The sequence below is a fragment of the Corylus avellana genome, chromosome 4 (genome assembly GCF_965113065.1).
Source record: "Corylus avellana chromosome 4, dhCorAvel1.hap1.2, whole genome shotgun sequence".
NCBI classification, from domain to species: domain Eukaryota; kingdom Viridiplantae; phylum Streptophyta; class Magnoliopsida; order Fagales; family Betulaceae; genus Corylus; species Corylus avellana.
Window position 1 is genome coordinate 17,231,218 of NC_142493.1, and position 144,179 is coordinate 17,375,396.

The 144,179-nt window shown below is 35.5% G+C and overlaps 6 protein-coding genes, 8 non-coding genes and 1 pseudogene across 16 annotated transcripts; 12 read left to right on the forward strand and 3 right to left on the reverse strand.

The window, feature by feature from the left end:
- The first annotated feature begins 3,800 nt into the window (after window positions 1–3,800).
- Window positions 3,801–6,163, forward strand: LOC148586383 (uncharacterized; annotated as a pseudogene).
- Window positions 6,164–23,944: 17,781 nt separating this feature from the next.
- Window positions 23,945–24,895, reverse strand: LOC132178142 (uncharacterized). The gene has a single exon (XM_059590596.2). It carries the CDS (start codon window positions 24,893–24,895, stop codon window positions 23,945–23,947), a length of 951 nt encoding a protein of 316 aa, XP_059446579.2.
- Window positions 24,896–36,241: 11,346 nt separating this feature from the next.
- On the forward strand, window positions 36,242–47,038 carry LOC132178829 (vacuolar fusion protein CCZ1 homolog B). Of its 2 annotated transcripts, XM_059591388.2 has the most exons (11): window positions 36,242–36,579; window positions 36,746–36,950; window positions 37,066–37,159; window positions 37,915–38,095; window positions 38,194–38,232; window positions 38,339–38,448; window positions 39,617–39,712; window positions 39,907–40,365; window positions 43,108–43,263; window positions 44,977–45,206; window positions 46,749–47,038. In XM_059591388.2, exons 2-11 carry the CDS (start codon window positions 36,769–36,771, stop codon window positions 46,777–46,779), a joined length of 1,578 nt encoding a protein of 525 aa, XP_059447371.1. In that variant the 5' UTR covers window positions 36,242–36,579; window positions 36,746–36,768; the 3' UTR covers window positions 46,780–47,038. The 2 variants fall into 2 exon arrangements, with proteins under 2 accessions (XP_059447371.1, XP_059447372.1); XM_059591389.2 differs by lacking the exon at window positions 38,194–38,232 and having other exon boundaries at window positions 36,244–36,579.
- A 3,152-nt stretch (window positions 47,039–50,190) lies between these two features.
- Window positions 50,191–54,084, forward strand: LOC132180072 (uncharacterized). Of its 2 annotated transcripts, none has more exons than XM_059592916.2 (6): window positions 50,191–50,289; window positions 52,645–52,704; window positions 52,827–52,845; window positions 53,438–53,518; window positions 53,598–53,702; window positions 53,803–54,084. In XM_059592916.2, exons 2-6 carry the CDS (start codon window positions 52,700–52,702, stop codon window positions 53,917–53,919), a joined length of 327 nt encoding a protein of 108 aa, XP_059448899.1. In that variant the 5' UTR covers window positions 50,191–50,289; window positions 52,645–52,699; the 3' UTR covers window positions 53,920–54,084. The 2 variants fall into 2 exon arrangements, with proteins under 2 accessions (XP_059448899.1, XP_059448900.1); XM_059592917.2 differs by having other exon boundaries at window positions 50,238–50,289; window positions 52,648–52,704.
- On the forward strand, window positions 50,402–50,490 carry LOC132180164 (small nucleolar RNA Z159/U59). The gene has a single exon (XR_009440056.1). It is a non-coding gene; the product is annotated as a small nucleolar RNA Z159/U59 (small nucleolar RNA).
- On the forward strand, window positions 51,078–51,160 carry LOC132180166 (small nucleolar RNA Z159/U59). The gene has a single exon (XR_009440058.1). It is a non-coding gene; the product is annotated as a small nucleolar RNA Z159/U59 (small nucleolar RNA).
- LOC132180165 (small nucleolar RNA Z159/U59) lies at window positions 51,253–51,336 on the forward strand. Its single transcript, XR_009440057.1, has one exon. It is a non-coding gene; the product is annotated as a small nucleolar RNA Z159/U59 (small nucleolar RNA).
- On the forward strand, window positions 51,428–51,505 carry LOC132180168 (small nucleolar RNA Z159/U59). The gene has a single exon (XR_009440060.2). It is a non-coding gene; the product is annotated as a small nucleolar RNA Z159/U59 (small nucleolar RNA).
- On the forward strand, window positions 51,597–51,680 carry LOC132180163 (small nucleolar RNA Z159/U59). Its single transcript, XR_009440055.1, has one exon. It is a non-coding gene; the product is annotated as a small nucleolar RNA Z159/U59 (small nucleolar RNA).
- Window positions 52,023–52,106, forward strand: LOC132180169 (small nucleolar RNA Z159/U59). The gene has a single exon (XR_009440061.1). It is a non-coding gene; the product is annotated as a small nucleolar RNA Z159/U59 (small nucleolar RNA).
- On the reverse strand, window positions 52,358–52,441 carry LOC132180167 (small nucleolar RNA Z159/U59). The gene has a single exon (XR_009440059.2). It is a non-coding gene; the product is annotated as a small nucleolar RNA Z159/U59 (small nucleolar RNA).
- Window positions 54,085–78,500: 24,416 nt separating the features above from the next.
- TRNAD-AUC (transfer RNA aspartic acid (anticodon AUC)) lies at window positions 78,501–78,572 on the forward strand. Its single transcript has one exon. It is a non-coding gene; the product is annotated as a tRNA-Asp (tRNA).
- A 16,813-nt stretch (window positions 78,573–95,385) lies between these two features.
- Window positions 95,386–97,252, forward strand: LOC132179082 (vacuolar iron transporter 1). The gene is made up of 4 exons (XM_059591713.2): window positions 95,386–95,679; window positions 95,797–95,882; window positions 96,536–96,650; window positions 96,737–97,252. Exons 1-4 carry the CDS (start codon window positions 95,441–95,443, stop codon window positions 97,032–97,034), a joined length of 738 nt encoding a protein of 245 aa, XP_059447696.2. The 5' UTR covers window positions 95,386–95,440; the 3' UTR covers window positions 97,035–97,252.
- A 9,696-nt stretch (window positions 97,253–106,948) lies between these two features.
- LOC132180085 (vacuolar iron transporter 1-like) lies at window positions 106,949–109,794 on the forward strand. The gene is made up of 4 exons (XM_059592931.2): window positions 106,949–107,418; window positions 107,620–107,705; window positions 107,827–107,941; window positions 109,338–109,794. The coding sequence occupies exons 1-4, from the start codon at window positions 107,174–107,176 to the stop codon at window positions 109,633–109,635; spliced, it is 744 nt and encodes a 247-aa protein (XP_059448914.2). The 5' UTR covers window positions 106,949–107,173; the 3' UTR covers window positions 109,636–109,794.
- A 3,661-nt stretch (window positions 109,795–113,455) lies between these two features.
- On the reverse strand, window positions 113,456–117,929 carry HSFA8 (heat shock transcription factor A8). The gene is made up of 2 exons (XM_059592974.2): window positions 117,457–117,929; window positions 113,456–114,636 (listed from the first exon to the last, which is right to left on the reverse strand). Exons 1-2 carry the CDS (start codon window positions 117,676–117,678, stop codon window positions 113,698–113,700), a joined length of 1,161 nt encoding a protein of 386 aa, XP_059448957.2. The 5' UTR covers window positions 117,679–117,929; the 3' UTR covers window positions 113,456–113,697.
- Window positions 117,930–144,179: the final 26,250 nt, after the last annotated feature.

Consider the following 144,179-nt stretch of genomic DNA (forward strand, 5'->3'; position numbering starts at 1 on the left):
TCGATCATGCCATTAATAGGATGGACGGTAGCGTACAATATCCGGGGCACCAGTGTTGTATTACAGGTCACTTGGGACAGTGTCAACCCTGCTGAGAAGGGGTAATATCTCGGGTAGATTATACTGTTAAACTATGACTGTTGCTCCATATCATATGCATCTATCATATATCTATATCACACCTATGCAAATTTGTCATATTAGAACTGTTGCATACTTTATAAAAATCAGAGTTCATTACAAAAACTTGCATGGGCATTATATGCGTTAACATTCACTAAGTCTTTAGACTTACCCCTTTATTTTATGTTTTACCCCCTCCATTACGAATAATTGTGCGGTTTAACTAGCTTAGACGAAGATGCCTTCGGAGTAGACGTGGGTGATTGCGCAGGATCTGATTCGAGTAATTTTTGAGGACATGGATCTGATTGCGTAGGACCTGAAAAGCATTTTTGGCTCATTGTGAACAGTACAGGAGCGCTTGACCGGGGACCACACGAGTGCTCGTTCCTTTTTGATAGAATGCCCATTTTGCCCTCAGCTTCCTTCCCCTATAAACACCCCACCTCCATTTGACCTCAGCCTTCATTTTGCCTCCTAAGCCTTAGAGAAACCATGTTGCCTTGATTCTTGAGTGTGTGTGAGGTTGTGAGTAACCATGGAGAAGAGAGAAACATCATTCTCTTTAAAGTTTCAAGTTTTTGCTATAACAAGTCTTTGTGCCTTTCTTCATAAAACAAGAATGATTTCGAAAAGGTTTTTCAAATCACCTTTGTTTCCTTTAAAGTTGTATGTTTTGCACTTGGATGTGCCTATTTCTTAAAAAGAGGAAGAAGTGTTTTCAAAAGGCTTTTAAACACCTCTTTGATTCTTTGTGTTGTGTTTTTTTGTGGTACTTGTGTTTATTTTGAGCCTAGGAAGAGATGTACCAACCTATAGCTTTCTTAAAATAGAAACCTAGCACACATTTTAGGATTTTTGGGTTGGGCTTTACTCCTTGGCCGAACGTTCGCCTTGGGGAACAAGTGCTCATCCAGAGAGCAAGCCACTCGCCCCTTAATCCCTGTTACGTGGCGCAAGGTTTTAGCAGCCCTTTTTAGTTAGATGGAACCTCGTAGAGTTCTCTAGTACTGCTTATAATGATAGGTCGTGCAAACACTTACGAACACTTTCCTTAAAAATGTGGGATATGTCAGTTGACTGACCACGCGTATGATATGAGCATGTTTACTTTTTGTAATAACTTGGTAATTGCTTTAATATCTAGTTGATAAAATGCATCGTATGACATGGTACACCGGTATGTGTGGAATAATGTCCATGGGCTTACTATGTAGACTTCATTCTATGGTCAAGTGTGTGTGGGCCTTGGATCTAGTGATTTTTGTGAGCGGTGCACCCATTGCCAAATGGTTGGCCACTATAGCAAGGAAATCATTAGTGGTGTGGGCCACTAGAGGTCGGACTTGGTCGCGCCACTAGTAGTGGATGGTAGCGTACAATAGCCGGGGCACCGGTATTGTATTACAGGTCCTTCGGGATAGCGCAAACCCTGCTGAGAAGGGGTAATATCTCAGGTGGACCATACATGAGAGTTAAGACCTATAAAGCATTAGTTTTTATGCATTAAAATACTTAGGCACTTGCCATCGGGAGTACACTACCTTTTACCATACCAAACAATATTTCCAAGGTGTATTAATGGAAACAAGAACTCTTTTAAATGTTTACCAAAACTGCACGTTTATTTTTGCTTAATAATGAGCTCATGTTATATCCAATTGTGAGGTTTACTTATTAAGTCATTAGACTTACATTGTTATTACCCTTTCAGGAAGCTTGTTACTAGGACTCAGGAGTGGCGTGATAGCCACCACAGCTTTTATATTAAGATCCCTCATGAAGTTATTAGGTTTGCCTTTTATTATTGATTAGTTGCTCCATGTTTTTATTTGAGGAATATACTTGTACTGTAATGATTATAGTTTTTCTCAGATTTATTTCACATTTCTATGCATTAACTCTGATAATACTTAGAGAGGCGATTCCTAATTTAGCCACCAGTTGGTTTAAGTGGGGTAATTGCCAATAACCCTGCTAGGCTGGTCAAGGTCAGTTTTGAGGGCGTTACACTTAATGTGTCTCCATTCATATGTAATACATGTCTTTAAAGTTTTTCTAAAAAAAAGGTTGTAAAATTTTTATATATGTAACATTACTCATTAGTAAATGACTTATATTACAATAAAGAAACTCTTATGTCACTCGTAACCAATGCAATCAACAATGGATTTTTTTCTATGCTTTTAAAATAGTAACGAACAACAAATTGAGATAAAATTTGTGTAGGTTGGCTTTCGACGATAAGTGGAGTACGTCAGAAGTGGTTTAAGCTTTTCAACATAAGTTAAAGGTGGTGACAAAAATGTTTTTATATTTATGAAAATTTCTAACCAAGCCCTCGTCTTTTTAATATTAAAAATAATTGCAAAACAATGACATTTAGGGTTTTTAATATGAAGGTAAAACAGTGCCATTTTGAAGTGTAGTGCTCCGGGTAATTACTAGGCCGTGATTAGCTTAGTCAAAGGATTAACAAGGGTTCTCGGTTCATTAGGAGCTGTTATACATATTTATATGACTAAAGCCAATTGGCTCGGACCATCAACAGATGTTAGAATGGGCCTGGGGCCTCTGCTTATTCAATGTCGGCCCAAAGGATCAACTATTCATATGACCAAGAATTGTTCCACATCTCTATACTATCCTCGGGAAGGCTATATTCGGGGTTACATATATGGTCAGAGCAAAGCTATTCAATGTCTATAAAGGCAAATTGTCTGTTACAAATTAATGAGCATTAATCGACATTATGTGGAGGTAGAGATGTTTGAGTGTTATACTCGGCTACTGTAAACAAAAGATCGTGTCATCAAGTTCTTCATCAGTTACATATGGAACTCATCAATTCTCCATCAATTATGCCCGAGCATCCTTAACTCTTTAAACGGTTATCATTCATGCACCAGCGATTACACTCAATCTCGGATTCTCCGCCTAGTTATCATTCATTCACTAGTGGCTGCGCTCAATCCTGGATCCTCCGCTTGGTAATCATTCTCTCTTTACTAGCTACACTATAAATAAGGAAGGGATCGAACAGTATCAAGGAGCATCAACAACGAGACAATCTTGCATTGGAGAAACAAACTTCTTCCCCTTGAATTCACCAAACCAGAAATTGTTTTAACAATTTGGCGTCGTCTATGGGAAAGCTTCTCGTTCTTGCAAAATTAAAATCCGCGATGGTGAATACAAGGTCCAAAAGTCAAGCTTACCGTGAAGAATTAGCAATTCAGGCCAATCAGCGGCCACCACCAATTCCCCAAAATGGAGGAGACAGGGAACATATTGCAGCCTTGGAGGCTCAAGTAACCCTCTTGATTCAAAAGAATGAGGAGTTGCACCCCCGTTTTCTGACACAATCTCATTCCGAGGTTAACCAAAACAAACATTTAGAAGAGCAAGGGGATCACAACTATCATTATGATGGTCATAGTCATCAGGTGGATAGTCATCATCACAATCGCGAAGGTAGTCGTTGGGAGGATGACAACAAGGAAGATAACCGAAGAGAAAAAAGCAACCTAGAGCATAGCAATCGAGAAAACACTAAGAAAGAAGGCGGTTCTTAGAAAATAGCGGATCCTAAGAAAGACTAACCATTGGCTGACCAGTAGAATCAACCGGTCACTACCCAACAAGACGAAGTAAACAAGGCCTTGGCAAAATTGGCAATGCGGTGTGCGGCAAATGAGCGAAAGGAAAGGCATAAAGCCGATGTGGTTAGCAAATTTTTTGCAGGAACATAGATGCCATTCACCAAACAGGTGACCGACCATCAACTAGGGGTGTCAAGGCAGTTACGGTTAGCGGTTATTGGCAATAACCGCTAACCGTAACCGCCTTAGCGGTTAGTAGATTTCACTAACCGCAACTGCTAACCGCCTAGCGGTTAACAGTTATCCGTTAACCACCGGTTAGTGGTTAGTGAAATAGGTAACCGCCCGCTAACCGCTTTTTCAAAATTGGGCTTTTTTTTTTTTTGCCTTTTTGGGCTTTATTTAGGGCTTTTTGGGCGTTTTTCAGCTTTTTTTTTACCCTCATTTTTTTTTAAGTGTCTTCTTAGGCCCAATTGCTATAAAAGAGCCCATATTGAAAAATAAAAAATATTTGACCCAAAATTTACATTTACTTGTACTTTAAAAAAAATTCCTTAAATATTAAATCATAACCGGTTAACTTTTTTTTTTTTTAAAAAAAAATTCAACACAACATATAAAAAAAAGTTCAAAATTCAGACAACTGTTACAACATATAATGATAATACATTAATACTTAAATTGTGTTTATAAGTAACACATTGGTCATTGTTTAATCTAATGTCAATTACTTAATTTGATATTATACGAATTATATCATCATTGTACATTAATAATATTATTCACTTGAATCTTGAATAAAGTATTTGAATTGTCATTGAATCATATGATTAAGTATTGATATTATACATTCATATTATTCAGATGCATATGTAGACTTATATAGACTTATAAGTTTATAACATACATTGGAAATAAGTCTCTAGACATTTAATTGTTGTATTAGTATGAATTGGTATACTTATGAGTTATGTCATATTATATATGTATAATTTGTTATTATATAATCAAATGATTTAATGATCAATTGATCATGTGATATAATCATATAAATTATAGTTATAATATATTAATACTCAAATTGTGATTTAATTATTTTTCTAAAAAATTGTGATTTAATGATCAAGTGATTATGTTATATGTATAAATATTTTTATAATTATAATTATAGAAATATATTATTTAAAAAGCGGTTAGCGGTTACGGTTAGTAAACCCAATAACCGTTAGGCGGTTATAGCGGTTAGGCGGTTAGCGGTTAATACAGTTAAGCGGTTAAACGGTTAGCGAGTGGCGATTATAACGGTTAATGGTTAAAAACCGCCCGCATTGACACCCCTACCATCAACTTCCCAACAAGTTCAAAGTTCCTCAAATCCCAAGTTACAGCGGTGATGGGGACCCGACTAAACACTTGGAAAATTACATAATGCATTTGGCCTTCCATGCAACGCCCGATGCGGTAGCTTGCAGAGCTTTTCCCATGACCCTACGGGAATGCTAGGGAATGGTTCCGAGGCTTAGCACCTAATTCCATTAGCACCTTTGAAGAACTCGCTCGGATATTTTTGAGCCAATTTTTTGGATCCCAGGAAAGGAAGAAGCCTTCTGGATATCTTTTGACACTTCACCAACGTGAAGGAGAGAGCTTGAAAGAATTCATGATTCAATTTTTATTTGGAGAAGCTTAAAGTAGAAGACCCAACCGACGGAGTCATATTCTCCGCAATTTACCAAGGCATCTCACTCGAGGAACCGATTATGCAAAAACTTGCTCGAAGGCAACCAGATAACCTCCAAACACTGCTAGACAAGGTGAAGGAGCTTATTAATGAAAAGGAAACTATAAAGGAAATGAAGGCGGCCAGGATATCATACCAAAAGCCTGAAGAAAAGAAGAGAAAAGAATTCAGGAGAGTAGAGGATGAGCTTATAGCAAACAAAAAGAGGTTTAATGATTTCGATTTTACTCCTTTCAATGCAAATATTTCCAAGGTCTTAATGGAAATAAAGAAGGATCCAGAATTCAGAAGGCCACCCAGAATCTTGGGGGTTCCACCACCACAAAAATTGAACAGATACTGCAAGTTCCATGAGGCAAATGGACATTACATAGAAGTATGCATAGCACTGGGCCTTATGATAGAAAAATTCATAAAGAATGGCAAGCTAGTGCATTTTCTAGACAAGCATAAAGATGTAAACAAAAACAATAATGGCAGGGAGGGAAACCTACAAGAAGTCCAAAATCGAAGAGTAAGGGAGGATAGACACCCGACACATCCTAGCCCGAGAAGAGAAGATTGGGGTCGAGGTAGAAGCCAAAATCGTCGAAATAGTAGAGAAAGGAGAGATGACCATCAAAGAAGACGTAGTCAAAATTGTTGGGAACCACAACAGCAGACAGAAGCTCCCGAGATTCACACTATCATAGGATGATTTGCCGGCGGTGGAGAATCAAAGTCCGTAAGGAAACCCTACGCTCGACAAGCATGTTCTCATGGAGCATATGCGATCGAAAGACCAATGAAGCAGTCACGAAGGGATTCGTTGGTCATAGGCTTCTCCAACGCGGATTACGAAGGAATGATTTTCTCACACTCTAATGCCTTGGTGGTTACATTAACGGTAGCAAATCACAGCATCCATCGCATCTTGGTGGATAATGGAAGTTCAATTGACATACTGTACTCGTTGATATTTGAAAAAATGAACCTCGGGCGAGAAAAGATCATGCCTTGCCAATACCCACTAATGGGGTTCATAGGGGAGCAAGTTCAACCGGTCGGATCGATCGAATTACCTGTCACCGCTGGGTCATACCCAAGACAGGCAATCGTGATGGTAAAATTCCTGTTGGTCGATTGACCATTCTGGTACAATGCAATTATCGGCCGGACAGCTCTCAATGAATTTAGGGCCATAACTTCAACCCCACATTTGAATATGAAGTTTCCAACGGAGAATGGAGTTGGAGAAGTAAGAGGAGACCAGCGAGTAGCTCGCCAATGCTACAATGTAGCTATGAAGGAATGCCCTGAAGCAAGCAGCTCAAGACCACGAAACTGAGAGGATGAATAGCAATTACAGGGAGGGGAGCCGATTGAAGAATTGGAAAAATTCCCAATCGGCGAACTAGATAGAAAAGTCAGGGTTGGTTAACAGCTTGACTCGATCATAAAGAAGGATCTGGTATCTTTTCTTCAGAAAAATGGTGATGTGTTTGCATGGCGTCATGAAGATATGCCAGGAATATCACCCTCGGTTATGGTTCACAAACTAAATGCAGACCCAAGCTATAAATTGGTAAAACAGAAAAGAATGGGGGTACTCCGCAGAAAAACGTAAAGCAGCTGCCGAAGAAGTGAATAAATTATATGACGCTGGATTCATCAAAGAAGTATAGTATACAACCTGGCTAGTGAATGTCGTTCTAGTAAAGAAATCAAATGGTAAGTGGCAAATGTGTGTTGATTTCACTGATCTGAATAAAGCCAGGTCGAAGGATCATTATCCATTACCTCTGATAGATCTACTAGTCGATTCAACATCCGGGAATGAGTTGCTCATGTAACACCCTACCCCAATGACACAAAATATTGTCCACTTTTGGCTCCTCCACTCTAGACTTCCAAGAGGTCACCCATCCTGGTACTACTCTTGCAGAAGCATGCTTAACTGCGAAGTTCTGATGGGATCATGAGCATCACGGCTTTAAAACACGTTGTTGTCATTAAGGGTGTACATATATATTTAATTACATCCCCATCTCCATACCCAAGCAATGTGGGACGCCACAATCACCCCCTCTAAGGATCTAGCATCCCCGCTGGCGACCCTCATGGGATTAGCCCATTCTTGGTGTCCCCGCGACTGCCCACTAGCTACCTTCATGAGCTTGTGCACACTCCCCCCATCTCAAGCTAGGCAATGCCTCTGATACCATTTGTAATTATTAAGAAAAATCAGAAAGCACATAAAATACATTATCATCAATAAAATGGTTGATAGTCTTTATCTCATACTAGGGCCCATGTATACTGTTACCCCTATATACTAGGGTTGTGCGGCCCTTGCAACTTGGGATGAGATACTATGGCCACAGCCCCATCCCCTTGGCCAGCCGATTAACTCTAGGTACACTTAGCATGGTGATGTACAAATTTAATTGTACTCGCAAGCGCACGAGTCGTGTGCAATATAGTGTGTGTGCAAGTGCGAGGTCGATCCACAGGGAATTGTGTTTGTGAAATTTAACTTCTATCTAAATCAATTATATCTTAACCTAGTTCCAAATGATTTTGATTTTGAAAATAAACTAACATAAACTAAATAAAATAAAAATAACCAAAAGATAAACGACTAAGGTTTTAGAATTCACCTCACCAAATCAAAGCATACATTCTTATGTTTTCATTCATGCATCCGACAAACAATTAAACCCTATATATGTTCTATTGTTTTTTTATAAACCAATTGAATCATTCGATGAATCCATCTCTATTACAAATCACAACGAATATCCAATTGAGATCAAATCATCCATTGTATCCGTAAATCACAATGGATATAAGTCTCAATCAAATCATTCGATGTATCCGTTGGATGAAACACAACGAATATCCAACATTTTCATGATTTATAAACAACAATCAATCACAATTTTGTCACACAATTGAACTGAAACGAACATACATTACATTAAACGACGGATTTGTACGAACGAAACGTAAAAATATAAAACTAATCAATGGTGAGGCTTCATCTTCAACCTTAGTTGAAAAATTAGCCTCTCATGACAAAAGAAATCATAAAGAAACTAAATTACTTCATTAAAATTAAAAACTTACAAAAGAATTCGAGTTCCAAGCTACAAAAATCCAGAAAACAAGGAAAGCGACCAAGAACGGCGCCCCCGGCGCGTCTTCGTCTGATCCCCCAATTGTAAGGCTTAGAGGTCTATTTATAGGGCTTAGGAGAGTCCTAGAAGCCCTAGTAATCCTAGGAATTTCGGAAATTTAAGTCCAAGCCCAATTAGGTTAAAGAAAACCTAAGCCCAAATCGGAATAGGATTCGCCCAGAATTGCGGTCCTATCTTGCGGCGTGATTTTGGCCTTGTGGCGCTCCGAATTGGGAAAATTATATTTCACAATGAATTGTATAAGTTTGAGTTATCTTTCCAATGCCGCTTGAATCACCTCAATCGGATATCTGAGCTGAAAGTTATGGCCAAAATACCGAGACGTATTCAGAATCCAATTTTGCATCCAATCCGATTTGACTTCAAATTGAGAAATTTCGAATTAATCCTTTCCTTTATTTGATTAAACTTTAACCATGATTGGTTAAGCTTAATCATATCTTCTAGATCTTCCCAATTTGCCCTTTAAGCTTGGAATTTTTCCAGAAACGCTTTATTTTCTTCCAAAAGCCTATAAAACAAAGAAAATACAAAAAGGAAGTAAAATGGCTTAATTAACCAAAACTAAAGGATTAAAACATGCAAGTTAAGGGCTGAAAATATGAATATTCTAGCACTTATCACATGGCAAAAATGATGGAACCACCTTCTGGCAGAGCCTCTTTCAGCGGTTACACCTCCATCCTTAGCATCGGTACCGAGCTTCTCTCTTGTTTCTCTTGGGGCCAAAAATACACTCCTCCCTACATGTGCTCTCATTTTATAACACTCTTTTCTCATTTCTTGTACTTTCTTTATACTTTTCTAGGTACATCTTAGGGCAACATGTAAGAGGGTTTACCATCATTTTCTCAAAATTTCTTTATGATCATTTGCAGTTTGAAACAAAATTTTATAAAGAGCATGACATGATAATTTTTGGAAGTGATAGTAAATTCACTTACCTCTTGACTACAATTAAAAATTTCCTTTGACTGCTAACTAATCTCTTGAAGGAAATACAGACACGTTACTACCCTTATACATGTCACAGTAAAGCATTCTATTACTATTATGAGTTGGCTTGCTAATCAATTGAGAATGAACATATTGAGGTATTTAGGTATGCTTCCCAATAAAATTCCAGAATTTATTTTATTTCGTAGTACTCCCATATATATATGAACGCTCTGAATCTTTATGTGTATTTATATATTTTAAAGCACTTCATATGTATATGTTTAGAAATACCTCAAATCAGCATTTTTATATCTTCATACCTTAAGGTATTACATAGGTATATATTTATAAATACTTTACATCATTATATATATATGGGGAAACTTCATTAAGGACCCCCCAAACTTTCACCCGTTTTGAAATACCCCTCATGAACTTCAAAATCTCTCAATTTAGTCCCCTGAACTTTCAATTGCTTTCAATTTGGATCTCTTCATCAAATTTTAAACGTCACATGATGTTTATACCCCTGACTTTTGTATAAAATTTTAACTTCTAAAACGTTTTTTTATTTAAAAAAAAAAAAACAAAAATCAGGGATATTTTGGTCTTTTTTTGAATTTTTAACGGCTAAAATTAACGGAAGGGTCCAAATTGAGAGCAATTGAAAGTTCAGGAGACTAAATTGAGAGATTTTGAAGTTAAGGGGGGGTATTTCAAAACGGGTGAAAGTTTGGGGGCCCTTAGTGAAGTTTCCCCTATATATATATATATATATATATATATATATATATGGCATTGATTATTTACAGGTCTATGGCTTGAGTGTAGGCAGAAACTATAGTAAGATTTTACTATAGTTTAAACATTAACAAAGAGGGTTAGGTTCAACATATAAGCATAGCACGTGGTAATAACTTATTCCCACAAAAGACAAAGTAGGTGTGAGATATGGCAGCATGTGAAGGGGTTAACAAAAATCTTTCTTTTCCACTACAAGACAACACGGCAACCAAGGCAACAATAATAACAAAAGAAACTTGACCCACTTGTGTTCTGAATGTATATATGGAAGAAGAGGAAAAAGAAAGTTGTGAGTCCAAGGAGTCATAACTGACATGCACGTTGAGGAGGGGAGAGCACTTAGACTTTGTGTGAATGAAGTACAGAGAGAGAGAGAGAGACCTAAAGGAGTATGAGAGCAGCTGTCTCCTCTAGGGTTTGTCTTATTCAGTTAAATAGGTTTGACAAAAGAGAGACACGAAAGGGTTTTAAGGATAGGCAACAGCTTAGGGCTTCTTTGATAGGCGGCACTTAGGGTTTTTATTCTTATATCTTTACTTTATTATTATTATTATTATTATTATTATTGTTTAATTTTTGATAAGTGCTAAAATATTCATATTTCCAGCCCTTAACTTGCATGTTTTAATCTTTTGGTTTTAATTAATTAGGCCATTTTAATTCATTTTTGTGTTTTTCATACTTTTACAGGCTTTTGGAAGAAAATGAAGTAAAACTAGGTAATTTGAGCTCAAAAGAGAAGATGGAGAAAATTGGAGCTCCCTGGTACTGCGATCAATCGCAGGGAACCTGCGATCGAGCACAGTACCCGAGAGGACACAGCATAAAGCAGGCTGGGAGCGATCGAGCGCATGCTAAAAGAAGAATCGATCGCATGCTAAAAGAAGGATGGATCGCAGACTTGCGATCGAGCGCACCCGTGCGCAGGAGACATATCAAGTGGCGGCTAGATTATCATTCTTTCCATATTAGGATTTTCCAACTCCCAATTGTAATAGGTCTCAAAACCCTACGAATTCCCTAGGTTTACTACTTTGTCCAGGACTTCTAAAACCTATAAATAGACCCTTAAGCCTCTAGAATTGATATACTTGAGAAGGAGAAGAAGATGAGCTCTTGAAGTTCAAGTCTCGGGTTTATTCTTTTCTTTTCTTTATTTTATTTTATGAAGATGTTTAACATCAACTCTATGTGTAGCTAATTTATTAGTAGGCTAGATTGAAGCCCTAGTTATGATTAATTAATATTTCAATATTGGCGCCTTTATGATGATCTTGTTGTGCTATTTAACTTGATTAATACCTGCTTGCATGAATTCCTCATATGTGTGTGCCTGATCAACATGTGCATGTGGTATGGACTAGTTAGTTAGATCAATTTGAATGATCGAGTCCTGGGTTTAACTTAAGTAACAAAAGAATCCACACCGCGATTCTTGGGTTAATCAACATGGGGAACCGGGAGTATACACCCATGCCCTCGGCCCCGTGTGTTTGTCGATTTCCATAGAACATATGCTTTACTAAAGAACAACTTAATATATATCATGCTAAATCCTTTAGGAAAGAAAATAATTAGAGTATACACTCATGCCTAACTCGTTGCTTAGGGAAATCTATAGCTTATGGAGTATACACCTATGCCCTTAGGTTGGCAAACATTAGATATGCATAACATGATCAAAGCATTGGCATATTGTTATATTAATTGAATATAATTAGTGGTGGATATCAAAGCCCTACCCTTTTTATTATTATCAACTCAATCTTTATTTTACTTAAGGAAATTATTTTTAAACGGAAATCCCGAAATCCTAGTGGGAATGATCTTATACTTGCACCATATACTACTATGTTGACCTTGTGCACTTACAGGTAAAACGTACAATTATTTACCTATTAATTTAGGTAAATTTTTGCACAACAATTTTATTGTTTAATTTTTTAATTTTTAATTTTTATTCGATGGTCTATTCTCATTGTTAACTTAAGCCAACCATTTTTAAAACCTATGAGTCAACAAAAATATCCTAAAGGGACTTAGGATTGTCACAATCCTCCCCCCTTATAAAAATTCCATCCTTGGAATTTGGTGAACAAACTAACCAACCGATCATGGAAAGTACCTGAGGAGCCAGAGTCGCTTTGAGGCCCGTCCACCTTGCTATACTTGTTAGCTTTCATTTAAACAAATACGGGTACTTCTCCCGCATGCTCTCCTCCAATTCCCATGAAGCTTCTTCCATAGAGTGGTTACTCTATGAGACTTTCACTAATGAGATAGTCTTGTTCCTGAGGACTTGCTCCTTTCTATTTAGTATTCTTGTTGGTGTCTCCTCATAAGTCATGTTGGATTGAATCTGCAGGGGCTCACTTTCTAATACGTACATGGGGTCCGGGACATACTTCCTTAGCATGGATATATGAAATACGTTGTGAATCCCTATTAAGTTTGGTGGTAGTGCCAAATGATACGCCATCGTGCCAATCTTCTCGAGGATCTCAAAGGGACCCACAAATCTGGGGCTTAGCTTCCCTCTTCCTCCGAACCTCGTTACTCCCTTTATATGGGTGACCTTGAGAAAGACCTTTGTCCCGACCTCAAACTCCAGTTCTCGTCATCTGACGTCAGCATAGCTCTTTTGTTGACTTTGAGCTGTTGATAATCTCTACTTAATCACTGTTATCTTCTCACATGTGTATTGAACAATCTCTGGTCCTAGTAGTTTTCGATCTCCTACTTCGTCCTAGTATAATGGCGACCTACATCGCCTCCCCATATAAGCCTTCATAGGGTGCCATCTCGATGCTAGTGTAATAGTTGTTGTTGTAAGCGAACTCTATCAACGGAAGGTACTGAATCCAACTTCCTTTGAAGTCCAAAACACATAGTTGCAACATGTCCTCCAAGGTTTGACTCTTCCGTTCAATCTGTCCATATGTTTGAGGGTGAAACACTATGCTAAAGGTTAGCTTGGTTCCTTGTGCTTCTTATAAGCTCCGCCAAAATCTAAAGGCAAATCATGGATCACGATCCGACATAATCGACACAGGAATACCATGTAATTGTACAATCTCCTTAATGTAAAGCTCGGCAAGTCGGTCCATATTGTCGGTCATCTTGATGGGTAGGAAGTGTGCAGTCTTAGTCAACCGATCAACAATGACCCATATTGCATCTTGGTCACTAGGAGCTCGAGGAAAGCCTGACATGAAATCCATCAAAATACGTTCCCATTTCCACTCAGGACTAGGTAGGGGTTGCAAGGGTCCTGCACGTCTTTGGTGCTCCGCCTTGACTTGCTGACACGTGAGGCACTGTTCTACATACCGTGCGATATCCTTCGTCATTCCTTTCCACCAATAATTTTTACGTAAATCCCGATACATCTTGGTGTTACCTGGATGGACTGCATATAGGGACTGATGGGCTTCTGACAAGATGACTCTCTTCAGTTCTGCATCCTTGGGAATGCACACTTAGTTGCGAAACTTTAATATCCCATCTCCAGCTATGTGAAAATCCGATTGTACCCCTTTTTTCCACTTCTTCGTGGCTTCTAATAAATTCGTTGTCCAATAGCTGGGCGGTTCTAATTTGATCCATTAAGGTCGGCTCCAAGGTTAGGCTACTCATGTAAGACTGGATTTCCCCCACCATCATCTCTACTCTGGTCCTCTCAAGGTGAAGGAGTAGCTCCTGTTGCATAATGAACATGGCAGATACGCTTCCCGCTATGGTTTTTCTACTAAGAGCATCAGCAACTACATCCGCCTTCCTTGGGTGGTAGTTGATCATACAGTCGTAGTCTTTAGGAGCTCCAGCCAATGTCTTTGGCGCATATTAAACTCTTTCTAGGTGAAAAAGTATTTCAGGCTTTTATGATCTGTGTAGATTTCACAACGCTCCCCATGTAAGTAGTGTCGCCATATCGTATGAGCAAAGACTACCGTAGCGAGTTCAAGGTCGTAAGTTAGGTAGTTGTGCTCATAAGTTTTCAACTATCTCGAGGCATAAGCGATTACCTTCCCTTGATGCATTAGTACACAACACAACCCTTTGTGTGAGACGTCACTATAAATCACGAATCCATCCGATCCCGATGGGAGAGTGAGGACCTGTGCGGTGACTAAACGTTGCTTCAATTCTTCGAAACTTTCTTCACACTCCTTCGACATCTGGAATTTCTTGTTCTTCCTTGTGAGTCTGGTCAATGATGCCACCAACCGAGAAAATGCTTCAACGAATCTCCTATAGTAGTCAACAAGACCTAAGAAACTTCACACCTCATGGGCATTCGACTGCCTCTCCCAATTATCTATCGCCTCCACTTTACCTGGGTCCACTACAATTCCATCCTTGGTGACAACGTGCCCTAAGAACGTCACATTGTCTAACCAGAATTCGCATTTCTTAAATTTCGCGTAAATTTGGTGTTTCCTCAAGACCCAACACCGTCCACAAATGCTCCTCGTGCTCCTCTCGGATCCTTGAGTAGATTAAGATGTAATCGATAAATACCACCATACATTGATTGACAAGCTCTCGAAAAATTTGGTTCATCATATCCATGAAAGTCGCAGGAGCGTTGGTTAACTCAAAAGGCATTACTAAGAATTCATAATGCCCATACCTTGTTCGGAATGCTGTCTTCTGTACATCCTTCCCTTGAATCTTGAGTTAGTGATAGCCGGAACGAAGGTCAATCTTAGAGAATACCTGTGACCCTTAGAGCTGGTCAAAAAGGTCATCAATCCTCGACAATGGGTATCTATTCTTGACTGTCACCTTATTCAGTTCCCGATAGTCGATATATAGTCTTATCGACCCATCCTTTTTCTTTACGAATAGGACTGCTGCTCCCCAAGGAGAAACACTGGGGCGAATAAAACCCTTGTCCAGAGTTCTCGTAACTTTTCCTTCAGTTCCAGCTGCACCATTTTGTATTGAGCCTTGGATATGGGTGTAGTGTCTGGTAATAAGTTAATGGTGAATCCGGTCTCCCTATCCGGAGGTATCCTTGGCAGCTCTTTTGGGAAAACGTCCATAAATTCCCATACTATAGGTATTTCCTCAATCTTGCATCCCAATTTTTCTTCTATCACGCAAGCCAAGTATCCTGAACACTCACTTCTTAGTAGTTTGGTTGCTTGTACTGCAGATATCAATTTGAGCGTGCCGGTATTTCGATCTCTCCGAATCTTGAACTCTGCTGCTCTCTGTGGTTGGGACATGATCTCCTTGTGGAAATAGGCCATACAAGTATGATACATGAATAGCCAATCCATGCCTAAAATGATATCAAACCCACTCATCGCAAAGATAATGAGATTCACTGGCATGACATGGTCTTCATCTAGAATAGGACAACCCTTAACTACTAAGTTGCATAAAATTGTACTCCCTATCGGTATAGCAACTACTAAATTTACATCTAAGGCTTCAGACTCCAGACAGCAGGCCTTAGCAAAGGAATACGACACAAATGAGTGTGTTGCCCATGAATAGAAAAGAACAAGAGCTCTACCAGATGAAATAGGGAGAATACCTAGTACTTCGTCATTTGACGCCGCTGCGTCACTTGACGTCAAAGCATACACCCGAGTAGGTGTTGTGGTTCTTTGTCCCTCTGGGTGGTTCTATTTGGCTTGGTTGTTGGCAGGAGCCCTACAATCCCTCGCAATATGTCCAGGCTTCCCGCACTTAAAGCAACCTGATTGCCCGTAGAGGCAATTCCTAGTATGCATCGTACCGTACTTCTGGCACAATGGGTGTTGCTCGCTCTCTCCTTGGTTATAGGATTGATTAGACCTGTTAGTTTGCAAATCTTGAATCCCACAATCTGGTTCATGATGCGCGGTTGTAACCCTCTTTCAAACTTTCTTGCTTTGAGCTTTTCTGTGGACACCAAGTAAGGTGTGAATCGAGAGAGTCCAATGAACTTGGCAACATACTGCTCCACCATCATTGATCCTTGAACCAAATTTGTAAATTCCTAGGCCTGTCTGATTGTTTGAGGAAAGAATCACTCTAGGAATGTATCCTTGAAGTCTTTCTAGGGAATTGTTACTCCTACACCTAGTCGTTGTTGAATGTGTTCCTTATGAGCCGTCCACCATTGTTTAGCTCCTATAGTGAGGTAGAAGGTAGCATACTTGACCCTTTGTTCTTCGGTGCAGTTCATCACATCCATCAGCTTCCCCATCTGTAAGACCTGGTTTCAGTAGCTATTGTGTCGGGTTGTCCCTAAAAAACCAGAGGGTGTTACCGATTAAACTTTTTGAATGTACACCCTTGCTGTTGTTCGCTGGTCATTCCTCTCTTATGCCGGGTATTGGTCCCTATTGCTAGTAATTTCACTAGTTACACCGCCAACGTAGTCAAAGCTTCTGGGTGTTGGTTGGCAGTGGTGTTTCCTTCGTTTCTGGCCTCGTTGCCCTCGGTGTGACCATTCTCGGTGTTGTTAGTATGGCTGCGAGTCGGTGGTGCCATTGTTCTACGACCCAGAGAAAAACACTAGCCACATTTGCACTATTACTCCAAAAGAATTAGTCAATTTGGAGCTTCCCTAGAATTCATTATAAAGCCCAGTTTCACCTAGTAACTAGGCAATGTGGGAGTTAGCACCCAAGACTATCTTTATAAACCACCCACTTTATGTGGGTTTCTTCTCATCTGCCCAATATGGGACCGGGGTGTGACAACTCAACTTCATGGATGCATTCTCGGGATACAACCAGATATCCATGCACGAGTTGGACTAGGAAAAGACAGCCTTCATGACAGATAGTGATATATATTCCTATAGGGTGATGCCCTTCGGTTTAAAGAACCCTGGAGAAACTTACTAGAGGCTAGTCAACAAAATGTTCTGAGATCAAATCAGGAGAAATATGGAACTTTATGTGGATGACATGCTGGTGACAAGCATACAGGCCAAAAGCCACATCGTCGACCTTACTGAGGCTTTCCACACTCTGCGAAGGAACAGAATGAAGCTTAACCAGGCCAAGTGTACTTTTGGCATCTCCTCGGGAAAATTCTTAGGATTTATAGTATCGAGTAGAGGAATCGAGGCTAACCCTGAGAAGATCAAGGCGGTATTGGAAATGCAAGCTCCATGAAGTATTAAACAATTATAGCAACTCACTGGGAGAATAGCTACCTGGAATCGTTTTATATCTCGATCGACAGATAAATGCTTGCCATTTTTCAAAATCTGGAGAAATGCCTTCGCCTAGAGCCTAGAATGTGAAGCAACTTTTTCACAACTAAAGGAGTATCTTGGTAGCCTGCCATTGCTAAGCCGACCAATCAACGGGGAAGCCCTTTATTTGTATTTAGCAGTATTGCCTACAGTGGTTAGCTATGCTTTGATACGAGAAGATGAAGGTACACAAAGACCGATTTATTTCACTAGCAAAGCTTTACACGGAGCAAAAGAAAGGTATCCTTGAATCAAAAAGCTTGCCTTTGCGCTAGTCAATTCAGCCAGAAGATTGCGACCATATTTTCAAGCTTATACAATCAAAGTCTTCATTGAGCATCCACTACAGAAACCTGACATCTCAGGTCGGTTGGTCAACTAGGCAATAGAGTTGGGAGAATTTGACATCGAATTCCTTCCATGAAATGCAATTAAGGGGCAAGCCTTGGTTGATTCCCTAGTAGAATTTTGTAATTTCCAGGAAGAAGAAGAACTACCCAAAGAGGTTGCATGGATTGCATATGTAGACGGCTCTTCAACCCGAAAAAGAAGTGGAGCCAGAATAGTATTAACCGAGCCCGAGGAAACGAAGGTCAAAGTAGCAATCTAGTTGAAATTCACTGTTACCAACAACGAGGCTGTTATAACAGGACTAAGCATAGCTCAAGAAGTAGGGGCAAAAAATTTAGAAATCCGAAGCGATTCTCATGTGGGGCACATCAAAGGAGAATACGAAGCTAAAGGTGAAAAAATGAAGAAATACCTAACCAAGGTGAAAAGTATGGTGGAATACTTCGACAAGGTTTTGTTTACGAAGGTATATCGGGAAGATAATACACTGGTGGATGCTCTAGCTCGTATTGGCTTGATAGCCGAATGCCCGATACAAAAACAGTCAGAGCCTTCGATCACTCCCACCATCCAAGTAGCTCAAGTTGATGAAGACTCGGAAGACCTGGAGTGGGCAAAAGACATAATTCATTTTCACAAAAAATGGTGAGCTACCCGACAATAAAAAATATGCTCAAAAGTACGCATCAAAGCAGCACGATACACTTTGGTCGGGAATACAATTTATCGAAGGGGATATACCCTACCACTTCTAAAATGCCTCTCGGACCTCAAGGCAAAATACGTGCTAAAAGAAATACATGAAGGAGTCTGTGGAAGTCATTTAGGAGTAAGGATGCTGGCTCACAAGGCAGTCCGGACCGAATATTGTTGGCCTAGAATGAATAAGGATTCGAGCGATATGGTAAAGCATTGTGGCCAGTGTCAACATTTCGACAAGGTTATGACAGTCCCCCAAAAGAATTGAGTCCGATATCCACACCATGGCCTTTTGCATAGTGGGGGGTAGACATTGTAGGGCCACTTCCAACCGGAAAAGGAGGTTGCAAGTTTGTGGTAGTAGCTATGGATTATTTCACAAAATGGGCAAAAGCCAAGGCATTAGCCACTATAACCGCAAGAAATACTAAAAATTTCCTATGGAAATAAGTGGTATGCAGATATGGAATCCCTCACGCCTTTGTGACTGATAACGGCTGACAATTCGACTGTGAACCATTCAGAGTATGGTGTGCAGAACTCCATATAAGGAACTATTTCTCCTCTCCTGGACACCCCCAAGCAAACGGTCATGTAGAAGCAACCAACAAGACCTTGATGAAGATATTAAAGAAGAAATTGGAGGAGAAGAAATGAGCATGGGTAGATATATTGCCAGAAGTGCTTTGGTCTTATCGGACCACAACTCGAACTCCCACCGGGGAAACACCATTTTCCTTAGCCTTTGGTGATAAAGTGGTAATATCAGTGGAAGTCAGATCAATCAGTTTTCTAATGAAGCATTGCAACCCGAGACTCAATGAAGAGGGCATGAAGCTTAATCTAGATCTACTAGAAGAAAGAAGGGACCGAGCCCAAGTAACAATGGCCGCATATCAACAAAAAATGGCGAAATACTTCAACAAAAGAGTTAAACGAAGAGAGTTTAAAAGATGAGACTAGGTACTAAGAAAAGCCACAATAACTACCCGAGATTCGAAGGAAGGCATGATGGGGCCAACATGGGAAGGTCCATACAAAGTGCTGAGGAGTCAAAGGCAAGGAGCATACTATCTACAATAGGCAAATGTTGTAAAAATTTTAATACTCGCAAGTGCATGAATCAATTGCAGTAGAAAGGTTGCAAGTGTGAGGTCGATCCCACAGGGAATTGTGTTTTTGAAGAACAAATTATATCTAAACTAATTTAATCCTAACTTAGTTCCAAAAGAGGTTGAATTTTGGTTTTTGAAAATAAAAAGAAAACATAAACTAAATAAGATAAAAATAATCAAAAGATAAATTACTAAGGTTGTGGAATCCACACTCACCAAATCATAGCAACACGTCTCCTGTTCATCAATATTATCCAAAGTTCTCACAATAAAATCTTAGGTATGTTTTACTTTCGCTTCATGTATCCATTCTTTTACAAAAATCACAAAAGAAATCCAATTTAAATCAAATCATCAAGTATATCCATAAATCACAACAAGATATCCAATTTAAATCAAAACATCAATTCTATCCGTAGAACAAATCACAAGGGATATCCAATTTCTTTATGAATTAAAAACCAAGCAATCAATTATATGAAATTATTTCAAATCATCAAATGTATCATTAAATCACAAAAGATATCCAAGGATCATCTCACAAATTGATTAGAAGTAAGACATTTGAAATATAAAAGCTCAATAAAATTGAATAACATTGACTTACATAAACATAATGTTGCTCTTCATTGATGAGGCATTATCCTCAACCTTAGTTGAGAATTTAGCTCCACATGATAGAAAATAAAACCTAAACCTACAGAAAAACTAAACTAAAGAGAGAAAAGTTGTGGATCAAAATTGTTTATTTTTATTGAAGACTTAGAGGTCTATTTATAGGGTTTAGGAGAGTCCTAGAAGTCTATTTATAGGGTTTAGGAGAGTCCTAGAAGCCCAAGTAATCCTAGGAAATTTGGAGGTCTTTCTCCTAGTCCAAATAAAAGACTGAAAACCCAATCTGGCTTGAAAAAGGAGTCTGGCAGCAAGTGGTCAGCCGAGTGCGCTCGATCGCACTCGTGCATGCATTCCTTCTTCAGTGGCACATCACTCGCACACTGATGCTTTGCTGGTGGGCAAGGTTACGCTTGAGCGTAACCTTGCTGGGATCAAGCACATATGCACTCGAGCGCAGGATGGTGTGCTCGATCCTACTTCCTTAGATGGCAGATTTTCAACTTTCTTCCAAACTTTACATTTTTCCCTTTTAAGGTGCAGTTTTCCCTTAACAACCTACAAAACACTAAAAACAAAGAACTAACACAAAACATTAGATTATAACAGAGCCAAAGGATTGACAAATGTAAATTAAGGGGCTCAAATATGCAATATTTGGCACTCATCAACAGACAAAAGACCACTACTGAGACCATGGAATGCGGACCACCTCAAAAGATATTATCAGTAACTTTTAAATTCGTTCTTTCAATTTTTTGTGCTTTTTCTCTACTTAATTTACAGTTATATGAATAAAAGAATTTGAACTCATTTGAGCGTCGGAGTGCCCTCGGTCGAACGACCGTTGGGCTCGGTGATCAGTTTCTTGTTTAACAAGAAGCCAACAACGGATCAAACACAAGGATGCGAGTACATTCAAGATAGGGAGAAAACCCTAAATAAAAATTAGGATTCAACTACCAAGGGAGGTGAAACTGTAACACCCCAGCCCGTTAGGGTTAGGTTTGTTAATCCTTTTTCTTACTTGCAAAGATCCATAAGGTTTTGCCAATTTTAAAAGACTAGTATAAAATGAATGCATGAAACTCTAGAATATCATGTCCTTAAAATAAACTAAAATATTTATGCTTAACAAAAATATGTCTTACAAACGATAATAACATTCCTTATAAATTCATCAATCTTTGAAAGAAAACTGTGCCAATGCACTTATTAACTTGACTAATATGAAATCACATGAAATCCTAAATACCCCTGCCCCCATTCCGACCTCCTAATGCAACCTGATCACCACCTGAAACAAGAAATAAAACTGATGAGCCCAAAAGGGGGCCCCGTAAGTGAAATCGACAACCATAAGTAGTTTTACTCCTTGTCCTGTTTAAAAATTGGAACTCATAACTACATATGGTCCCAGTATATTTGTAAGAAAACATAAAGCACATAAAATATATTATCATCAATAAAATTGTTGATAGTCTTTATCTCATACTAGGGCCTATGTATAATGTTAGCCCCTGTATACTAGGTTTGCGCGGTCCTTGCGACTTGGGATGAGATACTGTGGTAGCAGCCCCATCCCCTAGCTAGCCGATTAACTCGGGGTGCACTCAGCATGGCAAAAAAAAACTACGACGGAACTACCTTCTGGCAGAGCCTCTTTCAGCGGTTGCGCCTCCATCCTTAGCATCGGTACCGAGCTTCTCTCTTGTTTCTCTTGGGGCCAAAAATACACCCCTCCCTACATGTGCCTTCATTTTATAACACACTTTTCTCACTTCTTGTACTTCTCTAGGTACATCTTAGGGTAACATGTAGGATGGTTTACTATCATTTTCTCAAAATTCTCTTTAGAAACATTAATATTTTCACAATGTTTCTTTTTCTCAAACTTGTCATGCATGCAACATAATTCCATAATATAAACAAAATAATCATTTGCAGTTTGAAACAAATTGCATAAATAGCATGACATGATAATTTTTCTGGAAGGGATAGTAAATTCACTTACCTCTTGGTTGCAGTAAAAATTTCCTCTAATTGCTAACTAGTCTCCTGAAGGAAATACAGACACATTACTACCCCCATACATGTCACAGTAAAGCATTCTATTACTACTATGAGTTGGCTTGCTAATAAATTGAGAATGAACTTACTTAGGTATTTAGGTATGCTTTCCCATAAAATTCCAGAATTTATCTTGTTACTTCGAATTCATATACATATATTTATATAATATGACTTACTGGACTTTAAATTATTTTGTTTTATAAAAATTACTCTCATTTATTCTATATCATCTATATAGATAGACAAGTATACTTTAACCCTACTGTACACATATATACACTCCGAGTTACCACCTATATATATATATATATATATATATATATATATATATATATATATATATATATATATATATATATATTGAAGCAATTCAAATGTACATATATGAACATGGAGTAGTTCCCTTTGCATAGTGAACATGGCAGATATGCTTCCAGCTATGGTTTTTCTACTGAGAGCATTAGCAACTATATTCGCCTTCCCTTGGTGGAAGTTGATCGTATAGTCGTAGTCCTTTAGGAGTTCCAGCCAACGTCTTTGGTGCATATTGAGCTCTTTTTGGGTGAAGAAGTATTTCAGGCTTTTATGATTTGTGTAGATTTCACAACACTCCCCGTATAAGCAGTGTCGCCATATCTTAAGAGTAAAGACTACCGCAGCAAGCTCAAGGTCGTGAGTCGGATAATTGAGCTCGTAAGTCTTCAACTGTCGTGAGGCATAGGCGATTACTTTCCCTTGCTACATTAGTACGCAACCCAACCCTTTGTGTGAGCCGTCACTATAAATTACAAATCCATCCAATCCAGATGGGAGAGTGAGGACCGGTGCGGTGACTAAACGTTGCTTCAATTCTTGGAAACTTTGTTCACACTCCACCGACCATTGGAATTTCTCGTTCTTCCTTGTAAGTTGGTCAATGGTGTTGCCAACTGAGAAAATCCTTTTACGAACCTCCTATAATAGCTAGCAAGACCAAGAAAACTTCGCACCTCATGGGCATTCGACGGCCTCACCCAATTGACTACCTCTTCCACTTTCCCTGGGTCTACTGCAAATCCATCCTTGGTAACAATGTGCCCTAAGAACGCCACATTGTCTAACCAGAATTTGCTTTTCTTGAATTTCGAGTAAAGTTCGTGTTTCCTCAAAACGCTCAACACCGTCTGCAAATGCTCCTCATGCTCTTCCTGACTCTTTGAGTAGATTAAGATGTTGTCGATAAATACCACCACACACCGATCGACAAGCTCTCAAAAATTCTGGTTCATCATATCCATGAAAGCTGCCGGAGCATTAGTTAACCCAAAAGGCATTACTAAGAATTCATAATGCCAATACCTTGTTCGGAACGCTGTCTTCTGTACATCTTTCTCTTGAATCATGAGTTGGTGATAGCCGGAACGAAGGTCAATCTTAAATAATACCTGACCCTTGGAGCTGGTCAAAGAGGTCATCAATCCTCGGCAGTGGTATCTATTCTTGATTGTCACCTTATTCAGTTATCGATAGTCGATACATAGTCTCATCGACCCATCCTTTTTCTTCACGAATAGGATCGGTGCTCCCCATGAAGAAACACTAGGGTGGATAAAAGCCTTGTCTAGAAGTTTTTGTAACTGATCCTTGAGTTCCAGTGGTGCCATTCTATACGGAGCCTTGGATATGGGTGCGGTCTTTGGTAATAAGTTAATGGTAAATTCGGTCTCCCTGTCCGACGGAATCCCTGGCAGCTCTTTTGGAAAAACATCCACAAATTCTCGTACTATAGGTATTTTCTCAATCTTGCATCTCGATTTTTCTTCTGTCATGCAAGCCAAGTATCTTGAACACCCACTTCTCAGTAATTTGGTCGCCTGTAGTGCAGATATCAATTTGAATGTATCAGTATTCTGATTCCCCCGAATCTTGAACTCTGCTGCTCCCGGTGGTCTAAACACGATCTCCTTGTGGAAACAGTCCACAGAAGCATGATACATGGATAGCCAATCCATGCCTAAAATAATATCAAACCAGCTCATTTCAAAGATAATGAGATTCCCTGGCATGACATGGCCTTCAACTAGAATAGGACAACCCTTAACTACTGAGGTGCATAAAATTGTACTCACTACTGGTGTAGCAACTGCTAAATTTACATCTAAGGCTTTAGACTCCAGACAACAGGCTTTAGCAAAGGAATACGACATAAACGAGTGTGTTGCCCTTGAATCAAAAAGAACATAAGCTCTACTAGATGAAATAGGAAGAGTACCTGTTACTACGTCGTTTGACGCCGCTGCATCACTTGGCGTCAAAGCATACACCCGAGCAGGTGCCGTGGTTCTTTGTCCCTTTGGGCAGTTCTGATTGGCTTGGTTGTTGGCAAGAGTCCTACAATCCCTTGCGATATGTCCAGGTTTCCCGAACTTAAAGCAGCCTGATTGCCTATAAAGGCAATTCCCAGTATGCATCCTACCGCACTTCTGGCATGATGGGTGTTGCTTGCCCCCTCCTTGGTTATGGAATTGCTGAGGAGTGTAACTCCTCTCTGCTGGTTGGTTAAATCTCCTCTTATTGGCATGGTATGATTGTCCCTCCGAGCGGTTTCCTTGTGGTGCAATTCTCTTCTTCTGATTGAAGTATTCCGAGTTGATTTTCTGTGTCCACTAAATTATTGCCGCCTTGCTGATCAAGTCTGTCAGTTTGCCAATCTTGAATCCCACAATCTGGTTCATGATGCATGACTATAACCCTCGTTCAAACTTTCTCACTTTGAGCTCTTCTGTGGACACCAAGTAAGGCATGAATCAAGAAAGTTCAATGAACTTGGCAGCATATTGCTCCACCGTCATTGATCCATGAATAAAATCTATAAATTCCTGGGCCTTGGTCTGTCTAGTTGTTTGAGGAAAGAATCGCTCCAAGAATGCCTCCTTGAAGTCCTTCTAGGGAATGGTTACTCTTACACCTAGTCGTTCTTGTAGGTGTTCCTTCTAAGCTGTCCACCATCGTTCAGCTCCCTCAATGAGGTAGAAGGTAGCATACTTGACCCTCTGTTCTTCTGTTCAATTCATCACATCCATCAACTTCTCCATTTGTAAGACCCAGTGGATTTGGTTAAACTTAACCACATCATCTAGGTCTTCTCAAAGTATTCTTTCTTCCAAACTTTGCATTTTTCCCTTTAAAGCTATAGTTTTTCTTCAATGACCTACAAAACACTAAAAACATGAAACTAACATAAAATGTTAAATAATGACACAGCTAAAGGATTAACTAATGTAAATAAAGGGGTCTAAATATGCAATATTTGGCACTTATCACCCATTTTTTAGCAGCCATTGCGTCGGGTTGTCCCTGAAAAACAAGAGGGCGTTGCCGATTAAACTTTTTGAAAGTACATCCTCGTTGTCCTTCACTGGTTGTTCCTCCCTTGGTATTGGTACCCATTGCTAGTAAGCTCACAAGTTGCGCCGCCAATGCAGTCAAAGCTTCCGGTTGTAGGTTGGCAGTGGTGTTTCCTCCGTTCCCATCCTTCGTTGCCCTCGGTATGACCCTCCTTGGTGTTGTTAGTAGGGCTGCGAGTTGGGGGTGCCATTGTTCTACAATCGAGGAAAAAAAGAAGAAAATAATAAGCAGTTAGAATGTATTCATGTACTATCTATAAGTGACTACAAAGACAGACTCTACTTGGTCGGAATGTCACTTCCCATTACCCCGCTACTTCTATCAATAGTTCTAATTCTTAAAGTCTACAGAACCTTATAACCTTTGCTCTGATACCAAAATTGTAACACCCCAGCCCGTTAGGGTTAGTTTGTTAATCCTTTTTCTTACTCGCAAAGATCCATATGGTTTGCCAATTTTAAAAGACTAGTGTAAAATGAATGCATGAAACTCTAGAATATCATGTCCTTAAAATAAACTGAAATATTTATGATTAACAAAAATATGTCTCACAAACAATAATAAACGTTCCTTATAAATTCATCAATCTCTGAAAGAAAACTGTGCCAATGCACTTATTAACTTGACTAATATGAAATCACATGAAATCCTAAATACACTTGCCCCCATTCCGGCCTCCTAATGCAACCTGATCACCACCTGAAATAAGAAATAAAACTGATGAGCCTAAAAGGGGGCCTAGTAAGTGAAATCAACAACCATAAGTAGTTTTACTCCTTGTCCCGTTTTAAAAATTGAAACTCATAACTACATATGTTCACAATATATTTGTAAGAAAACAGAAAGCACATAAAATATATTATCGTCAATAAAATTGTTGATAGTCTTTATCTCATACTAGGGCCCATGTATACTATTACCCCTGTATACTAGGGTTGCGCGGTCCTTGCGACCTAGGATGAGATACTGTGGCCGCAGCCTCGTCCCTTGGCCAGCCGATTAACTCTAGGTGCACTCAGCATGGCAAAAAAAAAAAAAAACTATGATGGAACCACCTTCTGGTAGAGCCTATTTCAGCGGTTGCGCCTCCATCCTTAGCATCGGTATCGAGCTTCAATCTTGTTTCTCTTAGGGCCAAAAATAGACTCCTCCCTACATGTGCCCTCATTTTATAATACACTTTTCTCATTTCTTGTACTTCTCTAGGTACATCTTAGGGCAACATGTAGGAGGGTTTATTATCATTTTCTCTAAATTCTCTTTATAAACATCAATATTTTCACAATGTTTCTTTTTCTCAAACTTGTCATGCGTGCAGCATAATTCCATAATATAAACAAAATAATCATTTGCAGTTTGAAACAAAATTGCATAAATAGCATGACATGATAATTTTTCTAGAAGGGATAGTAAATTCACTTACCTCTTGACTGCAGTAAAAATTTCCTCTGACTGCTAACTAGTCTCCTGAAGGAAATACAGTCATGTTACTACCCTCATACACATCACAGTAAAGCATTCTATTACCCATAAAATTCCAGAATTTATCTTGTTACTTGGGATTCATACACATATATTTATATAATATAACTTAATGTACTTTAAATTATTTTGTTTTATAAAAATTACTCTCATTTATTCTATATCATCTATATAGATAGATAAATGTACTTTAATCCTACTGTACACATATATACACTCCGAGATACCACCTATGTATGTATATATATATATATATATATATATATATATGGATGGCAGTTAGCGTTTGTAGATCTACGACTAGAGCAAAAGAAATACATTATGAGAACCTTGCTTAAGTGCTAACAGATAAGGCTTGGGTGCAATATGTATGCATAGCACTTGATAATAGTTTATTCCCACAAGAGACAAAGTAGGTGTGAGATGTATATGGCTACATGTGAGGAGTAAAAAGAAGCAAATCTCTCTTTCCCACTACAAGACAACAGGGCAACCAAGGTAAAAATACTGAAATTTTGACCCACTTGTGAGGCAAAAGAAACCATACCTGGCGCACACTGAGAATTGAATGAATGTAGTGCAAGGAGAGCGACGTGAGGAGATAAGGTGGAGAGGCAGAAATTTTGTTTTCTGTGTGCGGCAATAGTTTTTCTTATTTGGTTAAATAGGCTTGGCAAGTGGAGAAAAAGAAGAGTTTAAGGAGGTTAGAGTTCTTCTTTGGTAGGCGGCGCTTATGTTTTTTTTTAAAAGAAATGATTTATTCTTTTATTATTATTATTACTATTATTTATATTTTACTCTTTTATTTTATTTACTTATTATTATTATTATTATTATTATTATTATTATTGTTGTTGTTGTTGTTGTTGTTGTTATTATTAATTCGTCCATTCTCATTGTTAACTTAAGCCAACCCCTTTTTAAAAATCTATGAGCCAACTAAAAATACCCTAAAGGGACTTAGGATTGTCACAGAAACTCCACCCCTAAATGGCATTCCGGATTCAAAATAACCTGAAAAGGATTAATATTATCCTCGGTTGCCAAAATAGGATTCGAAACAACTAGACATGATGAAAACTATCCTTGGTCGTTCAACTAGGATTCAAAGCAACCAAAAAGGATTCAAAGTAGTCCTCGGTTCGCAAACTCAAAATTCAACATTATCAAAAAAAGGGAGTCGGACATCACCCCCGGTTTATAAGCAACGCCTCAACATACTACATCCAATGGAACCAAAGGAAGTCTCAAAACCATATAGATTCCAAAAAATCAAAAAACAACTGCATTCCATTGCAAATTCAGGACAGTTACAAAATTCCAAAAAAAAAAAAAAAGGCGACATTTATAGTTATTGCAAAAGATGTATCCAGACGTGATCTGGTACTCAATGGTTGCGCCTCCGGAAAATGGCTGCCGGAAGCTGACAAAAAAACATAGGAAATCTCGATGAATGAATCAACGATTTCACCCTTGATGATCTCTGTGCCTCTCCAGCGCTTTGGCTTTCCACAACTGATACTTTCTTCGAAGCCTCCTACATATTTCCTCTTCCTTCAAGAAAAAGCGAGTCATGGAATAGTAAGCACTTGCATGCTTCCTTTTAGCCTCCCGAGCTCTAACAAGTTGTGCCTCCAACTCATCCAACTGGTGCTTCTACAGCACCAATTGATGCTCCTTCACCTCCAACTTGGCTACCAACTCAATGATGTGGTTGGATCGCTCTTCCAAACACTTCACAGGTCTCCAAGACATACCTAAGGCCCGCCGTTTCCACTTCTAAAACTCGCTACCCTAGAGGACGCAACTGACCCACTCGAGGCCAAGCTGACGACGTCTCTGTTGGGTACACTGTGGAAGCCACTGATGATTCAGTATTAGCTAAACTACCAGAAGAAGAAGAAGCAGACATAATGAAATCTCTGGAAATCAGAGTATAAAGAAGACATAATTGAAGAGAAGACAACAAAATTGTATATGAATAAAGAATAAATAGGAAGTATTTATAGCATCCGTTCTCGAAAGACGGAAGGTCATCCCTGGTAAGTAAGAAGACATGCGCAGGCAAATCTCGGAGAATGAATCAACATCCGCCTGGAACACCTAACTAAACGTGGTACGCATGCCCTTCAACCATCAAACCTACAAGGAATAATAATGACCCTCACAAATTCAACTGTCAAATTGCAGCCCAACGGGAATCTTAAAGGACTCATGTCAAGTTATTATGACCTAGCCTAAAAATAATTTTAGCCTCGGTCATGGGGGGTACAATCAATAATTGTTAAATGTTATAGCCGGGTCAATGTTATACTGACTCCTATGAATTGTTAAATACCGAAAATTTTTAAACCCCCAATGGAAACCTCAAGCCCACACTAAATCTCGAAGCCACAGAACAAATGACAATTCTGCAAAATATTGTGCAGCCTTGGCTCTCCAGAAGCGATATCCTTCACAAAACCAGCCACACTTTTGCCGGGACTTTTCCAAGGACTATTCCACCTTTCGGCGATCTTCCTTAAGTTGAGATGCCTAGGTCTCAAGAGTCTCGGAGAGCTTACGATAAGACTCTGCTGAAGTTCGAACCTCATGAAGCTCCTCCAAAGTTGAAGAATGTTCTTGAATGGCGCGCTGGGTAGCAACACCCACCTCCTTAACTTGGTTCACTAGTTCTACATTCTTCTGATCACTAACTTTCAGAAGATCTTCCAACCGAGCAACAACAGCTTCCAAATCAGTATTCTTCTGCTTTATCTCCAAAAGTTCCCGATCTTTTGCAGCTACTGCAAATTGAAGACTCACCATTTCAGAACCAGAAGTCTCCAATTGCTCAGCCCTTTGAGAACTTGAAGCGTCCTAGCAGTTGGACAATTTCCGAACCAAGTCTCGGAGCTCAACAACCTCGGAGGCATACTCCTACGAACCAACCGGTGATAACAACCAAGGACTGCAAACAAGGTTATCCGGCGTCAAAAACAAGAAAAAAGAAACGGTTTTCTCTAGAAAAGAGGAGTCATAGAGCTTACCGAAAAATGATGATGAATTAACTTGTCCACGAACATCTCTGGAGTAAGTCTTTGGGCATTAGTTTTGTGATAGCAGTTAAGGGATTCCCCTTCAAACCCTTCGCAAAAGATTTAATCAAAGGTGACCTTCTCCCAGAATGAGTTCTAATCGGTTGTCCTTTATACACAGGGGCTTTGTTCTCGGGCTCGGTAAGAGAAGGTGGAGAGTTCGACTCCAGAATAGAAGTGTCGGGCACACCAGCAGCAGGGACTTCTTCCTGAGTTTCCGGAGAGTCAGAGTCTATTGCATCGACTACCCTTGGACATATGCGCAGGGGTGATTTCCAAAGGAGTAGCACTCTCATTATAAGGAGGTTGGGGCGAAATAACGAGAGAATGAGGTTCCCCAAAAGTAGCAGGAGCAAAGCAAATACTAGTAGAATTTTCCAAGCTCAAGAGTTGATGGGATCTCTCCACCCGTGCTTTCTTCAAAGGCTCATTTGCTACAGCCTTACCCTTACCCGCTTTTCCTTTCAAAGCCAGGAGGTTGGTCTCGGTAGTAGAAGCAAATGAAGCATCATCCCGAGCTTGAGTGTGTCGAAGATTAGGATGCGGGAGCCTTTCAAGTAGAAGCCTTGACGACAGCTTATCTATTTGGATGCAGACTTTATGTGCTTGGGTTTTCTTGCCCTGAGCCCGATCAGGGGATTTTTGAGCCACCTTATCAGATGGCAGAACTGGTTTCTTTGGCTTTCCCTGACGATCCACGAAAACCTTGCCGGAATCTTATATCTCAAGTGTTCACGAAGAGCGGAGTCGGTAACAATAGCAGCAAAAGTCATCTGAGCCTCATTCTCGAGAAACAAAGAAAAAGCAAGAATATGATCAACTCAACGCTATGAATCCGAGTTTAGCTTTAGGATACTCTTCCGCATCTAAAAGAAAATTTTTCTTTTAAAAGACATACAAAAGAGAATCAAGTCTAAAGAAGAGGAAAAGGAATGGAAAGCACTCACAAGTCACCCGAGGATCACCCCAATTACGAGGAATGGTGTGCTCTAGCGGCAGAGCTTCAGAGGGAGATGCCTCCCACTCGTCAAAGATATAGAAAAATTGCTCCAACCAATGTTTGTTGTTTGAATAAGTAGAACCAAGTTCAATCAATTAGTTCTTCCCACAAACCATGAACGTCACTGTCTCGATATTAAGATAAAAGTGGGGACCATATATGTTGAAAAATTCCGGAATCGACATCATCTTCCTTGGAAAAACAGTGGGCCACAACAAGAAGGTAGCCAGAAAATATCGCCACCCATTGGACATCAATTGCCCTGGAGCAACTCCCATGTAAGATAGCAATTCCCTAATAATAGGGAAAAAGGCAAGCGAATCCCAGCTCGGAACATACGCTTGTAAACGAACAAGTCCCTAGGACCATCCACCATTCCCATAGAATTATCGGAAAAGTGAAGCTGTATAGAAGAAGGAATCTCATAATTATGCCGGAGCACCTTTTTGTCGGCCGGCATGAAACACGACTCCTGTTGACGAGGGAAATCCAAGCATAAAGACGCCCTAGTTATTGAAGGCAATGCCTCCGTAGAAGGACTACCCCTTGAAAAGGAACCGCCACTTCAACGAACTAACGGAACTTCAAGAGAGTAGCCGGCATAATGCTCCTTGTCAAGGGGATGTGATTGTTTGGAAGAAGACATGTGTGCTAGAAGAAAAAACAATGAAATTTTGGGAGTCTGTAAGGGGGAAAATGCGAGAAAATCAATGGAAAGAAGGAGGAAGACGAAGATCCCTTATAAAGAGAAAGCCTCGGTTGAAGCGAAGGAGCATTAAAGACAGGGAATGATGAAACCGCCGCCTTGTCAAAACTGAAATGACCTACGGAGGATACCTCAAAAGACACAACAGGGACAACCACCCGATATTTGACACCTGTCCATAAACTCGTACGCCCGAGCAAAGATCGCGTAGAAGGTGACACGTGGAAAGAGAAGAAGCCCATTTATGTATAACGGACAAAATCTCTAAATATTAAAGATTGGTCCGAACCACTGGATATCATGGATGGACAATTGTTGAATCAGAGATAATCAACGAACCGAGCCAAGATCACGTGGATATATTTTCCTTTAAAAGAACCAAAATAAGGAATTCCATTCTTTTGACTCCTCTCAATAAGGAATTCGGGGGGTAACTGTTATACATATTTATATGACTAAAGCCCATGGGCCCGGACCATCAACAGATGTTAGAATGGGTCTGGGGCCTATACCTATTCAATGTCGGCCCAAAGGATCAATTATTCATATGACCAAGAATAGCTCCACATCTCTATATTATCCTTGCGAAGGCTATATTCGGGATTCCATATACGATTAGAGCAAAGCTATTCAATGTCTATAAAGGCGAATCGTTGGTTACAAATTAATGAGCGTTAACAGACATTATGTGGAGGTAGAGACATTTGAGCGTTATACTCGGCTACTACAAATGGAAGATCTCGTCATTAAGTTCTCCGACGGTTACGTATGGAACTCATCAATTCTCCATCAGTTACACCCAAGCATCCTTAACTCTTTAAACGGTTATCATTCATTCACCAACAGTTCCATTCAATCCCGGATCCTCCACCCAATTATCATTCATTCACCAGCGGTTACACTCAATCCCGGATCCTTCACCAAGTAATCATTCTCTCTTTACTAGCTACACCATAAATAAGGAAAGGGTCCAACAGAGAAAGGTACACGCAAAATTCATCCTTGAATACACTATCATTCTATCGAAAAGATCATTGAGTTAGTCATCGAAGGAGGATTCGCCGGAAACACCCCGGCGAGCTTTCTTAACCACCTTTTATCTTGCAAATCAAGAAGGAGCAACAACGGTGAGACAATCTTGCATTGGAGAAACAAACTTCTTCTCCTTGAATTCACCAAACTGGAAACTGTTTTAACAGGAGCCATTTGGAGAAGTTTTGGGGGATTTTTCAGCACTAATTGAACATTCGCCAAAAAGAACCACCGAACGTTTGGGCCTAAACCAAAAAACCGCTGGGTAAACAGTACACCGAACGTTTGCTAGGAGACCACACCAAACGTTCATTGACCCAACGGGTAATGACCAAACGTATACTTGCAACCCTGAAATAGTGTACACACAGTACATCGAACATTCGGCCATGGACCACCGAATGTTCATGGCACCGCAGACTGTCACAACAGCACTCTCAGCTTTTCTAAACCTATAAATACCCACTCTCACGACCTTCTAAATCTCATTCTGCCTTCTGAGCCCTAAAAAAACTCTGCTTGAGTGGTTGGTGAATTTTGAGAGAAATAGGAGAGCTTTGTTGGAGGTCTTGCACAAGAGAGGTCACCTTCTTGTTCTAACTCGTGTTTTTCTTAGTTTTTACTTTGTTTAGACTTTATTCTATGGCTTGGTTGGAGCTTTTGAGGTTACGTTGTCATTTTAGGATTTAATCTCAATTTTAGCATTATTTAGCATTATGTTATAGATTAGCGTGTTTTGTTTTGCATGGTGATATTATTTTGAGCTAGATTATGTTAGAAATCCTTCTTGTAGCCTTAGACCCTCTTTAGAACTGATTAGAAGCTCATTTGGTTAAGATGAAATTTTTGCCCGGCAAGAGAACGTTCGGCCTTAGGCCCCGAATGTTCACCCAATTTGACCAAACGTTCGCTAGCTAGACAGAACCTCTATTTTTAAAGCTTTAGGGCTATTATTTGTTTTAGCTCAAACGTATAACTGATAATAGGCCTTTTCACATATTTGAGGAGTGTGAACCCATTGGAGGAATTTTTGGAAGGAGAATACAACCCGGGTAAGTACAAACTCACATGGACACTTGCTGTTATTTTTCCCGCATTGCACGATTATTTTGTATACCAAATATGTATTTTTACAACTTTCATTTAACACATTTTGATATACTATGAACTCTGCTTTTGTAAAAATATGTTGCTTAAACAAGATAATGAACATGATGAGATCTGTAAGAGCATACATGTAAACGGCGAATAAGATTAATTGGATCGTATGACATGGTATACTGATATGTGTAGGATAACGACCATGGACTTACTATAAATGTTAACTCTATGGTAAAAAATGTGGGTGTGTTATATGGCCATTGAATCCAATGGTTGTTTCATCGCCGGCGTAGCCATGTTTGATTGGTGGGTTACTATAGGACGTACATCATTAGTGGCATGGGCCACATGAGGTCGAACTCGATCGGGCTTCTAGTGTTATGAACGGTAGCGTACAATATACGAGGCACTCATATTGCATTACAGGTCCCTCGGGATAGCACCAACCCTTCTGAGAAGATGTAATATCTCAGGTAAGCCGTACAGTTTAAACTATCATTTGATTCTCATAATTAGAGCATATATTATATCTATATTACATCTATGAATAACTGTCATGTCACAATGCTGCATAGATTTATCAACAACTGAGTTCATCACTTAAATGACATAAGCCTCATGTGCATTTTTACTCACTGAGTCTTTAGACTTACCTTTGTATTATTTTCCCTTCATTATGTATAATTATGCGGTTTAGCTAGCCTAGCCGAAGATGGATCCATGAAAGCATTTAGTGGTTATGAAGGACTTATTGTAAATAATTTTTGAAGACATGGACCATGTTTGGCTCAAGTCAATGTGGGATGCATATGGTTCGGTTCGTGGGGAGTAGTTGGAGATCGTTTTCATGCTTTACTTAGTTAAATGTAGGGCTTAGTATTTCATAACAATTATCTTGGCATGTATACTTATTTTGGTGACCGGTCTTTGACTGATACATTTGGAAATCCAGTTATATTATGATGTTTTATGTTTACTCTATTTATTGTTATCATGATTTAAACGTATTGTTATATCTGTTTCTTAGTTAAAAGTATTCTGTTGTAGTCTCTCTTCGGAGAAAATAATATCCCTGAGTCTTGTTTCGAGAGAGATAAGGCTAGAAAGTAAATCATCGAATTAATTACCAGTTAATTGATTTTCACGGAGCATTACATGAAACTCTCTCTCTCTCTCCATATATATATATATATTAAGAAGCCATTAAAAGGAGACATTTACTTGTAGATTTGGCCTCTTGCTTGTGGTTGAGCAAAATTAAATTGTTCTCTCCTCTAGAATCACGGTTGTCCCTTGGGATTATTGAGACTTATCTTCAAATGGCCAAATATAACCAAAGAAAGTGGGCTTTTAAGAGAATGATAAATCAATTCTCAATTGTGAGTGTGAGTGTGAGTGTGAGTGTCGTATTAACTCACAGTGCAAGTTATGCCTCTTAATAGCTTCTTATTTATAGGCATCAGATTACTTGGAGAGGTGACCATTAGGAAAGACATGGGCAGCAATGGCTAGGGTTTAGGGATGATTGGATGAAACCTTAGCTCCTTACCTCTATTATGATGGACGGGCTGGGCTAAGGTTTTATCCTTAGCCCATGCACCTATTGTATTTTAGTTGGGCTTGAGTTTTATCCTAAGTCCAGTCTCTTATTCAAACGCCTCATTCACAATCTCATTGAGGTCAACATTTTAAAATGAAATATGGCCCAAATAGATAAATAAAAGCATGTCACCATAGTCAAATTACTTAAGCTTAAAGAGAAATCCAAAGGAAAAAAATAATATAAATAGCTCTAATATACTTGTGACATTTGTCATCTCCTTATTTGCTACAAATTACTATTAATTAAAATTAATTTCAGTAAATAATTGTAAATTAGCGTATGATAATTATATAATATTTTGATATAATTAATTTTGTTTTTTACCGTAGGAGTTCCTGGATAAATGAGTCTGCACTAGAAAGTTAGCTCACAGAAATGCTGTACTAGAAAGTTAACACTAAAAAATAGAAAAGAGTTGGGGAAATTACTTGCGTCGGAACTGGCCGTGACCTTTTGTCCTTCACAGCTCCCTTAGTCACCGTCGATTCAATAGAAGCCCAACATCTACGGTCCAACAGTGGATCCCGCATCTGAGCTTCCCACCTACTATTCAAAGTTTCGGAGAATTCCTCACTCGCATCAAATTCCCCTCCAATGGCAACGTAACAGCAGAGAAGAAGAATAGGGCTTGTTCCTGCCAAGTCGCATAAATTTATTCGCGTCTTATTTGCACAAGAAGAAGCTTTGGAATTGGAATCCGGGCCTTCTCTTCCAAAGAGCCCTAACAGTTAGCACTCAGAATACCGGTAAATATTCGTAATCCCACTCAACTTTTGCATCCGTGATTTGAATTTTCTAGGATGAGATGCAGTGTTTTCTGGAAGGAATTGATTTTTTTTTTTTAAAACAAATGTAGGAAATTGTTTGTGCATTATCTTAATCTTTTTACTTCCTTTTTGTGTTCCTGTCAAGGTTTATGAATTGTGTAAGAAACAATGGGACTGTCATCTGCTACTACTGCCACTGAAGCCATCAAATTGTGCATATTTGATTTGAGAAGGGGACAACAAGAAGGGCAGGAGCTGGACAAGATTTTGTTCTTCTTTCCTGCTCATTTGCCCTTTTCAACACAGCTTTCGGTCATAGGGCTGAGTGAAGGACTTATAACGTTTACAAGGTTGGAATTAGTACTCCCTTTGTTTCACAAAGCTCAACCAAATGGGCTCCTTCAATTGCTAGAATTTTCTATTCTTGCTGGTAATTTAAAGTCACAACATTTCTTTTTTACACAGAATTTTCTCTCCTGAGGCTGCTTGTGAGGTAATAGAAGCAGAGAGGCACTCTCATGTTTTTTATGAGGCAGAACCCGATATCTGGATGGTTATGGTAAGCTACCTCTTTTGTCTTCTGCTTTTATTCTTTTTTATGGCTTGATAAATTAGTTATTATTATCATATATTGATGGGCAATGTGCATCTTAATTTACCAATAAATAAAAAGTATAGATGGTGATATGTTATATGTTCAATTGCAGGTCTGTTATGGTGTTTCCCTGCCTCCTTGTATTTAAATTTTCTGCATCGAAAATTGTAGGCTTGTCCTTCTATTAGGGAATCGATTTAAAATCACATCCATTTAATTCCCTTTTAGTTGCTTATTATTTTGCACCCAAATCTAAGGGTTTGAATCATATGTCTAGTATAATATGTTGTCGTAGGGCATAGTATAAATCGTTGGATATTTATGCAAATAGAGCTTGAGTTACCTTAAGGGGCTTATACGTTATTTCTCCCTAGGAATGTTCCATTGTTGGTATGTATGTGGCTTCTTTCCTCCATAACATACATGAAAGGTTTGCCTTTTATCCTTGTGCCTCTGAGGAAACGATTCACATTCAGTGGAAGAATGACCTCTGTCTTTGTCTCTCTCTCTCAGACTCTTATCCCTCTGTCTCTCTTGTTTATACATGTATATCATGTTCTGTTATCCTTTTCTGAAATTTCCTTAATCAGAAATGTTCTAACAATGAGAAATATACATTTTGGTCAACATATTGTTCTTTGGATGTTTGAATATTACTGCTTACAAGTTTAGTCTATTTTCTAGAATGTACTTCTAATTTATGCTCTGTTTTACTGAAGGTAGTGGAGAAAAATGAGACAGAAGCTATATGGCGGATTGACGCATTGCAAAAGGTTCTTAAAGAAGTGCACTCTCTTTTTTTAATGTTTCATGGATCCATAAGAGCATTGCTTGAGAAAGAACCTGCTGGAGGATTAATTCGATCTCATTTGTACCCTTTCATCATGGATTATCTAAGAGGTAATCATCATGCAATCATACGCCTACTAAATTACCCTAAATCTAAATTTCTTTTGTCTATGGTGCAAAATATTTCATTGTAAGTCACTAATTGTCAGCATGTCAAAAGCGGTCCCGGTTGGATAATTGCTGCTGGGGTAATGCTGAAGTTGCTGTATCAAATGCTCTCCATTGGATTTCTGCTACACACGTAATGCTGAAGTTGCCATATCTCATAACTTGTAACTTTTCTCTTTGGGGCAGATTTTCTTTTTGGCAAGAAACTCCTGTTACCGTCATTCCGCGACTGTTTAAAGGAGCGTGGAACTGTGCAGATGCTGACTGTAAGTCGGGAGGCTGCAATTGAAGTTCAGGTTTGTGTTTAAAAGCTATGTTCATTAGAGACATGCAAGTGAAATTCCTATGCTTCTTCATTATTTGCCTAGAGTTTTTGTGCTTAAAGCTTCAAGAGTATTACTTTTTCTAGACTAATATTCTTTTTTTAAAAAAAAAAAAAAAATCTTTTTAAGTGATATTTTTATGCATGTGGTTGAATGATTTATATCTGTTTGCAAATGAGAGCCCTTTTGGATCGTGGGTCATCCAATTTGTAGTCATGGGTTTTATGATCTGTTCTATATATTAACTGAAAAATACTGGCGTGGCATCAATTTTTCCTTGTGAATAGTGAGAAGCATTGAAGTTGGTTTTCATTATTGTAATCATCATCATTATTCCAGCACCCCATCAAAACTCGTAGTTTCCAATTTATACTACCTTTGATGGTCTGTATTATTTAAGTGTTTATGCTCAAATCTTTTCCCATTGTATCTCATTTACCATATGCTAACTGTTCAAGTTAAGTGACGTCAGATTCTCTGTTTCTACCTTGCTCAAGTCATAACTAATATGGTTGGTTATTATTGAAATTATCTATTGAGATTTGAAGTAATGAATCATTGAATCAAAATCGCTTTCAAGAGTCATGGTGCTACTTAATGTTTAAACCTCATTCTCTTGCTTAAATATATATATTTGTATCTATGAAGACTAGGATTTTCTTTAAAAAAAGGTATAGAAGTGCACTGGAGTACCTTATATTTCGGAGATTGAGCTTTCATTCATCTGGAAAAATAAAGTAAAGTTAGCATCTTTCGATTAAGGGGAAATGAGAATTTTTTGTGGCTGATCTCGTGTATAATTGTTCAATTGTTTTTAGATATCAATTGAAGATTTGTTTAAACTTCCTTATCAAAAAAAGATTTGTTTAAATTTTAGGGCCATTATACCAAATAGTCAAACTATTTTCATGTTGTTTGTCTTTATCCAGCTTTACTGATTTTAGATTAATCTGGGTATAAACTACCAACCAAAATCTTCTGAAAGGAGGCTCTTAAAATCACTTACTATTTTTCATTTTTTATGAACTTCATTGAGATTGATACAAAAGATGATGGCGAAATGGCAAATTTTGCTTATTAATTGATTTTTCATGCAAATATTATATTGACCTATTTCTAATGATTACATCATGTTTTGCAGTCACTTGTCAAGGTGCTAGAATCTTGTGCTGGGAACACACCATGCTACTCGCTGATTTTATTTCAGGACCTGCTAGTGTCCACTACACTTTCTCCTGTATGGATATTCAAGTCCCATTTGATGTTGATGCCTTTTATATTTATGTTATATAATACTATTGGGGCCAATCGATAGAGCTGACAAGATGCTCAATAACTGAACAATATTCCAGTTAAGAGGATTCTTATAGGGATCATTGGTGAAAGAATTTGGTTTCCTGCTCTAACCTTCAGTATTAAATATTTTTTCAGGTTGACACCATAAACTTATTTACATATGCTGTTCTAAGGTTGACACCACGTGCTCTATCCTCTGGAGTAGGTTCCTGGTCCTATTTGCGCAAAGGAAGTACAGCATCTCATGTTACCACTGGCTCTATGTTGACCCACTCAGCTTCTGTTTCAGAACAAGTTTATGGTTTACAAGATACCTCCCCTCGTGGAGATAACAGCTATTATGTTGCAAGACCCTTACAGCAAGACAGGTGGTCCAAAGGCAAAGACGGTTTTCTTGTCACTGACATATGGGGTGCAGAGGCTGGTAGTTCAACTTCTGTCACCCCAACCGTTTGGCTCCAGCAGACAGAGGAGAGAATGTATCTCTGTGCCTATCAGTATAGGAGTCTTACCTTAATCCTTCTTGTTCCTGTTGTCTCCATTTTTAATGGGGAGCAAGGTGTTTCATTGTTGAAGCAGCATGTTCTTGAAAATGTTAGTCCCCTACCCGTTTTTATAAAATATAATTTTGTCTCTGCTGAGTTCCTTTCTCTGTTTATTCTTGTTTTAAACAGTCTCATGATTTAATTATGACCCTAACTTTTAGGGGTCATTATCCTCTGACTGATATACTGATACTTTTCTTAAGCATGCTACATTGTTGTTAAAATGTTTTTTATTTGTTTAGTTGGAATTTTGTGTCTTTAGGGCTTTCAATCTCTTCATTAGCACTTTGTTTCACTAGGTATTTATTTGTTTACATGGGAAGGGGCCAGCTGGGACAAACAATTACATCCACCCTTTTTCCCGACCTATTAGTTCTATTCTAGGTTGATTGAATATAATCCTGTTAAGTTTTAAAGACTCCTAGTAGAAATAAGCAACGGTTGGAAGTATAAGCAACAGAAAAGCATCCAGTTCTTAATAAATTTCTTATTACTTGTCAAAGACGTAAAGAACTTAAAAACAACACCCAACATTATAAATCCAATCATCTCGTCAATTTTGCCTACTTATTTAACATCTTGAATACGCAAAGGAAAATGTTGTTTAGCATTAACAAAGCAAGTTGTCCTAATAATTGTTTTTTTCCTTCCTTTCTTTTTGGCCTGTCCCAAAATGAGCATCCATTTCAAAAGTCAAAGTATCATGTTTTTAATCGATCAAGTTGTTTTGAAATGGTTTTGGGGTTGAAGATTAATCTATCTAAATCAAAAGATTATTCTGGTTGGTGAAGTGGTTGATGCAGATAGTTTGGATAATATATTTGGGTGTAGGGTGGCTTGGCTACCGATGAAGTATTTGGGTCTTCCGTTAAGAGCATCTTATAAATCTACTTGTATATGGAGCGGCGTTGTAGAAAAGATGGAAAGGTGTTTGGCTGGAAGAGGCTATATTTGTTGAAGGGAGGTAGGTTGACTTTGATTAAAAGTGCATTGTCCAATTTGCTGACATTCTATTTGTCTCTATTCCCCATTTTGATTGTTGTGGCTAAAAAGCTAGAAACCTTCAGCGAGATTTTTTATGGGGAGGTATAAATGATGAGGTTAAGTTTCACTTAGTAAATTGGTCGAAGGTTTGTTCTCCAAAGCAAATGGGTGGTTTGGGGGTAAGAAATTTGATTTAGTTTAACCAAGCTCTCTTGGATAAATAATTATGGCGTCTCGCTACGAAGAGGGAGGCTTTGTGGAGATTGCTGGTGGAAGCAAAATATGGGTACTATGAGTGGAGGTTTGGGTCCTAAGGGGGTAGTGGGACCTTAGTTGGAGTATGGAAACATATTAGGAGGGGGTGGGGAGTTTTTTTCGAGTTTTGTTAGATATGAGGTGGAAGATGGTACTAAGATAAGGTTTTGCCATGATTTATGGTGTGGGGGGCAGCCATTGAATGAATTATTTCCAGAGTTGTTTAGTATTGCTTGATGTAAAGAGGCATGGGTGGTAGATCAATTGTAGTTTTCTAATGGCAATTGTTAATGGAATTTATCTTTTATCATACCTGTGCAGGATTGGAAAGTAGGATTGGTGATTGAGTTTTGTCGTTTATATTTACTTATCAAAAAAAAAGTTTTTTTTTTTTTTTTTTGTGTTGTATTCTCTCAGAATGAGACAAGGTGGGACAGATAGTATTTGGTGGATACCATCCCAGAGATGGAAGTTCGAAGTACGATCGTTTTATCTTAGGTTATCCACTCCGACTAGTTCATCATTTTCGTGGAAGACTATTTGGAGAGTCAATGTTCCATGGAGAGTTTCTTTGTATGGACAATGACTCTTAGGAAGATTTTAACTTTGGATAATCTTAGAGATAAAAGAGTCATAGTGGTGAATTGGTGTAGCATGTGTAAAAGGAGTGGGGAATCCATAGATCATCTTCTTCTCCATTGTAAAGTGGCAAGAGAATTGTAGACTTTGATTTTTAGCTATTTCGGAGTAGAACGAATTATGCCTAGAAGTGGCAATAGAATTGCTCCTTTTTAGACTTTTGGAGGATGTTTCCTTTATGCTTAATGTGGTGTATATGGAGAGAGCGGAAAGCATGTTTTGACGATTGCGAGATTTTGGTGGTAGAGCAAAAGAATAACTTGGTCAACTCGCTTCATACATGGATAAGAGCGTATAATATCTCACAATTTTCTGATTTTGTAGTTTTCTGTTCTTCTCTTTCTCATTAAAAGGGTTTATCTTGTATACTTCATGTATATTAGGTTTGTGCTCTCCGTGCTTTTAATGAAATGCATTACTTGTTAAAAAAAAATTGCTCCTTGCCTCCAAATAATACTTCTCTCTTAGAACATCATAGTAGAAGGCCAATCATGGAAAGACAAGACTAAAGTATAAGGTTGCATTGCATATGGTACTTTTTTTTCTATTCTGATTTGTGCCCTTCCCAAGGAGTGACAAGTAATAACGAGGTCATTACATGCAGTGAGTATAAAAGAAAAGGATGTTTCTCATGCTAATTCTTCATCCGGATTAAGTGACCTTTCATTTCAGTCCATTATTAGATGTTAATTTCCATAGCTTCTGCTGGATGTTGATCGTAGATTAAAAGATATTGATAATTTCCTGCTTTATGCTCATATATTTGCAGCTTTCTGGCTTTACACTGTTGGCCCTGTTTCCTATAAGCTCTAAGATTTTAAGAAAATCAGTTAACCAATATATTGCATCCAGAGACTATAAGCATGTCTATCTATTGGTTGAATCTTATGTTCATTCTTACTGAATCTGTCAGGCATCACCTAAGATGTTGAAAGTTGAAGAGAAACTTTCAAAAGGGTGGGGTGGTGAGAATGCTTATCATGTGAGTGGGTATCGATATTTACTAGTAGATGGTGACAGAAATGTATCCAGAGCTTCTCCACCAGGAAAGGTTACAACCCTAACAAAGGTAAAGCATTCCAGCATAGTTTAGCATGGTGAGAGCAAGCATGCTTGGTCCTTTTCCTTGGCATAAAACTTACATTGATGATTATTTGTTTTGGGTGTGAGTTGGGGTGTGTGTGTTTTCCTTTTCATAGTAATATTTTATTTTTCATTTCTTATTCTTTTAGGGTGGGAAGTGCAACAAATTTACCTGATATTTTTCCCTTTTATCCTTATCTGATTAGGATTAGTCTCACCCAGTTTTAAGTTGAGATGAAATTGTTCTAATGTGTCCTATTCTTCCCGTGAGGAAGCCTATAAATTGAATTTCGTTAATGAAGATTTTTGAAGAACAACATCATTACTAAATGGTTAATTTAAAAAAAACTAAATGGTTAATTATGAACACGTTGTAAATGGTTAGTTATGAGGATGTTGAGCTGAGTTATGCCCACCCAAATAAACTTTCTGAAGAGTTGAGAGTGGTGTCCTTTTCGCTATCTTGTTTTTGGTTCAACATGCTTTTGCCAGACTCCTCATCATAATACCGTATCATTTACAACACTAACGTGAGTAGCTGCTGCTTTGTTGTCTTCCTTTCTAGTTATGGTCAAGGAATTTGGCGAATACACAATTGATGGGGTTTCAGGGTAAAGATGTTTCCCGGGCTAAAAATTTGCCTCTTCAAACTTTTCTTCCACATGAATCATTGATCTTTATATATAAAATAACAATGGCTGGTTTTCATCTTATTATGTCTTTTTGGATCAAAAGGTGATGGCAGCATACAGAAATCTTTGTGAGATTTTTTCCTCTCTTTGGTATGCTTTGGGTGTCTCGTAAGGATGTTCATGATCTTTTACTTGGTTACAGATTTGAACCCAGCAGAGACACTCTTATTTGCTTTGGAGCTTTGATTTTTTTTTCTTTTTTTTTCTTTGTTATTGTCATCATTTTCATAGACATTGTCAGCAAAGTATAATAAGATGGTGGTGGTGATATTAATGACAGTAATGATGATGTGTAAATGCTAGATATATGTGAGTTAGCATGAAGACTGGTGTTGTTTTTATATTCAGGCCTTCAATGTCATGCTGAAGGGCCTTATCACTGCTGTCAAGGACTGATGCAACTGGTGGGCCTAATTATTATTGTTGTTGTTATTGTTCTGATGGTATGTGATTGCAAGATGTTGGTGAAAACTATTTCTTGGGGCCATCGGACTGGGGGTTTGTCCCTTGAATTAACCGAGGTGCACTTGCGGGAAACTCCTTGTCAAAGGCCTGTGCACCCCCGAGATTAGTTGGAGCGAAGCTCCGGATACCCGGTGCCAAATCAAATAAAAAAAGTGATACTAGGTTTTTGCCAATTGTTAGTGACTAGCAAGAAAATAGGCTCTGAATTGAGGCCTCCACTGCCTTACTGATGGGGTGGGGCTTGTAGCTACTGCCTGGGGCCTAAAACTTGTGGTCACTGATCTGAAACGGGGTGCTTGTTGACCAGAATAGACTTTGTTCATCGACAATTTTTTCTTGGTCAAACTCTAGGTCTTGCCTATTAGTCAAACATTTAGCTCTGCATGTGTGATCCAATGTTAGTGCTGGATCCTGGAAATTGATGACCTAATTTCGGATGCTGACTTGTCTATTTAAAAGTCCTGTTGCTGGTCATCTTATTTATTGTGATATGATTTTAAACCTTCATCAAGCACTTCAGTTCAAGTGTTGTATTGTTGCAGGAATCTTTGCTTGCCTTGAATAAGGTTAGAGAAGAGGTTGATTTGGAAAAACATCAAATGGAATCAGATAATGCACATTTTGAGAAAGATATGGAAGTAAGCATTAGAGCAAAAAACAATGCTTGGGTTATTGCTCGGATTACAAAAGGGAAGGAGCTTTATATGGTTCTAGAGAAAGCCGACGAAACACTTCTTTATGCATCAGATGCTGTTGAGAAGTTCAGTAACAGGTAGTCCATTTTTATTATATGCTTCCCTTCGTGTCAATTATTTTGAAGGTAACTAGTAACAAAAATAAAAAAAGCAAGAACATGAAGCCCCGATTTAAATATGTTAAATTACCACTTGTCCTAAAGCGTTAAGATAAAAGGAATAGGTAAATTTAACCATTTAATGAATATTTAAACACTCTCCTTCACATGTGAGTTTACATTTTTTTTTTGTTTTGAACGGAAATCTGATGATTTCATTGATTAAAGATCACGAGCATAAAGCTCTTACAGAGTAGAGTAAAAAGCTTTTACAGTAAAAAGCTTTTACAGCACAAAGCATAAAGATCCGCAAAAATCATAGTCACATACAAAGTCATAGATACAAACAAAAATTCTTACAATCAGATGCTTTCTATAATTTCAATCTTCCGCTAACCCATGTACAAATACAGTTAAAGAGCAGATCTGGTCCGAGCAGACTAGATTTAAGACATGGGTAGCCAAATTTCCTAACAAAATTTATTTAAACCGGCCATGAGAGATAACCTCTCACACCTAATTATCTAGGCTGTGAGAAATAACCTCACACCTAATTATTCAGGCTGTGAGAAATAACCTCACACATAATTATTCCTTCTCACTCATGAGGGCAGATCTAGAGAGAAGAAACCTCTTATTCAAAACAAAAAACACAAACAAACAACAGCAAGTAGCAGTAGCGGCTGGGGAGGAGATGAATGGCACAACACGGTAAAAGGTGAACAGACGCATAGCGGAGAGGCTGAAGTTGCTAATGGAGAACACCTACAAGAATGGGAGGGGGAGGGTAGGAGCGGGGAGTAGAAGGGGAAAGGGAAAACTATTTTCTGTGGATACATTTTCTTTTTAATAGTTAAAGTGCAACACGTGAAATATTTAATTGGAGTGAGAGGTAAATGATAGAATTAAGGTTTGAATTAAGACCTTTGACTCTAATACCATATTAAATCATTACTTATCTTAAAAGTTTAAGCTAAATAGGAAAAGGTAAATTTAATTATTTAATCAATACTTTAACAAAATTTAAGAAATCATTCGATCTGTTTTGATAACCTAAATTATATCATGAAAATCAAATTGTTAGGTTGCATAGTTTTTATTTTATTTTTATTTTTTTTGGTGTGCTGCCAAAGGAGAACGGTCTTTTCTTTGCAGAAATTCCTGAGTGATATTTTCTAAAATTGTTATGAGTATTTGTGGGTTGAGACATTTGTTGAGTTCATAAGTCCTCTCTCATTTTGTCGCTAACTAATTTATTTAGGAAGTAATGCTACACATATTCTCCTTTCTCTACACCCATTTACCCACACTCATAAGTGGCTTTTAAAACCACCTTTGGATTGGTGTGGGGAAATGGGTGTACGCGTACCATTATTTTAATTTGGGACTGTTTGCTAAATTCCTTATCAACTGTAATAACACTTGATCTTGATTATCAAAATATGCTTGTTGGTATTCATCAATCCAGGTGACTTAAATCAACAGAAATCATAATCATCTGTTTGATTTTGAATTATGCAGGTATTGCAGTGGAGCTTTTTCTTTGGATTAGGGAAAATTTTTTGGTTTCGTAGACTCGCATTCATGCAATAACTGGCGGTGCATGAAGCATGGATTGGTCAGCATTCTCTTATTACCTCCCTCTTTCTTCCCCGACACTTTTATAGGCATCCTTCCACTGTATAATTTTGTAACAAAGAAATCATTTATAGAGACGAAGAAACAAGGCAATCAATTGCTTAATCTATTTATTTTTAAAAATGTAAATCTGTTTGCTTATGGTATGTATTAACTGATCACTCTATGCAGTAGTTTTGGCGAGTTAGGTTTGGTTCTCTTGGTGTCACAACGATGTTTTGGACCAAATACAAGCAATGAGGAAGTTGTTTCAAGGAATTGGAGACCACAATCTTCTATGAACTGGCCCTGGTCTTAATATGCTTCTGATGGGAAAGAGAGACAAGAAAACCAGGTTTATTTTGGGTTAGGGAAGGATAAAGCAAAGGGTATTTCAGATAAGCTCATTTAAGCCTGTTAAAAAAAAAAAAAAAAATTATAATAGAAAATCTTATGTAGCTTTTTCAATGGTTTAGATTAAATTTCAACTTCGGAAGCCAACTGAAAATGGGAACTTGATTAAAAATGGCTTAGTGCTCCAACTCTATCCTAGTTCTATTTGCAATCCATAACATTCCTGGCAATGAACGTACACAACGGTGCCTGGTGGGTGCGGTTTGAAGGTTGTGTGGTGGGCTAAACACTGCTATACACAGTCAAATACCACAAAAAGTTGAAATTCACCTTCAAACAAATATATATATATATATATATATATATATATATATATATATTTAATCAAGTTCCCATTCTCATCTGTCATGGTTATATATATATATAAAGAGAGACGACATAACTCAAGTGGTGCTTTATCCAGCCATGTAATCAATTAAAACGGTGTTTGTTTCTCAGAGAAAAAAAAAAAATAAACGCATATATTTCGAGAAAAAAAACCCTACAAAGAGCTCGTCCTCCCCAACCCCCACCACCCCCCACCCCCCACCCCACCACCTTTCAGTGAGCTTTTTGCTTTTTCTCTCATGATTTCTCCTAAAGAGAGAAACATAACTCAAGTGGTGTTTTAGTGCCTTGATTTCTCCTAGTGAGTGCCGACTGGGGAGGAGGAAGAAGCTCTTCTTCCTCTCTCCTTTTATTTATTTTTTATTATTTGCAACTTATAAGCTAGATCTATTGCGCCTCCCTACTCTCCTCCGCCCACGCACCATCTCTTAGCCTTCACCAACCTCCATTCCATTTGTTGTTCTTTGCCCCCACTCATGTACCACACGACTCCCTAGCGCAGGCTCATGCAATAGATCCACGGCTTCCCTTCTCTTTCCTTATTGGATCATCATAGCTGGTATCCTCTTTTTGCCTATAGAGGCTCCAAGATTCCGTTGGAGAGCTAGATGCAGTGTCCACAAAGCCTACTTTGCCTAGTACCTCCCTTGCTAGACATCACGGTGGTGCTCCTCTTCGATGACTTTGATCCAGACACTATCAGTGCTATTCTATCTGTTGTGGTTCTCAAGTTTGCTTGTTGTTGCAATAGGTGTTGTTTTAGTCAGATCTATCTCTAAATTGTCCTTACAAACCGTTGTTTCAAGTGGCCAATGGGCCAAGAATCCAATAAATCGTGTCATTCATTTGGCTAATTTTTAAAAGATTTTGGGTTTTTTTTTTATTTATTTATTTATTTTTAACAGTTTTGATGTATTAGGGTCTTTGTTGGGGTGGCCACTGAATTTTGAGTTTTGTTTTTTGTTTTTGTTTTTGTTTTTGTTTTTTTTTTTTGATGTACTTATTCTCTTGTACTTGCTTAATTAATAACAAACAAAGAGATATTCTTTCCGCTATTAGATTTTAGCCACAATAATAGGAAAGGCTCGATGAAACAATGACATACATCAAGCTGTGGATTCCAAATTTGAATTCTTCATATGTTTTTTTCTCCAATTTTATTATTTTCCAACAACTTACTTCAAGTCTTTAAAATCATTCCATACCTGATCATTGATCAATGATTAAAAAAAAAAGGTTTAGTTACTAAAAACTCACTCAATCACTTGCATTAATTTTTTATTATTATTTGATTTCAGCAAATAGTTTTACAACTAAGAACAACAAATTTATAACTAATTTGTTTTCCTTGTGCAGGTTGAAAGTGTTTAATCTTATCATAAAGAATAAAGTGAATTCAAAATAACTGATTTTGACAAATCATGTTTTATTTTTTTATTTTTAAAATTTAATTTATTCTAGTTATAATATAATTTTTTATTATAAAATTGCATTTCTTTAATTTGTAAATATTTTTAATTATAGATTTCTACTAGAAAATATGTATCTAGATATGAATTGAAAAGGTTAATTAGTAATTTTACATCTCAAAAAGCAAGAAGAATGATTTTTAAATAAAAATATAATATTAATATCAAAATAAATAAATATTATTTAATTAATATTTAAATATAAGAAAAATGTCTCACTTAAACTTGTTGTCTTTAGCTCAAAATCTATAGACCCAGTCTTAAATACAACTCTCTGAAGTTATAATATCATGAATTTAACACAAGATATTCTTCCATTCATATTTGCTCCGAATATTGTTGGAGTGTCACCTTCTTCAAATGCTCGGTTGCCTTGTTTGCTTCCCTTCAAATATTCATCACGTGCCATGATTGGAAACTATGCAGTATTATCTTCAAAACGTCAATCAAGTTACCATAGATGCTTCAAGATTAGTCTTTCTTCTGCAGTGACATGTCCTTATAGGATCAATACAAAAATATGTACTTCTCACACATTAAGGACATATTTAGGATTGTGTTTGAGAAATATAGTTTTTAAGTCAATTTTTTTTTTTTTTTTGTTGCAAAAGCTTTATTTTTAAGCTTTTGCCAAAAATACATTTTGACTATTTTTTGAGTAAAAAAGTTAAATAAGTGCTTTTGGAATTTTTTACCAAACATTCTATTTTTTAAGTATTAAAAGTACTTTTTACCATTCATAACGCAATTTCAAACATGTTCTAAGGACCTGTTTGAGACTGTGTTTGAGGGGCCTAAAAGTGCTTTTAATACTCGAAAAATCCGTTTGAAGAAAAAAATACTCTCGTTTGGTAAAAAAATTAAAAAGGTCTAAAAAGCCTAAAAATTGCCAAAAAAACACTTTTGAGAAAAAGCTTAAAATGAAGCTTTTTCCAAACAATTCATTTTTGATTTAAAAGTTATATTTCTCAAACTTAATCCTAAATAGGCTATGAAAAATACGGTATAAAATTTCTATTCCATATATTATGAACCAAAGCCCAAATGCAACGAGGGAGTCCAGAGCAAGCCCCGATACATTCCAAACTCGGACGGGCCAACATCTGGGCCTCTCGTATAAAACCTCACCTGCGTGCTGCTAGGGTTTTGCAGTTCCACGCTATAAAAACGCTCGCTTAGCCCTCAATAATTTCTAACTTTCTTTGAGCGGGATCTGCTTCAACCCTAATTTTCAGGTAACGCTCATCTTTCTTCTTTCTTTCTTTGTAGTTTCAAGTATTGGTACATATAATACTGGGGCTGTGTTTTTATTTGCGCTGGTGTGTGTTATGTGGGCTTAGTCGTTCTGTCTCTGATGATGATTTAAGTTGAAAAACTTTCGTTCTTCTGAGAGAAAATCCATGAGGAATGCTTTTGGAGACCTGAACTGAAGGGACATTTTCTGGGTCATACATGTTTTACCATTTTTCTCAATGGGTCGAGTCAAATTATCAAAATATGGTGAATTTTGATAATTTCTCAAAGGGTCGAGTCAAGTAATCGATTTCAGTGGTAATTTTCCATTCTTGAGTATGTTTTAACTTTTTTTTTTTTTTTTTCTGTTGATATATTTTTATTATCATTTCTATTTTTTCCATTTGGATTTATGTCCTGCTTATTTGATTCTATTTTCCGTTTGGTAACTGAGAAAATAGAGGAAGGCGGAGTAAAGTAAAAGTTTTGGATCTCATGTTTGCACATTGGGACTGGTCTTCAACTTAGTTTCTAAATTATGAAAAGATGTGGCGTCAAATAGACAACATGGTTGTATAGGCTCAGATGAGTTTAGGTGATTTTTTTTGCCTTTTAATCCAAAGATGTGAAGTGCTTAGAAAACAATTCCAAAGAAATGAAATGTCTGAGATAGGAATTTTAAATCCCTTTTTGCCTTTGTACAATCTTTATGCAAAATTTTGTTAATAAAGAACTTTTCTTGTAGCATACTAGCATGTACATTGATACTATACGTTGAACAATTTACGTTGCCTCTAAGGATGAATAGAAAATACTTTCGTTCTTCCGAGATATCCCATGCGGAAATTTTTTGGAGACCTGAACTGAAGAGGATTCACTAAAAATGTTTTTACTTTTTTTTCTCTTAAATTTTGAACTAGTGGTTTATGTTTATGTACATTGATAGATGTTGAAGAATTTATATCGCCTCTGAGGATGAATAGAAAATAACTTTCGTTCTTCCGAGATGTACCATGCGGAAAATTTTTGGAGACCTGAACTGAAGAGGCTTCACTAAAATTGTTTTTTTTTTTTTTTAATCTTACATTTTGATCTAGTGGTTTATGTTTTCTTAATTCTAGCTTTTAAAGAATTTACATTGCCTCTGAGGATGAATAGAAAATAATTCTTCTGAGATGTTCCATGCGGAAATTTTTTGGAGACCTGAACTGAAGAGGCTTCACGAAAATTGTTTTACTTTTTTTTTCCTCCTAAATGTTGAAGTAGTGGTTTATGTTTTCTTAATTCTAGCTTTTAAAGAATTTACATTGCCTCTGAGGATGAATAGAAAATTACTTTCGTTCTTCCGAGATATCCCATGCGGAAAATTTTTGGAGACCTGAACTGAAGAGGCTTCACGAAAAATGTTTTACTTTTTTCTCTTAAATTTACTAGTGGTTCATGTTTTCTTAATTCTAGTTTTTTTTTCAATGGTCAGTACGTACATCGTTCAAGTCCTGATTGACATAAGTATGATTGCTTGATGGTCTACCATATGAAATACTTACCGTCTTTATAAGGTTTGGAAGCTTATATGGTGCATTCTTATTTTGGTCTTTTATTGATGATTTTGTCTTTTGGATAAAACTATGTAACTTTATCTGATATTTTCTATGTCCACAAACTGAATATGTCGTTTTTCTGCCTTTAATTTTCTTTAACTGTCTTGCTTGTTGTAGTGGATGTTGGAGATCTTATCTCTACCGATGTATACAACAAAACTTTAGTTCTCCTGAGTTTGTTAATGCTGAAAACATTTGGAGACCTGAGCTGAAGAGTATGCAAATTTTATTTGAATGATGCCGGCAACAACAATGATACTAGTTTATGAAAGATGCTTGTGAAATACCTGATTCAGAGATGACAAAAACTAAAATAAACAAGTTATTTAGTACAGTCCAAAACTGTGATGGAAAAATGAAAACCATGGTATGAGAATAATTTGGTCCAGAAATAAACCTGATGAAGTACATATCCTATTTAATAACTTGTGGATGTTCTAAGGCTATCATCATTCAAATAAAATTTGTATACTCTTCAGGTCAGGTCTCCAAATGTTTTCCGCATTAACAAACTCAGGAGAACTAAAGTTTTGTTGTAAACATCATTAGAGATAAGAGTATGCAAGTTAGTATAACTGTTTGTTACTGCTTTTGGATGGAGTGAATTTATGTGACTGTATATGTATATATTCATAATTTATGTGGTTATTTTGAGTTTATGTATTTTATTGATTTCTTTTTTCAGATATGTTGTGTTTTTGTTATTCTTGTTACTCTGTTTTAACCAATATTTTTGGTGGGTATGATCTATGCCAGAAGGTTTCCAGGTTTTGGTTGAAGAATATCTCAAAAAGCTCCACCCCTGTTCAAGATGAGGTATTTAGTTCTCGGACTCTTTCTTTGATTTGTTATGCAATTTGTTGGACAGCTTAAGCTATTATTTCTTAAATTACTGACCATTAATAATTTTTGTTTGTTTTCCTTATTTTTCTGTCCAGCCGACCAATGGAGGAAGATGTAAGTTACTTTACATTTTGTGCTGATTCATTTCATAAAGTGCATCTGTAAATTTGTTATTTTTAACTTTTATCTTTTCTCTGCACATGCTTGTCATTCATGTAATTTTATGGCTCTACTATCACCATTATGTAATCTGGATATACATTTCCATCAGAGAATTATCAAAGAAATGGTGGAATTTGGGGATATTGGCATCGCAGGAAATGAAAAAAAAGGGAATTAAGGGTTCAGTTTCTGTCATCTTGTATTTTACAGTGAAGTCTATCACTCTACATAGAGCCTGAAATTTTCTGTAAGATTTTATTTGGTGGGCTTCTTGATGCATATCCTATAACAATAATTTTACTACTAAACATACGGCAGAAAACTATAGTAGTATGGGTTTGTTAACTTTGTTCGTTTAACTTTCTATTGCTGTTGTCTTGATAGCTGGTTTATTTAAACTGAGTCCACTTTGAAGTTGCTTCAAAATACCCTCAATGTCCAACTTAAGGGAAAAATGTCGGTTGCATGCCACCAACATTCCAGTTGTCTTTCAATAATACTACTGCCTTCATCACTTTAGTATTTATCCAAAGCGATTCTGCAGGTTGCTGTTAAAAATGAGGAAGAGGAATTTAACACCGGACCGCTTTCTGTTCTCATGATGAGTGTTAAAAACAACACACAGGTAAATGTTCTTTTCTTATATGTTTCCTGGTTGCCCTCATGTTGGGAAAGTGTTTAATTGAATTGTTCCCTCCCAACAGGTGCTCATTAATTGTCGGAATAACAAAAAACTGTTGGGTCGTGTCAGAGCCTTTGATCGGCATTGCAACATGGTTCTTGAAAATGTCAGGGAAATGTGGACTGAGGTAATATTTTCCATTAAAAGACTTAGCCCCCTTTACAGAATAGGGTTTCAACCCTGTCTGTTATATTTGCTGCTAATTAGTTTTGTTTTTTTCCATATAGGTACCAAAAACTGGGAAAGGCAAGAAAAAAGCCCATCCAGTCAACAAGGACAGATTCATCAGTAAGATGTTTCTTCGTGGAGATTCTGTTATCATTGTTCTTAGGAATCCCAAGTGAGGTGGATCTGCATTGTTTGTATTGACAGTTCTCTTGACCGGTGGAAATTGAGTTTTTGTATCGTAGCAGCAACTAATCTGGTTTAAATGCCCCATCCTTCAAACTAGGGGGCCAAGATCATACTAAGTTGATGAGGGGTATCTGCATCAGGTAAAAAAAGAGGATTTGATTAAGGATGACACTAATGTCCATATACAGGAGCTTTTCCATGTATTCTGTGCTGTTCTGTTTTGTAAATTAGATTTAAGCAAGATGTACTTAACATGTTAACCCAATCATATCATATCATTAATAGTGGTTCAATTATATTTTGAACTCTAAATATTCCTTCGGTTTTGAAATGATGGTAATTTGAGTAGATAATAATGTTGAGTAATGTTTGGGAAGAACTTTTTATCCGGATTTCATTTGGATAAAAAAGTTTTCTGCAATAGGTGAATCACAAAAATGCAAAGGGAAAACTTCTTTGTCTGCATAAAAGTGTTTCTAAGCATTACTCAGTAATGTTTACACTTATAGTGCTGGCATTCCATGGTTTGCAAGTTTAATTATAATTGATGCCACCTTGGACTTTGATGGCTTCCAAATGCTGACTTTACTCCTATTTTCTCTTAACGGCAAATTTGAATGAGGGTAGTATGTAGCATAGGAATAATCGATACTTCAAAGTTTTTTTTTTCTTTTTTTTTTTTTAATTAAATACGATCAACTAAAAAAGCTAAAAGTTGCAAATCAAATCTTTTAATTCTCACCCTTATGATCTTTCAAATTTGCCCCCTTTCATGCGTTGGGGGCTTCATGGTACTTCGAGAAAATCCAACGTGTTCTTTTCTTTTCTTTTTGTCCTAGTCAAATACCTTAAATATAGAAGAATAAAAAAAGAACACAGGGGGGTGGAGATCTTTGACAGTAATCTCAAACTAGCCAAAGCCAATGCCGGTTAAACACAAGAAAATATATTGGAAATGGTCCAACTGATATTTCCAATTTTCAATTTAGTGTAAAAGAAAGGATACTCTTGTAAATTGTGTCATTTAACTTTAACGGAGAATCCTTCTCTAGGTGCTAAAAGGAGTGTTTAAATGTGAAGGGATGGATGTAGAGGGTTCACCCAAGCTTTTGAGTAGTTGATAATGGTGGGTTGGTAAAGCTGGCAACTTTGTGGCTGTAACGCATAAAGGTTTTGATTTTAGGTGTTTAATGGTGTTAGGGAAGTTAAAGGGGTTACATTTTTAAGTCTTAAGGCCTTGAGAGGCTTCACCCTAGTAATAATGTGATTTTTTGAAAGTTAAAAGACTTTTAGCAGAGTTTTTGATCGATCACTGTCTCGTGATCGATTAACCCTAGACTAGAATGTAAGATTTGGCTATTTTGAATTTTTGAGGACTAGGGTTAGGAATTTTGCCTAGTAAATTTGTAACGCCTTAGTGAAATCAATTGACTGGTAATTGATTCAATGGTTTGCCTCTCAGTCCTATTCCTTACAGAATAATTCTCAGGGATTTCATCATCTTCGAAGAGAGACTACAATGGAAGATTTTGACTAAAGGACATAGATAGTAATAATTAAAAAATCACAATCATGATAGCCAAAGTAAAACTTAAAGCATCATAACATAGATAAGTTTCCAAATACAGTGGTCAGAGACTAGTCATCAAAATACTACTTATAATTGTTCTGAGGAAAATTAAAGCCTACATTTAACCAAATACAACATAAAGATAATTTCGATCATCTCCTAACAAACAGATCTGCTAGCATCCCACATAAACTTGAGCCAGACATGGTACAACTCAAAAATGATTTGGATCAAGTCATTCATAATGATCGGATGCCTCATTGGATCATCTCCAGCTAAACTAGCAAAACAATGTATATATATATATATATATATATATATATATATACTATAACCGATTTTTTAAGCGGTCATTAATTAGCGTAATTAATTGAGTTAATTATATTTCAAGAGTTTTCCATATATAAATTATTCAATAAATTAAGTATTATTAATGTCCGAATCAAATAAGGAAACAAATAATATAAATCAAATTATTATGTATTAATACGTTTAGTCAATTTAATATGTACATTAATACATTTAGGATTCTCAAAAAAAAAAAAAAAAATAGACGTCATATATATATATAAAAGCTGAATCACTCTCAGAAGTGCCTTAATATTGCGACATGTGGTATGAACCTTTTTTTTAAAAAGATAAACTGGTTTTTTAATGCATAATTTTTGAACCGGTTTTTTTAAGAGTAAACCGATTTTTCAATAGTGAACCGGTCATTAAATTAGCTTAATTAAATGCATTTAATTATATTTCAATAATTTTCCTTATATGTGATTTCATTAAATTCAAACATTTAATGCACAATATTAAGTATTATTAATATCCAAATCAAATAAGGAAATAAATAATACAAATCAAATTATTATGTATTAATACTTTTAGTCACTTTAATTTTTTAATTCAAATTTAGAAAAGGCTAGAAGACGATTTTTTTTTTCTACATATACTTTGTGCATGTAATAATAGATAATTTATAAAATAAAATAACACAACGATCTCCAAACAATTATAATTGAGTATTAACTGTATTTGTAGGTTGTTTATTTATTTATTTTTAGTTTGTTCTTTGGTGAAAATTGCAACTTCTGAAATAAGATAATAAATTGTTTGGATTTTTAGTGGGCTAATGGAAGATTATAGTGTGTTTATTTGATTTTTGTACAAAAAAAGAAAAATAGAAACTCTTTCGAAACACTAAAGAGATAATTAAACATTGAACCTGAGAGGATTTATCTAATCGCGTTAAATGCTGAGTGCAATATTTTGTTTTATTTGGTACTTATAAAATAAAAAGATTTTATTTATTTTTGCACTGTATTTGATTCCATCTAGGGTTTCTATTTAATTGAAAATTTTGTTGCTTGGATTTATCTTTGTGTATCTATGTATAAATTTTTCACGACAGTAAATTGATTATTTTTATATTTGTTTCTCTAAAAAGTTTCTTTGTATTGAAATATAATAGGTATTACACTAATAAGATTTTATTTTTGTACAAAAAAAGAAAAATAGAAACTCTTTCGAAACACTAAAGAGATAATTAAACATTGAACCTGAGAGGATTTATCTAATCGCGTTAAATGCTAAGTGCAATATTTTGTTTTATTTGGTACTTATAAAATAAAAAGATTTTATTTATTTTTGCACTGTATTTCATTCCATCTAGGGTTTCTATTTAATTGAAAATTTTGTTGCTTCGATTTATCTTTGTGTATCTATGCATAAATTTTTCAAGACAGTAAATTGATTATTTTTATGTTTGTTTCTCTATAAAGTTTCTTTGTATTGAAATATAATAGGTATTACACTAATAAGATTTTATGATTTAATTCATTTGAATATTTTATTGGATTTTTTTTTTTTTTTTTTTCATTTTTGTGATTTACTCCGATTTTCTAGCATTTTTTTGAAAGTGTTGAAGAGATTTATTTGGTTAATAATATATTATTTACAAAATAATAAGGCCTACAAAATAATGATCCCCTAATTATTTCATATTTTTTTTTTTCTCTTTCTCACGGATTTAACTTTTTTTTTTTTTTTTTTCCTCAGTCTTCCCACGTCTCTCTCTCAACTCTTCAAATATAACAACCTAAGAAATCAACCTGAAGTAATTATTCTTCTTAATCTTCCATGTGTATGTTTTTTATTTGAGAAAAACTACAACTTCAAGAATTAACTTTTTTCTTTTTTCTTTATTCACTCACCACTCTTCAACAATAATAACCTAAAAACTCAATCCCGAAGTAATTTTTATTTTTAAACTTTCAGAAATGCAATTTTTTTAAAAAATCAATTTTTAAAATTATACTTATTAAAACCACAATCTCAAATGAATCCTTAATAAGGAATAACACAACCCTCTCCAAACAATTATAATTGAGTACTAACCATATTTGTAGGTTTTTTTATTTTTTATTTTTTTATTTATTTTTTCAGTTTGTTATTTGATAAAAATTGCAACTTCTGAATTAAGATAATAAATTGTTTGGATTAGTGGGCTAATGGAAGATTATTGAGTGTTTATTTGATTTTTGTGCAAAAAAAAAAGAATAAAAACTCTTTCGAAACACTAAAGCGATATCATATCAACAATATCAGAATTTCCTACTAATTTCCTATTAATATTTTGATAATCAGAATTCAAGTTTTTTTCTTGCTATTTCTTTTCTCTTTTATACTTTTCATTAAGTACATGTTTGGTACACTTCAAAAAAGAAAAATTACATGTTCAATAATGTACCGGTGTATAACATTTAGTATGTATTTTTATTAAAAGAGGAGTGATAGATTTTTGCACACATCTATTTTAACTTATAATGAAAAGTAAGATAAGATGCGTTTAAGTTTTTGAAATTAAATTATAATGAAGAATCCCGTGCTATGTGCTAGTATATATATAATAGCTGAAACCCTTCTTAGAAGTGCCCTAAAATTGCGACATGTGGCATAAACCAATTTTTTTGAAAGGCTATGGTTTTTTAAGGCATAATTTTTTAATCGGGTTTTTAAGAGTAAACTGACCATTAAATTTGTTTAATTAAGAGCATTTAATTATATTTCAATAATTTTCCTTATATGTGATTTCATTGAGTTCAAGAATTAAATGTCCGATATTATTTTTTTTCAGAATTTACTACTCTCCAAAATTATAGAAAGACAACATTTAAAATTTAAAAACATACTACATTAACTACTCAAAATCGGCCATATCGGTCATAAAAATAAAGAAAAATAAAAATAAAAAATAAAAAGAAGAAAAAAAAATTGGCCAACTAGCTCATTTATTTAAAAGGCCCTTTTTTTTTTTTTTTTTTTTTTTTTAAGGGCCTATTTGGGATTGCGTTTGAGAAATAGAGCTTTTAAGTAAAAAAATGCTTTTTGGCGAAAGCTTTATTTTTAAGCTTTTGTCAAATGTGCGTTTTAACATTTTTTTAGGTTTTTTGACCTTCATAAGTGCTTTCAATATTTTTTACCAAGCGAGTGTTTTTTTTTTTTTTTTTTTTTCCCTTTTTAAACGAGCTTTTAGGGTGTTAAACGCACTTTTGAAGCCCTCAAACAAGCCTTAAACCATGTATACCTATGTGAACAAATTTTCATTAAAAAAAATTGTTTATTGTTCTCTATATTTCTTTCGAATATGCAAAATTATATACGTTTGATTTGTACTGAAATATTATAGATATCACACTAACAATATTAAATGATCATGCTAATTTTCTATATTATAATCCATGTATTCTTCTTGCTAATTTTTTTTTTCTTTATACTATTAATTTTAAATCATATATTCTTATAGGAATAAACATTTATTTATTTTTATTTAAAGAGGTGAGAATCGTAAGATATATTCTTATACGTCTTTTTTAACTTATAATGAAAAAGATGCGTTTAAATTTTAAAATTAAATTATAATGAATAATCCTGCGCATAGTGCGGGTTATAAGCTAGTATACATAATAGAGGGAACAAAATGCAAGGGTAAGTCCAACGATTTAGTGAGTAAAAATGCACATGACATACACGTCATTTCATTTGATATATATATATATATATATATATATATAATATGTGAGTCATGTCATAGTTCAAATTGTATAGTGTATTAGAGATCTTACCCATGTTCAGCAGGGTTTGAGTTGTCCTGAATGATTTATAATATAATACCAGTGCCTCGGCTATTGTACGCTACCGTACATAACACTAGTAGCTCGACCGAGTTCGACCTTGGGTGACCCATGCTACTAGTGATGTAGGTCCTCTAGTGACTCGCCAATCAAACATGGCCGCGTTGGTCACGAAACAACCATTGGATTCAAGACTTATATAACACACACACATTTGACCATTTAGTTAACTTGTATAATAAGCCCATGACAGTTATCATGCACGTACTGGTGTACCATGTCATACGATGCAATTAGTCTTCTCTATCTTCTACATGCATGCTCTTACAATCTCACTATGTTTATTATCTTGCTTAATCAACACACGTTTTCACAAAATAGAGTTCATAGTAGATCAAAAATGTATTTCATGCGAGAGTTATAAATATGCATGTTTGGTATACATAAAATAGTCGTGCATTGCGGGAAAAATAACAAGTATTAATATGAGTTTGTACTGACTTGGGTCATAAAGTTCCTCTAGATGTTTCATACTCTTGAAATTACAAAAAAGACCTACCATCAGTTCTAGATCTGAGCTAAAACGAATCCTAGGCTTAAACATGTTCAAGACAGAGTTTTTTTCCAGACTATCGAATGCTCGAATAGGTCAGCTCTAAAGTTCGGCCTCGACCACGCACGTTCGGCCAGAAAGGTGCGAACGTTCTCATATGTAACCGATTGCGAACCAAACAACATTATAATCACTTTTAAGGAAGTCCTAATGCCACAACAAGATCCCTAACATACTCCTAGCACACAATAACATCGCTATGCAGAAGAAAATACGTCCACTGAGAATGAAACGTTAACCCATGTTTAAACTAAGATTAAAACCTAAAACAACAACATAAGGTCAAATCTAGCAACCAAACTATGGAAAACACTTAACCAGCATAACAATTAGGTAAAGAACAAATCAAGTTAAGAATGTTACCTCTCTAGAATAGGGCCTCCAAGAAAACCTTTATTTTTCTTCCAAAAACTCACAAATTCACTCAAGTAGGGTTTCTCTAGGGCTTAGAGGGCAGAATGAGGCTTAGAAGGGTGTAGGAGGGGGGTATTTATAGGGTTAAAAAATATAAGGGCGTTGTTGTGGCAGTCCTGCAGGTCAGCGAATGTTCGGTGGTCCCGGGGTGAATGTTTGATGTACTATTGCATAGTTTCTAGGGTTGCAAGTCAAAGGTTCGGTCATTACCTAGTGGTTCTTAATTTAGTCAACGAATGTTCGATGGTCCCCCTACGAACGTTCGGTGTACTATTACCCAACGGTTCTAGGGTTGCAGAGTGAATGTTCGATGGTCCCCCATGTGGATGTTCAGTCAAAACTCAAAAAATCCCAAAATCTAACTTCCAACGAACCCTAGTGACCGAAAAATCTTGCTAACCCTCCAACTAAGATAAACACAATCTAGTAATTATTTGAGGCACTACAAAACCCTTCTAATGATTCGATGTTTTACAGATGAAGGAACCAGAGAATTCGAAGGGAAGTTCGAGGAGGATTATTATTACCAAGCTAAGTAAATACACATGTAAAATTAATTACTAATATTTTAGCATGTGTATTTCGATATCAAGCTTGCATATTTTATATCGAAATAAAATGCTTTGAATGGATGTTGTAAACTCTACATTTTGTGCAAGAATGAAATATCTGTAAAAAGGGATGACTATGTGATTTCACAAATTCATCTATTGTTAAAATTAATAAATGAAAAACTTGTATGTCATGGCTACCACCGGAAAAAGTAGTGAAAAGTCTAAAGTATGTGCATACTATTATAAAGGTTTGAACCTATGACTCACAGTTAATTTAGAATGTTAATTACCCTGGATTCGAGGACAACTGTGACCAGCGGAACCATCCATGGATGGGGTCACACCCTACGACTTCACTAATTGTGTAGATTACTCGAGGTCGAACCTGGTCAAATGACTAGTGTTGGTTGGCTATTATACCTCATTGGAGTACCATTGTTGAACCATATGTCCTATGGGACGCGCTAACCTCATTGTCAAAGGGTTAAACTTACTAAGTCACGGACCAGTGTTGACATGGTACAAATTCATCTATTGATAAAAAAAAAAATAATGATAAAAAAAGGGGTTGTGGTTATGGATAGTCTATATAGAGGATTACAACTTGAAATAATTGTGCTATTTATTGATATTATTATTATGATGCATCAACATAATTTTTTGCCTTGCTTACCTCCTAAAACCCCTATTGCATGATGTTATATGTGATTTATCATGTTTTTATAAAAAATGAGTTCATTGCATATTGACATGTTTCACATGTGTTAAACTCACTAAGTCATAGACTTATACTTGAGGGCTGTTAGGTGTCCCAAAATCCTTTCCAAAATCTTTCCCAAATGATGTGGAAAGCACTATTTTGGAAAGGAGTGAGAGACAAAGGAGAGAGAATGAGAATTTTTTAAGGAAAAAAAATGCTTGCCACATCATTTGGAAAGCATTTTGGGAAGAATCCCTTGGGATGTCTAGCATTATCCCTTATACTTTTATCGTTCTACCTGCAAAATATCTTTGTTTTACAGACAACCCATCTTTAGACTATGGTAAAAAGGGGTTTGCTTGAGGGTATAGGCATGCATGAATATATTCGTTATCTTTTTGGTACTATGGAGGTGATAACTTATTTGTAGAAGTATGTCAAGGAGTTCGATACAGTTTGGTTGGATTTTATATCCTAGTAATACATATATTTTGTCTTGGGCCATTGAGGATTCCTATTGTGACTCCATGATATTTATGTATCTTGATGTTAACCCTGGTTTCTAGTCTGTAATATGTAATCACTACAAAAATAAGAGAGTAATTAATGGCGTTTTATTTTGCGGCTTTTGAGTAAAAAAACACTAAGTATGAATTTGTCATCATTTTTTAAAAATATCGTTAAATCCTAGTGATAATCTGTAAACATCGTGAATTTTAAAAAATATTCTCGTTGTTTTTAAGAAATTGATAGTAAATAGCATTAATAAAAAAACCCATATATTCTCAATCTTTTAAAACGACGGAGTATTATGCTTAAAGTTTTTTTAAAGAACATTGAGACTCCATTCTACTCTTGCCTCACAACTCTCACCATACTCTAACATGCTGTAAAAACTCTTCCTCACTCCATCAATGCCATTGTTGTCGTTCCTTCCCATACGGTCTAACTTTCTCTTTGAGTTTCAGGGCATGTTAGAGTCTACTTGATTATCCTTTATTAGAAGATTTGAGTGTAATCGGATTTGAAAACTATCAACTATAATATTAAGGAATTTGATTGTATTAATTTTAGGGCAAAAATGCACTTTACCCCCCTGAAGTTTGACACCACTTTCAATTTGAACCCTAATGTTTAAATTTGTAATATACCCTCACAATGTTACAAAATTTCGCAATTCAACCACTCCGTTACTTCCATCTTCTTAGACGGAAAGTCAAACATGAGCGTGGCATGTGATAATTTTTCTCCCAATCTTCTCATATTGCGCCTATTTTTATTTTTATTTTTATTTTTTTTAAGAAAGAAAAAAAAAATTGGGGGTGGCCGGCCACCCCCATTTGGCCTCTTGGGGGTGGCCGAGCCACCCCCATGGCCAAAGGAGCCACCCCCAATTTTTTTTATTACTTTTATTAAATTAGGGGCAATATGGAGAGATTTGGATAAAAAATATTACGTGTGTAACACGTGTTTGACTTTCCATCTGAGAAGACGGAATTGAGTAACTAAGTGGTCGAATTGCAAATTTTTAAATATTGGGGTTCAAATTGAAAATGAGGTCAAACTTCGGCGAAGTAAAGTGCATTTTCTCATAATTTTAGAGATTTGATTGTAATCGGATTTTGATGGTAATCAAATCGGATTGATTTGAAAACCATACTTTTCTACCTCAATTCTCCTATAAATGGAAGTATTTTGTATTGTAACATTATAAAAGGAATATGAGCAAAATGTAGCACTTTAGGCTTCATGAATGTAGATCATCGACCAAACCATGTAAAATATCGTCATTATTTTCTTATTCCACTATTTTCATTTTATATTTCCATAACTTAACCTTTTTTTTTTTTTTCAAGTTCTTCTCATATCTGTCATTTTTTTTTTTTTTAAAGTGTTAATCATTTAAAACACAACATACCAATTAATACATCACATTAACTAATAATGTAAATGAATGTGAAAAGAATCTGATAAAACACAAGGATCGTATTCTAACCCCCAAATCAAATGCATAAACAATTTATATAAAGAAAATAAATAGTTATGCTCAATATTTAACCAGCACAACTATAAAAAAAACATCCACACAACCACAACACAAGATTTGTTGACGAAGTGGAAAATCCTTTGAACCAATCAAAGGGAAAAACCACTCCAGGGCAGTCAAACCCGAGAAATCATTAAATGAAGATTCAGAGTTGCAGATTAGATGATACTCACAACCTAGAGGACCTCTAGACTTAGCAAGAACAATAAGCTTCCCAGCTTGTCTCCATCTTGACCATCTTCACGGAGTGCATTTCCTCACCAACCCTTCGGTAGACTTCTTTCTTCAAGTAATCATGTCAACAATCTTTGTGTAGTTAAACGAATAGGCAAAATGCCAACCAAGAGTGATTAGTGCCAATATTGCATATTTGAGCCCCTTAATTTGCATTTGTTAATCCTTTAGCTTTATTATGATCTGAAGTTTTGTGTTAGTTTTGGTGTTTTAGTGTTTTGAAGGTTGCTAAGAGAAAAGCGTGGATTTCATGTGAGAAACACCAATTTTTTTGGAAGAAAGCTACCAAGGAAGTAAGACCTGTCCGGACGGCCAACATATGCGTTCGGACGGACATGCGCTCCAGCGCACTCGGGAGCCGAACCCTTCCGGACAAGCATTTTTCCCGTCCGAACGGCCACGTCAGTTATGAATTTCTGTAGCGCCGTTTTGAGAAAAAAATAAAAAAACAAAACAAAAAACCCCCCTAGAGAGCTATATGAAAAGGAAAAGATGCGAAAGAAAAACATATTGGACTCTGTTGGACAATTTTTTAGAGAATATGAGCAAAAAGGCTATGGTTTTCTAGTTTTTTGGAGGTTTTCAATTGACTTTTTCTCTTTGTAAGCCTCAAAACCTCTATCAATTCCTATATTGTTGTATTTTCTTTCAATTTCGGGAAAGGCTAAACCCTCAACTAAGGTTGAGGATGAAACCTCACAAATGATTAGCAACAGATAACTTTCATGTAAATTGATACTTTTCCAATGATATGAATTGTATTTCTCTTTGTTCTGTTTATATTCAATTAATTGTTGATCACTTTTAATTGATTGCTTGGTTTATTTGTTTAAATATTGGATGTCCATTGTCATTTTTTCAATGGATACTGATAAGTGTCAAATATTCCATATTTGGACCCCTATATTTACATTAGTTAATCCTTTAGTTGTGTCGTTATTTAATATTTTGTGTTAGTTTTGTGTTTTTAGTATTTTGTAGGTCATTGGAGAAAAATTACAGCTTTAAAGGGAAAAATGCGAAGTTTGGAAGAAAGCATACTTTGAGAAGACCTAGATGACGTGGTTAAGTTTAACCAAATCCAAGAAAAGGTTAAATCGGATTAAAGATCAGATTGGATAAAATTTCAGATTGGAGTCAAATTCAGATTCTACACATGTCTCAGTATTTTAACCATAACTTTCCACTCAAATATCGGATTAAAGTGATTCAAGTGGCGTTGGAAAGCTAACTCAAAATATTACAATTCGTTGTGACATATTATTTTCCTAATTCGGGTGGTTACTATGCCAAAATTTCCCCGCAAATAAAGGACGAATCCTATTCCGATTTCAGACTTCTATTTTGACTGGGAGACAGACCTTAGAATTATCTAGGTTTAATAGGGCTTCTAGGACTTCCCTAAGCCTATAAATAGACCTCTTTGCACTCAAGAAAATATACAGAATTCTAGAGAGCAAAATTCTATAGTTTTTCTCTTTTTAGTTTAGGTTTTCTTTAGTTTTAGGTTTTATTTTTATGTGGAGCTAAATTCCCAACTAAGGTTGGGGATGAAGCCTCACCGATGAAGAATATCAATACTTTCATGTAAGTCTTTATTTATCTATTTTTATTGGGTTTAATATTTCAATTGTTTTACTTCTTTTCAATGTGTGGAGTGATTCCTGGATATCTTTTGTGATTCAAGGATACACTTGATGATTTAAGATAATTTCACATAATTGATTGCTTGATTTTATTTGCCTAAATAATTGGATATCTCTTGTGATTTGTTCTACGGATACATTTGGTGTTTCAATTAAGATTGGATATCTTTTGTGATTTACGGATACATTTGATGATTTAATTGATATTGGATTCCTCTTGTGATTTGTGCAATGAATGGATACATGAGATGGTTTTGATTAACTGTTGAAGCATAGTAAAACATATCTTAGATTTTAATTGTGAGAACTTCATATTAATATTGATAAACATGGAAGTATGTTGTTTTGGGGGCGTTACAATAGCTGACAATAGAAGTTCCAACACTCAAAGGACATCCATCTGACGGAGCGACTACTTTCGGACCAGCCCCCATCGTTCAAGACATGCCAACACTAGTAACTCAGCTGATCCATGAGATATGTAAGCTACGGTAGGAGGTCGAGCAACTCCATACGACATTGAACACCCACATCACCACCTTTACAGAGTAGCAAAGCAGGTGGGTGAGTGACTGACGTACCCTATCTCACTTGAAGTGGACATAATCATTTTAACTGACTTGGTGTTGGGCATTGTACTTCACTTTCCCTATAGACAACTTTTAGTGTTTTGTTTTATTTCCACCATTGTAATGGTAATTTTGGCTCAACATTTCGGTTAATATTTAGTTATTTCCCTTATTTTGGCAATTTAAATTTAGATATTTCTTTTACATGCATTGTATGTTTTGAGGTAATTTTAATTAATCATTTTGTCAATGAATATTAAAATTTTATTTTATTAAACTGAAATCTCAAGGAAAAAATTTTTATCAGAGAATTTGATGCCCCAAATATTTATAACAAAAAGAAATGTATTTATCCACATTAGTCACTTTTTTGTGTAAAACGCCCTCTATTTAAAAGGACTTAAATTGTTTTCTGTAAAAATTCATATATCAATTTTTAATTTATCTTCTGATCAAATTTTCAACCATTACCGAACGTTCATTGAAACCCTATCCTCGAACGTTTAACTAGGACCACCGAGCGTTCAATAGAAACCCTAAAACCCTTAGTACAACAACATACTGAACATTTGGGAATAGTATCGTGAATGTTTGAGCATCTTTGAAAAGCAAATTTAACCTATTAGCCACCTCCTTCAACCTTATCTACACACCCACTCCTATATAAATCCACTCCACATGACCCTTTAGACTCCATTCACTCCCATGCACTCCACCAAAACCAAATTTAGAGAGAGAGAGAAGGAGATTTTAGAGAGAGAAATAGGAGTTTTGGTGCTAATCCATCTTCTCTTAGGTAAAACCTTGAGTCATACTCGTTTTTCATGTTGAATATATTCTGTTCATATGATTTACCATAATTTTTACAAGTCTTGAATACGGCAAAATACATTTATAAATTATTCTTTTTAAAAAGACCATGATTTTCGAAAAAGATGATACACTTACTCTTGTTTTTCAAGATTTGTCATGTTGATATGATTTAACATGTTTCTATTGATTTATTAGAAACTTTGGTTTTGAGTATGATATGTGTTAGGTAGGATTTTTAGGGTTTTGCATACATCCTAGTACCTACCAAACGTTTGACCCTTGCTAACCAAATGTTCGACTACAATCAATATCGAGACTGAATGTTAGGAAGTACCCATAAATAGATAATTAGATTTTTTTAGCGATGGTTTAGCGTTACATGCATAAATTAGGTTCACGACGGTACTATGTATAAAGATAGACTATGTTTTGTAGTAGCAAGGAAGTCAAAGATGTCGGAATCTAAGGATGAACGGATAAGGTAAGTAAATACTTACAAGTGCTTTAAATAAAAACATGCAATATGTTAGTTGACTGAGCATGCGTATGTTGTGAGCCTATTACTTTTTATGCAAATGAATCAATGTTTAACTAAATGAATAATAATTGCATCGACATGGTACACTGGTACGTGGAGTATAATGGCCATGGGCTTACTATTAGGGGTGGACAGATTAACCGATTACCGATTACCGACCGATTACCGACTTTAACAGAACCGATATTAATCGTAACCGATAGTTATCGGTTGGTAATCGGTTAAAAATTTTATACCGATAAGCTTATCGGTCGGTTAAAATTTTTTTATCGAAAAACCCATATGACTGATAAGCTATTTTAATTTTTAATTTTTAAAATTTTTATATTTATTATTGTAGTGGATCAATATAAAAAAAAGCTTCAATAAGGTATTTTAGCCAAAAATATACTCTAAAATAACTAATTTTTAATAAGCTATTTTAGGCTTTAGTCCAACAAAACGTATTTGAACCTCCAAAACAATTAATTTTTGGCCCAATTAGCAACCAGTAAAAGCCCAATAAAAAGCCCACAAAAGCCCAAACTGATTTAACCGACCGGTTAACCGATTACCGATATGATCGATAATTTTCGGTTAACACTTCTTATCGCTCGGTAATCGGTTAGGATTTGGTTAACCGATAGCTTATCGGTTAACCGACCGATAAGCCCATTAACCCGTCCTAACCGACCGATACCCAGCCCTACTTAGTATAGGGGCTTGACCCTATGGTCAAAATATGTTTGTTGTTAATGTTTTACTTTAGATCCAATGGTTGTTTGTAACGAGCGCAACCATGTTTGAATGGTAATTACTATGGATGGCTGGCATTAGCAGTGTGGGTTACTTGAGGTTAGAATTGATCGATCTATTAGGGAGCAAATGGTATGGGTACGATATCCGAAGCACCGGTATTGTATTACAGGTCCCTCGGGAAAGCGCCAATGTGATGCACCAAAAATTTAAAACCTTAATCACGACTGTTAAGGAAAACAAACATTTTATTAAATTTTTTTTAAAATTTTTTATAATGCAACGATTCCTTGCAGTTGTTTAAAAAAAAAAAAAAAACCCCTTTTTATTTTAAGAAAATAACCAAAAAATTATTTTTAGCTTCTGACCAAACGTTCGATGGGGAACCACCAAATGTTCGATTGGGGACCACTAAATGTTTAATGTTAACCCTAGCACAAACGCTCGAGGGACCACACTAAATGTTTGATTTGCAACCCTAAAACAGTTGGGTAATAGTACACCGAACGTTTAGTGACAGTCTAAAAAACAATTTTAACCAATTCTCCACCATGTCTAGCATGTAGGCCACCCCCACGCCTATAAATACCCCCCATCTCCGCCCTTCAGCCCCATCCTTCACTTCCCCCCTCCCCCCCACCCTAAATCTAGTAGAAAGAGAGGGATTCTAGGGAGGAAAAAGGAGGTCTTGAGGCCTTTTTCCCTCATTAATGTAACCCTTGCTTTCCATGTTGTTCTTATAATTTCTAAGCTTCTTGCAAGTTTTACAGTGCCAAGGCTTTTTAAGCTTGTGTCATGATTCCCCTTAAAAAAAGCAAAAGGGTTTTAGAATGCTTTAAAACACTAACTGATCTCACGAACTTGCATGTTATGCCTTAGTTTGTTTGTATGAACCCATTAACGGCCTAGGATGAGATTGGTTAAGTGATGGTTTGAAAATAGGAGCTTTGCATGAACCTTGGCATTCTGATCGAACTTTCCATGCTCTCTGACTGAATGTTCGACCTCAAGTCCGAATATTCGATCATATGACAGAACGTTTGACCAGTGTCCAGAATAAGTAAAAGTTTGGGTTTTGTGACCTTCTAGCTAGTTTCTTCTTGACTAAGGCTCTAGTTGTTTAAAGTAGTGATAAGTGCTGAATATTGCACATTCAAGCCCCTTAACTCGCATATGTTAATTCCTTACCATTGTTAGTTGTTTGATTTTGTGTTGTTTTAGTGTTTTTAGGTTCTTAGGACGAATACAAGAAATACCATTGAATTTGGGCTTAAAACGCACTTTGAAAAGCTACTAGCAAAACTGGGATCGAGCCCACTCAACCCTAGGCTTGAGCCCACCTGCGCTCAAGCACGTAAGTCACTAGGCTCGAGCACACATGCGCTCGAGCGTGCAAGCAAGAGGGCTCGAGTGCATCTGCGCTAGAGCATCCTCTCCACCAAGCTCGAACGCATCATGCGCTCGAGCGCATCCCCCATACTTTTAGATAGAAAATATCTTATTGGAGGCTTGGAGATTTGAAGAGAAGAGGAACATGGCAGGAGGTCATCCCAGCACCAAGATAAGCAACTAATTCTGTAATATGGTGTTGATGTAGCCCTTTCCAAGTAACAATGGTTTAAATGTATTTTAATTTGGATTTTTCTATATGCATGATGGTTCTATAAGTGTGAGAATTAATCTTAATGTTTATATTCAATCATTATGAAATTCTTCTCTTTTCTTTGAAAGCCTTTTATGTTGATTGGACTCAATCCTTCATATTTTCAGTGATTATATGAATGACTGTTATACAACGATTTTAACTGACACATGATCAATAGGATTTAATAGGCGATGCCTAAGGGAGACGGATTGTAGTACACCCTAGTTTAGTGTAATTTAGGTAGACAGTTCGTACCAACCGAAGATGGGTTATGCTTATACTTCGTTTGTGTGTAGCCTATTAAAGAATTAGATAATCCATACCTAGGGAAGATGACTCGTACTCCATCTTAGTAGTTAGGTGGACAGTCCGTGCGAACTGGAGATGGATTGTACTTATTTCTTAATGATGGTATTTTCTTGACTACTAGAGTGAGACAAACCCTATATCATGCATAGTATCAATTTCCCTTATTAATTTATGGTTGACCATTGTTATGCGGTTAGTGGTGAAATCAACCTCCTATCCTCTCTTTCATCACTACTGATACGTGCTAAAATATTCATCTTTTTAGCCCTTAACTTACATGTTTTAATCATTTGGTTTTGGTTAATTAGGCCATTTTAATTCATTTTTGTGTTTTTCATACTTTTGTAGGCTTTTGGAAGAAAATGAAGTAAATCTAGATGATTTGGGCTCAAAAGAGAGAAGATGGAAAATTGGGAGCTCTCTGACACTGCGATCGATCACAGGGTACCTACGATCGAACACAGTACCCGAGAAGACAAAGCACAATCCAGGCCAGGAGCGATCAAGCGCATGCCAGAAGAGGATCGATGGCAGACCTGCGATCGAGCGCACACGGGTTGCGATCGATCACACCCGTGCGCAGGAGACATATCAAGTGGCGGCCAGATTGTCATTCTTTCCATATTAGGGTTTTCCAACTCCCAATTGTAATAGGTTTTGGAACCCTACAAAATTCCTTGGTTTACTACTTTGTCAAGGACTTCTAAAGCCTATAAATAGACCCTTAAGCCTTTAGAATATGTATGCTTTGTAAGGAGAAGAAGAGGAGCTCTTGAAGTTCAAGTCTCGAGTTTATTCTTTTCTTTTATTTATGAAGATGTTTAACATCAATTTTATGTGTAGCTAATTTAATTAGTAGGGCTAGATTGAAGCCCTAGTTATGTTTAGTTAATATTTCAATATTGATTAATGCCTACTTACATGAATTCCTTATATGTGTGTGCCTGATCAACATATGCATGTGGTATGAACTAGTTAGTTAAATCAATTTGGATGGCCAAGTCCTAGGTTTTACATAAGTAACAAAAGAATCCATACTGCGATTCTTGGGTTGTTCAATATGGGGAACCGGGAGTGTATGCCATGCCCTAGGCCTCATGTATACATCATGCTAAATCCCTTAGAAAAGAAAAGAGTTAGAGTATACGCCATGCCTAACTCGTTGCTTAGGGAAATCTATAACCTTAGGAGTATACGCCATGTCCTTAGGTTGACAAACATTTGATATGCATAACATGATCAAAGCATCGGCATATTGTTATATTAGCTAAATATAATTAGTGGTGGATATCAACGCCCTACCTTTTATTATCATCACTTAGACAATCAACCTTCGTTCTACTTAAGGAATTTATTTTTAAACATAAATTCAGCAATCCTCATGGGAATGATCATGTACTTGCACCATATACTACTATGTTGACCTTGTGCACTTGCAGGTAAAACGTACAATTATTTACCTATTAATTTATGTAGATATTTTGCACATCAACTACTATCTTTACTTTTTTACATTTAGTTATAATCAAAAATCAAATCAATCATCTTTTAAATTGAGTTTTATTTAATCTTAAAAAGCTTCATAACAACACACACGCAGTCCTTGAGGTTCGACACCCTCTGTATACTCCCATCCCACAAAAATTCGTCATATTGCGAGTGATAATTTTATTATTGATATTCTTGTACAAAGAAATACCACATCAATTTTTGGCGCCGTTGTCGAGGACTATTTAACGGTTGCATTATTAAGTTTCAAATATTACATTTTGCTTAATTATTTCCTTTTTTTTTCGGTTTTTTTGGGATTTTTTTTGTGCCCAAGTCCATAGCTGCGCAGGAGCCCTAATACCCATGTGTTCAAGCCCCAGCACACTGCGCTCGAGCCCCAGCATCTGTCGGCAGTGCGATTGAGCACAGCTATGGCGCAATGCATAATTCCAGCAACTACAACCTCTGAATTTCCAGCACTCCAAAGCTGCATTTTCGGGCCGCTTGTGAGTTTTTTTTTTTTTTTTTTTTCTTTTGTTAGTTTATTAGGTTAAATACCTTTTAGCCCTCTGTGGTTTAACAACTCTATTTTTGGCTCCTAAGGTTTAGTTTTTATTACAGAAGGTACCTCGGGTTTACATAAAAAAGGAGATAGTACCTCTGTCTAAATTTCGTCCAAAATTTGACGGAAAGCCACATTAGCACTATTAAAGAATCGACACGTGTCCATATATTAATTAAAAATATTTGAAAGTTAGAGAAAGAAAAAAAATTTGGAAAATTGGACACCAACCACCTCCATTTTGCCCTTAGGGGTGGCCGGCCACTCCCATTGGGGTGGCTTCAGCCACACCTTGCCGGTTTGAGGGTGGCCGAACCACCCCAAATTGGTTGGTCTGGGGGTGGCCGAACCACCCCCATTGCCCTTGAGGGTGGTTCAGCCACCCCCAAGGGCCAACCCTATATTCTTTTGCTTTTCCCACACTTTCCCAGCAACCAAACATAGAACACCACTTAAATTCAACCACACCCCAAAAAATCCAGATACAGAAATAGAAAGAAGGCAAAACTCAAAGCACCTAGAGCACCATTTGGAGAAGTGAGCCATCCACGCTGACCCTGCTCCGTTAGACGCATCGATCTAATAGCAAAGATTTGCTTCCAAAAGCATTTCCTTTTTGGCACTTTTGACTGGAACACAAAGTCGCTCAAGTACTTGGAGGCTATGAGTCGATCAGAGGCCATAATGGGGTCGGGATTTGGCAGGCACATTCTCATAGCCAGCCAAGGGTGGCTCGAGCCACCCCTTTCCCCTGTTTTTTTTTTTTTCCTAATTTTTAATTTTAAAATTTTAATTTTGTATTTTTAATTAATATATGGCCACGTGTTGATTTTGTAATGGTGCTGACGTGGCTTTCCATCAAATTTTGGACGAAATTTAGACAAAGGTACCATCTCCATTTTTATGTAAACCTGAGGTACCTCCTGTGATAAAAATGAAACCCTATGTGGTAAAAAATAAAGTTGTTAAATCACAAGGGGCAAAAATGTATTTAACCCTAGTTTATTTTATTTTAGGTTTGTTAGTTTAGTTCATTTAGGGATACATCCATGATAGACATTGAGCATGAAACATGTACTCTTTTGAGGATCATAGTGAATATTATGCACAGTTGAATCGAAGATGAGATCAACTTTTAGCATCTCTCACTACCCCTACCACCTCTCCTGCTATTCCAACACCCGATGGACCATGTTCATATTGCTATAGTCCTTACACTACCAAAAAATAATTTTTTTCTCACTGGAGTTTTCTGACGTGTCAGGGTGTTTGACCTGTCAGAAAATTTTTCGGACGTAGCGTTTCTGACGCACGTTGATTGTCAGAAGCATAGGTGACAAGAAAAAAATTTTCCTGACGTGCCAGTCGGTAGAAAGTCAGAATTTTCTAACGTGCTATCGTCTCACACGTCAGAAAATTTTCTGACGTGGTAGTTCTAACACACGTCAGAAAATTAAAAAATTAAATAAAAAATTAAAAAAAAAATTTTAGTTTTTTCTGGGCTTTTTTTTTTAATTAAAAATTTATTAATTTAAATTATTATTTTTTTTTTTCGTATTCCTCTGCACGGCAGCATGAGGAGCTGCCGTGCAGATCTGTGTTTCTCAACACAGCTGCACCATGGTGCAGATCTGCACCGGTGTGCAGAGATGGTGCAATCTCTTCCTCTTCTTCTTTTTTTTTTTTTTTTTTTTTTTTTCTTCTGCTTCTCTTCTTCCTTTCTTTTTCTTCTGCAGCTTCTCTTTTTCTTCTCTTCGATCTCCCTTTCTTTTTCTTCTTCTCTTATCCTTTTCTTTTTGTTCTCCTTCTTCTGCCTAATTTCTTCGATCTACCTATTTCAAAAAAAAAAAAATTTCTCCGATCTGCCGTGGAGAGAAGGGAGAGGAGAGAGAGTGAATGGGAAAAATAAATGAAGAGGGAAGAATAAAAAGACGAAAAAAGTGGAGGGAAAATAAGAAGGGGGAAAAATTTCAAAATTTCGGCCTTTTTTTTTTTTTTTTTCTGACGCGTAATATTTAGCACGTCAGAAAATTTCTGACGCGCCAAACTATGCGTCACAATTTTCTAACATGCTATTTTTTAGCACGTTAGAAAATATTTTTTGACGTGGCGTTTTTTGCCACGTTAGAAAATGCTGACGTGGCAAAAATCATGTATTGTTTGCCACGTCAGAAAATAGCCATTTTTTTGTTGTGTTAGCACTATGTTAGAAATTTTCCTACCACTAGACAATTTTCTAATTATTCTTATGAGCATGTGAAGACACTGTCCTCTAGACCGAGGAATGACCCTTATTCTGATTTCTATATCCTAGAATGGAGCTACCATTCAGATATCTCGTGGCAAGCCCAAGCTCCTAGAAATTTAACCCCCAAGATTGCACAATCTATGAAGCAGCCCTTCCAGTTGTCTTCCATAACAACAATACCAGGCCGAGCCACCTCCTCCGAGGAGTTCTGACTTTGAAGAAAAGGTGTTGGCTGTTCTCAACAGACTGGATGCCAACGATCAACTGCTGCATTTTCACTCTCAATCCATTGCAAAGATAGATGCCCAACTCGAACAAATATCCAATACCCTCAATAGGGGAGAAGAAGGAAAGCTTCCCACTCAGCCCATGGCCAATCCTAAGGGACACTACATGGTGGATGGGTGTACTTCTTATCATGAGCAAGCTTTCACCACACTAAGGAGTGGGAAAATGGTCAAAAATCACATGGAAGAGAGGAAGGGAGAGCAAATTGAGGGCCCACATAATCTACATCGGGCAAAAGGCAAAGAAGTGAACACTGAGGCTTCTTCATCATCTACTTCTATTCTCGAGACACCATATAAGCCCTAAGCACCTATTCCCGGTAATCTGAAGTATTCCTTTTTAGGGACAGACACTCTCTCGGTCATTATTGCTTATGACTTACCAAGAGGCCAGGAGAGTAGTCTTTTAGGTATGTTGGAAGAGCAAAAAGCGACCATCGAGGTAGAAAAATTCCCTGCGTATTCACTTCATTTTATTCCAGTTTAGGATTCCCTTCCGAATGAGAAACTGTTTGAGAATACTCCGAGTGATCTGCCTCGATTTGCGGACATTATGAATTACCTTTATATAGGTAAAATTTATTTTCTTTGGTCCAAAAGAAGAAAAGACTAGAGCTTCAAATTTAAAATCATGGGGCAGAGAGCACTGAGCACATCAAGGTTGTTGATTCCGTTGACTTGGTGGATCCCAAATATTTTGACTAGATAAGTCAGCTTCATAGGTTCAAGCACAAGCCCTGCGTACTCGAACCTCACTCCATCAGGGTACATAATCTCCATCCAGGTCTATTTTCTTCATTGTTGTTTCATTCTTTGATTATATTTTGACAACAATGCACTGCACTTGACTGGTATTTGGTTGGAATATCACTTATTTTTTTTCAGGACATGTGTTTTAGTACTCAAGTTTGGGGGTATGGCATGCCCCACATTTGCTCATTCATGTATTACTATCCTCTTGCTCTTGTTTTTTAGTTTTGTACACACATTGGGGACAATGTATGATTCAAGTTTGGGGGTATGGAAGAACAAAACACTGTCCAATATTTTTGTTATTCTTAAACATGTGGTTGAACACATGATCATCTGACTACGAAATTTGAGTCTTGTTACTTTTGGCAACATGACTTCTTGTTCAATTTGATTTACCATGAGCACACTAGCACATGTTTGTGAGGCATCAAATTTGAGACCAATTATGTTTGTTTTCAATATCAAGAATACAGTTGAGCAACTTATTGGATGAATAACCTTGGCATATATTAAAAAAAATAAAGTTGATCAAGTTTGAGTTTCCTACTGAGTAACCGGAGCTCTTGCCTCATTAAGCAATGAGTGTTCGCATCAAAAAGTGAGATGTTTCGTTTGATTGATAACATGGCTAGCTTAGCTTCGTAGTTTTTTTTACTCGAGTTAGTAAGTCCTCAGGGGTGTTTTTACACCTAATGCCCTAAAACCATGGTTTATGAGTCATTGGCTTAACACTCGAAACATGGGTGAATTAGAAAGCTCAAGGGAGCTAAGTATTGTATAGCCTGCAGAAAAGAAAGAAATAAAGAAAGAAAAAATGTATGCTTTGGTTGTTTTATCTGATAGGAAGTCCAATAAATTATGAGATGGTGATTCATTTATATTGAAATTACTTTAAAGCCTCATGATTATGTGTTAATTCACTTTGCACTAATTGTAATTTGTTGTATCTCAAACTACCATTTGTAAGTGATTTGATTTGTGATTTCTTGGAATTTTGAACATGAAGTTTATCTTTTTAAGCTTGACAATGAGTTTTTGGCGCCCTTGCCGGGGATTGTGTTAAATTATGTCTAGAAATTTTTTTCTTTAGTTTAATTTAGTTTATTTTATTTATTTATTCTTTCTTCTTTGTTTTCTTTAGTTTTTAATTTTGTTTGTTTTATGTTTTGTTTATTTTTGTTTAGCTTTTATGTTTAGTTTTTTGTTTCTGTTTCTGTCCGCAAATCTGATTTAATTTGCGACAATGCGATCGAGCACACTGCTGCCTATGAGCCCTATATGCTTATGCTTTGCGATAGTACACATGAGCGCCCATTCCAGGGAGATCGAGCACAGCTGTGCGATCGAGCGCAAGTGCACTATGATCAAGCGCATAGCCAGACAGTAGTACTAAAGGTGTTGATTTCAATTGTGCTTTTATTTTTCTTCTTTTTTTTTGTTATTTTTATTTTTTTGTTTTTGTTTTCTGTTTTCTTTTATTTTGCCTTTTGTTTTCTGTTTTTGTTTTTAAATTCTATTAGTTTTTATTATTTTTATTTTGTGGTTTAAAAATTTTTTTTTTTTGTTTTATGTCCGCAACTTTGAGATACCATGCGGCAGTGTGATCGAGGGCAAGTCCTCAAGATCGCACCATTGCCAGATAGCAGTACTAAGCTGCTATATTTCTAGTCTGCAACAATGCGACAGAGCACCCATCCAGAGGAATCAAGCATACCACTGCAATCGAGCGTTCCTCCATCTAGCAGTACTAAAGCTGCTATAAATTCCAAATCTGATTGGTTTCTTTTTCATGCAGGGTCGTCAATCTCATAATTTAGCAATCATTCCATACGACGCTTGCTCTATGCACTTGAGTACATGATCTCCTTACAGTGACAAGTGTGCTTCAGTTCAAGTTTGGCGATATGCTATAAGCCATGCTATTCCAGATAATTTCGTCCATATCCCGGATGAATTCTTTTCATGTTATAGACACATTGGGGACAATGTGTAATTTAAGTTTAAAGGTATGGGAAACACATTTACATACACTTTGTCCCAGTTTTGTTTTTGTTGTTTCTTTTTTTTTTTTAATATATATATATATATATATGTGTGTGTGTGTGTGTGTGTGTGTGTGTGTGTTCATGTTTGTCTCAAGATTTTGGTTGATCTGAAAAAATTGTGATTTGATTTCATTGGTGAGCTTAAAATTTTGAACACATGATCTAATGATAGAATTTTTCAGTTGGTTACTTGCTTAAGGCAGTTGAGAATTCACATGTTTGATTTGATCTTAATTACACAAGCACATTAGCGCATAATTTGTAAGGTATGACTTGAAAGGCTGATATGTGTGTTTCTATTGCTTGGGTGAAACTAGATGATTTATTAGATGGATACTTTGACATATATATATATGATAAAAAGAAAATGATCATTGATAAGCTTTTCACTAAGTAACTGGACCTCTTGCTTTAAAGCATTGACTGTTCACGTCAAAAGGTGAAGAATTTTGATTTGGTTAATGTCATGGTTAAGTTCATTTCATAGCCTTTTTTACTCGAGTTAGTAAGTCCTTAGGTGTGTTTACACCTAATACCCTAAAACCACCTAGTTTGGGAGTCATTGGCCTAACACTCGCTACATGGGTCAATTAGAAAGCTTCAGGGACCAAGTTTTTGCTTAGGGAAGTATTTGCAAAACAAGTTTTTGCTTAGGGTATTTGGCACAACAAGTCGTTGTAGTATAGTGGTAAGTATTCCCGCCTATCACGCAGGTGACCCGGGTTCGATCCCCGGCAACGATGCCAAAAACTTGTTGTGCCAAATACCCACCTAAATTAATAGGCAAATACTTGGTACGTTTTACTCGCAAGTGCACAAGATCAAACAATAGTATAGCAAGCAAATATGAGATCATTCCCACAAGGATTGGTAAATTTTGTTTAGAAGTAATTTCATATTTAATTTACAGATAAAATTTAATTGTCACAATTGAATTGAAATAAAGAAATAAAATAAAAGATGAACTAAAACTAAAAATGATTAGGGTTTTGATATCCATCATTAATCAGATTAATTAAGATAACAATATGCCAATACGCCAATCATACCAGTATATTTAATGTTTGCCAACCAAAGGGCATGCGTGTATACTCCTTAAGATATAGATTTCCCTAAGCAATGAATTAGGCATGGGTGTATACTTTAATTCTTTTTTTTCTTAAAGAATTTAGCATGGATGTATACTAAGTTGTTCTTTAAAAGAGCATAAATCTATGGAAATTGACAAACACATGAGGCCTAGGGAATGGGTGTATACTCTCGGTTCCCCATGTTGATTAACCCAAAAACCCGGTGTGGATTGCTTTTGTTACTCTATTAAACCCAAGACTCGGTCATCCAAATTGATTTAATTAACTAATCCATACTACATGCATATGTTGATCAGGCAAACACATATGAGAAATTCAAGAAAACAGGAATTAATCAAGTTAAATACACCAAAATATAATTGTAGCAAAGGCGTCAGTATTGAAATCCTAAATAGACATTATTTGGGCTTCAATCGAGCCCCAATTAAAATATAAACTACATAACAAAATAAAATGTGGAAGAGAAGAAAAACGCAAACTCCTCTTGATCAAGCCTTCAATTCCTTTCTAGAGCTTGTGCCTCTTTCTCCACACCTTTTTCTCAGAAGCTAAATGGTCTATTTATAGGCCTAAAGAAATCCTAAAACCCTTAGTAAACCTAGAAAATTCGTAGGGTTTAGTCCTATTTCAAGTGGGATTTGGAATACCCTAATATAGAAGTAAAAGGAATTCTAGCTGCAGCTAACTATTCTCCAACGCACGGGTGCGATCGATCGTAGCCTGTGTGCGCTCAGTTGCACGTCTACAGTCGAGTCTCCTTGTCTGTGCATGCAAGGCTGCACTTGCTTGTCTGGACCTCTCTAGAAGTACGGTCGATGGCAGGTCCCCTGCAATCGATTTCACTACAAAAAAACTTTTGCTTGCTTCAAATCTTCTAGCCTTTTTTCCAATTTTGTCCTTTAAGCCCAATACTTCTAGGAATGCTTTCTTCTCTTACAAACACCTATAAAACAAAGGAAATAAAAAAATGAAATAAAATAGCACAACCTACAAAACTAAGGATTTAACAAATGTAAGTTAAGTGCTAAAATATGAATATTTTGGCACTTAACAATGTCAATTCATTTTGTTATGATTTTTGTTTTCATGAGAGGCTAAAACCCTCAACTAAGGTTGAAGATGAAGCCCCGTCATTGATAAACATTCATGTTCTTGTCATTTTATGTATACAATTCGATGTTTAATAAAATTTTTGTTCAAATTTAATTCAATTGCTGGATTAATTTCATTGGATTGAGACTTATATCCAATGTAATCTATGGATACAATGGAAAATTTGTCTTTTATTCATGCAAAGTTTTATATTCGTTGTGTTTCATCCTTGGATACATCGAATGATTTGATTGAAACTTATATCCATTGTGATCTATGGATACAATGGATGATTTGATCTCAATTTTATATTCGTTGTGATTCGTTTAACGGTTGGATTCATCAAATGATTTAATATGCATGTTTACGAAATTTGAACAATGTATAAAACCAATTGTTTGTCAGGTGTATGCATAAAATGCAAGAATATGTTGTTTGATTTGGCGAGGCAAATTTGGAAAACCTTAGTGCTTTTCCATTAATTGTTTTTTAAATCACCTTGTTTATTTTATTTTGTACGACACAATTTGAAAATTTGGAACTAGGTTGTATAGGGATTAATTTAAATTATAAAATTGGTTTTTGCAACACAATTGCCTGTGGTTTGACCTCGCACTTGCACACACTTCATTAAAAACAACATGTGCACTTGCGAGTACAATTAAATTTGTACATCAGCCCTTGTTGGGGCCACGTCATGCAGTACTAGGTGGCTCTAATACCACTTGTAACGACCTAGAAAAAAGCGCTAGCTACATCTGTGCTATCACCCTAAAAGGACTAATCAATTTGGAGCTTTCCTAGAATTCATTATAAAGCTCAGTTTCACCTAGTAACTAGGCAATATGAGACTAAGCACTCATGACTATCTTTATAAACAATCCACTCTACGTGGGCTTTTTCTCATCTTCCTAATATGGGACCGGGGTGTTACAAATTAACTGGCAATTAACTCCACAGTTCGACTCCCAGCCTTACGCCTCGCAGGTAAAGACTTAGGGTCTTCTACTCCTCGAAAAGAAAGGATACTAAATAGCGGAAAGTATTAAAGTTCTATAAACATTAATCATTGCAACCAGAGCATCTACCAAGGAACATCAAAGTAGCTAAAGTCACACTATATAAGTCATCTTTACAAGGGATCTATGATATACCTTAATATGCAAGCATGCATAAAAGCTCTTAAATCTACAACATCACCCAAAAGTACTAGTTACCATAAGCACCCGCCTAATCTCGCAATAAGTCCTCAAGCATCTCCGGATCGAATTCTCCACAATAGCCAGATGCTTCACGGTATCCATCTTCTGCTAAACTATCTATAACAACATAGTTGTACATATGGAGAAAAAGGGAAATAATACAAGGGTAAGTCCGATGACTTAGTGAGTATAAATGCACACGACGTACCCATCATTAAATGGTTAACTCAGTTGTTTATAAAGCACATGCAACATTATGGATGACAGTTTATCAAGAATGCAATATAGATATAATATATGCTATAATATGAGAATCATTTCATAGTTCAACAGTATGGTCTACCCAAGATATTACCCCTTCTCAGCATAGTTGGCGCTATCCCGAGTGACCTATAAGACAGTGTCGGTGCCTCGACCATTGTACGTTAACATCCATAACATTAGTGGCACAACCAAGTCTGACCTCGGATGGCCCACACCACTAATAATGTTCGTCCTATAATGACCAACCATTAGGGAATGGCTGCATCGGTCACAAAAACTATTGGATCCAAAGCCCACACACACACATTTAACCATAAAAGTTTACCTATATAGTAAGCCCATGGCCGTTATCCCGCACGTACCGGTGTACCATTTCATATGATGCAATTAATCTTATCCATCTTTTGCATGCATGGTTTTACAAGTATCATCATTATCTTGTTAATCAACATACGTTTTTACAAAAGAGAGTTCACAGTAGTTCCAAAATGTATTTCATGAGAATTGCAAAATATGCATGTTTGATATATATATATATATATATATATATATATATATATAAAATATTCATGCAATGCGGGAAAAGTAACAAGCATCTATGTAAGTTTGTACTCACCTGGGTCGTAAGGCTCCTTCATAAAATCCTCTTGAGGCTCCATAACTTCGAATACTAAGAAAAAACCTATCATTTGTTATAAATCCAACTAAAAAAAAGCAAGAACATGAAAACAGAGGCTATCGAACGACTAGCCAAAGTGGCGTTCCCCAGAGCACTTCTGACCATACGTCTGGGTCCGTGGCCATACGTCAACCCAAAAGGCTCGTACGTCCGGTCTCGTGGCAATATGTCTGCCCAGAAGGTTCAGGTAGAACCTCATTTAGTTCAACCATCCTCCTATCCTCCTAAATTGGTTCTAAAGCTACCAAAAGGATTCCTAGGACCTCCTATCTCAAAACAACACCTCAATGTAAAATGAAATATGCCCAACAAGAATTAAATGCTAACACATCCCAAATCATGATTAAGGGCTACAAACTACCAACCGCTAACTATGAAAAGCACTTTAACAGCATAACGACTAAGGATAATGATGAGTGCACACGATGAGTGCACTCATGCGTGCAGTCATCGCGTGCATATGTGTGCACTACATAGGAGAATAGATGATTGAGTGCGCTTGAATGCACAAAGTGTGCGATTGAGCACACCTATCCAATCTGGCAGTAATTTTATCCGAATTCAACTTGTAAAACCTTAGTTTTAGGTCTATAAATAGATAATTATTATATTAGTTTAGGGAGGCTGCGAATTTCGAGATTTCAGAGGAGAAAGAAGAGAGTTTTAGGGTTTCCTAACTTTTGGATCTCAACTTTGTGATTCCATATTTGTAAGTACTCAATTTTCCATTATGAATTCAATTAATCTCGTTTTATCTTTCAGTATGAGAGGCTAAACCTTCAACTAAGGTTGAAGATGAAACCTCACTTATGATTAGCACATCATTCCATGCATGTAATATTTCCCAATTTAATTATTTAATTGCCATATTGTTTTACTTTAACGCAATTGGATTGAATAATTTTTGGATATCTTTTGTGATTCAAGGATACACTTGATGATTTAAGATTATTCAATATAATTGATTGCTTGGTTTTCTTTGTTAAAAATTGGATTTCCCTTATGATTTATACTCTGAATACAATTGATATTTTGATAAAAATTGGATACTTTCTTGTGATTTACGGATGCAGTTAATGATTTAATTATTTATTGGATTTATTTTGTGATTTAGGTTATGTATGGATACATTGGATATTTTGATTAATTCAAGCTAAGCTTAGAAGATTACCTCCTTGAAGTAAAACCTCTAAGAAATCTCTCATTCTCCTCCAATAACTCACAAAACACTTACACAGGGTTTCCAAAGAGCACAAGAGCGAAAATGGTTCATAAGGGGCAAGGGGGTAGGGGGTATTTATAGGTGAAAAAAAGCTGAGGGCGCTGTATGTTGTTCTGAAAAGTAATGTACGTACGGTACTATAGGGGCGTACGTATGGTACTATTTACCCAACGGTCCACAGCTTGCATCATACCTTCAGGCATTAAATAGTGGTCAAACCAAAAGTTAGCGTACGTCTGATGGTCCTCATACGTATGTCCTTGTACTATTTACAAGCGTATGTACAGTGGTCCCCCTGCGTACATACTTACTAAAGACAAGAGCGTACATACGGCGGTCCCCACGCATACGTCCTCACTAAAGACAAGAGTGTATATACGGTGGTCTCCAAGGGTACGTATGGTCAAAAAATAGAAAGTTTCCGAAATGCCCTTCCAGCTGTTTCTAGTGACCCAAAGCACAAATTAACCCTTTAACTGAGCTACATAAGCTTAGTTAATTATTTGGGTCACTACACTCATCCTCTAGAGATGCCTATGGGATTTAAAAGGCTTGTTGCATACTCTAAATGCAATTGTGTATCCCACGAAAGAAGGATTTAATTTTTGTTTTTCAATTTATTTTATGTTTTGTATTGCTAAGTGACTAGCAATATGTAAGTTTAGGGGTGTGATAAGCGCCGAATGTTGCACATCCAAGCCCCTTAACTTGCATATGTTAATTCTTTAGCTTTGTTATTTGTTTGATTTTATGCTATTTTAGTGTTTTCAGGTTCTTAGGAAGAATACAAAAAATACCATTGACTTTTGGCTTACAACGCACATTGAGAAGCTAGTGGTAGAACTGGGATTGAGGCCACTCAGCCCTAGGCTCGAGCGCACCTGAGCTCGAGCGTGGAAGTCATTAGGCTCGATCGCACATGCGCTCGAGCGGACAAGTAAGAAGGCTCTAGCACACCTGTGCTCGAGCACCCTCTCCACTAAGCTCGAGAGCGTCCCCCTTGGGCTCGAGTGCGCATGGGCTTTCAAAATGCGGCAAAACTCCAAATCCACATGGGAAAGGGTTTTCAGTCTCCTAGTCCAACTAGGAGACTGTCTACGATTTTTTTAGGACTTCCTAGGGCTTCTAGGATTTGTTTTACACACTATAAATAGGCCTCTAAGCCTTAAAGAGAGGTGTGCTTAGTTTTAGATAAAAAATATCTTCTTGGAGGCTTGGAGAGTTGAAGAGAAGAAGAACATGGCAGGAGATCATCCCAACACCATGATGAGCAACTAATTCTGTAATAGGGCGTTGATGTAGCCATTTCCAAGTAACAAAGATTTAATTGTATTTTAATTTGGGTTTTTCTATATGCATGATGGTTGTATAACTGTGAGAATTGATCTTAATATTTATATTCAATCATTATGGAATTATTCTCTTGTCTTATAAAATCTTTTATATTGATTGTACTCAATCATTTATATTTTCTGTAATTATATAAATGATTGTTATAGAACAATTTTAACTGACACATAATCAATAGAATTTGATAGGTCATGCTTAGGGAAGACGGATTGTACTATACCCTAGTTTAGTGTAATTTAGGTAGACAGTTCGTACCAACCGAAGATAGGTTATGCTTATCCTTCAATTGTGTGTAGCCTATTAATGAATTAGATAATTCATACCTTGCAAAGACGAATCGTACCACATCTTAGTGGTTAGGTGGACAGTCTGTGCCAACCGAAGATAGATTATACTTATTTTTTAATGAAGGATCATACCTATATCATGCATAATATGAATTTTCCTTATTAATTTATGATTGACCATTATTATGCAGTTAGTGGTGAAATCAACCCCCTATTCTCTCTCTCATCACTACTATCTTTACTTTTATGCATTTAGTTATAATCAAAAATCAAATCAATCATTTTTTAAATTGAGTTATATTTAATCTTGAAAAGTTTGATAACAACACCCACACAGTCCTTAAGGTTCGACACCCTCTATATAGTCATATCCACAAGGATTTGTCCTATTGTAAATGATAGTTTTATTATTGATATTTTTGTACACAAAAAAACCACATCAAGTAGGTTCTCTAGTACTGCGCATAACGATAAACTATGTTCATTATAGCAGGAACTCGGGATGTTAAAGGATTTGAGCGAGCGCACGAGCAGTGGTAGAGATATAGGGGGGAGAGGCAGGAGCACCCGCCCCCGGTAAAAAAAAATTTGTTTACCGCCCCTACAAAAAAAAAAAAAAAAAACTACTCCTCTAGTTTCGAACACGCTAAATAAAAGAAAAAAAATAATAATCTTACCCTAAGTCCCTAACGCACATCCAGTTCGCTTCTAACCAGCAAAACTCAATTTGGTTTGAGAAAAAAAAAATCATGTCAAGCATAAATATCACTTGAATCTATACAGTTCGCTTATGACCAACAAATGCACAACATCAGCGTCATGTCAGCCTCACCATTGACTTGTTTGCATATCTTTATGTTTTGTTTATACAAATCCGTTGTTTAATGTAATGTATGTTCATTTCAATTCAATTATATGACAAAATTGTGATTGATTGTGTTTATAAATTGTGAAAATGTTAAATATTCGTTGTATTTCATCCAATGGATACATTGCATCTTTTGATTTACTTTGGATATTCATTGTCTTTTGTGCAAGGCATAGATACATTGAATCTTTTGAAATAAACCATATATGTTTTGTGATTTGTAATAAGGATGGATTCATCGAATGTTTAATTGGTTTATAAAAATAATATAATATATATAGGGATCTATTATTTGTCGGTTGTATGAATGAAAACATAAGAATGTATGCTTTGATTTAGTGAAGTGAATTCTGAAAACCTGAATAATTTTATCATTTGATTTAATTTCAGTTTTTATTTAATTTACCATTTTGCAAGACACAATTCTAAACTAAGTTAAGATAGAATTAGTTTAGATAGAAATTAATTTTTGCAACACAATTTCATGTGGATCGACCTCGCACTTGCACACGCTATATTTCACATGACTCGTGCACTTGCGAATAATTATAATTTGCACATCAAAATACAAATCTAAAAAAGAACAAGAGAGAGTCTTGCCGTTCTTCTTATTTCTCAACAAAAAATTGTGCAGCGTGTGGCTGTGGGTCGTGGCTTAGTGCAGAATTTGAAGGTTTCCTCTGTGCAGAATTTGAAGGTTCCTTTATGGGTTTGCCTTGTGGCAGCATCAAGCATGTGCCGTTGGATCGTGCAAGAGCCAAGAGGTCTTGTGAATCTGTGTTTCAGCATTGGGTGGACTGTGGAGATTGAAAAAAAAAAAAAAAAATGGTAAGACAGTAACTAAGAAAGAAGAGATCTTTAGCATTTTTTATTAATAGAACATCTCATTTTCGACATCTGTCTTGTGGTTTTGTGTGGATAGCAATGTGGAGTTGTGGTCTTGTGGACAGCTAGCATGCGGGTGTGGCCGTGTGGGGCTGTGGGCCATATGGCAGTGGCTTAATGCCTAGTGGGTAATGGCTATTAAATAGACTTACAATCTTGTAGTTGCAACTTGCAACTTGCATTGTTAGATTTTTTTTTTTTATTATTCATCTAAACATACACGTACAATCTTCTATAGAGGGGTTCGTTGCTAAGTCAAAAGTGGGTGTGTGTTAGTGGCTTAGTGAAATAGAAAAAAATAATATTAATAGTAATAATTAGTGGGTTAGTGGGTGTGGGCCGTGTGGCTCAGTAGCTAAAGATTAAAACTAATGTTTGGATTATCTAATTTGAGATTTCATAAGATTAAAACTAACATTTGGCTTATCTTTATTATTGTAGCATTGTTTTGGCTTAACTCTCAGCATTATTGTTGTTGGGGGCTTCGGGGGACCTTGTTAGGAGAAACAGGTCACGCTCAAAGGTACAATTTTTCTTAGACCCTATAGATTGTGCTTAGTTTATATTGCTAATAATTTATGCTGTTGTGTGTTTGTAATGCCATGGGATTAAGATTTTGTATAAGTATTTTGATGTAGAAAAATTATACGAGTTTTGTCTTAAAATTTAATTCCAGATATTTGATTGGAAACCGTTGCTCATACCAAATCAAATTAAAACAACTGACGTGTTTCTCCTTTAAGTGGGCAATTTGCAAACTCTAATATGATTGACTAAAATTTTTTGAGCTTTTTGATTGAATATATCTATCATTTTCATCATTTTGTTTATCTTATTTTAATAAAAACAATATTGTTATTTTTTTTGTAAGGTGTGTTTTATATACTTTGGGATTTTGTCAAGCATCAACGAGTTTCAGAAGATTATTGCCAATCTCAGGTTTGTTCTTTTTATTAATTCATTTTAGGCTAATAGTAATAGCTATCGGAATATGCTAATAATTTTATTATAATATCATTAGACTATGTTTTATTAGCCATGAATTGTTTAATATGAGAAGTATTAAAACTAATAAATAAATAATTTTTCATGTTTCTGAAAAATCTTAGATTACAGCATGGGCAAGCCAAAAACAATTGATGCATTTTTTGAGAAACAATTGTTTGTTATTTACCATATTATAATAAAAATATAATATATAAAGAGAACAAAAAAAAATTATTATAATGTTTTATTATTTTATTTTTGCCCCTAGTAAAATTTAATCCTAGATCCGCCACTGCGCACGAGGTAAGTAAATACTTATGACTGCTTTTCATAAAAATGTGCGATATGTCATCTTACTGAGTACGGGTGTGTTATGAGCATAATTACTTTTCATGCAACTGGGTAAATGCCTCAATAACTGATTAATAAGATACATTGTATGATATGGTACACCAGTACATGCGGTATAATGGCTATGCGCTTACTATATAAACTTGATTCTATGGTCAAATGTGTGTGTTAAATGGACTTTGGATCTAATGCTTGTTCCGTGACCGGCGTATCTATGTTTGATTAGCGGGTTATTACAAGACGTACATTATTAGTAGCATGAGCCATCCGAGTTCAAACTTGGTCGGGTTGCTAATGTTATGAACGGTAGCGTATAGTAATCGGGGTACTAGTATTGTATTACAAGTCCCTCGAGACAACGCTAATCCTGTTGAGAATGGGTAATATCTCGAGTAGACCATATAACATGATAGTTGTAACCTATTAATGCATTAGTTTTTTGCATAAAAACTTATAGGCAATTGTCGTTAGAACTACGACTATACATCTTAGAAATTAAAATTATACTATTATGGTGTCATAACAGGGACAACACCTCATTTGCTTACCAAAAATACATGTTTACTTTTGCATGTAACAAAAATTCATCTCATACTCAACTGTGAGGTTTACTTACTAAGTCCTAAACTTACGAAGTGTTTGCGACTTGTTAAGTTATTTGTTTTAAGAGGACATTTAAAGTGAAGAAGCTAGAAGTCTATTTTACATGCACCGGGTTTGATTAGAATAACTGTATTTCGATTAGTAAATCCCGGTCTATGATTAATGGTAATATATGCATACCTTGTGATTTTTAGATATCTCAAATCTATCATTTTCACCCTCTGTTACATTTACTCTGAGTATGCTTGACGAACGATTCCTTTAGTTAGTTACAAGTTAACTGAATTGGAGAAATTGCCAGTAACCCTACCAAAATAGTTAAGGCCAGTTTTGGGGGTGTTAGAGCCAACTCTACCAAGAAGGGGTTAAGGGCTTGGATAGACCATACGAAGAATAGCTATGATTTACTACCTATATACTTATAACATGATTTCCCCGCATTAAATATCAGTGGTTGTTATTCGAATTATGTCGCAACATTTCCTCAAAATTAAACCACATTTTCATGACATAGTAATAGAGACAATGCACCTTATATTTGTGAAAACCTAAGTCTACTTTCCAAGTTATAGATTGTTACTTAAAGGCTCATGGCATACTCAGTATAATATTTTCTTACTAATTCGTGGACTTACATAGTTATTTGCGGTTTAGTAGGTTGCCTGCAATTAGAGTATGAAAGTTTGCTATGATGAAGATACCAAGTGAATATTTTCCATGACTAGGTTTGGTTAGTATTTATAGTATTGTTGGAAGCTCTAGGTCTATAATTGATGATACTACTAAAATATTTTATGATTGTAGTAAATCTCAGATCATGTATTTCCACTTTCCGCTTATCTTCACTCTACTATGTTATATAGGTGATACCATCAGTCAGTTACTAGTTAATTGGTCTGAAGGTATTGCCAGTAACCTTACGAAGGTGAATCGAATTAATCTGTTTTATTTTTGGGGCTTTACAACTATGAATAGACTTTACATTTGAGAGTTTGAATACAAGTATATAACATTTGAAATTCAAAGCTATACAATTTAAGATATATATAGGAAGTATATGTTTTCTTATATGGTAGAGTTTGTTGTGGAGATGAACTCTTGTATCATTGATGTGTTGATAGGATAGTCGATATATTTGAGTTTGAAACTGACGTAGGGTTTGAATCTTCTATAGATGTAGTGCCGTGAGAAATGGTAGGTTAGTTAACTTCACTCAACCATCAAAGAGATAAGATAAGAGCATTACTGTTGCTAGACATCTTAAGTGCCCTTTAGATTTTATATTGAGAATGCTTGTTTTTCTTCTCCGGTCAAACTCCCGTTCAACTCCATTTATATATTTTTTTTAATTTATAATTGAATATGTAGAACCTACAATAGATCTAATGGTGAATTTAAAAAATAGTTGGACAAGAGATAGACAATAATTGAAAGAATAACAACTCTCTCTATATATAGAGAGAGAGAGAGTAATAATGCTATTTTTTTATATTAATTTATAATGAAATAAGATTTTATAATTTCAAATGAAATAAATAGTATTTATTTTATTATCAGATTTTAAAGTTAGTATGTCTAATAGTGTACATAATTTTACATCATTTAAAAGACATTTTAACATTGACCTCATATGTGCCATTAGATGCACTAAGTTTAAATTCTGGCCATGAAATAGATATTCTCCTTTCATTTGAAATGGTAAGTGCTTCTCGTAACGGCTATTTAAAAAAAAAAAAAAAAAAAAAAAGAAGAGAGTGTTAGCCACTTAAAATACACGTAGAGCCAGTTTGGCAGTGCGTTTTTAAAGAAATAATTCACGTTTTTAAACCAAATCGCAATTTTAGAGTATTTTGGATTGCGATTTTAAAAGCACAAATTTTAAAATCGTGGAAAATTTCTGTGCGATTTTAACATATTTTACTAAACGTCTGTGCGATTTTAAAAAGTAGCGATTTCAAAAACACAATTTTTAAAATTGCATTTATTAATAAAATGAATGTGAAAAGAATCATTCTCATCATAGAAAACAATGAGTGAGACGGATGAAAACGCAACCTATCTAGAACAAGAAGGAATCCAAGTGTGTCCTACTTTCCACAAACAGATATTGACCAGTTAAACACGTATAACTAGAAAATTCAAGCGCACTCAAGAAGAAAATTAATTCCATTAGAGTCGCTTTTGAGTGCAGAAACCAGAGAACCCTAGGGAAGAAAAAGAAGAAAGGCGCATTGGTCGTGGTCTTCTCAAAAGAAAAGCAAGAAAAGAAGGCTGGAGCCTGGAGCCTGGAGCCCTGCTTCTTATCCTTCCCAATATGTCAGGGCGTGTGGCTACCCTGTGCCCATTACATATGGACCAGTCCATGGATTGCCAGCGATTCTTCCTGTTTTCTGCTGCAACCCTTTTTCTGAGTGCGTGTGAGGTTGGTATAATTAGGGCAATAAAAACAAAATAGAGCAAAGGCAATGAGTAGTCTAAGTAAAAGCAAAGAGAGAGAGAGAGAGAGAGAGAGAGAGAGAGAGAGAGGACAAGATAATCACTACTTTATTTAATCCTTTATCCCTTCTGGGGATTTGAATAGTGAATGCTTTACAGGTATAGTGTCCCTTGAGATATTCAGATTCGTATTTCAGAGTTGGGGTTCACTCCTTTTCAGCCTGAGTAAACAGTGGACCATGTGGTGATGGTGGGCTGGAAAGGGTGAATAGGACTGCCCTGGAAAGAAAAGGTCATAGAACGCGTGCTCGCCTCACTTCATTCCTTTTTCATTTTTTCTAGAAACCAGACTTTTTTTTTGTTGGGGTTTGTCAAAACTCTTAATCCTTGTCTGTCACTCATCATCATGAGGATACGACAAAGATATTAAAGGGCTGCTTGATTGATAACCAATGTGCTCAACCTGCCCACCTACCACCACGGAAAAAACACAGAGAGTTTGGTTAGTTACAGGAAATTAGGTAGCATTCTTATCTATTAGAATTTGCAGCAAATGTCTTATATGTTATTTTTTTTTTATATATTTAAATTTTTTTAAAAAAAAAATTATAAATACCTATTCGCATTAGATTTTTTATATTTATTCAACCTTTAAGAGTTTTTACAGTATTTTTCAATGTGTAGGAAAATAAAAGTGGTTTCGTATACATTATTTTAATATAAACATTTAACTTTTATCTTTTTGTCTTTTAATTAAAGATTTTGTTGGGATTTTGTGAAAAAAGTGAGAGTATGTAAAAAACTTATATTTTGTAAATAAATAATATATTAATGGTATAAGGAAAGGTAAGGGAAGTTATTGTGAAATATATTTTCATAGGAAAACAAAAAGTAATGTTGTGCCCTAAACTTAAGGAAAATCAAAAAGAAGCTGCTACTAGTGCTTGTACCCTAAACTTACATTAACGAATTATGTTAATTTTTTTAATGCTAGAAATTAATTTAATTTAATTTAATTTTATTATTATTTTTTTTTGTCAACTTTAAGGAGTTGGTTCAAGTGGTAAGAGTCTTAGTTTTGACAGCATCTTACAAATTTAAAGTTCAATTTTTTTTTTTGTGCAAACAATTTCTTAAGGCTACTCTCATCGGTGAAGCCAGAGTTTTACCTGATTTGTGTGGAGGAGATGTTTTACATGGGTTTGGGGTTGGCACAACATGAGTTGGTACACAAAGTGGTCATGTGTTGAAGAATTTTCCCACCATTAAAGAGGAAAAAAAAAAAATTTGTTCTTTTTCGCTTACCCCAATAAGTGATTAATGATTTTTTAAAATTTATGGAGCTATTTGTCAAAACTTCAAACTATAGAGACCAAAAATGAATTTAACCTTATATATATATATATAGAAAAGAAATAACATAAAGATAACTACCATGAAAAAAAAAAAAAAAAAAAGCATCAAAAAGTTATCTACCCTAAGGCATTAAAGCCACCTCAGTAAAGCAACTCTCTCTACTCTCTCAATTTACAACATGGCCGGTTTATTTTAAGGGAAATAAAGAGGATCAATTTTAAGATTTAAATTTTGTTTTGTTATATTTAATGTAGACCATTAATAATATAAGAAAACATATTTACTATTAAATATGTAAAATGCAACATAAATCATGAAATAATGGATGCTCTTATATATATAGTATATTTCATGCTCTAGAGAAGAGAGAGGATACATGCATGTATATGTTTTTAAACCTATATGGCACCCAGAGAAATTAATAGAAATAGAGATTAATTAAGATTTAAGAGCACTTGGCAACGGCTATGATCGATGTCCAAGAAAGTAGACAACTTCTTTAGTCCAAAGAGAAGCCACATGGAGAATTTGTATAAAAAGGGCAACAGCTATGATGGGTATCAATAGAGTAGATATTTTCCCCAACCTATGAAACCCACATGGCTTTGGATAATTGAGGAAAAGCTATAATGCCCATTGGTGGTGACTGCTGGAAACCCTGGAAAGAGTTGATTTCAAGAAAAAGCAATTGCTCTGATAATTAACTTTTCCTTTTGACGAACCCATGTTCACATGACAGGTCCAAAACATGTTATGCATGCACCTTAATAGAGTTCCTTCATTTTTTTTTTTTTTTTTTTTTTTTAACATGTCCGCACAAAAGGGAAGATGTGAATTTAAACTAGTGACCTCCGCTTTATTAAGCGTGGTCCTAGCCGATTGAGCTACCTCTTGAGGACAATAGAGTTCCTTAATTAATTGTACACAATTTCATTTTCTGTAACTAATTTATTTTATTTTGCTAAATTAATAACTCTCCAGCAATACAATTAATGTTTTGAGCTTACCACTAAAGCTTTCTTGAGAGTCTTTTATCTTCTCAAAAGTGATGAGTTTCTTAAAATTATCATTGAATTTGAGATTATAACTATTGAATTTTGATTAAATTGTAATTTTTAAAGCATTACTCTTCTTGCACTCGAGGCAAACTAATTTGTTGAATAGTTGGTTTTCCTAAAATCATTTTTTTTTAGCAACAAGCACCGACTTTGATTTCTCTTATGCAGGAGTTGAAAAGTCGACCGGGGTTGTTTACCCACGAGCACTAACTCTGATAATTGAGGAATGATACAGCCCCAACTTTGGACCAACTTTTTTCTTATTTTTTAATTTAAAAAATAACAAAATAAAAAAAAATGAAAAAAGTTTTGGAAGCAATAATTTTTATTTTGGTCCTTCTTTTATTTGGTATTTTTTTAAAAAAATAAATATTATACTTTTATTCATAATAATAACCAATTTTTTTAAAAAAAATGTCATTATTATGAAGAAAAATACAATTTTTATTTTTTAAAAAAATACCAAATAAAAGAATGACCAAAATAAAAATTATTGTTGCAGAAACTTTTTTAATTTTTAATTTTATTATTTTTTAAATTAAAAAATAAGGAAAAAGTTTCTTAAGCAAAATACAGCTTTTATTTTTTAAAAAAATACCAAAATAAAAATTATTCCTTCAAAAAAAATTTTTATTTTTTACTTTTTATTTTTTTATTTGTTAAATTAAAAATTAAAGCAAAAATTTGCCCAAAATTAGACAAAATAGTTGTGCATTTTGCATTTTCCCCGATAAAATCATAAAATTCTTTTCGGCTTCTGCTTATATACATGTGCTTATGCAGGAGTTGAAAAGTCAATCTAGTTGTTTAGCTGCAAGCATCGACTCCAATAGAGTCGGAAATGTCTTTGCTGCTTTTATTATGCAGGAGTTGAAAAGTCGATTTGGTTGTTTAGCCGTGAGTATAACTCTGATAGAGTCGGAAAATGTCTTTTTGGCTTTTGCTTATGCCGGAGTTGAAAAGTTGACTATTGTTGGAAGTTAGGAAAAACTTCTGGCAATCGGCCTGCCCTCCCGGTGACCCGATCCGATCAAAACCGGGCCCAAGGAAGGTTGGGTGTCAAACCATGGTGCCCTTCACAACCCTACACACCTTTTACTTGACAAAAACACTTCTTCTACGTTTCTTCAAACTTTGAACGAGTGTATTTTTTATTCACACTATTTCCAATATTAAAGTCGGAGTTTTCGAGGAAAAACTAAGAACAAAAAAGAAAAGAAAAGAAAAGAAAAGAGAAGGAGCTTTGCCGACAATATCCCCTCCTTGTTACGACTTTTTTTTGTTTGGTTATCCTTTATGTTGGCTCGAGCCTGTGTGAAGCACACGCCTAAAAGAGCCAGAGTTGGGCTGAGTAGAGTTGAAAACCCTGTGTGTGTCCGCCACACGCCTCAGAGACCTTGACTTGTTGAGTGTGATAGATGATAGCTCCTCCATGGCTCCATCTTTTATTTTCGCACAAGGCTTCTGTCATCCACACGCCTTAATTAACATATTTATGAGTGCTTCAATCAACCTCATTAATTACTACCTTAATCTTTCTATCTAAACCTTAATCTCGATCAACATGATTATTTAATTAATAAGAAATTGTCAATCTCATTATATATTCATTAATAAAGTAATGAAAATGTATATGAACACAACTTTTGATTTTTCCCCAACCCCAGCAGCAGCTAGCACAACAAAAAGTGGACCAAACTGCTTTCTTTTTTCTTTCTGGATTTATTAATCTGAATACAGACACCACTATTAATTTAATTTAACCCACACTTTCTTCCTATATATACCCTCTACTATCACTCGCCAACTTCGTGCCAAGAAAACACTTGCAAATCTTTTCTGTTTTCTTCTTGCTAGTGAGTATTATTCAGAGCTCAGAAATGGCACAAAATGGGCACACAGACCTTGAGAAGCAGCTGCTGCTTCTCCAAGACCACGAGGAGAAGCACTTCATGTCCAGCGAGATTGTCCGGGACATCATCATCGGTGTCTCAGATGGCCTCACTGTTCCTTTTGCTCTCGCCGCCGGTTTGTCCGGCGCCGAAGTCCCGTCTTCCATTATTCTCATTGCTGGAATTGCTGAAGTTGCTGCCGGAGCCATCTCTATGGGGCTTGGCGGGTATATATTCCTTATATATATATATATATATATATATATGTATATATATATATATTTTTTTTTACAGGAACCTTTACTATATATGCTGCATGCTCATATATTTAACGGTGGATTCAGGTATCTTGCGGCTCAGAGTGAAGCTGATCACTACTTGAGGGAACTAAAGAGAGAACAAGAAGAGATCGTTGCTGTTCCTGATATAGGCATGATTTTCTTCACAAACACAAGTTTTGCTATAAAATAATTTACGGAAAAATGTTTTCGTATTTTCGGGTGTTTGGTGCAGCGTAAAATAATAATCAATAGAAAATATTTTTCCGTTAACAGAAAATTTTTCTTTATTCGAAAAATATTTTCCATTTTTTAAAATCGTAAATAATTTTTCGTACGTCCCAAACACCATAAAATATTTTCCATGAAATCATTTTTCAGGAAAATATTTGTTAACGAAAAGCATTTTACGTCTAAACAAACGGAGACTCATAAATTAATCATGAACATTTCTTAACCTATATATGTACCTTAATTTGCTATACCGAATTAATTAATTATTAGTAATCAATTGTTTCCCTTCCAGGTAACTTTTTTTTATACCGGATTAATTAATTATTAGTAACCAATTGTTTCCCTTCCAAGTAACTTTTTTACGAGTAAGAGGTTAAGAGGCAATATTGAACTTTTTAAATTTTTTTGGTTCCCCTACTTTTCATATTTTGGGAAATAAGAAAAAGCGACAAATGGGACCCTCATTTTTTAAAAAACGTACAAGTACACATGATGTTCCTTTTTCTTTTCTTCTATAGAAATTGAATAATTAATTCTCATGTGAAATCGATCTTGTGTTTAAAAAATGCAGAAGCCGCTGAGTGTGCAGAAATATTAGCACAGTACGGGGTGGAGCCACATGAATATGAACCTGTAATTAATGCTTTAAGGAGGAACCCTCAAGCGTGGCTTGATTTTATGATGAAGTAAGTTGATCAAAATATATATTTTTTATGATTTCACCTTTGACTTTCAAATGGGCTGATCATGAGTAATCTTTTGATGAATTCAGGTTTGAGCTGGGGCTGGAGAAACCAGATCCAATGAGAGCACTGCAAAGTGCCCTGACAATTGCCATTTCATACATAATCGGAGGGTCGGTGCCCCTGATGCCATACGTGATAATCCCAGTTGCCACAAAGGCTCTTTTTGCATCTGTTGTTGTAACTTTACTGGCGTTGGTGATTTTTGGATTGGCAAAGGGTTACTTCACCGGCAATCAACCCTTCAAGAGTGCCTTCCAAACTGCCCTCATTGGAGCAATTGCATCCGCAGCTGCTTATTCCATTGCCAAGGTTTTCCAAGCATAGCGGCCCTAGCGCACCATCATCATCATCATCCTCATCAAACAAACTAGTTTCCTTCTTTTTTTCTTTTGTTTCTCTGTTTCTGTTTCTCTGTTCTTTTTTCTTTTCTTTTTTTTTTTTCGTTTTTCTGGTTGGACGTGTTCTTTATCCATCCGTTTCGAGCTCGTTGTATATTTTTTCTTTTTGGATGAATGAATTTTAATAACAACCGCTAAGAGCTATGTCCACTGAATATTAGTGAGATTTTACTATTTTTGAGAAAACAATACAGGAATGGGAGGGGGGACTGGTACAGGCCATGCCTCCCAATTCCTAAGAACCAAAAAACTTTAAGGTAACAAAAAAAAATTATAAGGTAATGGTCCTTGGTAGAAAAAAATTTTGACCTGGCACCCTACCCCCCAGTTCCTAAGAACAAAAAAAATTGAAGGTAAAAAAATAAAAAAATAAAAATTATAAGGTATTGGTCTTTAGCAGCAAAAGTTTTTAACCCCGAGCTGTAGATAATAGTTTCTGGCTGCGTCTATGACAAAACCTTCCTACAAAGGCGACTAACATAAGACCACCAACTCAGTCAAAACACCAAAAGGGGCCAACAAAATTTATTACAATACAAAAGGCAACTATACAGAAATCACAAAGCTTATCTACATTCTTATCATTGTGCCATCAGCATGATGTTCACAGCCCCCACGACCACCCACCCCACCCCCCTCCCCCCCCCCCTCCCCCCCCTTCCCCCAAACCCACCAAAGCAAATTTTCTGTAGCACCCCAGTTGATTCCCAAACTACACATCATTTCTTTGTCTCCAAGTACAGATTGTATACAGCACAACCCCAAGCTAGTTTACAAATCATAGCTCTAAGATGAAAGATCTGCACACTATTATGACCTACGAAGAACTATATCATAGCTAGATCAGTGATATTTAAGCCATTATATATTAGAAAAGCAATCAAAACTTATGTGGCTAGAGTGCCATTTAATTAAGGACCTTCAATATATTCGCATGTCGATTACATTTCTATAAATAAAATTAATCTTAGTTCCCTGAAAATATCAAACAAGCATTTCACTTATCTAAAGTTGCCTGCAATTATCCTCTGCACTACTGTTGGCTTAAAAGCTTCCTCTTGTTAGAATATAAATTAAAACAGCCCAATTTTGTAAGAGACTAAGAGTTAATTAGCAATGTTCTTCTTTATGAGTATTTGGTGGGGGAAATGGGGCTGAGAAGTGAAAAGGAAAAAGAGATTTGCTGGAAACATTGCCTGTGCCTAAAATCTTCATGGAGATAGGGTTGTGACAGTCTATAACTTTTTGGTTCTGTCATTGGATGCCTGCACTTCCCATTTTTAAGAAAACAAAAGAGAAGTGGGTGGGTATCATAATTGCATATGATGTTTCGTGTTAACTACTAGTTTGAAGAAGAAAAGTTGGGAATATAGATATTCCAGCTGGAGCAGAAATTTTATGATATTTTTCGTTTCTTTCGACGTAAAATGGTTTTTAAAAAATGATTTTTACATTTTACAGTTTTTATTACGATGAAAAATAGTGGTTAACAGAAAATATTTTTCTTTTAACCAAAAATTCTTCTTTAATTTTCGAAAAATGGTTTACAGTTTTTAGACTTTGAGCATCTCATTCTCAAATCGACCAACCCTACCAAAACTGCCCAGGACCCTACTGGGACTTGACCTAGACCCGCCCGGAACCCTGCTAGGACCTAATCGAGACTCACCAAGGACCTGCTAGGGACCCCGTCGGGACCTGCCCAAGACCCGCTCGAGACCCCGCCGGGACTCGACTGGACTTCAACGAGACCCACCTATGACCTACCCAGGACATGACCAAGAACTGCCCGAGACCCCACCGAGACCCCACCGAGACCTAACCAGGACCTACCCGGACCTGCCCAGGACCCGCCCGGGACTTGGCAAGGACCCACCCAGGACTTGACTAAGACCCAACCGGACCTGCACGAGACCTGACTGGGACCCGCCCGAGACTCAATCGGACCTTCTCAGGACTTGAATGGGACTCGCCCGAGACTTGACCTCACCAGGACTTGACTGGAACTCGCCTAGGACCCGCCCGGGACTTGACAGGGACTCGCCCAGGACCTGCCCCGAGACTCGTCGAAAAACATTTTCAGAGGAAAACATTATCCTTGAAAATGATTTCTTAGAAAACATTTTTTGATATTTGGCATGTACGGAAAATCAGGAGGATCTGGTCGGGTTTCCGACGTCAGGAAAATGTTTTCAACAGAAAACATTTTCTGTTATTTGGTGTGTACACAAAATCATATTAAACACTAAATTACGAAAATGCCCTTGTCGGGTCTTGAGCGAGTCTTGCCAGGGTCTCGAGCTGATCCCAACGGGATCCTGATAGGGTTTAGGTGAGGTCTGGGAGGGTCCTAGGTGAGTCCTTGCGGGACTCGGTTTGGACACGTGTAAGACTTGGTTGGGATATTTTCGTCATTTATATATATATTGCTTGCGGTTAGGCTTTGATCTTAATTTGATTTCCTGTGGAACTGTCTGGATATTTTTGGGAGCGACCGAACTTCTTGATCAACGCAAAATGAATTCAGATGCCAACTTTTGTCTCCAATTCAAAGCAGAATTAAAATAATAATAATATAATAAATGGTAAGGTAAGAAAGGCATACATGAGGGGTACTCCCTGATAGGGCTTTGCCTAATCTCTACATCCTTCCTAGAGCTTTAGGGGTTTTAGTGCTTGATGTGGAGATTTTCTTAAGTTTGTTTTACATGAGATGGTAGGATCCTCGATCGATTGTTGGAGGTTGCTCATGAGTTTTCTGGCACTTGCCAACTGCTTTCGGCGTTCTTATTAAGGTCTTTAGAAGTTGTCAGGTCTATTAACGGCCCTCACAAGAAAGAACATTCGATTTGTATGGACTAACAAATGTGAGCTTCGAAAAATTGAAGAAGAATTGGTAACTACGTACACTTGTGTTGTATCTACAGAGTTTGAAGGTTTTGTGATCTACAACAACGCTTCAAAAAAGGGTTGGGATGTGTCCTTATGCATAATATATGGAAAAGTGGTAGCGAATGTCTCACAACAGCTAAAGAGTTATGAGCAAAACTATTCGGTGCATGATTTGGTGTTAATAGCAAAATATGTATTATCATGTGATTTATGGAAACAATTTACTAATAAAAATAATTTCTTGAGATGAATTAATTATTACCATAAGAATAAACCTTCCGGTTACTATGAGAATAATTAAATAAACAATAAAAAGAATATTTAAATAGAGTTGAGAGAAATTTAGTGAGTTTGTTGTAGAATACTTTTGAAAAGTCCCTAAAAAAAAAAAAAAAAAGAGATAGGCTAGCTTATGCTGTGTTTGGCAAAGGGCCGGACCGAATCAGACCCAAAAATCAAAAAAATTATTCTCAAAATCAATTCCAACATATTTATTTTTTACATCATATCAATTACTTTTTATTACTATTCAAATAAAAAAATCACTACAAAATAAAATTTTTTACTTTTTTATACAAAAAAAAATTTTACTTTTTTCTCTTATATCAATCAAATTTATTAAAATATCGTTTCACTCAATTTTTCCCATTCCATTGCCAAACATCTCATACCCAAAAAAACCAACCGGCATACATGCGTGCATATACCCCACGCCCCTGACTTGTCATTTCCAAGGTGCTCGTGCAGATGAATGTGGACCAGAGCCACACAAGTATTCTGCGAATGTCAAAATGAATCTCTGCATTGCGGCACACTTTCTCTTTTTCTGTGACGTGCTTTATTATATTATATATTATTATTATACAGTGCTATTACTTTTTGTTTAGCTTAAAAACAAAAATCACATGTTTTTTAATTATTTATTTTTTCAAAACACTTACTTCGGCGTAAGATGGTAACTTCTCTCAAAATGTTTTATGCCCAAAACATTTTATTTCATTTATCGAGCGCATTGAAAATTAAAGTTTTTTTAAAAAAAAATTTTATATATTTTTTTTATTAAATTATATTAAGTTATAAATTATGAAAATGCCTTAATCAAGTCTTAGAGGTCTCTAGAATGAGTCCGCAAGAACCCCATTGTGACTCAATCGAGACCTGCCTAAACCCTATCAGGACCCCGTCAAGATCAGCCCAAGATCCAGGGAGGACCATTCCAAGACCTAATAGGGACATTTTTGTAATTTAGTGTTTAATATGATTTTGTATACACACCAAATACTGAAAAATGTTTTCCAAGAAAATGATTTTTTGTTGAAAATGTTTTCCGACGACTAAGACCCTCCTGATTTTTCGTACATGCTAAATACTGAAAAATGTTTTTCGACAAGTCCCGGCCAGGTCCTAGACAGGTTACGGGCAGGTCCCAATCAAGTCCGGGGTCGGTCTCGGCAGGGTTACGGGCAGGTCCTAGTCAGGTCTCGGTCAAATCCAGGGCGGGTCTTGGCGAGTGTAACGCCCCGATATTTGAACTAGCAACTATCGAAATCGTGACGCTGCAACTTTAGAAAATACAATCTTACAGCGGAGTATGTATATTTTTTTCTTTTCTATAACCTAGGAATAACTTACACAACACAGTTGAGCTGACTGAAATACCTCGAGGTGATATATTATTAAATAAAATAGAAACATGGTTTTCATTACAATATATGTACACACTAGGTGTACCAAATATATGCCACAGACGGCACCTAAATTAACATAGTAATATCTATTAAGTTTACACACATCACCATACATAATAAAAGCGATTAACATAAATGAGACTTGCTCCATAGAGTAAGCATAAATCCTGCAGCAGATGGTCTATCAATCATCAAAACCAGTAAAAGGACCATCGTCCTCACTTTCTATCCCTGCATCAAGATCTATGTAAAAATGACGTTATCATATTTACATATGCAAACAAGTAAGTAATCTATTTTTCCTAGAGATAAAGACTAAAAAGACTAGTTTGAACAAGTAAGATTAAAGACTAAAATATATAATAATGAATGAGTTGTGAATGCAGCGTAATGACAGATTAGTTTATGTTTTATGATAATCTTTCTTTAGACCTCTTGTCATGAGTTCTTAAAAAAATAAAAAATAAAAAATAAAAAACTACAATTCCACCAAGAATGCAGAAAAAAATATATATATATATAAGTCAAAATATACAAAAGAACAAAAAATAAAAATTTTTGTAGAATGGGAAAAATTCATGCACAAACATAAGTTACATATAAAATTCTTTGAATTTATCAAAATTTATGAAAAATAAAAAATTAAACATGTTAACTCAGTGGGAAAAAGAAGATAAAACTATAACAAAAACAAGTCACCCTTCAAAAGAACCGATCTTTGTAAACTTCAAAGGATCAAATGCTATATTTTCTGTTTTTATTAGAATGTTTTCATTTTCTAATAGACATTCTGATAGGAGTTCTATTTCAGACCAAACTACTGATTTTGGTACTCTAATGTTTGCTTCACAAGAATGTGTTTGTATTAGTAAAGTTTTATCTTTGGGACTTTTAACAAGAGCATGAACATTAAGATTTTTTTATTGACTTGTAATAAAATCTATAAATTAATGCTAAAGGTTGGCTTCCTTCTAACATATCATAACCTATTGTTTTAATGTTCAAAGTTAAAGCTTTTAAGATACGTGGATCACTTAAAGTTAAAGTGAAGTCAGAGAAACAGTCAAATATATATATATTCATTTTTGTCTAAGTGCATATTTTTCTGTTTTAGATTATTCTTTATTCCTGATTTTTTTTTTTTCCTGTCATTTGGGCCAAAATTGCATTTTTTTTTTGTTATATATATATATCCCAAAAACTTTTTAATGAGCCTAAGAACAATGGCCTGAATTGAGTGAATGAATTAAACGAGCTTAGCAGGCCTCCAAACAAAGGAGCCCATAGTCCGTGATTGAATGATGTTTAAAATTGGGCTCCAAATTAACAAGATAAAAAAAATGGGACCAAACCCAAATTTGATATTTTGTAAGAGTATTAATTTAAGGAAGACTAGAATCCTCAAAGATTCTTTTCAAATATGATGTGGTTTTTAAAATCACTAATAGATGAAAATTTAGCAATGACCATCTCAAATTCAATGGTAATTTTAAAAGTTACATCACATTTGAAATGACTCTAGTCCCCCTTATATCATTACTCTATGCACATCAGCAACCTAATTAATAGTAGAAATATATTCAATACCTTCTCCCAAATAAAATGATAATTCACCTCAATGTGCTTAGTCTGGACTATTAAAATAATGATTAAGTGATTAATTTTTTTTTTTTTTTTTCTAGAAGCTTAAGCTTTTGGGATAATTGGTGATTTAGTGCTAAAATGTCAAGTGCGTATGATGTGATTTTCATTCAAACAAACCAAAACGATTATAGAAGGTGTGAAGTGTCGCAATTTGATATTTTTGTAGAGTTTAAGTGTAACTTTTTAAACTTGGAAGGTAAAAATGCTAAGGTGGTAATACTTTGGAAAATAAAAGTGTATTTTCATCATGTTTTAATTAATTCACTACTCCGGCTTATGCTTTATATATTTTCACTATAAATTATAGAATAATATAGGGAAAAGTGTACATGCTTCTCTCAAACTATCACTATATTGTCAATGTCTCCCAAAACAACTAATTGTGTCAATATCCCCTTTAAACTATCAACAAATTCCAGTGTCCCCCTAAGAATAAAAATACCCTTAATAAAATTAAAAAACTCTTCAAATTATTTTTTGTTTTAAAAAAAAATAAATATTAAAAAAATTAAAAAAGGAAAAATGAAGAAAAACTTTTTTTTTTTTTTTCAAAATTTTATAATTTTTCATTTTTTTAGTTTTAAAAATATATTAAAAAAACCAATTTTGAGATTTTTTTTAAAAAAATTTATATTTTTTCCTTTATGTTTTTGTTTTCTAATTTATAAGGATATTTTTATCTTATTCAATTTTGTTTATGATCATTTTTGGCTTTTGGTTGGCCTTAGGAAGACATTGACATTGGAGCAATAGTTTAAAGGGGAGTGTGTATTTTTCCCAATAATATATTTAAAGGTCAAATTATAAGAGTAGCGTGCCCAAATATTGTTTAACTTGGGAAAAATTATTCTAGGCGTCCACATCATCTATGAAAATTGAGGGGTTAAATGACGAATATAATATTCTTTACTAATAAAAAGAGAAAATGACACAAAAGCCAAAACGCTAACTCGGCTTGTTAGTTTATTTTGAGAGGTATTTTTTTTTTTTTTTGAAAAAGTGTTCCCTTTGCTTTTGTGTTTTTAAAAGTATTTTGAGTTTGAGTTGTTTATTAATATTTTTGTTTTGAGAAGAAAAATTAAGGGGGAAAAAAAAATTATATTTAGCCCCTAAATTTTTATTTGATTTGGATTTAGTCATTGTATTTCCAATTTTAAGATTAAGGCCTTTATGTTTTGCCTAAATTTCAAATAGATATCGTATATCACTTTATTGTTAAAATTAACGGTTTATTATCTAGTGTATGTGTCTCATTTGGCGTCTATGTAAGCTCCCCTAGTATCAATGTCATGTCAACAAGAGTAATGATGCAAAGCACGCGGCGTGCGTGGCACGCCCACGCACGCCAGTGCAAAAAAATTTTTTTTTTTTTTTATTTTTTTTTTAAAAAAAAAATAAAATAATAATAAAATAATAAAAAAAAAAAATTTTGTGCCTGGCGTGCATCACTGTTGATGCACGCCAGGCGTGCTTTCCATCATTACTCTGTCAACAAATACTATGTCATCAACATAAGAAAGAGAAACATACAAAAGACCCAACTCTATACGCATAAAGCCAATCGATATGACCTCCTTGGCGTTAAACTTTTAGAGAAACAAAATATACCCCAATATCAATGCTTATGATACGATCCTAAGTTTCATACATGGTTTAAATATATATAAACTCTTGAGCACTCTCTTTTTATAAGCCGATTTTTAAAGGTGGGTTCTACTCAATATTTGTATCTAGTATTAGAGCTACCACCACGTCAAGGCAACCTATAGGCTATATTAAAATGCATCGGTACTATGTGTATGCATTGTATTAGTATTTACTTGTGTAAGTTCTACAAATCTAATGGTTAATTTTTTTATTTATTTTTTAAATAATGATGAAGAAGAAAGATAAAACAATACTAAATAGCATTTATCTTAAAATTATATCGTTAAGGTAAAGCAAAAGGCAAAGACCAGATAATATGAGCAGAAAAAAGAATTGTACCTTATTAATTACATTAGAAAGTAATATAAAAAAAATATTGTGTCATTTACCTTGTGGAAACCATGCATCAAAATCAGAGGTGTTTTAATTACATTTTTCTGTTTTCCGTCATTGTTGTATTTAAAAAACTGAAAGTAATATTCCAAAAATAAATGAAAAAGACTTTTTATTGGTGTATTCCTACATATATAATTCATTCTATTCAACGTCTTAGGCTCTTAGCAGAAAGCAAAATGATGCATGACGAATAAAAAAATTATTGGTCTCACTCGGTGCTTGCCAATGGTCTTTGCACCAAATAATACATGTTCCATTCATAAAACAGGACATGGAGTACTTAAAAAAAAAAAAAAAAAAGGGGGCATGAAGGGTTGGGTCAAAAGTTAATTTTGTTATCAGGTTTTTGTTTTTCTAAAACTTAAAAATAATAATAAAAAAATAAAAACCATGTGGGTAGCCCAATGGGTGGCCGGCCACTGGGGGTGGCCAAGACCACCTCTGGTGAGATTCTGGGGCCACGACGAAGTCCTCTGGGGGTGGCCGGCCACCACACGTTCAACCTTTTTTTTTTTTTTTTTTTAATTTGAGTTTTGAAAAAATTAGAAATAAATGGGCTTTTTAATAATTTTAGTTTAATTCTAATTATGAAATATGTTTTGCTATCAAAGTAAAGAATTTGAATAATTATTCAATTTTAACATCTTCTATTTCTAGTAATACCTATTCATTTTCCTAATGAAATACATATTCTGCAAACCAAACGGGGCCTAAAAGTTTAATGACAAAGGAGTTGAGATCAATTGATTTTAGGCTTTTAGCCTTAGGCCTCAAGAGGAGACTTGACTCTTTCGTTTTTTATTTTTTTCTTAATCAACATGGCATTTGCTGATGTGGCATTGATATTAGGTTGACGACGTAAACATTGACGACTAACATATAAAATGAGAAAATCGTTAACTTTGACAATAAGGTAACAAAGTGATTTATTTGAAAACTTGAATAAAACCTAAAAACCTTATTCTTAAAATTAGAAATTTAAAAATTAAATTCAAATCAACTAAAACCCTAAGGAATAAATATAATTTTTTTCCAAAAATTAAACACCATAAACATAGTTTTTAACAAACAGCTAGTAATCTTGTATGGCACTTTTTTTTTTTCTTTTCTAGCATTTAGAGTCCTTTTGACATGGGAATAAAAAGAAATACTAGGCTTACAAACACATTTTACAAATTGATGTAGCACAACATGATTAGATATAAGATAAATTCAAATTTAAATAAATTTAATCATATTATGTCACATTAATTTGTTAATTTTTTTTTTTGTAAAATGTATTTATAAGCCTAACATTTTTCAAAAATAAATGGGTTAAGTATATTGGATCAAGATTCAAGATGTTCCTGAGCCTACCAACAAAACAGCCCATATTGGAAAGAGTAAAGAATCTGTCAGCATACATGACAGACAGACAAAATGTACGTATAGTGTGAATAACTTTTGAAAATATCAAAGAGTCCAAATGTTTTGATAAAATCCAAAAATAAATAAAAAATTGAGCATTTTGTAACAGCGACAGGTCGTAAACAACCCCGACACAACACAAGAGCCCAACTCCAACCCAAAGTATCTTCTTCTGTTTTTTTCCTCTTAAAGGAAGAAACATACGACAGTGTTGGCACAGCAAATAGGCCAAATAAGATCACGCGCAACCGCATCTCTCCCGTGTCTGGAATCTTTCCCCACACAACGGAAACGGCAAACCCTCCTCCTTTGTTGAATTTATACGCATACAGACAACCTCATTAATCTAACGCTTTCTCTTCTCTCTCAAGCTCAAACCACAGCTTCTTCAATGGCCGCCAGCGAAGAACGAAGAGCGCTTGAACCCGAGAAGCAAAGGCTGCTCAACCAGCACAAAGAGAAGCACTTCACTGCCGGCGAGATCGTCCGTGACATCATCATCGGCGTTTCGGACGGGCTCACCGTGCCATTCGCCCTTGCCGCTGGCTTGTCCGGCGCCAATGCCACGTCCTCCATCATCCTCACTGCCGGCATCGCAGAAGTTGCCGCCGGCGCTATCTCCATGGGACTTGGCGGGTGATCATATATATATAATCATCTCCGAATGATCAGTATTTTATATCACTGTTTCTAACTTTCCCACTACCTGCTTGGTTACTCAGAAAATGTAGGACAACTTCAACAAACAAGAAAGACAAAATAAAGAAGAAGAAAAAAAAAGAAAAACAGTTTCATTAAATTTATGTATTTCAAGTGGGTGCATCGGCATTTGTGCAGATATCTTGCGGCGAAAAGCGAAGCTGATCTCTACGTGAGGGAGCTGAGGAGAGAGGAAGAAGAAATAGTTGCGGTTCCTGATACAGGTCCCAACTTTTTTGTTTAATTCATTTCTTTTACAAATTAATGTTTTTTTCCTCCATTAAAAGTGTCGGGAAGAATCTGTGTGATTTATGAAAGCAAAATTGTTTGATTATAAAATTGTAGAGGCGGCGGAGGTGGCGGAGATACTGGCACAGTATGGGATAGAGCCCCATGAATACGGGCCAGTTGTGAACGCTCTCAGGAAGAAGCCCCAGGCATGGGTTGATTTCATGATGAAGTAAGTTTTTTTTTGGGTGTATAAGTTATAACAAAGGAATTGAGAAGAAGATTGAAAATTTAGATTCAAGAATATCCGAACTTTGAGGACTATATCATTATCATATCCTTTTTATTTGCCATACCTGTTATATCTGTTTAGGCATAACATACTCATTGATAAAACTATTAGATTCACCGTATTGATTGGTTTTGAAGACTTTGGTATTGAGGGTTAAGAGGTAGGTGGGGAAATTAAAGGGAAGATCAGAGGATGTGCTCTGAAAGTTGATTCCTATTTATTGACAATTGTTTTTTGGGTAGGCTAGATTGGAAAGAACGGTTCCACTGAAATTCTGTGATGACCGAATACAAGAAAAGGAACTTTTGGTTTTGTAATGTTGCTTAAAAGTTGATTTTACTTTTGAAATGTGGCCAAGCCCATGTGGTCTGGACCCCAGTTTAAAATAAAGTGGAGGAATAATGATGTCGACTTGAGTTGAGTTCTTTTATTTTCCTGACAAAGTTTTCTTTTAAGTTGAGTTGGAAAAATTTTCTTAAATTTAATTTATAAAAGTGACATGTGTTTCTTAACATATAAGATGTACATGTTTTCTTTAATAGCAGGGACACAGTTGAAATAAATTTTATTAAAACTCTTTTGCATCTCACATGTTATTAAAAAAAAAAAACACATATCACTTTATAGACTAGTTTAAAGAAAATTTCTCTAACCCAATTTAAAGAAAAACTTTGTCCTTCTATTCTTTTCTTTTTTTATTATTTTTTTATTATTTTTTTTTATTCAATATTGGAGAGGGGAAAGGGGAGTTGAGTTGAGTTGAGGCCGTTTGATTACAACATCCTTTTTTTTCTTTCCCTTCTTTTAAGGCATTAAACGAAGTTTAGGCGTATATTTATCCATTTACCTTTCATATTTGGTCTTATTTTAGTAATTAGTTACTAAAGGTTCCCTTATAACTAAAGTGGGTGGTCAGGACAATCTGCCATGCTTTAAACCAAAGAAAGAAAACCAACAAGAGAGAGATGTTCATCAATCATCATCATCCTTGGCCTGGGGTTATACTTACTTACAACCTCAAAAAAAGGAAAACAATAAAAATAAAAAAGTTTAGGTAGCCAGCGTCCAGTCCAATCAAATAGTGTACTACTAAATCACCCAAGTTTAGGGTCAGATTGTGACCCCTCTAGTTAGGCCTAGCATATATTATTAGAAAATAATATAATTTAGTAAACTGTTATATGATTGTTATATAACTAAGATAACGTTATGCTCTTGAATTTTTCATTAAACTATTTTTTTTAGAAAAAAACCGCTAAATATGTTTTCTCGTAACAAGTATTAAACGTGCTCACAACAAAATAAAAAACACGAAAAACCCTTTTGATTGATGCAGGTTTGAACTTGGATTAGAGAAGCCTGATCCAAAGAGAGCACTACAGAGTGCACTCACAATCGCAATTGCTTACATCTTGGGTGGATTTGTGCCGCTGGCTCCTTATATGTTCATTCCAAGGGCTAGAGATGCTGTGGTTGCTTCTGTTGCGGTGACCTTAGTGGCATTGCTAATCTTCGGCTACGCCAAGGGCTACTTCACAGGGAATAAGCCCATCATCAGTGCCTTGCAAACTGCTCTCATTGGAGCCATTGCTTCTGCAGCCGCTTTTGGCATGGCAAAAGCTGTCCATCCATAGTCTTCTAGCTACCATTCCATAATAATAATAATGCTTCTTCTTCTTCTTTAGAGAGTTTTTGGCTTGTAAGTATGTATCCCTTCTGGCTTCTGCTGTGTTTCAAAACTTGGACATTTCTTTGTTTTTATCCTTCTAGTTTGATCTTGATTTACAAGAGTATCTCTACTTCTGCGAAACAATGGCCCTTGTCAAAGTTTGGCTAGGAGAAAGAGCAACTTAAATGGATAAAATAGTTATTATTCTTTGCCTAGAGAAAAGGGGAGAAAGATAATAATAATAAGGATTGGGAGAAGAGCTCGCTGTTCGAGCAGGAGAGCCCTTGCCTGCGCAAAGGGTCCTACAGGTGGGGTCCCTGCTCGGACAAAGATCTCCTACTTGGTGGGGTGAAAAACAGTTACATGAGTGGTTATTGGCTAAAATCGCTAACCGTAACTATCTAGACGGTTAGTAAAATTCACTAATCACCTAGGCGGTTAATCGGCGGTTATTAGTTAATAACCCTAATAACCGCTAACCGCTTTTAAAATTTTTTTTTTTTTAAAAAAAAAAATCAAAACGATGTTATTTGTATGGTAATACGATAATACCTTACTACATACGACATTGTTTCTAGATCTTTATATATATTTAAACACAAAAACAACATCATTTCATGAATTATATAGACGGTTTTCAAAATCTAAAATTGCTAACCGTAACTACCTAGGCTTTTTCAAAACCTTTTCACCCCTAGTATGCACTAAAAAGATAAGAAGTTTGAGGGATAGAATTGGCTTGCAAATCCAGGGGAAGAAGATGAATTTGAGGGGTGTCCCCAACACATCATCAAAATCAATCTACTTCACAATATTCACTAAAATGTAATTCAATATATATATATATATATATATATATATATATATATATATACAAACAAATAGTCTGAAAACATTATATAAAACTTACTTGAAAGAGTTGAAATTTTCAAATGCTTCAAATACTGGATTTCATAAGCTACATCCGAAATATTACAATGATAAAATTTAAAGGTAGGATTCCAGTGTTTGCTAGGTGGATACAAGAGATTTTTCTAAGGAAAGATGTTGTTCCAATTGTGATGTTCCATACAAAAGAAAGGAGTTTTTAAATAGGCTCCAAAAAGGGAATAGTACAATATTAAGTTATTCAATAAACAGTGCAAAATAGTTGATAGTGTTGATTGTAAAAGTGCAAGAGAAGTTTTACAAAAAGATGTTAAAAATCTTTGCTAGATGGCAGGCAATTTTAAGTTCTTTTGAATTTAAAATTGAATATATAAAAAGGAGAATCAAATAGTATTCCTGATTTTTTAACTCGTGAATTTCAACAGGGAAAATGAATAAGCTTGACAGATCCAAAAGTTAGAATCCTGGAGATTATTCAATGACTAAGCCCTCCTCACCTTCACCACAGAATAATCTATCCCCTTCTTTCTCTTCTCCCTCTATGAATCTTGGACCAACTACAGCAACTCAGAATAAGTTTGCAGTTTTAAGGAATAGACATCAATTTCCTTCAAATTGGGTTGGAAAAAACTTCCTTCGACTAGTCTCAAAAACTGCTATGTGTCTTAAAATATGTGCAAATCAAATGTTTTGTTTTTAAAATATTAACAGATGAAACCACCATTAACTACTCTCTCTCTCTCTCTCTCTCTAGTATTTAAAAACAAAACATGTGATTTGCACATGTTTTAAGACACATGGCAACTTTTGAGACTGGGTTGAAGGAAGTTTTCTCCAACCCAATTTAAAGAAAATTTATGTCCTTAAGAAATTATCCTCCTCTCCTTTACCTTCAAAATTAGCCACATATGTCCAAACAACATCATCCTCATCCAAAAGTACTTCTCCAAAATTAGATAGAATGATCAGTTCTTCTCCTACACCAACTTTAGCCACCTTTTCCCAACCTCTCAAATTTTGCATAGGTCCAAACAACCCAAATTATTTGCTGTAGAACCAGAATATCAGCATATGAAGAATATCATAGAATTAGTCACAGAGGCTTCCCCCCTGGATGGTATTTTATGCCAGAAGACCAGAATAAATCCCAAAATTTTTATGAATATATTCTTGTTGATACTCGATTAGTAATCATTTCTCACACCCCTTGCAAATTTGATCTAGAGCATAAGAGAATTGCCTTTTCAAAATATACAATTAAGAATATTCTTTCTCCTGCCAATTGGGGTAATAACCCTTGGAAATCAAGACAATTTTCGCATCCTTTCATTCCCCAATCATATAATTATTTTGATTATCAAAAAGCTTGGTACAATACATTTTTCTTCTAGAATGATAGATACCAACATTCATAGTTTTTTATTTTTTATTTTTTATCTTTGACAGAGTTCATGAAATCCAATCATTGCCATTATGATTTGATTTTTGGTGGAACTTGTTTGGAGATGAAACCAGTATTATGCCCCCTCCTCTTGTTCAAAAATTCACTGAATATTCTAAAAATAATCATCCTCCTCCCTTGGCAAAATTTCCTCAATTCTATTTCTTTCTTCATTTTAAAATTCATTGGATTATGGCATGGGATTACAATTTCCTTTTTCCAAACAACGTCTTTGATCCCCAAATTACTGAAAATAATATTAAATATGTTGCCAGAACAATCTCAGTGAAATGGTGGGACAAGTTTACCTATGAAAGAAAGGATAGATAGTATTACCCCAAACCCCTCCTCCAAACTTACAATTTGAAGAAAAAGAGTTAGGAAGTAGAGCATCTTTTACTTCATATGCTCTTTATAAATGGAATATTGATGAATTATTTGAATATGAAATCTTGAATGTATTACCTGAAATGACCATGGTTGCTAATATTTATAAGCAAGATAACAGATCTGATCATCAGATAGCTAATTGTATTATTACAGGATTTACTAGTCAGTTAAAAGGATGGTAGGATAATACCCTTAGAGATACTAAGATGCTGCAAGACAGGCAATTCTAAATGAATTAGGACAACCTATAATGGATGCTGTGAACACTTTAATATTAGCCATAACTAATCATTTTGTTGGAGATCCTTCAAAATACAGAGATAATGTCAAAGATCGTTTAGAACATATTAGATGTCCAACTTTGACAGATTTTAGATAGTATAAGGATGTTATTTTATGTAGAGTATTAGTTAGAATAAATATAACAACTGCAGGTATCTAAAAGGAAATTAATCACCTAACCAAGAAGTTTGCCACGTATGGTAAACGATAAACTAAGTATGGAAAGTAGAAATTCAAAGAAATTTCAATGTCATGTGGTGATTTTCGCGATATTTTGTTTCCTTTGATGTCCCCGTCACACTCTCGTACGAACGGGAGTGCAACCAGTAGATTCTACAAGAGCCCAAGGGCTTCTCAGTCACTTTTCCGTTCGAACGGGAGTGTAAGCAATTGTCTTGGGCCAGACTCCCAAGAGGGTCGTTCGCAACCCCGTTCGAACAGGGTGCAAACAGGCTAGTTGGTCCCTCTCCCAATGGTTCCGGTCACACTCCCATTTGGACAGGGGTGCAACCGAGCCTTCCTGCCTCGCTCCATGGTTGTGCTACATTAATACAAGATGTGTTTTTTTTTTTTTTTTTTTTCGACATGTCCACACAAGAAAGGGGAGGGAGATTCGAACTAGTGACCTCCACTTCATTAAGTGTTACAAGATGTGTTAACATAATGATATTTGCCAATAAGGCATGTTAGTCTGTTAAGAGTAATCAGCACATGACATTTCGACTAACACAACAAGATTAACATGAATAACTTAAAAATTCACCTAGTCTAAAAACAAAAAAGATAAGTCTCATCAATCGCGATTAGGAATTTTTCATTAAATTTTACTTTGTGAAAGAAAGAAATAGCAAGAGCCAACTTACATTTGATCAGATAATGAGTACTGTAAGAAAGTTGGAATGTAGAACGCTTTTATGACGAATAACATAGTAAGGGTGTTAGAAGAGCTCGCAAAAACAGGTCCCATTTGCTCATTAGAAGTTCAAAGTGCTGCCATTTCTCCAACTAAGCCTTATAAACTGATTATTACATTCCCAACTTACTTGATTTCTCCATTTCTTTAATCAAAAGTTCAAAATTTTCAGATGTTTCACACTGGCTTCCAGACTCTGTTGATTCCATCTCCATCCCAGAATCAATAGGCTCTTCACTATCCATCTTTCTGTCTTCAGTATTTTTTATAAAAGGGGTGGCTAAAAGAAGCTGTTCCCATGAACCATCATCCGGTAAATCCGGTAGGATAAATGAGGCATGATTATCTAAAGAACACTTTTTTTCATCCATAAGAAGCTGTTCCCATGAACCATCATCAGGTAAATCTGGTAGGATAAATGGAGCATGATTATCTAAAGAACACATTTTTTCATCCATAAGCATTTTCAAAAAATCAGCATTCAGAAAAAAATCTTTCATCCCATCAGGAGGAGGATTAATTTCTTGTTTTTTTTCTGAACCTGGGGTTCGTATCTGTACAGGTTCTGGTGTTTCATCCACTGGTGGCTGGTACCTTATTATCATCCCATCAGAAGCTAATGGTCTATCATCCTCTGTACCCACTTCAAGAATATTGGCCGCTTTAGCCATGCGCCAATTATTTTCTTTTGGCTGAAGCAGCTGAACTAAAAACCCAGGGTTTTGCATGGCCATCACTAAGAATGACAGTATCTGCTGCTGATTCTTTTCCATTCCTTGAAGGCGGTCTCTCAAGAGGAGCAACTTATTATCTGAAATTTCCTGGTGCTGCCTAAGATTGACCAACTCCTGCGTAAGAGCATTTTTATCTGTCTTTAAGTTCTCAATTTCCTTCCACAGATCTAAGTTTTCAATCTTTTCTCCTGGTTCATCAGAGTTTTCAGGCTGCTGTGACTTTTTCCTTCTACAGATATTCTTCAACAAATGTTCTTGCCCTCGGACAAATCCATCATTTGCAAATTCCCAGCGGTCTGTATCAATTTTTCTAAAACCCTAGAAGAAAACCAAAGTTACTAATTAAATGAGCACTGGCTGATGCTTTACATAATACACCATTATTTAAAGGCATACAGAGAGAGAGAGAGAACTTGTAATATGTGTGTGTTGTTTGGGTTTGTACACCACTTCAACTCATCATATAATTCATGTTTTAGTGTACATCATTTATACAAGCATATCTATTTAAAATGATCCACTAACTTGCAATTTATCTGAATTTCAACAAAATACTGTTTAAAAGCATTTTCATCCATTAGCCGCGAGTTGAACTTTTGTATGTCCAAGCTAGCCAAAGATAATTGGACCATCTTCCTTTTATTTTCCTGCTTTAATTATTTGTTTTATTTTATGAAACCCAGATTTTACATGGGAAACAACTGTGCCTTAAGATAATCTCATGGATCACCAGAACAACTTTACCATGCTCTTCATAAATACAAAAAGCATTAGAATTTGGCATATATTACACGAGGTTCCTATTACTTTAAGTGCAAGATAACTATCTAACATAGTTACATTGTTTTGAACAGTGTTTGTTCTTGCCAGTTGTGTGATAGAAGCCCAAAATAATACCTGACCTTGTGATAATATTGTATTATAGAAGAGAAATCATTTAAGCACATTATGTACCACAGAAAATTTCCTAGAGGAGGACTTCCAAAGTGTTATTCTCTATCTCAGACTTATGCAGGGGAGCTGCATTGTTTAAAAATTCCCAGATTTTACAATTAAAACAAGAGGACAGACATGCAAGAGAAATTATTATTATTATTTTTTAAATTGATTCAACAGACCTGCAACGATATTAAAAGTAATTGCTTAAAGGGTATGAAAATGGATTTTTCTTTTGCTTACTTTCATATAAAAGTAAGCTATGCTATCACCCTACCCTTACAATAATCTAATTAGATTCCAGAGGTGTATCTCCATTACATTGGAGTATTACAGTTATTTTTAAGGAAAATCATGACCAGATGAAGGCTGGTAAGGAGTATTTACACAGCATAAAACTAAAATGACCAGTAAGTTATGGACAAAAAGATGAAGAAAAGATGGTATTTGATAGCTTGTTAAGAGCAACCTCAGACATGCAGCCTGAAAATTCTTGTATTCAAAACTTAGCCTATTATGCAACTCTAGGACTGATAGGCATGTCTAAGCACTTGGCATTCATTAAATAGGAATGTTAGAAAACCATTAGGGTGATAGATGGTACCATTAGAAACCGGTAGGCACAACATTTTATGTAACAGCTTTTTTGAACCAAAATTATCAGCTAAAATTTGAAAGAACTCAAGTGCTGTGACACAAAACTGTAATAAACTCTGTAACCCCTAAATTAGGTATAAGACAAGCAAGCAAGACAAAGTCCTAGGCAAACTTGACTAATGACATAATGGAATGAGTTCTTCAAAATCATGAGTGATACAACACTAGTTTCTTTGAAATGTTAACAAAGATAATCACATATAATATAGGAAAAACGGTAACTTTGAAAGCTTAAGCTAGAGTTAAACTTCATCATCTACCAATAAAAGAGTCACTTGTGTTCATGCAATGAATTTTTATAACTGTTTTTACATTATAGTAGAAATTCTTCAAGAAGTGCGGTTGCATTTAGTGTGAGCTATTAACCCTTCCTCATTTCCCAATCACCAATAGTGGAGAGCCACACCCAGGTATACAGATATGATATTATCATTTGAAATGATGCATCATTCATGTCAAAATAATGAATGAATATTTTTATTCCATTACAAACAAGGATACATTTCTGCCTTCCAAGTACCTAGTTACCTTTCCCCAACAGAAATTTCAATAGCCAATAACCAAGTATCTGCATTACCAAGCATGGTGAGCCCAATTAGACCCCAAATAAAGAAAAACAAAAGGCTCCACAAGTTCCAAGAGAAATTAACCATGCTGGGGTGAACGAAATCATCTTCCATCCAAATTCAATTGTGTTCTCTATAGGGCGATCAACAAGACCAATTTTTTTATCTTAAAACCAATTTTTTGATAAGTAATATTGTATAAATAAATAAAAAGCACAATGCGTCCCTAAGTGCACAGATAGTATACAAAGGAAAACCCGCAAAATCCCACAAAATCTTAAAACCAATTGTTGGAAGTCAAAGGGATAAATAACAACATTGCACCCTTTCTTTCCTTATGATGGGACTAGTCACTCTTCGCATAAGTTGATCACACTGCCTACCAGCATCTCATCTTTCTCTGTATCCCACACCAAACCTTATATCAAAAAGTTTTACATTGCAGGATAGAAAATAGTAACTTGGTAAAAAACTTTCCCCTCCTCACACTCCATTCAACAAAGAGGCAGAGAATTCCATATTACAAAGAGATACCATCATTAACCAGAGATTATTCCTTTCATTCCATGCTATTCTATATCTCAAAAATTCAATTCCCGCATCCATCTTAGAAAAAGCAATTCTAAATTGAATTCTCCAATTGCAAGGAGATACAATCATTGACTACAATGTATTTTCTCTCAATTCAAGCTCGCCTAAATTCACAAAAATTGAATCCACAAATCCAATTTAGAAATCACATGTAACATCTCCTTTTCTTCTAGACAATTTTGATGCAGACCCAGTACCAATAAGGAATTGCCAAACAACCCAGTACAAATTATAGCACAAACAGCGCACAACAATTCAAAAACCCACTATAAAAACAAACCCAATTACACAATCAACCACAAAACAAAATCCAACAAAACAAAAGCCAAAGCAAGCGTAATTCATAAAGCAATAGAGGGTAAAATAAAAGCACAAGAAGCAGACGTACATAGATGTTGAGTTGCCTCATGAAACTTGAGAAATTGCTATGCTTGAAGTACTTCGGAAGCAATTGGACCGATAACTCTGTCGTGTCCCAGATGACAAAGCTCCCACCCGTCTGACTCCATGATATGATCGAGTCCGTGGCCTCGTCGTCTACCATCTCGTAGCATTTCTTCAGAAACGGCGCCACCGAATCCGACCCATTCTCGGCCGATTTCTTCACCATCGTCCACGAAACCGAAAACTCGGAATTCGATCGGAATTCGCAGTAGATGTTGGAAACAAAGCAAGTGAGGAGGATGGGTTTACAGTACACTTTCTACGTTGGTGTGTGTGAACTGGTTTGGAATAAGAAATGGGGTGCGGCTCTCTTTGCGGTCTGTGTGGTGAGGTCCGTACGGTGAGATAGTTTCGGGCTTCTAGCAATAGGGGGTCGACATGTGGATTTGACTGAAGGAAGCTACGTGGGGAGAGCGAGGTGGACTAGACTTCCGAACGGCGATTGGCAGGGACATGCTCGGGCAACTATAAATAAAGAAATTCTATAATAAGAAAAGGACAAATATATATATATAAAACATTCCCAATTATTTATACAATTGGGTGCTAATTCTAAGGCAAAAGTGTCGATAATACATTTATTTATAGACGACTATTTATATTTCAAACGATCGTTGTGAGCATTTATATTGAGCTATTTTAAATTCGAAAAAAATAATTTTTTTTTTTTTTTTTTTTTTTTTTTTTTTATAATTTGAAGAGTCACTTTTAAAATGAATCAAATATCAAACTTTTTATACTTTCCTCTATTTTAATTAAATATTATAATTTTTTTTTTTTTTTTTTTGAGAAAGAAAATAAATATATAAAATTAAAAACTTAAATAACTTTTATTTTTCGGCACGTGTATTTATAGAGCCTTATTGATCAAAACTAAATTTAAAATAAAGTGGAGAGCTTGTTAACGTCACTCTTGGTAAGTATTTTCAAATTTTTAAAGAAAAGCCGAATTTAAAGAGCTCAATGCGAATCTTCTTAGAGCATCTCTAATGGGGTTTATAAATTAACTTTTTGGTTAAATTTAATTATTATGCTCAATTTTTACTCCAACGTAAAATAAAATTTTTTTCTTATTACTGTTGCAGTAAATTTTTATATTTACTGCAGCGCCTGTTAGTTTTTTTTTTTTTTTTTTTTTTTTTATCCCTTCGCTCTTACTGTTTCTCTCTCTCCCTCAACACTAGTTCGTTCTCTCCCCATTTCTGAGCTTCCTGGCGAGAAAAATGGCGGGCAAGAAAAGCACCTCAACCCCCACCACCAAAGAACTCTTCAATGCAAATCCATAATCCACCGAAGTCTTGAACCCACCAAGTCATGGGTATGACGCCTACCCACCGCATACACTGTCGCCGTAGAAGAAGCACTTCCACCAAGCCATGGCTATGAGGTTCAATGTGGAAATGGAATTCAAGAGAGATGAGGGCTTGGTTTTGTAGCCCATATCTGATATTTCCAACCCATCACGCCAAGAGATGAGAGATGGTCTCATCGAATTTTTATCCCTACATTTTATGGTCTGATGATTTCCAGGTGTTGATTTATTGGTCTGGTTACGCTGAGAGAGATGGGGGAAAGAAGATCTGATTTTGGGTTGCTGATAGTTTTGTTGAGAGAAAGAGGGAGTGAGGAGAACTTCCCATCTCTGGTTTGCCGAGAGAGAGAGAGAGAGAGAGAGAGAGGAGAAAATGTAGGATAAAAAATTGGGTAAATATATTAAAAATTTCTAAGTCCGCCAAAATTGAAAGAGAAGTTATAGAGAGCTAAAGAAGTATCCAAAAAAAATTTCAAATTGACATGGCTAGAATTTTGAAAAGATTTTTCATTTTAAAATTCTTGCTACTTCGGTTTGGAAAGAATTTTGGACACTTCTTTTTGGCTCTCTAGCACTTCTCAAACTAAAAATTCCTTAAGTTTTTTTTTTTTCAAATTTTTACTCATTGGATTAATCGAAAAGGTAAATAAATTCACATCGTTATATATTTTCTAATTTTTTAACGATTGTCAGTCCCAAACAAAACGCATTATTTTACCTCACTTTAAAATATTAATTTTTTATTAACTTCATTTTAAAATTTAAATCTAAAAATTAAAATAAAATAAAATAAAAATGAAAGGGTCACTTGTGGTAGGGCTGCCACCCTTGGCCACTCCCAACCCCCTATGGAGTGGCTTGCTTGGCAGGGGTGGGCAAGGGGTGGCTTGCGGCCACTCCAAACCACGCAAACCACCCCTATCCTCCCAAGGTGAGCCACCCCATGGGGTGACCCGCAGGCTACCCCAAACCCTTGGGGTGGCCGCAAGCCACCTCATAGGGGTTTGGGGGGGTGGCCAGAGGTGGCAGCTCCATCGTTGGCCACCCTTTTAAATTTTAAATTTTAAAATTAAATTAATATTTTAAAATGAGGTGAAAAGATGTGTTTTGTTTGGGACTGGCAGACGTTAAAAAAGTTGAGAGATTTATAACGGTATTGATTTATTTGCCTTTTTGATTAATCCAGTGAGTTAAAATTCAAAACAAAAAAAAACAAAAAAAAAAAACAAAACAAAACAAAAACGATAAACACTAAGGAGTTTCAGTTTTGAGGTGTTGCTCAGGAATTTATAATATATTTACCTTAAAAAATAATAAAAATAACAATAAAAATATTTTTTTAAAAAAGTAAAGAGTCAGAATAGATGTTCTGTTGGGGGAGGTAGTGAAAAACTAGTAGCTAACGAAAAAAAAAGTTGTAATTGGAGTAGTTAAAATAACCATTGCTGCTGGAGATGAGAAAATATACATTAAATTTAGTTTAAATTAGTAAACTGTTATTAATAATGTTAAGAATTTAATGTGTCTTTTAAATGTTTATAGATACCTGACACTATTTTAAATGGGTTAGATGATATTTCTTTCAGACTGATTTGGAGAAAATTTCTGTCATTTATAAAAATGTAAAAAATAACTTATTTTAGAGACAAATATCAATTTAATAGAATAACTTTTTTAAAAAATAAAAATCTAATTTGAAAGAATTTTATCCATCTAAAATTAAAGTATTGCATTTTAATTAGTACTTAGGCCGAAAAATATAAGCCTATTTCTTACAATGCCCACCTCTTAACTTTCTCTCACATCACTAACTAATTTCATTACTAATATCTTTATTTGGGCATAACATATGCTAAATAAAATACCCAAAAAGTCAGAATTAATGAATAGGGGCATGTTAAAAAAGAAAAGCATGAGATAAAACAATTAAGTTCAGAAAAGTACAGTACGTTAGACAAAAATACGTACATAAAAAAATGTATTTTATTCATTACTTTCTTCCGAGTACATCCAGCTAATAGCTATTGGGGACTAAAATAAAAGCTCTAATGATAAAGGGCACGCTGGCATGCATGAACAGTTCATGCACGTCCGTCAAATTTTTTTTTTTTTTTATAATTAAAATATTAAAAAAAAAAAATTTGGCTAGCGTGCATGAACAACGTGACCTAAATCGTTACTCAAAGAAAAGAAGAGAAAAGCTTGAGATTGATTTGTCATTTGCAGGGCCCATAGTACAAAAATTGATATTTTCTTAAGGGCTTTCAAAATTCTTGGGGTTGCCATGATCCCCAACACAAGGTGTAGGTCCGCCCCTGCGCATACGTATGTAATGTAACCTAGACAAATGACAAACTGATAATAACAAATACATATGCAGTCATAGTGAAGGACTAACTCTCTAGTTTCTTCTTCAGCTAATATATTCAGGTGCAAGGACGTGTATTTGCACACAAATATGTTAATCAATGACAAAAATTGTTGCTTGAAAGAAGGAGAGAGAGGTGGGAGAGGCAAAGATCATTGGAGGAGAAGGAGAAAAAAAAAATATTAGAGAGAGAGAGAGAGCGAGAGAAATAGTAAATAAATTATATAGATATGTAAACAGTGCAGGCTACATGTAGCATGACACTGTGCACAAATACATTTAAAATGCAAAATCTAATTTGATGTGGGGGCCCTTATACTCATTTGCTTAGCCATTTTGCATAAAAGTGCAATATGACTAATCCAATATGAGTGCTTTACGAGGTGTAAATTTATAACTTAGATTCTTTTTGTTTTGGCGTAAAATAATTTTTAGAAAATGCTTTTTATATTTTTCGAGTGTTTTGTGCAACATAAAATAATGAGTAATGCTAGGCACCATATTTTTATCATATTTTTATCCTCCTAAAGTTGATGTGGCTTTTAAAATCACTATTAAATTTTAGATGAATCATACTTGAATTTTGATCTAATGGTGATTTTGAAAGTTACATCAATTTTAAGAAGATAAAAACAGGATAAAAATATTGTACTCTAAAATAATAGTTAACGAAAAATATTTTTAGTTTAATTGAAAAAACCTATTTAATTTTCAAAAAATAGTTTCCATTTTTTAAAACCGTAAACTATTTTTCAAGTTTGAGTAACTCATTCTCAAATTGATAAACTCAGTTAGGACGTCGTCGGGTCAACGAAAAATATTTTTGGTTTGACCGAAAATGCCTCTTTAATTTTCAGAAAATAGTTTATATTTTTTAAAACCATAAACTATTTTCAAGTTTTAGTATTTCATTCTCAAATCGATATACCTAGTTAGGATGTCGTCAAGACTCGACCTGACATTGCCGGAATTAAGGGTGAAATTTAAAACCGCCTAACCGCAACCGTTAACCGCTAACCGCTATAATCGTTAACCGCTAACCTCCTAACCGCTTTGAAAGCAGTTAGTAAAAACCGCTAACCGCCTGGTGGTTGTGGTTAGCGGTTAGTGGGTTTTGGAAATCCGCTAACTGCTAACCGCTTTTTTTTAAATATAATATATATTTATATTATATATACATATATTTCATATAATAAATAACAATAAGTTGTGAGTTTATGAACTTTTTTTGGTTGATTGAAATGGGGCTTAAGCTTCAAGTTCAACCATGTTGGTTTTTTTGGTTGCTTGTGAGTTTATAAACTTGTTTGTGTTTTATTTTATTTCTATGTGTGAGTCTATGAACCTGTTGTGAGTTTATGAACTTGTTTGAGTTTATGTATAAGACTACAAGTGAAGTGATGATTTTGTTGTAATTTTATTTGTATATTATATGATGTGTAGATTTGAAGAAGGTGACCAACAAGATTTTGGTATATAGTAACTTTTAATGCTAAAATGGCCATGAAAAGGGGGGAAAAACATTTAAAATGAGCAAAAAAAATGTTTAAAGTGAGCCAAAAACTGGTCCAAAACCAACCCAAAATCGGTCTTAAAAAAAAGCCCAAAAAAGATCCCAAAAAAGCGGTTAGAAAAAAGCGGTTATCTCAAAGCGGTTAACCGCTAACCGGGCGGTTAACCGCTACCCGGTTAGTGGAGGCGGTTAGTAAAAATTACTAACCGCCTAGGCGGTTGCGGTTAGCGGTTTTAGCCACTAACCGCAATCACTATTTCACCCCTAGCCGGAACCAGCATGGGACCCGGCCAAGACTTAATCGAGACCTCACCGGGACCTAACCGGAACCACGCGGGGATTGCGCCGTGGCCTGGTTAGGACCCGGTTCGGACTTGACCGAAACCCTGCCAAGACCCACCCAGACTGGACCAAAATCTGACTAATACTTGACTAGGACTCGACCGATATTTTACCGAGGCCCGATTGGGACTTGCTTGGGACCGCGCCAATACCCGACTGGGACCCACCGAGACTCAAATGGGACCGCGCCGGGATCTGGTTAGGACATTGTTAGGACTCAGTCGAGACCTGCAACAGAAAATATTTCAAATAACCGATCCAGATGATGTGTGATCTGAGCCTTTTCACGTTCGTTTGAAAAGCCAAAAATAAGATTTGCCTTTCCTGAAACTAGAGTGTTATTTTACCAGGTATAATAAAACTAAAAATACTTTGATCATTAACCTTTAAAAAAAAAAAAAAAATTCTAGACTTGCATGCTTAACGGTACTAGAACATATTTATCATATAATATTTTCCATTTCTAAACTTTACTTGCATCATAAAACTAAAAATATTTTATCATAAAATTACTTACTTTTTTTTATCTGTTCTTTCTAAATATTCCAGCCTTTCCTTTGGCCTAATATTGTACATTAAGATCTATATGACATAGGATTGACGTGCCTCCTTGGGCATCTGAGCACTTCTTGTGGCTGCAAGACGCACTAATTCTAACATAAACTGGAGAGACACGTTCTTCATTGAACCATGGCTACTTTCAAGTATACTTCACCATAAGTCCAACCATAGCTTCTCAAATGTACTTTACCATGGGTGGCGCCGTGGCTTCTCAAACGTACTTCACCATGGGTGGCACACTCAAGAAAGAAATCCCAGGTGATAGCCTGCACATTCTCAACGTACTTCGGAATGGTTGTGTCATGCGCGCTATCCTTGTCTTATCTTTTTCTTTCACATGATAACCGTGACTGCCACATTAATTTCTACTTGTCATGGGGATTCAACATTTAGGGCCGGCCAACCACTAAGCGAGTTAGGCGGTCCTAGGGCCTCCAATTTACTAAGGCCCCAATTAAAAAATATTAATTAAAAAAATTTTCATAAAAAAAAATTAAAACCCTCCATATTCTTTAATTAAGGCCTCTAATCATGGTAAATAAGTAATTTATAAAGACCTCAATTTAATAGGGCGCCAATTAATGAATCATAATAAAACAATTTCCATATAAAACAAAATTCAACACCTAATTAATTGCCGTTTCCATAAAAAAAATAATAATAATAAATAAATAAACACAGTCAATATATATGCTTAAATTAAGGACCCATGTTTAATTTCAAAAAGGCATTAATATCACTTGATTCTCTAACATTCTGAAATAAATAAGGCTTAAAAATTGATATCAATAAATAAGGGAATCAAATAACAATAAAAATATTCTTAAATATACATAATTTTTTTTTTGGCCTTGTGCAATGGCGAACATAATTCTCAAATATAACTAACTGGAGATAATCAAGTTTAAGATTGTGTCAAATGTTTAAATCAAATGGGAAAAGGAAATAAATAAATGTTGGAAGATGGAAAGTTTATAAAATATTTTATTCAATTACAAACTCCTCACTTTATAAATTTCCATTTTCCTCACTTTGCTGCAGAAAGAAGTTTTTCAAAATTAAAATTGATAAAATCTTTCCTAAGATTAACAATGTCACAAGAGAGATTAAATGGATTAGCCATATTATCAATTAAAAAAAGATGTTAGAAAATCTTGAATATAAAAACTTAATCAGTAATTTTATTTCTCAAAAAGCGAGAAGAATGATTTTTAAATAAAAATATAATTAATATTAAAATAAGTATTACTTAATTAATATTTAAATATAAAAAAGGCCATACTTAAACTTTTTGCCTAAAACCTCAAAATATATCGGGCCGGCCCTGTCAACATCTATAATGAAAAATAGGGACATGTTCTTTCTCTACCATATCTTAGTCATATTTTCTTACTAACATATACATGTGCCTTTTCCTTCTTTCATGTCAACCAAAATTTCGTAAAATTTCATAAACTTTCAATAAATATTTTCCTTTATAAATAATCATGGAAATTTTACTAAATTCATGTCCTACATAATTCACAATAAAAATAGAGGTTCATACCACATTGAAATAATGATACAACTTTCTTTATTATGAAAAATACTACCATGATACATAATGCATAAAATAACATTTTATCTATTTCAAAAAGAAGTTTACTTAACGTGTTTGCTTTCTTGCTACAAATTTCTTGTAGCGTTCCTCTTTTGTTGTATGCAAATTTATTGTTCTATTACTCAAAGGTTCAAACCACTAAATTCTAAATTCCATTTTACATGTAACCCTATAATCTTCATTCTTTTTGGAGTAATTCCCTAATTTTCTTCCTTGATAGGTTCGATCGATGTTCGATTGAACCTCAGTGTCCCTCATTCGATCAAACAAACTCCCACTTTGATTGAACAAAACCGAAATGCACAATTTTCCCACACACGTCAACATTGTTAGTAGTTTGATCGAATGAATTGACGTTGATTCATTGATCGAATCATTCTGTTCTAGGTTTGATAAAAAAAAAAAAAAGGGGGGTTAAATGCAATTTTAGTGTTGGGATTTTGCCCTGAATCCCAATGATTTTATATATCTGTGTTGATATTCAAATGTTTGTTATGAATATAGATGTTATATTCATTGATTAAAATGAATTGAGCATATTGCACATAAAATGTCTTTTACATGCTTATTACCATGTTTATCATATTTGTTATTCATGTGAATGGTCTAAGGATTACATTGAATATGGATATGGATGTAAGTAACGTGGTTATCATACAAGGTCATAGTCTATAGTCCTTGTATCCTTAAAGTATAAAGTTTGCAGTCAGTAAATAGAACTGGGCATTCCATTTTGAGTAAGACTATTACATATCGAATCTTGGTGATCTACCTTGATAAAGTGAAACGGTGTCTTCAGGATTGATGTGTAGTATGTTGAGAACCTAAGGCACTGAACAAACCAAAGAGATGTCTTTTCATAAAGATACTGTATAATAAGGAAAGACAATAAACTCCTTAAAGGCTATTTAGACTTTGATTCTAAATCTTGAGAAGTTTGTGAACTCAGATGTGAAGTGATGAATACTTTGATGTATCATAGAGTGAGACCTATTGTCGGTCAACAAAACATAATACGTTGGATAATTACATCTAATACTGTGGGAACACCAACTTCAAGAGAGAATCCAAATCCTTTGTTGGTAAACAAAAAGATAAGAAATTTCCCATTGAGATAGATTTTATGGATATTATTCTCAGAGTCTTCAGCCGAAACATTTTGATTGGCATACCAAAATATGTATTCATCTGTTTATCACATGTATGAGAATAACATACAATTAGTGACTCAATCATAAAAAGGTAGAGAATTAAGTGGCAATATCCTAAGCCTTAATTCTGCTATGAAATATTTCATGGAGGAATCATAAGTCAAAAAGTCAAAGGGATTAATTGTTTTAAATCAAAAATATTTATTGGAGTTTAGTCACATTCATTTAGTGAAATTAATTGTGAGTAGAATATAGTTGTGTAACAAATGTCGGGGTGACACAATTACGGACATATTCAAGCCAATAATATTTTTCCTTTTAGATCTCTCACCAAGTTGATGTAAATTAAACATAAGGCATTCTTATTTATTGGGCTAAGTGTTTTATTTAATTAAAACATTGGGCTAAAGAGATTAGATGTAATTGGGCTTGGGATAAAACCTAGAGGCCCAATGAACATAAGTGAAAATACATAAGGCCAGAGTTTATTCACTGGGCCTAAGTATTAGTGACAAGGGAAAAGGCTTAGGGTGAAACCCAAGCCCAATCCAGGGAGCATGAAATCGTGTAGCCCATGGAGAATTCTCCATGGACCACACGGCCATAGCATGGAGGCTATGATTAAATCCTAGCCATCCATGCTACTATAATATCAACCATTGGATTGATGTTACATAGTTCTAAAAGAATTAGAACTGCTCATTTGTCCCACATTGCTTAAATCTGACTCTCTGTCTCCTTGTTATGCTTATAAATAGAAAAGAGCCTGGGACTCTGAAATCATTCAATCAAGTTATCTTCATCATAGTTTTCAAAAACTCTCTGAAAACTATATTAGTTCTTTATGTTAACTCACGAAAAAATAAAAGTTTAAGATTTGAAGAGCCAAGTAAGAGTCCAAACTCTCTTGGTTATTATCAGTCATTGGTGAGAAGATCTAGAGGTCTCTATATCCCCAACTTCGTTATGTTCTTGAAGAAAAGAATAATTTCTTCTTCGCGTTCTAGAAGAAATAATAATTTCTTCTTTGCGTTCTTGAAGAAAGAATAACTTGTTTTTCGTTTTCTTGAAGAAAAGAAGAATTTGTTCTTCGTGTTCTTGAAGAAAGAATAAATTGTTCTTCGTGTTCTTGAAGAAAGAATAAATTATTCTTCGTGTTCTTGAACAATAAAGAACACGTTCTTGGAGAAGCAAAAAGATTTTTGCCCAAAGCCAAGAGTGGCCGTTGATGTGCAAGTAAGTGTTTTTCGTTCTTGCAATTTAGTTTTAAATAGCAATTGTTTTTTACATTCTCTTCATAAAGAATCTTGGCATGAGAATTTGATTCCTTCCGCTGTGCAAATACTTTGATTTGCAATCCAATTCCCAACATTTAGTACTTGTGGTTAGGGCCAAAATCAATTAGACACATCAGTTTCAAAAAGTGTCGCAAGTGGTACGTGTAATTATTGAAACAATCCACTTGGTACTTCCGTCCAAATTCCGTCCAAATATTTAACGGATCTCCAAGTCAACACTTGTAAAATGGTGACACCTGTCCCTAATGCCACATATTGAAGCCAAATCAGCATACCAGATGATGTGGCATGGTACCTATGATTTTGGTGCTACGTATGCTGCAAAAAATAATAAAAAAAATAGTAACTCCAATTAAAAAAAAAAAAATCTGGAGAATTGGGGTTGGCTGGCCACCCCATTCTACCCCATTTTGGCAATAGGGGTGGCGGCCATTTGATGTCGAATGTCATGAATGTTATGAATGTTATGAGGATTTAGTTTAAGAGATTCATTATGAACGTTCGCATTTGATGTCGAACGTTTGAGCACGATGACCAAATGTTTGACGAAACTTAGATCTGGCAAGTTAAAATGGCCACCCATTTCAAAAACTCGTTTATCTCAAGTTCTCTCAACCCAAAGACTCCCAAAGTGATTTTCGGCCAAGTTTTTGAAAGATTCAAGCCCATTTTCATTAATCTAGCAAGCTAAACTTACTTTTAACCGATTGGATATCAATTTTTAAAAACCTAGGCTTTCAATTGGAGGATTTAGTTTTTCTTTAGTTTTTGTTAAATTCACAGCTTAGAGAGGTTGTAAGATTGCATTGGAAGTGTTGGGGAGTAGTAGGTGGCTTAATTTCAACACCCATGACCTCATATTTGGACCCATTCAGATTTGGGGAAATTTTGTTTCTCAAATATAAAAATCTCTTTGAATTTCTAATTGATTCAAGCAATTGATGCATGAATTAAGACCCAATTGTTGCTAATGTTGAGTTTTAGGGCATGACCCATTAATCCGTACTCGTTTGCATGGACCGTGGGTCATTGGACCGTGCCCGCACACAACCTTTTTGCATAAACACCTCTAATTCGTGACTTTGGTCACATCATAACATGATTCCTGACCCGAACATATATTTGACACGGGTACTCTCATTTGCAACCTACCCCACCCCTCGTGTTGAAATTTGATAAGTCACTAGGAATGGCTAGGGTTGCACATAGAATAGGGATTAATTAGTATTTATTTGTAATAGGATGATGGCACACATCGTGGGAAAGAAGAGGCAAGAGGAGGACGAGGTTTCATCGTCTCGTACCCGCCTTAGGCTCAAGGATGATATCGTTGTCTTAGAATCAGCAAAGGGGTCTATGCCATCCCAGTCGATAGAGGCCACCACAGACAATGCGCCTCTAGCTCGGTGGTTCGATATCATCAGATTTTCAGATGCCATAGAAACCACTTGACGCGCCAGCCGGTATTACGGACGTGTCATCCTTGTAGAACAAGGCATGAACTTACTGGATATTGCCAAGAGAGCCCCGACGACTCCTGAGCTCTTCGAGTTCCAAGGGTCGACGTAGATGGTGTCCGACCACACCCTTGTAGTGGTAAAGTTGGTTCGCGAATTCTGTGCGAACATTAGTGAGAGCGACAGTAGCTACCTAGAGACATGTCTCTGTGGAAAGAAGATTAGGGTGGAAGCCGACCTGATCAGTACCATCATAGAGTTCCCATGGATCGCATGCATCATACCTCCCTGCTCCTCGGTAGTGGAGTGTTTCGATGAGGGCCGACTCGACGAAATGGCCATAGAGGGAACTTGTGGGTTTGCCCTCCACCACTTGGCGGATACGGCTCTATTGGTGTACTCCATCCTCACCAACTAGATATGCCCCATCAAGAGCACTGACCCCATCAACTACCCTTGAGCACTATGACTCTATGCTATGGTGACCTATGTGCCCATCGACTTTGGCTCCTATGTCGTTTGCATCATGTGCGTGATCGAGGGTGCAAAGTTATTGATGGCACTAGCATTTGCCTCCCTAGTCACACACATCGTTGATCAAGTCAAAGTACCTACCACCATTGGGTGTATCACGAGGCCCGAATGGGTGTTCACTTGCCATTACGTCCAACGTTAGTGGTACCCACATCCGGAGCAGGTCAGCCAATAGTGGCTGGAACCAATTAGGTGGCAGTGGCGAGTCAGCTAGCAGCTAGCGGTAGGCCACCCGTCCAATAAGGCCACATCATCACAAGCTATCCTTGCAAGGACTAGTTCCTAGGCTACAATGTCCCGCCTCTTGGAGTTGGTAGCCAGCTTCACAGGCTTAGAGGCCCTGCAGGGGAGGGAGGTGGCAACCTTGCGCTTGGAGTTGGGGTGACCCTTCACAATCATTGCAGAGGAGCTAGGCAAATGATAAGTGCTAAAATATTCATATTTTAGCCCTTTAATTTACATATGTTAATCTCTTTAATTTACATATGTTAATCTCTTAGTCTTGTTATTTTGTTATTGTTTGAGTCGTTTTTGTGTTTTCTGTCTTTTTCTAAGTTATGGAAGAAAATGAAGCATTTCTGAAAGGTTCCAAGCTTAAAGCACACTTATGAAGACCTAGAAGATATGGTTAAGCTTAACCAATCATAATAGATGACCTATATGATGTGGTTAAGTTTAATCAAATCAAGGAAATAATTAAATCGGAATTTCTCTAATTGGAGTCAAAATCAGATTGGATTCAAATTTGGATTTTGCACACGTCTCAGTATTTTGATCATAACATTCGGCTCAAGCATCGGATTGAGTTGAAACTAGCGGCATTGAAAAGCTAACTCAAAATGATACAAATCATTGTAATTAAGGATTTTCCTAATTGGGACGTTTGCTATGCCAAAATCGTCTCGCAATATAGGAACGTAAATCTGGACGAATCTTATTTCGATTTGTACTTAGGTTATCTGTATCCTAATCGGACTAGGAGATAAACCTCTGAATTTCCTAGGATTACTATAGCTTCTAGGACTCTCCTGAGCCCTATAAATAGACCTCTAGACCACACAATTAGATACACAATTCCAGAGAGGAGAATTTGGAGCTACTTCCACGAGTCGTTTCCGGTTTCTTCTTTTCTTTTCTTTTATTTTTAGTTTTATTATGTGTAGCTAAATATTTTGTTAGGGGCTAGATTGAAGCCCTAATCATGTCTTTTTAGGATTTCAAAATGACGCCTTTGTTTCAATCATATTTTGCTTTATTTAAATTGATTAATTTCTGGTTTATTGAATTCCTCATATTCATATGATATGGATTTGTTAATTAAGTCAATTTAGATTACCGAGTCTTGGGCTTAATAAAGTGACAAAAGAACCCATCATGGGATCTTGGCTTAATCAACATGGGGAACTGGAATAGATACCATGCCCTAGACTTCATGTGTTTGTCGATTTTTTCATAGATTTATGCTTTCTTAAATAATAACTTAGTAAATACCATGCTAAATCCTTTAAGAAATAAAAGAATTTGAGTAGATACATTGCCTAATTCGTTACTTAAGGAGATATATTGCTTAAGAAGTAGATACCATACCCTTAGGTTAACAAGCATTAAATATACCTGTATGATTGGAACATTGACATATTGTTATCTTAATTAGTATGATTAGTGGTGGATGTCAAAACCATAACCCTTTCGTTCTATATCTCTTTTTAATATTTCAATTCGTGACAATTTTGATATTTAATTTGGAAAATCAATTTTAAGCAAAATCAATAATCCTCGTGGGAATGATCTCATATTTGCCTAACTATACTATCGTTTGATCTTGTGTACTTACGAGTAAAACGTAGGGAATATTTGCCTATTAATTTAGGTGAGTATTTGTCACAACAAGTTTTTGGCGCAGTTGCCGAGGATTGTTTAATTTTGTTTAAAAATTTTTTCCTTTAGTTTTTAATTTTTAAATTTATGTTTTATGGTTTTTTGCGGTTCCTGTGCTAACTACAGAGGTGTGCTTGAGTGCCCATTCCGGGGGATCGAGCACACCAATGCGATCGAGCATGAAAGCCAGTACGATCGATCGCACATCTGGACAGTAGCACAGAAACTGCTGTTATTGCAATTCTATTTTCTTTTTCTTTTTCTTCCAGGGTCATTTTATTTTTTTTGTTTTTGTTTTTATTTTTATTTGTTATTTTACTCATGTGGGGAGGCATTCCAACACCACATATGAACACTCTGTTCTCTAGATCGGGGAATGATTTATACTCAACATGGAACCACCAATCTCATCTATCATGACAAGCTTAAGCTCCTGTAAATCATGCTCCACAATTTCATGAACTACTCCATCAATCATATCTGCAGTTTTATAATCAATCAGCTCCACAATAGTAGTATCAAGCCAAGCCACCTTCTCCGAAGAGTTATGACTTTTCACCTTTTCTCAGCAAATTTGAGGCCAACAGTCAACTGCTGCAATCCATCGATGCCAAGATTGAAGCTCAAGAAGATGAGTCATCTCCCATCTATTGGCCGCCACAACAACAATACCAAGAGGAACCATCTCTTCCAACAGTTTCTAATTTTAAAGGTATGATGTTGAATTTTATGAGCGAGTCTAATCAGATGGTAAAATCTTTATAGGAGATGGAGAACCTGCACTCTCAATCCATTGCCAGGACAAAGTCTCACTTCAAGCAACTAGCAGATTTTCTTAAAGAAGAAGAGTCTCAAAGTCAGTCTGTGACCAATCCCCATGGACACTACATGGAGGATGAGAGTATTTCCTATCATGAGCAAGCTATCACCATACTGTGGAGTGAAGAAGTGGCGAAAGAGAGGAAGGAGGAGAAAATTGAGGTTTCACAGGATCTACAAGAAGTGAGCACTGAGGCTTCTTCAGCATCAACTCCTATTCCCGAATTACCAAGAGATGAGCAAAAAGAGACCATCATGGTAGGAAAATCTCTTGAGTATTATTCTCATGTTATTCCAGTTCATGATTCCCTTCCGGATAAGAAACTGTTTCAGAATACTCAGAGTGATCTGCCCCGATCTGGAGACATTTGGAATCACCCTGCAATAGGAAAAATTCATTATCTTTGGTGCAAGAGAAGAAAAGATTGGTGGCTCAAGTTTAAACTAAAGGAGTACCACAATATGGCGAAAAACATTAAACTTAGTGCTCATGGGAGGCACCCCACAACATATCTTTTTTGTTTCATGTTTGTTTTCATTTTTTTGTTGTTTACTTTTAGTTTCTTTTTGTTTTCCTTTATTATTTTAGTAGTTTGCTTTTCAGGGAAAAGTGTGCTTGCATTCAAGTTTGAGGGTATGCTATGAGCCATACCTGTTCCAGCTAGTTTCCCCATCTCACAGGTAAGATCTTTCCATGTTATATACACATTGAGGGCAATGTGTAATTTAAGTTTGGAGGTATGGTAGACACTTTACACACACTTTGTTCCTAATTTTTGACAATGCATGTTCATGTTTGTCTTGAAATTTGTGTTGATTTGAAAAATTGTGATTTGATTTTCATTGGTGAGCTTAAAATTTTGAACACATGATCTGATGATAGAGTTTCTAAGTTTGATTACTTACTTTAGGCATTTGAGAATTCACCTATTTGATCTAAGTTGACACAAGCACACTAGCACATCTTTTGTGAGGTATGACATGTAAACCTAATGTGTGTGTTTTAATGTTTTGGGTGAAGCTGTGTGATTTGTTGGATGAATACTTTGGTGTGTGTATATATATATATATATATATATATATATATATATATATATATATAGAAGAAAAAATTGATCATTGTGAGATTTGTACTAAGTAAAGTAACTGGACCTCTTGCCTCATTAAGCAATGAGTGTTCACATCAAAATGTGAAAATTTTGATTTGATTAATGTCATGGCTATCTCAGTTTTGTAGACTTTTTGACTTGAGTTAGTAAGTCCTTAGGGATATCTTTACACCGAAAGCCCTAGAATCATCTGGTTTTGGAGTCATTGGCTTAATGCTCGTTAAATTGATCAATTAGAAAGCTTAAGGGAACTAAATATTGCAAAACCTGACCAAAAAGAAAGAAAATAAATTTATGCCTTCGTTATTTATTCTGATGGGGACCCTAGTGAATTTTGAGATATTGAGACATTATACATTGGAAATAATTGGAAGCTTCATATTTATGTACTAGTTCACCTTACACCAGTTTGAGCTTGTGATGCCTTAACCTACCTTTTGTAAGTAATTAAACTTTCAAATTCCAATTCATTGTGAAGATGAGTTTATCTTTTTAAGCTTTCTAATGAATGAAGATCATGGTTTTGAGTGATACCTTAATCTTTTGCATAATATGAACTTTGCATAATGTTTGGGGGTAACATTTATGTTAAACCCTCACGAGACTTTACTCATCCTACTAGGAATGCGTAGGGGTTTAAAAAGGCTCGCTGCATATGCTAAATGCAATCGTGTTTCCTACGATAGTGGAGTTTGAGTAGTTTTCAGTTTTTAGTTTCATATTGCTAAGGGACTAGCAATATGTAAGTTTGAGGGTGTGATAAGTGCTAAAATGAAGCATATGTTAATCTCTTAGTCTTATTATTTTGTTATGTTTTGAGTCATTTTTGTGTTTTGTCTTTTTCTAGGTTATGGAAGAAAATGAAGCATTTCTGGAAAGTTTCAAACTTAAAGCACACTTTGAGAAGACCTAGAAGATATGGTTAAGCTTAACCAATCATAATAGAGGACCTATATGATGTGGTTAAGTTTATCAAATCAAGGAAATGATTAAATTGGAATTTCTCTAATTGAAGTCAAAATAGGATTGAATTCAAATTTGAATTTTGCACATGTTTTAGTATTTTAACCATAACTTTTGACTCAAGTATCGAATTAAGTTAAAATTATTGACATTGGAAAGATAACTCAAAATACTATAAATCATTGTGAAATATGATTTTCACAATTCGGATATTTGCTATGCCAAAAGCGTCCCGCAATATAAGAACACAAATTTGGACGAATCCTATTCCGATTTGTACTTAGGTTATCTTTATCCTAATTAGACTATGAGATAAACCTCCGAATTTTTTAGGATTACTAGGGCTTCTAGAAATCTCCTAAGCCCTATAAATAGACCTCTAGACCACACAATTAGATACACAATTCCAAAGAGGAGAATTTGAAGCTACTTCTAGGAGTCGTTTCCGGTTCCCTCTTTTCTTTTCTTTTATTTTTAGTTTTATTATGTGTAGCTAAATATTTTGTTAGGGGTTAGATTGAAGCCCTAATCATGTCTTTTTAGGATTTCAATATGACGCCTTTGTTTCAATCATATTTTGGTTTATTTAAATTGATTAATTTCTGCTTAATTGAATTTCTCATATGCATATGGTATGGATTTGTTAATTAAGTCAATTTAGATGACCGAGTATTGGGCTTAATAAAGTGACAAAAGAACCTCATCCTGGTTCTTGGCCTAATCAACATGGGGAACTGGAAGTAGATAATATGCCCTCGGCTTCATGTGTTTGTTGATTTCCATGTATTTATGCTTTCTTAAAAAACAACTTAGTAGATACCATGCTAAATCCTTTAGGAAATAAAAGAATAGGAGTAGATACCATGCCTAATTCATTGCTTAAGGAGATCTATATCTTAAGGAGTAGATACCATGCCCTTAGGTTGACAAGCATTAAATATACATGTATGATTGGAACATTGGCATATTATTATCTTAATTAGTCTGATTAGTGGTGGATCTCAAAACCCCAACCCTTTTGTTCTATATCTCTTTTCAATATTTCAACTCGTGACAATTCTCATATTTAATTTGGAAAATCAATTTTAAGCAAAATCAAGAATTCTCGTGGGAATGATCTCATATTTGCCTAACTATACTATTGTTTGATCATGTACACTTGGGAGTAAAATGTAACGAATATTTGCTTATTAATTTAGGTGGGTATTTGTCACAACAACAGACAAGCTAATGACCTAGAGGAGAATGGGGTTGTCACTGTAAGGGTCATTTAGATCGTCAGCGTCTTGAAGAAGAGCGACAACCCAATCCTAAACATTGACGACTACATGGTTGACGATAGCTTCTTCCCAGATGGCGAGTTTCCAGGTGATGGTGCAGGAGGTGGTGCAAGTGACGACAATACAGGTTGTGGTGCAACGGGTGTGAGAGCGATGTAGTAGTTACATCTTGTGTGTTATTTTGTTTAGCCTTAGGCTTAGGCCTAAAGGCCTTCTTATGGTTTGTAAAACATTTTATTTTTTGTTTTATTTCCACCATGGTGGTGGACATTTTGACATAGTTCAAAAGTTCGAAAGTTCCATGGCATTAGGTTAAAAGTTCAGCTATCTTATATCGAACGTTCGACAATGTCCATAAATTGATAATTAGCTTCTTCTTTTTTTAATGGTGTTTTAGCGTTACATGCATAAAGTAGATTCTCGAAGTACTGTGTATAATGTTATACTATGTTTCGCAGTAACGGGAGTCCGAGATATCGGAATCTGAGGATGACGAACAAGGTAAGTAAATACTTATAACTGTTTAAATAAAAACATGAGATATGTCAGCAAACTGAGCATGTATGTTCAATAATATGTTCTGAGCCTATTACATTTATAAAGATTAATAATTGTTTAATTAAATGGACAATATTACATTATATAACATGGTACACTGGTACGTGCTGTATATTGACCATAAGCTTACTAAATGAACTTGACCATATGGTAAAAATATGTTTATTATTATGTTCGGCATTGGATCCATGTTTGTGTTGTAGTTACTATAAATGGATGTCATTAGCAGAGTGGGCCACTCGAGGTCGGATTCGATTGAGCTGCTAGTGAGTGGACGGTATGCGTATGATATCCGAGACACCGGTATTGCATTACAAGTCCTCGGGACAGGGCCAAATCTTCCAAGAAAGGGTTAAGGGCTTGTATATATCGTATGGGGGATAACTATGATTTACTATATATATATATATATATATATATATATATATAGCATGATTTTCCTGCATTAAATATCGGTGGTTGTTACCAAAATTTTGCCTCAGTGTTTCATTAAATTAAACTACATTTTTATGGCATAATAACGAAGACATTACACGTTAATTTTCTGAAAACTCACGCCTACTTCTCCAACTTGTAAACTATTACTTATAAGCTCATTGCATAATCAACATTAATATTTGCTTACTAAGTCACGAACTTACACAGTTATTTATGGTTTAGCAGGTTGCCCGCATATAGAGTGAGAAAGTTCGCTATGATGAAAACACCAAGCAAGTGTCTCACACTATTAGGTTTAGCTAGTATTTAGAATATTGTTGATGGCTTTGGGTCTGTAATTGATGATAGTATTGGATATTTATGATTGTAGTAAGTCTGCTTTTTGCTTATTTTACTTTGTTATATTAATAGATGATTTTTTTCCAATCAGTTACCAGTTAACTGAAATTGAGGTATTGCCAGTAACTATTTGAAGATGAATTGAATTATTCAGTTTAATTTTGGGGGCATTATAGTTAATGATCTTGTTAAGACCTTATGACTTTCCTAAGAATGGTTTGGTGGGTTTTTTGGTTTGAAATAGGTTTTCTGCACAACACCGAACATTTGACCTTCCTTGAGGGAATGTTCAATCGATGTTGTGGCTGAACATTCAATGCCTCCATGTCCGAACATTCCATGGTCATTTTAATTTTAATTTTTTTTTAATTTTATATATATATATATTTTAATTTAATTTTTGGGGAAACTTAACAAATACCTCTTGAACTTTGACACATTTTGAGAAGACCCTCTAAAGCTCAAAAACTTTCAATTTCATTCCTCGAATTTTTAAACAGATGGTTAAAGGGATGAAATGACCTTTTATATCATTGCAAATTTTTTAAAATTTCAAATTTACCCTTAATTTCAAATTAAAAATGAAAAAATAAAAATAAAAAAGCCCTATCAACTAACAATCGTTTTTTAAAAAGCCTCATGAAGTTTAAAGTATGCTAAAGTGGTACATCAAATTACCAAAATGTGTGAAAAATGCCACTTTTTTATTATATTTCTATAATACTCTTATTCTAAAAAAAAAAAAATTAATAATATGAAAAACTAAAAAATTATTTTTAAAAAAAATTATAATGATATTTTTGTCTTATTGAATTTTTTTTAAGGTTATTTTTGTCTTTTTCTTTGTCTTAGGAGGATATTGATATTGTTTTGATAGTTGAAGGGAAATATTGACACAATTAGTAGTTGAAGGGACATTAACAATGTAATAGTAATTTGAGGAAAATATGTGTACTTTATGATGAAGGGACATTAACAATGTAATAGTAATTTGAGGAAAATATGTGTACTTTATGATTTTATATATATATATATATATATAATTTAAATTATACTTGGTTTTTTTTTTTTAGGTAATTGAAAAAGGCGGTTTAAATTGAATCTACAGAGAGAAATTTGACCATACTTAAGCAGACGCGGCCCGCAGGCCAGAGTGTACTGGGCCCAGCTATTCTTAGATCACGAATCCACGATTACTCAATTAACCACAAATTAAAAATTAAAAAAAAAAAAACAAAGGCTACCCACAAATAAGCTGGGCCCAGGTGTGGCTTGAGTTCCAGGGTGGTGACTGGTCACTGCTCTATAATTGCCTTTTTTATTCCAACCCATCGAAAGACCCAATGCTCACTCACGCCACTTGAGAGCTGCTTGCAAGATTTGCCAAGTCAACTTCGTAACCCATTACAAAGAGCAGAAGAAAATTGGTAAATTTGATACAAATTTAATATAAAATTAGTGGGTTAGGATTTGGGTAGTCTGACTCCACCCTGACATGCGACGTTTAATATTGTTTTTTTTTTTTACTTGACCTGCAAATTCGACATGAACTCAACACGATATTAACGGGTTATAGTTGAAGATCTAATCCGTTTAATTAAATAGGTCGAGTTAAAGTTGATCTATATAATTTTATATTCATTTCTCGGCACGATTTGAACTCAACATCATAAGAACATAAGTTGACACTCTTAACAAAAAATAAAAAATAAAATAAAATTCAATCTTTATGCCCCATGAGATCAAGTGTATGAGGCTATTGAGAGGATACTTTCCCCAGATTTCTTTTCTTAAAACATTGTCATAAAAGGGTAGTAAACAGAGGGGATATAGTTGGGAGAATTGCGGTACATATATGCCCATAAATGAATCAATGGGCGGGCAAGGAAAATGAGTAATATTACAAGTTTCTCTTGCTTTTGTATCTTTTCAAGTATAATGTGTTGAAGCAGTTTCCGGTACGGTGAACTTGAGGGAATCCAAGTCTCTAAGCTACGCCTTTCTTTGTTCACCTTTCTGTAAACCTACAAAACTAGAGCACGCGTTAAGAGGAAGCGCTGGGTGTTGGCTGGCGGTTCCTCCTCCGTTGCTTAAGTTAGCTTCTTTCAGAGTTTGATTTTCTCAAGAATGTGGATGTATTGCCTACCTTAGGCTCCATAGCATGTGCCTATATATAGTGTAGGTTGCCTGATGATTAGAATAGTAACCAAGCGAGGAAAATGAGATTCAAGAGTGATTGATGGGTGAATTAATAACCATGTCTCCTGACCGTTATGGTCAATGTGAAACTGTCACTACAATTAATATGATCTTGGTCATTAATTTGGTGGTAACGAATGAGATATGTGCCCCCAGTCATTAATGTGCTTGACCGTTATGAATGGAATATATGCTTGGAAGTTAATCCTGGACTTTCTCTTGACTTTTGATATTTTGACCCGTATTTTAGAGGTACAAGATAATGTACCTCTTAAAATCACCATTGAAATTGTGATCGATTATTATTAAATTTTGATCAAATTGTGATTTTAAAAGTCACCTCATTTTTAGAGTAACATAAGAGTGACACCAAATTTACTTATAGAATTACTCGATAAAAATGGTCCGCACGAGTGATTAGTTTAATGAAAAACTACTGAGTGGATGGTGACTCAGTTCCATTTATGACACAATACAATCACAGAGTTGATGGTGATTTGGTTGTTTTTGTAGAATCAGTTTATTTAGAAGGAACGTAGGTTTTTCTTTGTGTCTTTAGTTCTTGGTCGTGTCTTTTTATTCATGTTACTATTAGTATCAATATTAGACTAGTCCTTTTCTTTCTTATTTTGGTTTTTGGCTATTTCCATTATTAGTGTGGTTTAATTATGAGCTAATGATTTATGTAAACCTCAATTATTGGTCGACCCAATGCATTGGTTAGAAGCAAAGAAAGACCACCGAATACATGCATGGATGGAGTCAAAAAGATTTTCCTAGGGAATCAATATATGGTTACTTTGCTAATCTGTTTTGACAATAACAAAAATTAATGTTATATGTGGAAAGTAGAATCTCGTTCTTCACATGTTAGAACAAAAAAAGAAGAAAGAGAGAGCGTTGTCAATAAAAGGAAAGATAATCAAATAAATGGCGAAAATAAAATAAAATAGAGAAGCTTTAAGGCTGTAAGGGGATATTATGCTCTTATTCACTTAATATTTTTACAATACAAATCTAATTATCGGACTAGGAGATTACAATCGATTACAACAAATCTTGAAGTCAAATCCCCTAATATATTAATTATATCATCATCTCAAACTTAAGGCGAAAGATTTCGAAAACTTGAGTTTTATTTTTTATTTTTTATTTTTTTGTTTGCTAGAGATGGCTATGGTTGGAGGTAGTCGAAGATGATGATCAGAGATGCATCTTCAATAACAATAGGCTAACTATAAGTCAAAATGAAAGCCAACAAAGAGTTGAAATGAGAGCTAACTATTAGCTAAAATAGGCTAGGATCATAAAGGCCAAGCATAAATAGGCCATTGTGAGCCAAAAATGAGAGCTAACTGTGAGGTAGAATGAGCGTGAGTTTTAAACAATATCATAAAGGCCAAATAAATTGGACCAACAAATGGCCAAAATATGGGTAACTTGACCTCTATTTTTTTTTTTTTTTTCCAACCATTTTCTTTTTCTCAGTTGTTTTTTTATTTTTTTATTTTTTTTTTCATGCGTTGCATCTTCCTCTTTATACACTTTGAGGTAGTTTGACTGCTATGCCCTTTCAACACATGAGTAGTGATTTTTGACACACCGGCGTACTTGAACAGTAAGCACGCCAGTGTTAAAATATTATATTATTTTATTTTATTTTACTGTTCAAATATTATTTTAGTAATATTTTATAATTTTTTAATACTGGCATGCTTCTTGTTCAAGTATACCGGTGTGCCAAAAATCACCTCTCTTCAACACGCATGAACGAGCTTGAGTTCATTTAAAAAATAAATGAGGAGAGTTTGAACATTAAATAAACTGAAATTGACTCATATTAAATAAACTTAAGTTGCAATGCCCTAACTCGAATATAAACTTGAAATTGACTCATGTAAAAAGAAATTAAAAAAATTGAGATTAAATATTTAATAGTCAACTTAACTCCACTCTATTAGGGTCCTACCTAGGTCAATTATGTTAGGATGTGTAGGGTGTGTTTGCCAAAGGAATTGAAAAAGGAATTGGACCGAAACTGTAGAATATTTGATTGATGTGAAAAAAAAAAAAAATGTTTTGTATGAAAAAGTTTAAAAAAAAAAAAAAAATTTGTAGTGATTTTTTTATTTGAATAGTAATAAAAAGTTATTAATGTGATGTAAAAAATAAGAATGTTGGGATTAATTTTGAGAGGAATTTTTTGGAGTTTTGGGTCTTTGGACCCTCTTTCTTGGTCCACTTCTTTGGCAAACATAGCCTAAAGACTTGAAAAAAGGGAGTGGGTCGGAACTATAGCAAATTTGATTGATATGAAAAAAAAAAAAAATAAGAATGTTAGAATTGATTTTGAGATGAATTTTTTGGGGTTTTGGGTCTTCTTTTTCGGTCCACTTCTTTGGCAAACATAGCTTAAAGACTTGAAAAAAATGAATAGACCGAAACTGTAATAAATTTGATTGATGTAAAAAAAAAAAAAAAAATATTTTGTAGTGATTTTTTTATTTGAATAATAATAAAAAATAACTGATGTGATGCAAAAAGTAAAAATATTAAAATTAATTTTAAGAGAAATAATCGGGTGTTTTTTTCAAGTCCTTTGACAATCGGACCCTAAAATTGCTTGTATACGCGGAGGATCAACCACTGCAGTTCATGGAGTGGCACTATAACGTCACCGCTCAAACAGCAGTTGCCGGCTGTGGTTTGTCGTATATCTGTACGTGTCCTTGTGGACCCTATCATGTCCCGAGTGGCAAAATAAAGGATAAGGCAAAATAATGAAATTGGAAAGTTCCAGGTATACCCCATCAACTCATCCATGCTTATCCACTTCAAAGTTCAATCATATCGGTTATTGATTTTTTTATATAGACTTCAAAAAAAGGTAATTTTTTAATACATTATATTATATTATATTATTATGTCCCTTGCATTGGGCAGTGTGCAATGATGAGTAGATAAGCCAAATGTGACGTCCAGCTGTAATTATTTTTTTCATGTCTTTGGGAGGGCTCTAAACTGCTTTTGTGGATTCTCCCGGCCATCTCCCCACCATCTCCTCTATCTTAATTTTTTTTTTTTTGGCTAGGGCTGTAATTGTAGCAAATCTCTCTAAACCCAACACCCATTTTGCCTTTTCTTATTTTATTTGTTTCTTTGATACCTATAGCCTGTTTTTTCTGCTATGTAGGTTGACCCCCTCGTAGGTTTTTTCACGTGGTTTTACATCTCAATAACGAGTTGTCTAGGTTGCATCGAGCTGTATTTCAAGTAACAGCATTTTCAGCAGTTTTTTATTTATTTATTTATTTTTTTTGTCATTTTCACTATATTTAAAGATTTAAATTACTTTTTGTTTTATCTATATTAAAAAACACCTCAATAACTTTTCTTAATCATTTTCTATATTATTAAAATATTTATTTTTTTAATTATATTATATATATGAGAAGAGACATGAGAGGAGAGAAGAAAAAATAAGAGAGAATTATTATTTTTTATTTTAATAATCATAAGGATTGTAATAGTAGAATTTAAAATATTGAGTTTCACTGTAACAATCTTAATGTCTAGGGTTCATTTAAGGAATTTGGTATATGACATTTTTTGTGATTTTTTAGACATATTCCTTAAAAAAACAGATAAAGAGTCTGCTGGGAATACTCTAAGTCGAGAAGAGGGTGGCATTTGTTAAACTACACCGAACGCTACCACACTATTTATTTCAATTTTTTTAAAAAAATCAACGTAAAAATATTTTCACTTTTTATGTTATATCATTCACTTTTTATATCAAATTATTTATTTTTTACTATTATTTAAATAAAAAAATCACTATAAAACAAAATTTTTTATTTTAATATCAATTTTTACATTTCTCTGCCAATCACTGTTTCCTTTTTTAATATTTTTTAATGTCAACTATACAGTAAAAAATGCTTTGCTGTTTAAGAAACAAGGCCGAGCATTTGGTGTTAGTTAGGATTCGGCTTGGCATTATTGTTCGTCTCATCCCACTTGCCTCAGCCATCAAAAATTTTAAACGGTTAAGCATGAGAGGGCATGTAAAGCCTAAGCAAAATATTAACTAAAAGAAAATAGGGTGTTGTAGGAAGTGCATATAAGTTCTTAGTCAAGTTGAAAGTGTTCTCATAAAACATGGAGTAGTAAGCCAACAAGGCTTCTAGAAAAGAGAGAGGAATTAGGAATAAAGAAAGAGGAAAAACCTAGTCTCCCCTCTTAAAGGAATAAATATTTCCAGAAAAATGGCAATTGATAACTTGAAATGGGATTTTGGAGGTGAAAACGAAAGATTTTGAGCTAAAAAATGAGCTCATCAAGCTATACGGGTGACCAAGGTGTGCGTTCCGAAAAGAACTTTTCGGATTGGGGTCATTTGTTCAAGTCTGACGTTCGTAACAAAAGTTATAGCCAAATTAGTGAAATTACTGTTGAATGTACAGACTTGAAAGAAAATGTTAAGATAAGGGCATACTGTCTGGATGAGTGAAGGGACTCGTCTGAAAGAACAAAGAGAGCACGTGGACTGCACGTGTTAGCTAAGTTTACTTGAGTCACATTCAGAACAGAAAAGCATCTGTCTGGACTAGGGCCGTAAACGAACAAAGCTACTTATGAGCTTGCATGGGCTCGGCTCATGCCCGACTCAGTTATTAAATGAGCCGTTCATGGGGATGAAACTATACTCGATTATTAAACGATACATACCCATATAAAACTCGGCTAGCTCATATAAAGTTCGTGAACATACTCGTATAAGGGCTCAATTGGCTTATTAGCACGACTCGTATATATTTATATATTTACATATTAATTCATAAATATATGTATATATATTAATTAATAAAAATAACTTATATAGTATATAATTTAATGATAAAAGTTAATCGTATGTCATATCTTAAATGATCTAATCATTAAGTAT

Coding starts and splice junctions, on each gene's coding strand:
- LOC132178829 (XM_059591388.2), top strand. CDS start 36,769: ATGGGACTGTCATCTGCTACTACTGCCACTGAAGCCATCAAATTGTGC. Junction 36,951..37,065: donor GGACTTATAACGTTTACAAG/GTTGGAATTAGT, acceptor TTTTTTACACAG/AATTTTCTCTCCTGAGGCTG. Junction 38,449..39,616: donor AGGCTGCAATTGAAGTTCAG/GTTTGTGTTTAA, acceptor CATGTTTTGCAG/TCACTTGTCAAGGTGCTAGA.
- LOC132180072 (XM_059592916.2), top strand. Junction 53,519..53,597: donor GTGTTAAAAACAACACACAG/GTAAATGTTCTT, acceptor CCCTCCCAACAG/GTGCTCATTAATTGTCGGAA. Junction 53,703..53,802: donor TCAGGGAAATGTGGACTGAG/GTAATATTTTCC, acceptor TTTTCCATATAG/GTACCAAAAACTGGGAAAGG.
- LOC132179082 (XM_059591713.2), top strand. CDS start 95,441: ATGGCACAAAATGGGCACACAGACCTTGAGAAGCAGCTGCTGCTTCTC. Junction 95,680..95,796: donor ATCTCTATGGGGCTTGGCGG/GTATATATTCCT, acceptor CGGTGGATTCAG/GTATCTTGCGGCTCAGAGTG. Junction 95,883..96,535: donor CGTTGCTGTTCCTGATATAG/GCATGATTTTCT, acceptor TAAAAAATGCAG/AAGCCGCTGAGTGTGCAGAA.
- LOC132180085 (XM_059592931.2), top strand. CDS start 107,174: ATGGCCGCCAGCGAAGAACGAAGAGCGCTTGAACCCGAGAAGCAAAGG. Junction 107,419..107,619: donor ATCTCCATGGGACTTGGCGG/GTGATCATATAT, acceptor GCATTTGTGCAG/ATATCTTGCGGCGAAAAGCG. Junction 107,942..109,337: donor TGGGTTGATTTCATGATGAA/GTAAGTTTTTTT, acceptor TGATTGATGCAG/GTTTGAACTTGGATTAGAGA.
- LOC132178142 (XM_059590596.2), bottom strand. CDS start 24,895: ATGCATACTGGGAATTGCCTTTATAGGCAATCAGGCTGCTTTAAGTTC.
- HSFA8 (XM_059592974.2), bottom strand. CDS start 117,678: ATGGTGAAGAAATCGGCCGAGAATGGGTCGGATTCGGTGGCGCCGTTT. Junction 114,637..117,456: donor TGAGGCAACTCAACATCTAT/GTACGTCTGCTT, acceptor GTTTTCTTCTAG/GGTTTTAGAAAAATTGATAC.